The sequence below is a fragment of the Numida meleagris genome, chromosome Z, assembly GCF_002078875.1.
Source record: "Numida meleagris isolate 19003 breed g44 Domestic line chromosome Z, NumMel1.0, whole genome shotgun sequence".
NCBI lineage: Eukaryota > Metazoa > Chordata > Aves > Galliformes > Numididae > Numida > Numida meleagris.
Genome location: NC_034438.1, coordinates 39,845,948 through 39,990,126, shown reverse-complemented (window position 1 = coordinate 39,990,126; position 144,179 = coordinate 39,845,948). Strand labels below are relative to the sequence as shown.

Genomic DNA, 144,179 nt, shown 5'->3' with positions numbered 1-144,179 from the left:
ATTGCAGTGTAAGTACTGAATGTTACTGTACATATGTTATAGCATATGGCAGAATTTCATCCCTCATCTCTTTCTTACGCTCTGTCCTCAGAGTCACTAAAAGGCTGTCCTTTGAGATGACTCTGTTAAATTAGGTCAGCAACTGGAGGAGGCCATGTGTCAGCTCTACTGCCGAATTACACAAAGCTGTTAACACTTGAAAATTATATTTTCTGCAACATTTTCTGGAATGAAAGGATGAATCAGATGAGATCTTAGTCTGACTGTGAAAATTCTCGGAGATAATTTTATTCAGACATTTATAAGATATTTTAAGATATATTTTCTATGACTACGTTAACTATACTGTTTCTTTCAGACAACTGAGGCATACTAGGTGTCTGTGGGCAGAACAACTTTGTGAAACCCCAATAGGAGTGTGTGCATATTATGAGGAAGAAGGGGCTGACCTTGCAGCTACTGTCTTCTTTTCTAGTGGTACTGGAAGTGAAAGAGAGAGTTTGTGTAAATTTGGCCCTACATGCTCTGGGTTGCTTTGTTGTGTCCTACTTTTGCTTAAACATAGTCACAAATACCAAAGAAGGGGAAAAATACCAGTGTAATATAGAGCTGTGTATATAGGGTATATCCTCTGCAGGTCTTGATCTTATTTCAGCCTTCCAGAATTAAAGAAATTTTACTCTTTTTTTCTTCACAAGTGGTTCCACTTCCAATGCCTTTCTGCCACTTGTGCTTTTACAAAACTTCATTACCATCACTCTCATTTGCATCTTGTTAAAGCTGATGAGTATAAGCTTGCTTAATGGTTAAATGTTGTAGGCTTTATTTATATTTGTTGCTCTTTGAGACTTCTCCAGTTTTTCTTTTCACTTTCTAAGATAGGAAAATCAGTAGGTCAGGGGATGTAGCTAAGTGGGAGAGCACTTGCTTTGCATATAAGAGGTTCTGGGTTCAATCCCCAGCATCTCCAGACTTTGTGCTTGCTTTGGCAGCACATATACTAAAATTGGAATGATACAGAGAAGATTAGCATGGCCCCTGTGCAAGGATGGCATGCAAATTTTTGAAGTGTTCCGTATTTTTTAACTGACACAGGGGAGGTTTAGGTTAGATATTAGGAGGAAGTTTTTCACATAGAGGGTGGTGATGCACTGGAACAGGTTGTCCATGGGGGTTGTGGATGCCCTGTCCCTGGAGGTGTTCAAGGCCAGGCTGGACATGGCTCTGGGCAGCCTGGTCTAATGGTTGGGAGCCCTGCACTCAGCAGGTGGGCTGGAACTAGATGATCTTTGAGATCCTTTTCAACCCAGGCTATTCTATGATTCTGTGATTCTATGATTCTACGATTATATGATTCTATGATTCTATACCCAACAGCATGCAAGCAGCATACATGTGATGGATTTCTGTAGTGGCTTAGTTATGTTCTGTATGTGCTTTTTTTTTTTTTTTTTTGTCTGTTTGTTTGTTTTTGTTTTTAACTACCCCCTTTCTACTAGTTTCCAACATTTTATTTACTTTTGTGACTCCAACTGAGGACTAAACTATGTAGGTTGCTCTGAAAGTAATGCCTCCTAATTATTTCCATGGAAACTACAACAGATACAAAGAACACAATAATATCATCTGGTAGAGCAAATGCTTACCTACAGAACACTACTTTTCAACATAGTCACCACTATCAGCTATGCATTTTCACCAGCAATGAATAAGAGCCTGCGTGCTGTGCTTTTAACAGTATGCACCAAAGAAGGTGAACCACTGTCACTGTTGCCGCTGCTGACATGCACCACCCACCACCTCACTGTGCTCACATCCACTGTTTGGTCTCCATAAGCATTCAGCAAGGATCAATGAATGTCAATGGTTGCCATTTTTTCTGCATGGAGGAATTCAATGGCACTTCTTTGTTTCATACGCACTTCCATGTCAGACACCATTTTGTCAGACTGCCCCTCTGCTGCCTTCTGCTGCACTGCAACAAAATGTAATGGAATATTGCTGGGAAGCTTCATCCTGCACAACCAAGCCACCAACATTTGCCTCTGATGTCATGGGACAACATAACAAAAAAGGAGGCATTACTTTCAGAGCAGCTCTTGTAAAATTTTCACAGTCATATCAATTATTCTCCTGCATTTCATTCCTGAACAGTAATAGTCAGCTCAAATCAAACTGAAATGTTAGGGTGTTTTAAGACAGTAGTGAAGACAAAAATATTTCTGCTTTCACTGTGTACTTTGGAATTCAGTGAAAGGAATTACTCTGACATGGTTCCTGTAGAAACTGGGAACTGGAGCTTACATAGGATCACTATTTTTAATAATTTGAACAGCAAAAGAAGAAAGAAAAATAAGTAACTTTGTCCAAACTTTCAGAGACTTTGAGTCTGGTGTTGGAACATACATAGCTGAAAGTAATATTTCTGGTAAATCAATATTCACCTGAAAAATACAGGTTATGACTTTGTTAATTTTTTCTACTTCCCCCTATGTTGTTCAAGTTTGGAAAACAAATACTATGCATTCTACAACTGCAATGTTTGTGAAAAGTATTTTTATAATTAGTAATGGTACTTGAATGAGTGAAGTGAATATCAAAAGCATGATTACTGTTTGCTATTTCTGACACTACCACCGCCCCTTAAAGTTGAATATTCCTTCTCTTTATCTTTTCAAACAGATGGGTCTGACCTCATTTGAAGTAGAAATATAAAGAAATACACCTCAATGGAAGAAAAGAGAAGGAGAGTGGAAAATAGATTTTGTGCTTTTAAAGTGTTGTTTGAATTGATGTAATATATCCAAGTGATTGAAATGCAGAGTACAGTACGCTTCCTGAACCAAACTCCAGATAGAAAATGCTGCTTATCTTCATTCTTCTAATTCATTTCTTCAATTCCACCTCCTCCTTTTACCATTTTCTTTAATGACAGTTGCATTCCTTTCACGAACATTTTCTTAACCACACTATATGTTATTCTAGGTTTTTATTTAGGGTTTTTCACACATCCTTCACATCTCCTTTACACTCTCCAGTCAGTAAGTGGTAAGACTTAAACACTCTTGTGCTCTCCCTGTCTTTTCCCTTACCACATGCATTTTCTGTTGCCTGAGGGCAGATCTGTACAATTTTTGTTATTGAAATCTGTCTTTTTCTTCCCAAGCATATGGAGGATGTGTAAATGTGTCTAAAGACTGAGAATACCATTAGCTTGGTTTTTACAGAGCCCTGGGAGACACAATGTCTCTCTGGATCCTTTTAAACCAGGCTGGAAAAAAAACAGTAATAACTTCACAATACAAGCAAAGCAACTTTAGCACATTATTGTGCCTCTCTTATAGCTCTGACTGTGCTGGGTGGGTGTGGGGTGGGGAATGGGGTGTGGAAGAGAAAAAAAAAGATGCACTTCTGCTACTGCGCATCAATCTTTTGCTCTTTGCAAGAGAACTCATTTCTGAAATCATGCACAAGCTGGATTTACATTGTTCCATTAAGTATTGATTTGTGGGGGGAGATTTAACAACAAAGAGCCCAACAGACTTTGGTAGATCTTATCTCTATGAAGCCTCCGGAGTCTGGAGACAGGGCTAAGGTGTAAACAGAATAGTCTTTAGTACGCACAGCTAATGTGGTCACTTCTGGGACAGTTAAGCAACCCTTTGTTTGTTATCTACGTTGTTGTGAATAACTTAAGAATAATTAACCGTGAGTGGATTTACTACTTACGAGTGAAGGATATATAAGGTGTGTGTAAAACACAATAAGAAGAACTTGCTATTCTAAGAACTTGCTAACTTGCTATTTTGAGAACTTGCTATTCTGATGCCACACTGACTGGGGGAATTCTGTAACGGGATCAAGCGCCGACATTTATTGTAATGCTTAAAGCCTTTATTGTTGCAATTTATCAGAGCTTTTTGCACTCTGATGGGTAGAAAATAATACTGCCCCAATCTGTGGCTGATAGGGTAAAAGTGGTCAAGGAGATTCTCTTATATAAAAGAAGTCAGTAGATTCAGAAAGGAGAGCTATGTTAACCCAATTTGCTCAATATCTGGTGTAAAATAGAGAGCATTCAGTCTTTAATTGAGCATAGAGGGCTGAATTAGAATAATTTAACACAGATATATGAATTAGAATAATTTTGCAAAGGGCAGATGACCTTCTGTTATTGCAAATCTATGAGACTAAATCCAATAAATGCAAAATATTAGTAACTGCTTTTTTCTTTTTTCGTCAAGGAGGGACATTCAGTCTTTATTTTATCAGAGCTCATCTAGGCTCCCTTTTTAACTTCAGACTGGAGTTATTGTTTCAGTAAAACATAAGATTAAATTTTTAAAAAAGAAACTATATATAATCAGCAATATTTTAAACAAATGATCCTATGAATGAAAGAAAAGCTACATAGGCATAAAAGAGCCAAGAATGTTTTCTGAGACATTTCACACAAGTTCTGTGTTCTTTAAACATGCTCTTCATAAATGATGGCTTGGAAGATTACAATTCTGGAAAACATCTGAGTCAACTCTTAGTCAAAATACGGTTGCTTTATACACATATTTATACACTTAAAAACAAATCTGAAACAAATCTGAAGGGTGTGACAGTAGTTTTGTCTGGGCCAGATCCTGGTTAAACTAAATCAGCATAACTATATCATATCTATTAAAATTTGGGTTTAACTTTGCATGATAATTTTAAAACATTGAGACAGTTGTCTGCCCCTGCTTCTTATAAGTTTCTTATATGTTTGAGCTGTAATTTTAATATTAACATTTTGTAACATATATAGAAAATTATTTCAACTGTAACCTGTAGGAGTGTCATTTGAGTACTGAATCCATTATTCAGGAAGTATGGTGATCCTCAGCTATCTCATCTTCAGCAATGTGGCAGCTGAAGGACATGAAATAACATCAAAGCCACCTAAAATGTCATTTAGTTTCATTGTTGGTGATTTTCACTCTTGTCAACTTATAAAGGGAATTCTCAGATAGCATAAGGCCTGATTCAAGGCCTGATTCAAGGATTTTACAGAGCATGAACTACTGTGTTTATCTGGTGTATGTGCAATGTTGGCTCAGCAATGTGTCCTTGCTGCTAAGAAGACTTGGCTGCTTTAAGCAAAGTTATCACCACTGTGTCAAAATAGATCATCCCTCCTCCCTCTCTACTCAGAATTGATGAGGCTGTACATGGAATACCATGTCCAATTCTTGGCTGCCCAGTACAAGAGAGACATGGACATATCAGAAAGAATCCAATAGGAGGCCACCATGATGATTAATGGACAGGAACACTTCTCCTGTGAGAAGGAGGTGAAAGAGAAGCCTTGTGAAGAGAAGGTTCGGGGTGATATAAACAGCTGAGAGGAAGAGAATGAAGTCAGGCTTTTTTCAGTGGTGCCCAGTGACAGGACATTGCTGGAAGCAATGTCTGCTGGGAAAGCAACATTGTGAGCTGCAAAGAATTCAGGAAACTCCTGGTGTGTGTAGAGGAGAACTTCCTAGTCCAAGTATTAGTAAAAGCAACCAGAAGCGAAGCATTACTGAACCTGGTTCTCACCAGTGCAGAAGAGCTTATTAAAGAGCTTAATACGGCCGTCAGTCTGAGCCGTAGTGACCATGCCTTAGTTGAGTTTGTGATTTTGATCAACGTGAGCTTGGCAAAGGGCAAAGAGGGGAGCCTGAATTTTAGAAAAGTGAAATTTCAGCTGTTTAAACAACTAGTGGAAGAGATTCCCTGGGAAACTGTCCTTAGGGACAGAGGTACTGAGCAGAGCTGGCAACTCTTTAAGAACCTGCCTCAGAGCACAAGAGTTCTCCATCCCCCAGTGCATGAAATCAAGCAGAGCGGTCATGAGACTAGCATGACTGAACAAGGACCTGTTTGTCAAACTGAGATGTGAAAAGAGAACGCACAAGCAGCAGAAACAAACATATGTGGCCTGGGGAATAGAACAGAGATAACACCCAGATATGTGGATAAGGGGGCAGAAAAGCCGAAATACAGGAACTAAACTTATCAAGGGATGCAAAGAATAACATGAAGAGATCCTACAGATACCACTTAAGGGGTCAGTTCTGGGACTGGTGCTATTTAATATCTTTATCAATGACACATGGGATTGAGTATACCCTCAGCGATCTTGAAGACAATGTAAAGCTGATAAAGGGACCTGGGCAAGCTTGAGAAATGGACCAGTGTCAACCTAATGAGGTTCAGCAATGTGTTGCACCTGGGTCAGGGCAACCCCAGACATAAGTACAGAGTGGGAAAGAAAACACATTGAGAGCCCCTGCTGAGAAGGACTTGATTGTTCTGTGGACAAAAAGATGGACATGAACTAGCAGTGTGCACTTGCAAAGGCCAACTGTATCCTGGGCAGCATCAAAAGAGGGGTGGCCAGTAGACAGAGGGAAGTGATTGTCCCCCTCTGCTCTGCCCTCTTGAGCCCCATCTTGAGTACAGCATCCAGGTCTCCATTCCACAACACAGGAAAGATTTGGATCTGTTTGGACAGCCGCAAAGATGATCAGAGCACCTCTCCAACGAAGAAAACCGAGGGAGCTGGGCTTGTTCAGCCTGGAGAAGAGAAGATTCCTGGGAGACTTCATTGTTCCCTTCCATTAGCTGAAGCAAGCTCATAAAAAAGATGAAGAGTGACTAGAGTGACTTTTTCTATAGTCTGATAGTGATAGGACAAGGTAGAATGCTTTCAAGAAGAGAGATTGAGGCTTGGTGTTAGGAGGAAATTTTTTATTCAGAGGGTAGTGTAGCATTGAAATAGGTTGCATTTGAATGCCCCCCATCCCTGGAGGTGTTCAAGGCCAGGTTGGATGGGGCCCTGGCAATCCTACCCACAGCAGAAGGGAATTGAACTAGATGAACTTTAAGATATTTCCAACCCAAGGCATTCTATTGATCTGTGACACTGGAATACAGGAAGTTCGATCTGCATATCAGGAAGCACTTCTTACTGTACAAGTGATGGAGCAGTGGAACACATTGCATAACGTGGTTGTGGAATCTCCCTCCTTGGAGATCTTGGTAAGCTATTTGCACATGGTCCCAGATAACCTGCTCTAGATATACTTGCTTGAATGACAGAGTAGGACCAGATGACCTCCAGAGCTTCCTTCCAGCCTTAACGATTCAGAGATTTTGTGAAATCTCAAGTTAGAAGATGAGGAATCTGAAGATGCTGTTTTGTTTTTTGTTTTTAATCATTCAGTGAAGTGCTTTAGAAGACCAAGAACCACTGCTGCCACCTCCACCTTATATTTTCCAAAGGTGTGTAAATAGCTGCCTCAGAGAACATTCATCACCTGTGGATAGAAGTCATGACACCTACGTTCCTTTCAGTCAAGAGCTGGTGTAATTGGCACCTACTTCTACTGTAAGGAGTGAGGACGCTGTTATTACCATTCAAGTATTTAGCTTACATGATTACATAGCTTACTGGCTTCTGTAACTGTCATTGGGAGATATCAAGACAATGCTGTGTCCTTCTGGAGGAACCTGTAAATCTATCTCAGGATTCTGTTACATGACAGGAAACACTTCAAGCTAGTATAATGCTCAGAGTTGTTACGTCAAAGGTCTGCTGTTAGCTCTTGACCAATAGAACCACCCAATGATTCCATAAGGATTCTTACGAATACTGGCTTACACAAAATAAAAATATTTCCAGAACTGACTTCTGATACTTAAACGTAGGAAAATGCAATATACTCTATACAGGTATGAACCTGTAAGTTGCTTTGCCACAGATAACAAACACCAAAAATATCAGTTGTTTTTTATTTGGAATTTATTTAATGTTTAATATATATTATTAACTGATATTCTAAATTCTTTGCCTACTAAATATGGATGGACATTTCAGCTAACTACATGGTTTTCTTGTATCCAAATGGAGAAGTTTCAAGCCCAAGTTCCAAGACAGAAATTTGTAATTTCCTGGAGATGCATGAGAATAGAAATTCTACCTTGTTTTCCTCTTTGGGAACAACTTGGCAGCAGTCCACCTGAGTATGCTGAAAGTATTTCTGCACTCTTGGCTAGCAGAATTGATAATACCAGTCTGTGAAAAGCTTCTACGGAAGGACTGATGAAATAAAATCCAAACCATTTGCTTTGCAGCTCCACATTAGCCAAAATACCTGGCTTCTTGGAAAACATACATTCTTTGCCACATCAAAGAATGACAAGACTGATTCTCAGACTGGCAGAAACTTCTCTGGCAAAGTGTTCTGGAATCCCTTCAAGGGTTTCTGAGTATAGCCCAGCACTCACAATGTAGAGCATGGCTAAAATTTTGAGTAAGGCACTACATACTGTCCTATAATATCCTATGCTGTCTATGCTAAGAAAAATGCAATATTAAATTAATCATCTGTGAACTTCTAAATAAGTTTAAAGAGGAGTGAAAACATATTCTCTACACCTTCCAGAAAGCATTATTTGATAGAATTATCAGCTCAGTTTTTCTGTGTAAACATTAGTATGGCAATAGGCTCTTAGTACTCCTCATGTCAAAGCTCAACTATTCGGAATCATAAGAATTAGTAGACGGAACTGAATTTAGACTGCCAAAAGCATATCAAGGACAATTAAACTGACCTGTTTTTTTAGAGAACTGAACAGTGTATGTTTAGAAATATGCTGAAACGTGGAACTTTAGGTTAATCAAATATTTTGAACAAAATCCTAACAGATAACTACTTCTGGAAAAGAGAACTGGCTGTTATGTCTTCTTCCATGTTACTAGGTTGTATCTTATTAGCAAGATGTATTCCCCTAGTGAGTCATCACTGAGAGCTGAGAAGTGTTTTTGCATGTTGATAATAATATGACTTTTAATTTTACCTCTACTTCAAAAAGAGTCCAACAAACATGAAATAAATAGAAAGTCACTTCATATTTATTCTGAATATTTTTACATTTTATTTAACTGCTTGTGCTCCAGCAGATCTCTGTGGTATAGGCTGGGAGAATGACTAACTAAAAAATCATCTTAGCAAGTATAATATTCAGCAGAAGTTGCAGAATTTGTAGTGGGTTCAATTGCAGACTTTTGCTTTTTGGATGACTATGAGACATTTGCTTATGTAAGGGTGATAGGACAGTCTGTAAGAATAGAAAATGGAAGTTGAATAAAAGGGAGAGGACTTCTCTAGCAGAACACAAATGGCATTCAGCCTAGTTTATATTGAAATTATCTGAAATAATTTATGAGATGCTGTCCAGTAAATAGAGTTTATCATTAAAGAGTAAAAGGATAATAATCTTTTAAGAAAACTGTTGTGAGGATAAAGTAGAGAAGAGGCTATAAATCTTAACTTGATGGAGCTGGTTTTCTAAAATTCATCTTTCCAGGTTTAATGAACAATGAGGTTTTGTGTTATTACATGGGGTTCTGTCTACAACATATATTCTGAAATTACACCTGTATGAAGCAGAGAATAAGTAAGTTCCTCATTTTTTTTTAAAATGGAAGTTCATAATTTCTCTTATGCATTTTAAAATTAATTCTTCAGCAAAAACAAAAACTAAACAACAAAAATGAAATTAAAAAAGATGTTTTCACATCAGTATTTCTGCTTAATGATCGATATGTCGAACTGATAGATCAAAATGTTATGTCAAATTAAAATAATTCCTAATTTAAATGGATATTCTGCATTATTTGAAATTATTCTCTTTACAAACACCATAGCACAGTATATTCAATGGGAATTATTATGTTCTCCAGTTTCCCTCAGGTTTCTTTCCATGTGTATCCCTGAGACAGCTCCACTGGCTCAAGTTCACTGCATCAAATCCTAATTTAGTGCCCAAAGCAAAAGAAAGTAAAATGACCCTTAGGCAGAACCTTCTTTCTCCTACTCTTTTGTGCAAACAAACAACAAGTTTTGATGCAATATGAGAAAGCAGAGAATTATTCCATGGAGATTTTAACATGAGCCAGCAGTGTGGTCTTGGAGCTTGGAAGGCAAATGATATCCTGAGCTCCAACAGAGGAGTGGCCAGCAGGGAGAGGGAGGTGATTGTCCCTCTCTAGTCTGCCCTCCTGAGGCCCCATCTGGAGTACTGTGTCCTGATCTGAGGCCCCCAGTACAAGAACGACAAGGAACTGTTACAGAGGGTCTAGACGAGAGCCAAAAAGATGATCAGAGGGCTGGAGCACTTCCTCTATGAAGACAGGCTGAGGGAGCTGGGCTTGTTCAGCCTGGAGAAGAGAGGGCTGCGGGGTGACCTCATTGCAGCCTTCCAGTACCTGAAGGGAGCCTACAAACAGGAGGGGAGTCAACTCTTTACAAGGGTTGATAATGGCAGAACAAGGGGAAATGGTTTTAAGTTGAAGGAGGGAAGATTTAGGCTGGATATCAGGGGGAGTTCTTTACCAAGAGAGTGGTGAGGTGCTGGAACAGGCTGCCCAGAGAGGTTGTGGATGCCCTGTCCCTGGAGGTGTTCAAGACCAAGTTTGGATGGGGCCCTGGGCAGCCTGGTCTAGTATTAGCTGTGGAGGTTGGCGGCCCTGCCTGTGGCAGGGGGATTGGAGCTGGATGATCCTTGAGGTCCCTTCCAACTCAAGCCTTTCTGTGATTCTATGATTGATGAGTAGTCTTGCTCCTATACCTGAGTACAAATACAAACAGGAAGAAACCAGCTGGAATGAGAAGAAAATTGAAATTACTGAATAAGGATAAATATGGAAAAACCTAGAGTGATGGTAATCAAATGTGTATGTGTATATAAGGAAAAAAATAGAAAGCAAGCCAAATGAAGACACTATTGAGTGAGAATCTGATCTCAGTATAGATGCTGATAATAATAAATACTCTTTTCTGATATATGCTTTTTTTTTCTTGTGAGTCCTTGGGAATCCTTAAGAGAAGCACAATACAATGGCAGTATATTATTATATATTAATCCCTGTAATTATACAATAATCCCTGAAATACAGTTACTATTAGATACGATAAAGACAGTGTTTGTTATGTAAATGCTCTTCGTATAATGAAGACAATTTTATTCTGAGGGAAGAAAAAATGTTTAATAGAATTCTCCATAGCATTTCAGAAGTTCTGTCTGGCAAATTGAACTGGAAAATCAAGAATTTTGAGAATGTTGCCTTTGGAGCTGATGATAAAAGTCTCTGGGAAGTTTGCTTAACTTTAGAAATTCATACGTTAAGTTTGTGGTCAGGAGGACACCTACATACAGATACTGCACAACTCTCATTAAATAATCCAGAAGATATAACTTGATCAAAAGTTCTTTGAGGTTGTTTTATAGTGAGTTGATATATTAGTAAAAAAATTTAAAATTTTTCCAAGCCTTTTCAGTGAGCCTTCTCCTGTATTCTAACTCAGTGCACCAACATTTTGAAAATGTGTTCATGCTACCAATGCTTTCATGTTGACTTGACAATGCTTTTAATCTTCCACAGACAAAGGCACAAAAATAGGAAAAGGAAGCAAAGCTGATTGGTACTTCGATCTATGTCTTTGTTCACTGTATATTATGAATTAGATACAAATACGTGTTAGAATACAACCTGAATAAAAATTCAAAATATTTCAGTAATCTTGTATTGCTATTCCAAAATTGCAAAATTTTGTTCCATGACAGGAACCTCAAGAAAAAAATAAGCTGTATGGTATGCTTCTAAGATGATATCATAATCTGAAACAGCAACAATACTGACCTTAGTCAGTTGTTGATAGAGCTCTGTTTTTAAGATCTACAGACCCACTGTCTAGACCATTTGCATCAAAAATCTGGAAAGACTGGAAAAATATATAAATACAATGAACATGCATTTGTTTTTGTAATTAATACCCAGGAGAGTTTTAAGCCTGAATAATAAGGAAAAAAAGAGATTATGGAACCAAATCTTAAATATTTTTTAAATCAAAAATCCCCTGCCTTGTCTCCTGGAAATATATATGTATTTTACAACAATACAGGAAATTCAAAGTACCGTGGAGCAGCTTTTTGAATTCTAGTTAAGTTGAACTTAACTAGAATTATTTATTATTATTATTATTTATTATTTTTATTTATTTATTATTTTTTCAAATCTGTTTGAAAAACTTGCTACATATGTGTCAGTATTTTTGAGAGGTCTGAGAGCAGGAAAGAAGGCAGTCATGAAGAAGAAAGTATATAACATCATTAAGTACATTTACCCTTCTTCCCCCAGCTTTCCTTTTAATTCCTTTCCTTTTGATGTTTTCTTAATTCACTACTTTATTGTCTGGCAGCTGTACTAAATGTTGGAGAGACAATGCTTGTTTTAATTTCATTGAGTCATGTTCAGGTAATTATTTCAGGCTCTAAACATTTTGATGTGGATTTGTACAGTTAATTACAGAGTTGTGTAACTAACATATCACCAGTACTGGAAAGCAGCTAGAAGTAAATATGCATTTCAGATTTGATTTCCTTTGGATTTACAATCATACTGGGTCATATACATGCCATTGAAATATTTTGTAATTAATGCATATTTATGTTTTAATAATATAAGTGAGAAAAGAATCCACAGATATTTTCTTTTTAATGATCCTTTATCTATAAATTCACTATATGTTTCCTGATATATCCCTGACAGAATACTTTATATTTGAGGGAAGGAGGATAGGACCATGAAGTTTGAAAGATAAGGTGTGTAAAGCAGGGGGCAACACTTTGGTGTTTAAAATTCATGTAGACAAGGAAACTGGCACATTTTAAATCCTCTGTCTTACTTTCTCTTCTTCTTCCTCCAAAAAAGAACAAAATCAGTAAAAATTAGTAACTAGCATCACTATGTGACTTTTGAAAAACTGGAATTGCTCAGTGATGGCAAGGAACTAAAGTATGGAAATTAATTTCCATTAGTTGCTCATTAAAAACAATATTTTAAAACTTGTTTTGTTTTCAAGACTCAGTCTGATCGGTCATGGAAGGCAAAACAATATAGCTTTATGCACTTAACTCAATAGACAGGGAAGAAGCTACCTAATATTCTTCATTTCCATGTAGAAAAATTGAATTTGAAAGTTACCAATTTTTTGTTGGTCCATACTGGAGTCTTGAACAGTCAGTAAGACAAGGAGGATGAATATGGAGAAACTGTGACTACACCTATGGGTTGCACAGATACTCTGCAGCTCAGTTCAGTGTCCCCCTTAGTCTGTTTCTTCTGGAGAGGGAAAAAAAGAAACACATTTTTTTTCTCGTGGCTTATTTCAGAGAATTGAGTTCCAGTAGGAAGAAGGAAATACTTAAGATTATTAAAGAATGAATAAAGTGGCAAGATCAAAAAAAGGATGAATTCTGGCAATGCTCCAGGAGGAGAAAGAAGCAACCATACATGGAAAGAGACATAAACATTGAGATATGAAGGAAAACAGCTTTGGGTCAGGAAAAATAAAGTGCTTAACTATGTTATTTTTTTTCTTTTCTGAGATCGCAGAGTTACTCCTTCAAGTCAACTGAGCTGTGTTAAGATAAAAGCCAATTCTTTCCTTCCTTTTAAATAGTTTTAATTAAATCAAAAGACCTGTTCTCTAGTGTTTTTTCCTTATCCAGCTCTTAAATCCGCCTTCTTCCTGAAATCCCACAGCTATAATTCCACTGTGAAATTTGGGTATGTGACATGGAGAGATGCAAAAAATGCTGATGGTCTTTTGTTTTGCTATTTAGTCCATTTCCTCCCTAATCCTGTACAATAGGATTTTTTAAATATATATATAGCAAAACTATAGCAGAGATTGTACAGTAGAAAATAGTATAATACTTGTTAAAATGTACTGATTAGTAAGTAATTTGTATTAGAGCTGTTACAAAACCTTCACACTCTGGTCTCCTCTGAACACACCAAGGAAATCATATGCAGACTGAAACTGTGACACAGTGATCTCACTCCAAATGCTATGTTATCTTGTTTTGAAGATGGAGAGATTTGATATGTTAGTTCCCATGGGGATACAGTTTTTCACAGAAGCTTTATCTTGGTTTTTGTCTGGAGACCAGGGGATGAACAACAGTGAACTTTGCAAGCTTTCTGTACATGACCTATGTGATTTTTTTTTTGCTGGAAACTAGCAGAACAAAAACTCTGAACAGTTAAAGTTCTGAGAAAATGGACTGATGAGTGAGAAAAACAAACCATTTCTGTTTTAAAAAGGATTAATTATTCAAACTCTAATGCCTGAATTTTCTACACTATTGCTTTCCATTATAATAAAAAAATGCACGCATTTTGCTTAAGAAGTGAATTTACATATTATTTTGCAGGGAAATGCATTCATTTAATTAAAACTGCATAGATACAAGTACCTGAGCATTATATAGAGCAGATAGGAAAAAATTGTTTCCTTATGTTTTGTTTTGGTATTTTTTTTTTATTTTTTCAGTTTTAGTATTTCTTGTGTCATCAGGCGAGGCTTACTTGATGGGTCACATGTCATGGAGCATAATTTCTTGTAAAATAGGGATGTTCTGTATCGCAAGGTTCAAAGAGTTTCTGCAAGCACTTTAACTCATCTTTTAAAAAAGTTGAAATTTCTCTAATTTTTCTTAGCCCACTGCAAAGTGTTGGCCTTCATTTATTTGTGTCTTAGTTTTCTTATAATTAAGTTAATAGTATCTCCTTGCTGGGGTGGATTAATTTGTTAGTATTTGTAAAGCACTCTGATATTCTTATTTTGGATTATGTTGCAGAAGTGGGATTAAGATATATATTATTGGCCCATATGTATGCTGAATGCTCCTGGGCCACTTGAAGAGATCAGATCCCCTGTTTTTTTGGATAATCAAAGCTGTAAACATATTTCTAGCTTTTATGATTGCACAAGTGCTCCAGGCATGCTGAAACTACCTTGATGGATCATCTTTGGAGAATGCTTTAAGGCAGAGAATCTGAAATGAGGAACACTGTTCACTCCCAGCCTTTTAAATTTGACTGTCACACCTTTGAAGTTTTCTCTGGTCTTTCTGAAACAATACGATGTTCTTCTTCCTATTTAGGTCTTATAAACTTTGACTCTTATACTGCTGTCATACATACAAGGTATGATATAAACTCTCATGTGCCCATTTAACGTGGAACCGGAATTCCATATATTAGCTGACACGAACAACATGGTAGTTTGAATGAGAATATAAGTTAGATGTACCATGTCCAAGAAAGTTACAGAGAAGCAAATATGTGCTATTTGCTATGTATTATTAACATTTGCATAAAGCTAATGATCATCTGCTTAGTTTTAATCTGTGATGACTTTTTTTATGGTATAATAAATGTGGATATAATTTGGTAATAGATGCTAAATGTTTGAATTTATTCAGAAAAAAAAATCATTATCACATGGAAATAGTGGGGATGCTGATTCAGTCTAAACACAAAATACCATGCAGCCCTAGGAAAAGAAAAGGAGAAGGCTTATGTGGCCTAAAGGCAAGGTTGGACATGGTATCATTACATCTACTATTTTGCAGCCTTGCTTTCTGTGTCCCTGAGCTCCAGTTGAATGCCTTTTCATACCCTGAGCTACTTAAAAATACAACTGTAGCATGAAACTGTAAAATTAGCATTTCTCTGCATATATTGGATAATCTCTGATAAAGCTATTTTATATACATACATTATTCCTATGTAGAACTGCAATATAGATTCTACTATTTTGCTTTCAGAAAGGTTTTAATAGCATACATTCAATTATATTTAGCGTGGAATTTCACTTTATGCAAAATGAGAGCATCTCATTTTTCTAATGTATCAGTAAGATACATTTGACCCTGGTGGTGTTTAAGAACATTTAGATGTTGTACCAAGGGACATTGCTTAGTGGGGAAATATTGATGGTAGGTGGATGGTTGGAAAAGGATGATCTTGGAGGTCTTTTCCAACCTTAGTGAGTCTATGACCCTGTGATTCTATGATATAGAATGAAGGAAACGTTTCACAAAGGGATGAGTATCAAAAGGAGACTCAGGGCTATTTGGAAAAGAAAACACTCTTAATCCAAATATTTTTTCATATTGAAATTCAAAAATATCCTAAGTACACAAATACTTGTCTGAAAATATTTGATTTGAAATCGAGGCAAGATTAAAATAGACTTTTCCATGTAACAAAATTCAGAAAGTTACCACACTGAAGTTGGAACGGACTTTTTTCCCACTCTCATATTAACTTGCTAAACCTGTACCATGCTGTTGCTTTTTGTTCTTGTTTTTGCTTGTTGTTTTTAAAGGACAGCAGTTCTTCTCACTTCTTCCTGTCACTAGGCTTGTTTGGATTCTTGCAGCCACTTTGAGAGTTTTCTGTTATGGCGCAGCCCCGCATTGAACCACGTGTACTCTACCCAGGATTAAAACACTGTCCAATGTCTCATCAGCATTTTCTATATAATTTTTCCTCGTCTTGATTGAATACTTTAAAATTAATTCCTGCTTGTCAGAATCAGCTGAAATTGCGACTGCAACTAACATTAACAAATAACATATAGCAGTTGTTATTTGGTTGACTGAAACAACTACATATAGTATAATTGGGTAAGGTAGGAAAGAGTTTTTCTTGTTTCCTCTTCATGAATTAAACGATTATCTTTGAAAGTTCAGGAGGATCTTCTTGTGTTTATAAAAGGAAAAATGCAATAATGTGAAAAGACTGTTTCTCAGTGGATAAGGTCCTGGTTGATGTTGAAACAATGGAATCATTTAAGAAAAAGTTTTTTAAGTATGTTTGAAATAGTTACATTTTTCAAACTAGCTACAATCTGCAATTACAGTAAAAAAAAGTACAAATAATGGAGAAAGAGATGTGTTTGTACCACAGAGCTTGCTAGATAAAATTTTCCTGTTTTTTTTCCTAATACATTAGTATTTAGGAGATAAAAGCTTATGGGATTTGAATGTAACCTAAGTCATTTAAGTGCCCGGAAATTTCATTTGCCATCTGTGTTTCTGATGTATCAATAAAGGAGAATGTGATATGTACAGAGAAGAGGTGGAGCTGGGAGGATGAAGTATGAAGCTATTCAAATTTCATTAAATGAGGTGATAGGTGTCTCAGATGAACCACGTAAGCTCTTTTCATTGCAAAAGGAAACTGTGCAAATAATATTTTGTAAATAGCAATGAAAGTGCAATATAAAAATATTTTCTCTGCCATAAATCTCTGTCCTTTAATCCTTTATATCTGAAGTTTATTCTAACTCTCATTCACATGTGAACAGTGATAGGGTTCCTCACATTAAATACTAGTAATGTAGGTCATATATAAATGAATCAAGCTTGTGTCTATATCATGGTTTGATGGTTTTTCATCAGTATTCCACATCAGAACATCATGCAGCACACTGGGAGTTAAAGAGTTAATGCCACGGTTCCATGGATTGTTGATATTTCTGGTCTCTTGATCCCAGAAGAGAAGAATGAACTACAACTCCTAGAAGACTTCATTTTTCCATTTCTGTTTCCTGTTTGGAGGAAAAGAAAGATAAAACTGACAGGAAGTCACGGAGCCTTCTCTTTGCTTCCTGTCTGTTTCGCCTGCAGCATTAGAGTAAGGACTTCAGCTTCAGAAACTCTCTCATTTTATTTGATTTATTAGCTTCAATTTCAACCATATTGTATTATATGGTATTATATCTTACATTCCACTACTATATTTAGTAAATTAACTTTTTTTTCCTTAGGTCATTGCTGTTGTTAACCTTCGTCCAGGCCCATCTCCCTACTGCTCCCTCCCTACCCTTCCTGGGACATAGATCTGTGGGTCCCTTCGACCCTTGTCACGGAAATCAGGCCAAACCAGGCTGAACCATGTCAGTCTATGTATAAGAACCTTGTGCGTTAAGAGCATCAGCTGGTCAAGACGTCCATGTGTGAGGGCTGCTGTGAAAGTAAGGCCTTCTATTTTATGTTGCCCCACAATGTCAGAGGGGATGTTGGTGGTATGGAAGTAGAGGTTGAACCTTCCCACCAATGTTCTGTTACATTCTTTTCCTGTGTGACAAATGGCAGCAGAGGGGCAGTCTGATAAAATGACATCTGACCGAGAAGGGTACAGGAAGAAAATCGAATTCCACCATGCAGTAAAAATGACACCCATTGACATTCACTGACATTTGCTGAATGTTTATGGAGACCAAACTGTGGATGTGAGTACAGTGAGGCGGTAGATGGTGCATTTCAGCAGTGGAGACAGTGACAGCAGGTCACTTCTGCTGGTGCAGATTTTTATGAGCATGGCATACAGACCCTTGTTCACTGCTGGCAAAAAGCATCATATAGCTAATGGTGGTGACAGCGTTGAAAATTAGTGTTTTGTAGGTGAGAATTTGCTCTAGCAAACAATGTTACTGTGCTCTTTGCATCTGTAATAGTTTCCATGGACCTAAACAAGCCATTACTTTCAGAGTGACCTATGTACTTGCCAGTTGAGGGGTCCTCAGATGAAGAAATCATGGAACTTGATATGTTATTACGATACTGTTCCCTGCATCCTCTGAGAATCTCAAAGTGCTTTGTGTGCATTAATTAATGAACTCACAGCGTCTCTGAGAAGTAGCAATAGTTAAAAATTGTTTTCAGCACAAGAATGGAGAATACAAATTGTAGCATAGGGACAACTCTTGGTGCTTCATTCCAACCTTGCAGAGGTACTAAGAGATGTCCCCTGAGATAGATTAGTGAGGATGTATGTCCCAGCAGGCACTCAGCATATCTAGTAGGCACATTTTGGTTCAGGAATGTACAGCCTAGATTTACTAAAACAACCACTGTATTTATAAAGTTGCTTCTTTATCATGCCCCGAGTAGCAGTGGTCTTGTCTGAGTGATGGAGAAGGTGTTTTTTTTTTATCTCAGAGTTGAAATTAATTCAAAAATGTTAATGAGATGCTTATATTCTGACAGTGCTGATGAGGACAGAGGAAGGTTGCAATGCAGAGTGAACTGTCAATATGCCAAGGTAGTGCACCTGCAGGGGCCTCGCACCATACGTCATTGGTAATTAATGCTAATGTCTGGAGGGCTAGAACATTGCTGATACATGTGCTCCTCCAGCCTTAAATCTATGGGCTCATGGATTATCTAGAGCTGTCTTCCTTAAGTATAATCCTTAAAGATGATTGCTGAGGAAGTCAGGCTTACTTGTCCTTGCATTCAGTGACCTGGCCTGGGGAGGAAATAGTTGACTTCAGCAATCACTGATTTGATGCTTAATCCAAATATTATGATATTATTTAATTGATTATTTGGGACAGATTTTAATTTGAGTGGTAGACTTGAAAAAAATTTCTTGTATCCATCATTGTTATCTTTCTGTCAAAAGCACTCAGAATAATTCCAGTGTGGGATTTAAAGAATTATTGTGTTTGTGCAACAAAATAAAACCATCCACAACCCTACAACCCTAACTCCTGAAGCTCTTGGCATACTAAAATACTAAGGGTTTGTACAAAGTAGTTTGGCTGTGATCAAGGGAGAATTCTCTTTGTTGTTTCCAAATGACCAGTTCTCTCTTATCAGCCAGACAAGAAGAGACTGGGACAGAATTTGTAGCTAAGGGAAAATATTAAACACAATTCTCCATGGTTTTAAAGCATGCAATATTGGCTTTTCTGTTTTAATTGTGGCACTGGTAGATACTCTTTGCTTGAACAGATGCATCAGGGACCCCTTGTTTCTGTGTTTCTGACTATTATTTCTGTGAAGATGATGATTCTGATAACAATAATTTTAACCTGACTGCAGATTCATAAGCCTAGGTTGAATATCAGGTGAGCTTTGTGGCATAATGAGAGCAAAATCGTCTATAGAGTATATAAACTAAATAAAAGTAACTGAGATAAAAATCCTGTCACCAAATGAATAAGGTAATATTTCTAAACTCTAAGTACTGATCAGTCTTAAAAATTACTTTGATGAAGAATTGAAATGTATTCAAAAATCTTCAGATGTAAATCATGCATATACTTATCAACAATTCAGAGGATTTATTCAGCTTTCAAATTCCCCAATGAAAAAAGTGTCCTTCAAGTACAAGAGTCAGACTGGACTTCTCTTAAGCCAAAGGGTAGTTAAGAGAGCTTGAAGCTAGAGAATAAGCTATTCTTACTAATTGCAGCCTCTGAAATTGCAGATTCACACAGACTACATTTATGGCCTTCTGAAAGCAGATATATGTTTAATGATTATAATAATCTAAATGCACACTCTAATTTCTTCCAAGTTGTTGATAGAAAACATTAAAGGAAAAAAAGATGTAAAGAGAGTCTTTTAGGCCTTTGAAGAATGCAATGAAACTCAATGTTTTCACATCTACTCTGGGAAAATAAAAATTTTAGAAAGGAGGTGCTGTCATATCATATTTTCTGAACAGAGAAGTATAGACAATGTATTCAAATGGAAGGTTTACAAAACCCAAAGAGCCAGGTGAGGTCTGAAAAGGATGGAAAAACATCCTCTTGTACTTTCTCTTCTGAGCTTGGGCATTGTTGCTGTCAGAATGTGACTTACAGTTTTTCTACATTGGTAGTGACTAGAACTAAAGTACTAGCTATTTAGAAAAAGTAAACCTATTCTTATCAGATCAGAGCTACATGAAGGAGAATTTAATATTTGTAATGTTTATATAGAGATTTATCTCAGAGCCACCTTTCTCATATATATTATTTCCCGGCCTAATCTAATATTTGCTTGAAATCTTCCTTATGTTCAATACTTTTTAAAACCATGATAAATAATCCAATTCAATTTAGAAAATAATAATGTTTTCCTCCAAATTCTAATAATCCAGTGATACAGTCTGCCCCAGTTACAGTAACATGTAGAAGTTTCCTTTCCTATTCAATTTCTTTTCCCAGTTCTTTTTTCTTCTAAATTATTATTATTATTTTTTTTTTATAAGAGGTTCTTCCATTCATAGGGTTTGGGATGGGATAGCAGGGCCCTTTTGAATTCATGGTTTCATTATATCTTTTTCAATTTCTTCTTTTAATGTACTAGATATTACTCCTGGAAAAAATTATTTATAATCACTAATGGATATTAAGTGATGCCCTGCACGAACAATTCATTCATTCATTTGAAGTTCTGTGTGATAGATATCCTGCTTTTTTTCTACTGATCAGTTATCTTATGCAGTGCATACGAAAGAAGCATGTGTGGTTTCTTTCACTATTTTAGATACTTAGTGAACAGTTACACATTTTTTATTATCACATAGAAGATACTAGTTGAAATGCACCCAGTCAGTGTAAGGCATTTCTCTATATAATCTGAAGTCCTCCTAAGTGTTATACTCTCTAGTTGTACTAGTGTTAAGTGTTAGTACTAATCCTAGATACTTTTCAAAAACCCAGGGCTCAAGTTTTAAAGGTGATCCAGACAACATCTGGTTGTTTTAAAGGCATCCAGTATTGTACTGGAAAATGGCTGTTATGCTAAGGATGCTGTTGTTGATGAATCATCAGATTATTATTACATTATTAAGTATGCTTTACAATAACAATTCAGTAGTGAATTGAGAAAGCTCATCTGTTATAATGTCTCAGCAATAGTCTATCCATTTAGGCATGCAGCCAAAAATGTTTGCTTGTTATCCTCAGATGTTAAGAATGCTTATGTCACTCATTATAGAACAAAGGAAATATTCAGGATGTGGTCATGACACCTGGATAGTTAGCGCAATAATGAGGTTAGACTTTTGATTTATTTTGTAAGGTATAGAAATGTATAGGAGATAGTTGTCTTAGAACTGCCCAACCTTTAAGCCTTATTTCTAAATCTATCTTCTTCCTCTATAACAAAAAAAAAAGGATTATTAATTGTAGCATATTCTTTGCGTATTATTCGTGTTGCTTTAGTGACTGTGCATCAAGTTGAACAGACTGAAAAGAAAATAATAGATTAAATGTTCAAAGCACCTGAATGGCTTGAAAGCATAAGGCCTGTAAACTTTGAAAGCAACTTCATGCTCTGAGTGCTTACTGATGCTTTTCATGATGCCTCTGAGCGCAATCATGGCACCTGAAAGCCACCAAAACAGAAATTCTTGAGCTAGCAAAGCTCAATATGAAGGGATTCAGATAGGGCATGAAGAAACTCTTGCTTAAGCTTGGAACCATGTGGTTGTGTTCAAGTTGCCTTATGTCCAAGAAAAAAAAAAGGAAAAAAAGAAAAAGAAAAGGAAAACCATACCAAAAGTCTCAAGGCATTTAATTTTCCACATGTGAGTTATTCATTAAACAGATACAAGCACTTCTAGAACTGAATTTATTATTTCAAGAGAGCATTTGTAGAACTGATCTAAAAAATAGAAATGTGTCTTTAACATAGCTATGAACGACTTTATCTAAAGAGTAATGAGTTGACAGGGCTTCTACATAATACCACTGCAGACAAGAAATAAAAGCACAGGTCACAAACCAACTGCCATTTTTTTTTTCTTCCTTTTTACTGAAACATTTAAGTAATTATCCAAATTCTTATTGGAAACAAATTAGAACAACCACTCTTTTACCCAGACGTTTTGTTTTGCAATAACGAGCTACATAAAATTTGGAGATTATTTGCACCCACTCATTGTCTTCAGAGGACTTTTACTACTGCAACACAGTGGAATAATCATTACTTTTCTCTATTTCTATCCACGCTTTCATAAAATAACAGTTCTAACAGATTGCCCAGAGAAGCTGTGGATGCCACTTCCCTGGAAGTGTTTAAGGCCAGGTTGGATGGGGCCTTGGGCAATCTGATCTAGTACTTGATCTAGCAGCTGGCAACTCTGCCTGTGACTGGGGAGTTGGAACTTGTTGATCCTTGATATCCCTTCTAACCCAAGCCATTCTATGATTCTATAAGTTAATAGGATTGTGCTTTGCTGCAGATGGGAATTATTTATATTTTTATATACTACACATGTATACACAACAAAAAATGAGTGTCATTATATTTATCTTCTTTACCATATTTAGCGGAGATTGTAAGTCCATGTAGAATGAATGGCCACTGCTATATGATCAGAGAGGAAATGTAGTCAAACATGAGAAAGAGAAGATGCTGGAGAATATCTGCTTAAAAAAATATGTATGCTACTCAGAAGAGAAAAAAATATGATCAGAAGGCCAACAACATACTGTTGTCCTGAAGAGTTATAGATGTTTTTGCTGTAGCTCTTCCAGACCAATCCAGGTGGTGCAAGTCTCAGTGGTGAACATGGAGGGCAGCACATGGCATAGATCTGTCATATTACCCTGCAAAGCGCATGAGAACATGATAGCTGAACAGGAAATCATGTCTGCAGCTCCATATGGCCACAGTCTGCCGACTGTAAGGGATGATGCAGCTAACTGGAGGTTGTTAAAGAGTTGACTGTCTCAAGAGCTTGTTGTTGCTCAATCCTTCTGCATAGTTTGAAGTGTAATGAAAGCATGAAATCATAAAGTTAAAAGCAGCATCCTGCAAAGGAGGAGATGGAATAATTCATGCTTAACTTTTTATTTTTACATAAATATCTCTCAGAGTATACATTTGAAGTACTTATGGATTTGAAGTACACAACTGGATGCTACACTATGAAGACACAGCACTGCTACAATACAGGATTTTACAGTGCTCCATCTCAACATCAATTATACCATCAATGAAAATAAAATGTTTAAAATAGAGATGCTTATGTCTCTTTTGTTGTCAGAAATGATTCTTAAATTTTGGTTCAACAACACACCTGTGGACTTAGATAAAAAGATTAAAATAGAATCATGGCTATAAATGTGAAGAACCAATGGTTACTTGGAATAACAGTATCTTTCAAAGATGTAACAAAACAGAGCTACTAAAATGTTTATAAATTACAGAAAATGAAAGAAGAGACTTTTCACATGGTTAGCTAGTTGGTTGTTTAAGCATGTAGAGTGTCCGACTTCTTTGTTGTGCTTCTCTTCCTTTTGACCTGCATTTTGAAACCATTATTCTCAGTGGAAATCTACAAAGAGTGTATAAGCTAAATAAAAAACTTGAATCCATTCACAACAGATCAAATTCCACTCTGATTTTTTCAAATTGTTTTTAAAATAACTCTCATTTCTGACTCTACAACAGCAGTATTTTATTCTATATACTAGTCTTTTATTCTATATACTAGTCATGTTTTGTTTGAGTTCTCTTTTAGGCTAACGTTATGTTGCAGTGGAGATTTGATCACACGGAAATGCAAAGAGCGTGCTTGTGACAAACAGTCATTAAATGGGCAGGGCAGTATTAGGTTCACAAAGATATTTATCAAAGATGTGTGCTGTTAACTATACGCATAATCTACTGTCAGTAATGCACAGCTTGACATCAGGTAGTTTGGAGATTTACATCAAAAATATGGGAATTACGTGAAGAATCTTTGGCTTGCAGAGCTGAAAACTGAGCACAGGAGACACTTTAATCACTTCCTGAGTTGAAGTGACCTTGACTACTTTGATAATTCCTGTTTTTCTGCTAGTTTCTTTTCAGATCTTCCTGAAAGCAAGAGTTCAGTACAACTTCGTCCAGTTTGTAAGGAGCAAAATGAAGGAAGAACAGTCTTTCAGCTCTATGTATTTACAGTCTACTGACACCAAGAAAATGAATGAGGAAAACAGTTCTCCAAAGCCAAGCAGAGGGTACACTAGCTTTGCTATGTTTATTCAGTGATGGTTGAAATAGGTGTCTAAGAGTTAAAAAAAAAATTAACTTTTTTTTTTTCCTCCAGTGCTTTGATATAACTTTTTGGTTGAAACCTGCTTGTTTTATTGGATCATGAGAAAGATGAGAGACTTGTTCTAGGAGTTATTAGAACGACTTGAGGAGATGAAAACTTCAGATCTAGCCATTACTGGTACTTATTAACAGCCAAAATGAGTTCTTGGATTCTACCCATTAGTGTGACAACCAGGCAGAATCTTGATACTACTTGATAATTGCTGTTTCTGAAACAGTTAAATAGAAAGAAATGTACAGATTTTCACTAGAACACAGTTGCTGTCAAGATTGGAATTTTTTTTTTTAATTGTACTTCATGGAAATAAAATTATTTAGGATTTTACTTTCTCAGAGGAAAAGGCCTTATGTGATTATTGCCTTATCAGCTCTGATACTTAGAAACCACTGTCACAACTACAATCTGTGACGCACTTGTGTTTGGATATTTCTTGATGGTTTACAGCTTGCAGCCCTTACTGCCATTTCCTAGTTTCACTGGGCAACTGCTCTTTATTCTTCTCATGAGTCAAGATTCATCTTTGCAAATCCAACTGCAAATCCATATTAACTGGGGGGAGGAGGGAGAGTTGCTTTACAAAAAAAGTAAACAAATGCTTACCTAATCAGCTGTTAACAATCAGTACCAGATTACACTAACATGGTTTGAAAATCAAACTGGGGGAGAGGAAGGGAAAGCCCTTAACAATTCATGAAGTAGGTAGTAAATCTAGCTGACAGAAGATAAACTTCTCCAGCACTGTGGTAATGAAAGTGGTGCTGATCTATATAGCTGCAGATGTGGCTCCAGGGTGCAATCTGTCCAGCTGCTCAATATCAGTGCTGCCACATGGGTGCTGCAACAAGGAAGATAAATAATAAACCTCTTAGTCAAAGAGATCAATACAATCAGCTGCTGCTAGTTTTCACGCTGAAAGGCTGGTGGTTCCCACTGTTGGGAACAGAGAGTACTTCTGTGAGTATCTGATGAACACACAAAAAAGAAGAATTAAGAATTCCCTCATTAACTCTCTTATTTTAGGCAAGCAAGCAACGATTTTGGAATTTATCTTTTAGCTTGTAATTAGTTATACCAAAGTATACTCTAAAAATTAAGGCTCCGTAGGCAATTTAGAATACTAAGAGTCTGCTGCTTAACTTGGTTGAACCTGACATTAAGGAAACCAGTTTATCCTGAGTAGTTGTCTATTTTTATGAGCCGAACAGAGTCTTGCATACTGTTCCAACAAATCCAGAAAGTCGAAGGAGATGAGCTGCTTGTTTTTCCTCTTCAGTGCTGTGAATTCAGCGTTAAAGAGGACTGGTGGAAATCGGTGCAATGATTTCGGTTAGAAACCTGAAGCATGTTAGAGAAGAAACAAGAGCAAGTAGTGCATTTGTTGGACATGTACTAGTTAAATAACAGATAAGTAATTATTCCAGCCATCACAGGTGAGCATAGGTTGTTTATTTAAAAATATACATGGCCAAAGCACATAATCTGAAGCCTATACTTCAACGTAGCTGCTCTGCAGAAATATTAAAAGCTGAAATCCAGCCATTAAGTCCTGGATTCATTAATGTCAATTTCTGACCCCTAAAACCCTATCACTAACATATTTTGATGTTTTCCCCTTTATATCTTTTAACTACAAATAAAAATCTTTCATATTTTTAAAGAATTTATTGCATTTCAAAAATCTTTTCTTACTGTGATCCATAACACATTACTGACAATCTCTCTTTGCAGATTAATAGGAAATCACATTTGATGGATTAGTGAGATAAATAATATTACAATGTTCCCCTCTTAATTCTGTCTCAGAGCAAGTGATTGAAAAGCTGCTGGTGTAAACTGATCAAGAAATCTGAGTGTAGGCTTTAAAAACTGAATAATATAATGAAATTCTCTGCTAGGCGGGTGGAAGGAGACTGCCTGCAGAACTGTGTTTTCTGATGTCATCCAGTGAGATAATGAATCCATGTCTATGGAAATTGATTCATTAATATTTCATTGAGTAGACTTCAGTACAATTCATGAACTGCCCCTAGAAATTCAATAAGTGAATTCACACAGCTTAACAAATCTGAAGTAAAAGTAAAAATACTATGAGCTGGTAATTACCAAGGGAATTTGCTGTGTGAAGTGAGCTTTGGCAACAGTATTTTGTGGCTGTTTTTATCTTCAGGAAAGTCTAAACAAAACAGCTGCAAGCCTTTGTACACATGTGGACTCAGAATGTGATGCTAAAGAAACACTGAACTGGATTTGGGACTTCAACAAAAACTTGCCTCTTAATGCTTTGGTTCGTTTGAAATTAGAGCTTGAGCTGTAGTTGTGTTTTTCAATGGTAGTTATCTTTATAATGAGCTCCTGCTACATAATACCTAAGCCTTGGCAGGTGCAATTGCAGAACCCAAAGCACACGTTGTGATATAAATCTCCGAATTCTATCTCCATTTGAGAGTCTGTGGGAAAGAAAAGTTTTACACAGCAGCACACAATTAAGCTTGTTATTTTGCTACATTTTGTGCAGTCAAAGGATATGGGACAGATGTGAACATTTAAGCTATCTTGGAAGAAAGTGTAATGATTGAACATCATATATAGCTAAGGTTTGAGGTCAGAAACAGATCCGTGCCAGTAGCTCAATTTACCGTGCAGAACTGGCATCAAAGGGGCTGATTAGGAAAAGAATTTCAAATTACTTTTTTCTACAAAATAATTGGTCTTTGAGTGTCCCTAGAAATGAACCAATAAATAATTTTATTTTCATTTTGTATCAGTGTCTCCAAGACCATGTCTAACTAACCTGTATTGATGTCTTTTAATTAAACCATGCTTGATATACTTACACTGCAGTGGTGCATACTGAGTGTGCATGCTAGACATTCCAGATAAAGTAATTATGCTATTTGTCACTGTCATGATTAATGTGTGACAGCTGTTATGACAGCTGTGCCACTGTTTTGTCATAACACTGTGTTCATCCATAACAAAATTACGTGTCTCACTTGAAGGTACACAGTTGTTGCTATTTCCCTAAGAAGTCAACAAGGAAGAAAACTGAGAAGGAATATTACATGAGCTGTGTGACAAATAAGAGAAATGACATCTTTATTTTTCTTTAAATGATGATATAGGTTGCCTGCATTGGAAATGCACATAGTTCACCTTCAGTAAACAAGCTGTCACACAGAGCCAACCCACCACTAATCTAACTAACAAGGTCTTTGTATGTGAAGGGATTGCTTCATAATATGAATTTACCATGTCAGGCAAGGCTTTAGATGTTATCTAAATTAGCATTGGCCTTAACTTCTCTGTCTATCAGAGTAGGGGTGGGTGGAGGTCAAGAGAAAAAGCAAAGGCTGTGTATAACTGAGCTGGAGCCTTATCCTCTTTCTGAGTAGCCAGTCAAGCAGAGCAAAACAAATAACTCTCAGCACATTTTCTCCTGCCCTTTTCTCTGACACTTGCATGCCTCCACTTGTTTTAAGGTAACTGAGAACTAATTCCAAAACCTTAAATCATTTAATTAAATATTTTTATTAACACTATCTAATCAAATTTCTTATGAAGTTCTGATACCAGATTGTAAAAATCATTAAAGAAATTGATGTGAAGAGACAGATGGCTACAATAAAGAACTATTTCATTATCCTGTAAGTTTTGGTGGTGAGCTTATTGTGCAAGTTCTTGAAGCACAGAAGAATACACCTTGGCTTCTGTTCACTATGAAAGATAAGTACTGAAACTTGAGCCTTACAGTAGGAAAATATATATCCTGACAAACATGCAGATTTGTGCTAGAAAGAACAAACATTTGTAAAAGTACAACCCTTTGTTTTTCTGTTAAACTCATTTGGAAGTGATAAACACCTGTTTTAATTCTACCTTATTTTCTCCATAATTTAGTTTAAATTGGACACATGTGGTGTATTTTACTACCCTAACGTACTCTTAGATGTTGAGGAAGAGTATTCCTGGTGTTAATTATGTTTTATCCCATGTCTAGGATGAAAGAGACTAACTTAATTATTGAGCCTATTAGACACTTTATTTCAAATATCATGTATGTACAGTGTTTTGCAGTTTAATACCACTGAGCCAAAGTGGACTCTTTGGAACTAAAAGTAAAAACACATCTTTATTCCTAACTGATGAGAGATGATGCAAAAAGGAATTTTTAGTTCAACCCAAGGAAACACTGATTATAGTCAGTTATCTTCTTTCCAGTAATCATTCAAAGACAATGCAAACCATCACTTTTTGTATTTGTTGGAACTACGTATCATAAGCGTGGATGTACATAACATAGGTATATATATTAGTGTGTTGAATGAATTAACTGATACAATTGCATAAATCTGTTAGATCAAGCTAAAAACTCTGAAGTTTTAAATAACTTTTCCCTTCTGTTTTGGAATGTATGTGAGATCATCGTAATGTATTTGTATTACTGGTCATGTGCACAATTAAATATGACAGATGTAGAATCGGTTAATAAATTGACTTCACAAATTAAAACATGTTGGTGGATAATCTTAGGTTTATATGCATTATACTCCTTTTCCTTTTTCTTTTTTTTTTTTTTTAAGACAGATGTACTTGAAAACAAACTGTTATCAAGACGAAAAACACCACTGTTAAATACCAAACATAGCCTGAAAAACAGCTATGCTGAGCACCAGTGTTATTGAGGGGAATCCACTACTTTTTAGTTTCAGATTCTCAGTGAATCAATATTCTTGGAATGTTTCTTGCTATAACTCTCTAAAGGAAATGTCATTTCATTTAATTTTCCTTTGATTTTACTCTAAATCTAGCTTGGGAATTTCTTCTCATGTGAGAATTGCCAACTCCATGCTGACAACAAAGAAGAATGGTTTTGCACAGCTTGAAGAAGGATTTCAGAATGTTTCTGGATTACTCTCATTTTAAAGGTTAGTGCTCTTGTATGAGTGTGTCTCCGTCTAGTTAAAAAATTATACGGTAAACTTTTCCGAAACTTTCCATATGCTTCTAACTTCTTCAGATTATGTGATGCAAATGTGTAAAGGCATGAGACTATGTGCAAGAGAAAATATTTTGTTGTGGATAATACTGAGTGCTGTTCTACTTAGGTTCAATAAAAGTTTTCGTTATTGCAGAAAGATTGCATAAGATTCATCTTCATTTCTTCATGTATTGGCTGCACTTTATGAAGACTGCACATATGCATTTCTAGAAATATCTATTATAATGATTATTTTGATCAATCTCTTTCACAAATGCATGCAACAACACTGCTTACCATGAAGACTATATGTAGAAGTATCTATAAAAAGGGGCACAGGAACATACTTAGGAACAAAGAAGGTGAAACTTGATTACTGACTCTTGTAGAGCTATGTACCTAAATAAAGGCATTTCAGAAGCTTCACAGCTAATTGTTGATTATATTCAGTTTACCAATATGATCCTTCCACAAAGGCAGAAGGATAACTAAGGACATAATATGCTTAATATTTGCTTAATGTAAGTTAACAACAGAAATAGAAGGCCCATTTCTAGTGACATTTTAAAGTAACAGTCTTATGTTTAATTGACGTCATGAGTGTTGCTACAAAATATTTGCAGATCCCCGTTTCTGCTGATATTTTTTGACTGATCTGTTTCAAATGTTTGACTCTTCTAAACAATACTTTTATATTGTGGGAGGAACGAATGTAGTTCCCTATGTAGGACAAAACCGCAGAAGGTGCGGTGCTAAAAAAGACACCCTGCCTGGCAGTGTCTGCATTATTGCACAGGTCTGACAAAGTTGATGCAGATTACCTGTACTGTGGGATCAACGTATTGATTCCTTTGAGCATCAGTGAGATTTGTCCTGTGTGACTGTAGAGGATGGAGTAAGAAATGCTTTGTGACCCTTTTTTAACTTAAAGTTCTGTCTGCTCTTGTGCACTGTGTACACTGAAAAGAAAATATTCTCCTTTTTCTTAGAGGACTCCAATTCCATTGAACTCCTCAGTGTATGCGTTCTTCAGCAGCACAGAATAAGAACACTTGAACTTGTTAGAGTGAGTAGATTTACTGATGAATATTATGCACACTGTGTACTCATCTTTTTAGGAGAGAAAAAAAGCTGAAGTATTGCATGGAGTGCATTGGGGAAGATAGCAACAAGTGTTGAAAAGTATTTTAACAACTGCTTATGCCACACAACATGGCAAAACTAGCCCAAGTTATCTTCTTCCATATTAAATCTCTAGTGTTGTTCTTGAAATCTATACCAGTGGTTTTCATTCTTTGAAGTGACTAGAGATATTCTTAAAAAGTGCAAGCACGTAATAAAAATGAAGAATGCATTCTTACATAATGAAGACAAAATTGTCAGCGTGATACTGAAATGGCAATGATTCATCATCTTATTTGGACTTGACTTTCTAGGAACAAGAGAGTAGAATTTGAATGTATTTACTAGGAGAATTCTAAACATAGTCTATTTAACTAGAGACATGCTAAGTCTAGACAAGAAATATGAGGGAATATAAAAATAAACTTTTACAATAGTAGGCAACAGCTTCTAAAAATCTCTCTGTTTAGAAATTTATGTCCTTCTAAAAGAAACAAAAGAAAATCAGAGAACAGTATTTCTGACAGAAAACAGTCAGAAATATTTTGGTCATTTAATAATCCATTAACACAGCAACAAAAGAATTAATCTTCCTCTATTTCTCTTTACATCAGTTTGCAGATAGTCCAAAACAGTAGAAATCCCAAGTTGAGTAATTAATATGCAGTGGCTATCTGCTGTTCAGACAAACTTAGAAAAATATCCAAAAGCCAAACTAGAAATACTTTTCTTCTTGGATAAACAAGTAGGTCAGTTCCTAGGAATTCATTAGAATCACAGAATCACTAAGGTTGGAAAAGACCTCCAAGATCATCTACTCCAACTGTCCACCTACCACCAATATTTTTGCACTAAATCATGTCTCTTAGTACAACATCTAAATATTTCTTGAACACCTTCATGGATGGTGACTCAACCATTTGCCTGGGCAGCCTGTTCCAGTGCATAGCCGCTCTTTCAGAGCAGAAATTTTTCCTAATACCCAACCTGAATCTCCCCTGGTACAACTTGAGGCCATTCCCTCTAGTTCTATTGATAGTTACATGGGAGAAGGCTGACCCCCACCTCACCACAACCTCCCTTCAGGTAGTTGTAGATACTAATAAGGTCACCCCTGAGCCTCCTCTTCTCCAGACTAAATAATCCCAGTTCCCTCAGCCACTTCTCATAAGGCTTGTGCTCCAGACCCCTCTCATCTTCATTGCCCTTCTCTGGACATGCTCCAGGGCCGCGGCAACTTTCTTGTAGTGAGGGGCTCAAAACTGAACACAGTACTTGAGGTGCGGCCTCGTGAGTGCTAAGTAGCCTCTCTAATTCTATGATTCTGTGAGTACAGAGTGATGATCATAGTATCATAGAATCATAGAATGGGTTGGGTTGGAAGGGACCTTAAAGATCATCTAGTTCCAAGTCCCCTTCTGTAGGCAGGGAACACCTCCCACTAGACCAGGTTGGTCAAAGCCCCATCCAGCCTGGCCTTGCATGCTTTCAGGGAGGGGGCATCCACAGCCTTGCTGGGCAACCTGTTCCAGTGTCTTCCCATCCTCATAGTAAAGAATTTATTCCAAATATTTGGTCTAAATCTACCCTCTTTCAGTTTAAAACCATTTCCTTTCATCCTGTTGCTACATGCTCTTATAAAAAGTTCCTCCTTAGCTTTGCTGTAGGCCCTCTTCAGGTACTAGAAGGCCACTATAAGGACTGTCTGGATCCTTCTCTTCTTTAGGTTGAAGAGCACCACCTTTCTCAGCTTGTCCTCATAGGGGAGGTGCTCCAGCCCTCTGATATCTCTGTGGCCCTCCTCTGGACCCGCTCCAACAGCTTGATGTACTTCTTGTGTTGGGGGCCCCTGAACTGGGTGCAGTACTCCAGGTGAGGTCTCACAAGAGGAGAGTAGAGGGGGGCAGAATCACCTCTTTCAACCTTGCTATTTTGCTCCTGCTGGCAACACTATTTCTGATACAAGCCAAGATACCATCGGCCTTCTTGGCCACCTGGGCACACTGCTGGCTCATGTTCAGCCAGGCATCAACTGACACCCCCACGTCTGTTTCTTCTGCACAGTCTTCCAGCCACTCTGCTCGAAGCTTGTAGTGCTCCTTGTTCTTGTGGCCAAAGTGCAGGACCCGGCGCTTAGTCTTGTTGAACTTCATCACACTGGCTTCAGCTCAGCTATCCAGCCTATTCAGATCCCTCTGTAGGGCCTTCTTTCCCCTAGGCAGACCAACACTGCTGCCTAGCTTGGTGTCATCTGCAAACTTACTATTAGTTCTTGACTGGAAATTGATTTCAACTTTTAAACATCATCTCTTGTTATAGGATGAAGATTACTAGCCTTTCTAAACTAATATAGGTTGCTCTAATCTCTGCTACTACATTTAAACTGTTATATATATTCTACTGTCTGGCTAAAGGTGATGAAACAACTTGTTCTGGATACACTCTGCAAACAATCGGAAGAGAAGGAGGTTATCAGGAGCAGTCAACATGGATTCACTAAGGGGAAATTGTACCTGACCACTGTGGTAGCCTTCTATGATGTCACAGTTGGCTGGGTATATGGGAGGAGAGCAGTGCACATTATGTATCACCACCAGGTTTTTGACAGTGTCTCCTGTAACATCCTTGTTATGAAACGTAGAAGATGTGCAACAGATGAGTGAGCGGTGAGATGGATTGAAAACTGGCTGACTGGCAGAGCTCAGAGGGTTGTCACTATGGCACAGAGTCTGACTGGAGGCTTGTAACTTGCAGTGTTCCCAGGGGTCAGTGCTGGGTCTGGTCTTGTTCAACATCTTCATCAACAACCTGGATAAAAGGATAGAGTCCACCCTGAGAAAGTTTGCTGATGATATGAAGCTGGGAGGAATGACTGATACACCAGAAGGCTGTGCTGCCATTCAGAGAGACTGGACAGGCTAGAGAGTTGGACAGAGAGGAAGCAGATGAGGTTTAACAAAAGCAAGTGTAGAGTCTTGCACCTGGACAGGAATACCAGCATACACCAATACAGGCTGGGGGATGACCTGGTGGAGAGGAGCTCTGCAGAGAGGGATCCAGGTGTCCTGGTGGACAACAGATTGGCCCTTGTGGCCAAGAAGGCCAATGGTAACCCGAGGTGCATTAAAAAGAGTATGGCCAACAGGTCAACGGAGGTGATCCTCTCCCTCTACTCTGCCCTGGTGAGGTCTCACCTGGAGTATTGTGTCCAGTTCTGGGCTCCCCAGTACAAAAACACAGGGATCTCCTGGAGAAAGTCCAGCAGAAGGCCACAAAGATGATAAAGGGCCTGTAGCATCTCCCCTATGAGGAAAACCTGAGCGACCTGGGTCTGTTTGGCCTTGAGATAAGAAGACTGAGAGGGGATCTGATCAATGTCTATAAATACCTAAAGTGCAAGAAGCAAAGGGACAAGGCCAGACTCTTTTCAGCAGTGTGTGGTGATAGGACAAGGGGAAAAAGCCACAAACTGGAGCATAGGAAGTTCCACATAAAGATGCGTAAGAACTTCTTCATAGTGAGAGTGACAGAGAACTGGAATAGGCTGCCCAGAGAGGCTGTGGAGTCTCCTTCACTGGAGATATTCAAGACCTGCCTAGACGCCTACTGTGGGAATATGAGAAAGACTATTCAGGGCAGAAGCTGCAGAGCAGGATAGGCAGCATGAGAAGCAAGGTTGAGAACAAAGGGAGCAGAATAGGCAGCATGAGAAGCAAGGTTGAGAACAAAGGGAGCAGAATAGGCAGCATGAGAAGCAAGGTTGAGAACAAAGGGAGCAGAATAGGCAGCATGAGAAGCAAGGTTGAGAACAAAGGGAGCAGAATAGGCAGCATGAGAAGCAAGGCAGAGAACCAAGGACATCTCCAGAAGGAGAGAAAAACCAAAGGAATGTCTCATGGCTCTGATTGGGCAAGTGCCTGTATGCACAGATGAGAAGTGTTTGTGGAATACCTTGTTGACTTGTAACTGTGGATGGGAAAGTTGTCAAGGTGGATAGGAAAGCTGAGAATAGAAACTTGAGAATGTATATAAGTGTTGTGTGAACTTGTAATAAAGGATTTGGATCCACCATATCTGAGTCCGTGCCTGGTTGCCACAGCCTACCTGTGCAGCCTGCTGTAGGGAGCCTGCTTTGGCAGGGGAGTTGGACTCGATGATCTCTAGAGGTCCCTTCCAGACCTCACAATTCTGTGATTCTGTGAACTGTTCCCTGACATAACATCTACTTGAAGCTTTGCTGTGTCCTTTGCTGTAGAAGTCCTGAAGATTAAAAATATTCCTTGTTAAGTTCAGAGAAAGGGGGAGTGGAGGAGAGGATGTCTTGCTTTGTCTTTAATTTTTCCTTCAATTTCTAGCCAGACTTGGGTTGGTTTTCTTCCATATAATAAAGTTGGAGAGTGATCTTTTCAGGTCACAGTCATATAGACTGATCTTCCCCATGATCAGGACTATCTGTTCCTGATCTAGTGATTAAATATAGAGACTTCCAGGTGATGCTGTCCTTGCCCAGCTATCACTTCAGACAGAATATACTAAGTATTTTCAGTTAGTTCTCTTATGAAGAAGGAGCCTTAGTCTGCTACCTTAAGGCTTTAAAATTAAAAGGCAAGGACACAGAATATGTCACTGAGAATGCCTAGTCTGTTCCCAAGGTTGATGAAAATATACTCAGATATTAACGTTTTTTATTTTATATATTCTACTAGATACATTCCCTCTTTGAAGATTTTAGCTTGAACGTTCTGCTCTATTCACACAATTTTTTATCTTTTTTTTTTCTCCTTAATATGCTAGTTGAGGTTAGTCGTGCTAACATTGTATAGCATGCTCACATTTTCTAGCTTTAATCAACAGTATTATATATATTAAGTCCTGATCTTGTGAATATGAATACACTAGTCCTTTATGTTATGCTTAATTCAGAAGATTAAGGCATATTTGACTGAGACAAAATGCTTGCTTAACGCAGTTGGCCTTCTAGAAACTTGTCTAGATCCAGCTTATTTCCATGGCATAGTATCATGCTTGCAGAGGTGTACGTAGAGTAATTGGAAAAGAAAATGGGAAGAAAAAGAGAGAAAAGAGAATAAGAAAAAAATTTAAGGTATTCAATTCTTCTAATTATTTACTTATTTTTTATGACTTCTCAGCATTCAAATAGATCAAGATTTAGTCTCTGATCTTTCATTGCATGCATCCCCTGTCCTTAATTTAATAGTGCTACAGATGGAAGTTGTGTGCATGAAAATATATTAATCATCTTCATTTTATTACGTCAGTAGAAAATGTGACAAGACCAATGTCTCTATCTTTTCTCACATTCTGTACTATATTGAAAAGACATTTAGCAGATGTTGGCTGTGAGATGACCTGCCATGTCTTAGCTGAAAAGAGCATAAATAACCTTCTGCAAGGACAGACCACATGATACCCTCGCAGGCCTTTGTCTGGTAACCAGATTTTGAAAGCCAAAACTAAGCAAAACTGAGAGTGTGCAGAATAACATGTAGGATTTTCTATTCCTGTAAAATCATGCAAATAAGTTCTTTTCAGAGATTGCTCTTCTGCTTTAAATGAATAGTATATATAGATGTAGAAATTGACATATGTAGGAGTATATATGTATATAAATAGAAACCTGTATCTAATATATTCCTATCAAATGTGTGTGTGTGTATAGATGTTCATAATAATTTTAAATAAACTGCTTGCTAAATGAATTAAAACTACAGATGAGCTGTGAATCTGATAAGTAATATAATGATTGCTTTATTCCTCAAAGCAAATGGCATTTGTGTCTTCTGTACTGATGCAAAACTCCTTGTGCAAAGCTGAAGGAGCACACTAGACAGCTGCTAAAGTGTGTTTGGAATTCCACAAAACATAGATCTTATCTCAGGGCAGGAGCTGCTATAAGTGATAGAGTATCTCAGGCTGCAAATCCCTAATCATTTTTATATATATTAAAGACTATGGAAAGCAAGAGCTCAGATCTACAGCCAGTAGTCCAGAAAAGTCAAACATTTCAATATGGATGTCCATCTGATTTTGGACTTAAAATAATAATCAAAGTTTAAGTATTGCTGCTATTAATTGTATTCCAAATTCAAAAGCTCTGTTACTGCTGTTAATAAAATCAGTTTTTTTTTTTTTTTTAATTACATTCTTGGTTGTGATATCTCAATGATTGACAACGAAGAGCAAGTCTTACACTTTTACAAGACTGTTGCTTTCACTATCCCACTTATAATACCCAAAAGTTTTTGGGCCTGTTAATACAGCAATCTTTCTTTTCCTAAACACCATAGTGCAATATGTCATTATTCTTCATTTTTGTATATGAAAACAAAGCGCTCTCTCACCAATAAAACCTTGAAGACTATTAATTCCTGTGGAATAACCCTTGTACAAATGCAGTGGTTTGTGTCACATTGGCTTTTTTGAGTGCTTCCTCCCAGTGGCAGAGGGCAAAGGTATGCAGGCTGGGGAGTGTCTGCTCCTTTAGAGAGACCTGGTCAGGGACTTTTTGCAAGACCACAATGGAAAATGAGAAAAGGAGGCAGTGATAGGAACCAAGTCTGAGCAGTCACACTGAGGGCTTGAGAATTTGAGCATGTTTATTCCAGTAGGGCTATCTGATTGAGGACTTCTAAGGTGGGAGATAGTCACAAGGAACAAACCTCCTAGTCACACTAATTGATGGGCTAACAAGGTATAGGTAGCATTTCCTGGAAGGAGGAACTTTGCAGATGGTAATATTGTGAATCAAGGGGACTGGTCTGGGAGAGGAGAGACTGCAGAGTTCTGCAAACCCATGAAGGGAGTGAACGAAGAAGATGGAGTAGGAGAAACACAGAGGTAGGAAAGGGTATAAAATGGCTGGTAACATGTGAAGCAGGGCCAGTTAGGGTGCTTGTCCAGCTGAGCCCTGCTCATGATCATGAGGATCCTTCCTGCCATCCTGTGTTTTCTTTCATTAAATCTTTGCTTAACTCCCTCTGAGTGTTTGCACTCCCTCTTGTATATGTATGTGTGCTGCAAGGACTATATGCCAGCCAGTGGCAAGACCTGGATGTAGGTGAGTGAAACTCACTGGAGTCAGGTTGGGGAATGGACACTCTGGCATGGGCCAGCTGCTGGAGCAAGTTCAGGGCCTCACCATCAGTTGCTGGTGAGACAGGTGTGTGTGCAAGTGGAATTGGTGCCAGCTACTGGAGACAGGCTGTGGGGTGATAGCTATTGGGGCAAGTGGTGGTTCTAGCATCAATAGTTGGAGGGGCTGTAGCTCTCTGGATCTGAAAGTATTCTGCAGATTTTGATCCTGGAATGACAGCTATTGGAGGGACTGGTGTGAGTGAACTGAGTGTCAGCTACTGGAGTCAGGCTAGGGTACAGGCCATGGACTGTGGTGCCAGCTACTGGACCAAGTTGGGTCCTAGCATCATCAGCTAGTGGAGCCAGGGGGCAGGAGCAATGTGTGCTCCCAAACTTGCTGGTGGGGACTGGCTTGAGTGAGGTGAGCACAGAGCTCCATACTGGAGGCTGAAGCTGGGTGATGGGTCACAACCCATGTGCCTGCTGCTGACTGCTTGAGGGCAGAGGGTTCATATCTTCCTCTGCCCAGTGTTCATGCGGTGTGCATGTGCATTCACCTGCAAACATTCAGCTGGACCAGCCAGAAACCAGCAAGGGCATCAGAGCTGGGCTAGGGTATCAGGTAGGTGGTCGGATGATGATGGTAAGCTCAGGGGACTTTCAAATGTGGTTGGCCTAAAGGATGGATGTTTATGTGTGTGTGTCAACAGTGAGTTTCAAGCTAGATTAGCTGGTAAGTAGGTAATCTGTGAAGTGGATAAGAGGGCCCAGGGGTGCTGGGTGGACAAGGGGGCCAGGCCAGTACTCCACGAATCCACAAATGTGTGTGTGAATGTGACCATGTGTTGTGTGTCCACTGGTACACTTCTATCTCTACCAGCTCAAGAGGAGGAAGGGTTCTTGGCTGGCAGTGGCTTTTTACCTGAGTCCCATGGTAAGTGCTGCTGAAGGCAGCCTGTGGCTGGGGGAACCCGTGTGACTGGTGGTGTCAATGTCCTGTCCTTGGCTGTATGTGTATGTGTGCCTCTGGCAGATTTGCTACCAGCTAAATCTACGAAGGTGAAAGCAGCAGCCACAACCTCCAGCCTGGGCAGGGATTCCATGTGCCTGGGTATCAGACTGGGCACCAGTAGCCATGCAGAAGTGGTCCTGGGCCTGAGATGGATTGCTGGAGATAGTATCTGCATGCTCCATGCTTGTCACTGCTACCTCATCTAACAGTCAGGGTACGCGGCACCAAACCTGTCTGCTTTCTGCAACAGTTGCTTCCAAGTTTTGCTTTAATACCTGGGGTTTGTGTTACTGATATTAAATAAAAATTCTTTGCAATGAATTTTAAATCAAACAAAAGCTCTCACCAGAGATTTGTTAAAAGCAGAGTAACAGTTGTTCTCTTTTTTCCCCCTCCTTTTTAGTAGAAGGGCTTTAAATTATATATTAACCAAAAAGGTAAACAGAATAAAATGGGTAATTAAATATTAATGGAAGATGTAGTGGAATTGTCCTGTGCAGCACTTAAAACGGTCTGAATGATTGAGCTGTGAATTGCTCTCCCTTAGGTATTGAAAAATTCATCAGCACTATTTAATAAATGTTCATATTCGTAGCCACTCATGTTTACACTACAGCACTTACAGTAGAGTGCTTACTAAAGAAAACATTTTAATGGAAGGTGAACTTTCCTGTATAGTGAGTCACCTTAAATTACACAAACTATGTGGCAGAGGAGACAGAGAAATCTCTGAACTGACAAATGAGAAATCTGCATAACTTAAGAGCATCTTTTGTTAAAGAGAGCTGCCCATGGATGGTAAAGGGCTTTCTGGGTCCAAAGCTATTTTGATGCTCTTAAAAATTCATCTTGTTTGCATTTAAAAACTATTTAACCTTTCCTGCCTGTGTGAAATCATCCTCCAGGATGACTTGGGCTAAGGATGTGATTATTACTGTAAAATCACATGTCTAATGTAGAGGAAGAGCGGTAAAACAAAACTTGCATCACCAATCAATCAGACTTTGAAGTTCTTCTCCAGCTGACACTCTGTGGTCTCAATTTGCATATGTACCATATTAATATTATTTAAGTATTCATTAGCAAAGGTACTGGGTTAATTAATGAATTCACACGAAAGCCATAGAAAATGAAAAAGAAAATGCTGAGCGCTTAGTGTACTAATATGGAAATTAGGTAAGAATGCTGCATGAAATAAGGATTTTTTCTTAGCTGAGATGCAGCAGTGTCTCCATTCTGGAGGCTGCACACTGCTGCTGTTAACCACTCCCACTGCTCACGCATGCCAGGCACAGAGGGGAAGAAAGCAACAGTTTCTAGTTCTACTAGGAGGTTAGTGTATATCTGCTTCTAGAAATCCAGTGACTATGGAGTATCCTACCTCTGTGTCCTCCCTCTCTTTCAGGGTAGGGTTTTTGAACTGTGTGGTACATGTTATTTCTCTCATTAGTGTGTTCATGTCTGCAGCTTAGGGGAAATATGAGACTGCTCATAGTGTGCATGTGCAGTTTTAGCTGTAGAGAGGCGTGATCTTTTTTAATTAAGTTATTAATCCAGCAGAGGTTCCTTCTGACTTTTGAACTCTGATTTTGCTCATTACTTCCCTTCAGCAATAGCTTAACTGATGACAGCCTGGTGTGCTGCACACTGGCTGCTCCAGACATTCATTAGGGAAGTTTTGACCAAAAGTTTTGGTTCAAAGTGAAGTTGTCTTGATTGTGCTACACAGGTTCATGTGATAGCTTCACTCATATTTCTGTGGCAGATGGCTGACATTTAGGATAGAAGTATCTGTTAAACCAGAAGGTTATCTGCAAAGCTGCAGTAGAAAAACTTATTGCAAAAAGAGGGTACAATAAGCTGTAGTGAAGAAACTATAAACTTTGCAGCTCAAAGATCTGCCTGGTAGAGTGGAGCAAGGCACGCAGAGGCTATGAAATCCCATCTCCCTCACATACTGCAATTGGGATCAGTACATGTACCTGCAAAGAAGTAGGTGATGGTTTCAGGCATCATTTGAAGTCACAATTTAACATGATAGAAGTTGAAAATATTTACGAAATTGAGAAATCTTGTTTGCTATTTGCCCATCTCATAATTGGCTGAAATTGACAGTGCTTAAAAACTATGCACAGAGAATCTTTTCAAATAATCAAGATCTTTCTATAGCTGAATTCAAAAACTCAAAAACTCAAAACAAAACAAAACAAAACAAAAAAAGAACAAAAAACAAACCAGAAGGGAATAAACCAGGAACATTAACATATATTAATAGCACTCTCTGTAAAAAATCCAAAACCAGTCAGGATTTCTTCCTCAGGTGTGGCTCAGGATTGCATCTGGGAACAGATTACAATAAAATATTTGTTAAGGGATAAAAAACTGTTTTGTATTTACTTTGGTGGTTTTGTAGACATGCTAATGTAACTGTAGATCCTAGTAATGTAGTGTAACCTGTAGTGGTAATGTGGGAGATTGGGCTGCCACACAGTACTGCCTACGTGCTATGCCAGCATTACTACCAACTGCCTTCACTTAAATTAAATGAAAAAAAAATTCCCCTAATTTGGTGTGAAGGTTAAAAAAAAAAAAACACAACAAAATGTTTCTTAGTATCCCAGGTTAAAAGTTTCCTTGTGATAATGTTCAACATAACTGAGTAAGCTGAGTTGTTCTGCCTGCAGTACTTGCTGGCATGGTTTAACTGATTTCAGTAATTTCACTCAGCCCCAGCAAGGAACACAGGTCCTCTAATGCTGAAGATAGAAGCTCACTGGGAGATTTAGGTGAAAAAACTTAAAGCTCAAGCTTCAACCAAAATTACACCATGGGTGGCAGGAAGATTGCTTCCAGAGCAAAAACCTTAATTTTTCAGATAGACAGAAAAGATGACTTTCTGCAATACTGTTGTTTGATTTCCTCCATCAGTAGCTACACATTTTAAAGCCCATGAGTTACAGACAAGATATCACTCTAATTTCATAACAGTCAAGACAAGGGATTACAGATCATCTCCATGCAGGCTCACTGAGGTTGATTCCTAGCTGCAGAAGGTGTAGGATTGTATTGATAAGAGAATTCCTGAGATATGTTATTGAGTAGATGGTCATTTTATTTACAAATATAAATTATGGAAGACAGGCTACCTAGTATACATTTGTAGATAAGTATCAAATGAGATGACAGTAGGGAATAGTAAGAAGATAGTATGTATGACCAGGTCTGTTCCCTATCCCAGAAGAAAGAAATAATAGATTAAAGATAATGATCTGATTTTACATTAAGTGAAGGCCAGTGGTATCCTGGGGTGCATTAACAAAAGCGTGGCCAGCAGGTCGAGGGAGGTGATCCTCTCCCTCTACTCTGTCCTGGTGAGGCCACATTTAGAACAGTGTGTCCTTTTCTGGGCTCCCCTGTTCAAAAAAGACAGGGATCTCCTAAAAGAAGTTAAGTGGAGGGCCACAAACATGACAAAGGGCCTGAAGCATCTGCTATGTGAAGAAAGACTGAGTAACCTGGATCTGTTCAGGGGATCTGATAAAGTTCTGTAAATATCTAAAGGGAGGTGGGAGGCAAGCAGATGAGGCCAGGCTCTTCTCACTGGTGTATAGAATCATAGAATCATAGAATCATAGAATTAGCTAGGTTGGAAAAGACCTACAAGATCATCCAGTCCAACCATCCACCTACCACCAATAACCCCACTAAACCATGTTTCTCAATGCTATATCTAAATGTTTCTTGAACACCTCCAGGGACGGTGACTCAACCACCTCCCTGGGCAGCCCGTTCCAGCGTCTGACCACTCTTTCAGAAAAGTAGTATTTCCTAACATCCAGTCTAAATCTCCCCTGGCCCAACTTGAGGCCATTCCCCCTTGTCCTGTCACCAGCTACAAGAGAGAAGAGGCTGACCCCCAGCTCACTACAACCTCCCTTCAAGTAGTTATAGAGAGCGATGAGGTCTCCCCTGAGCCTCCTCTTCTCCAGACTGAGAAGACTGGAGAAGACTCCAGACTCCAGCTCCCTCAGCCGCTCCTCATAAGGCCTGTGCTCCAGACCCCTCACCAGCTTTGTCGCCCTCCTCTGAACACGCTCCAGGGCCTCAATGTCTTTTTTGCAGTGAAGGGCCCAAAACTGGACACAGTACTCGAGGTGGGGCCTCACTAGGGCTGAGTACAGAGGGACAATGACTTCCCTACTCCTACTGGCAACACTGTTTCTGATACAAGCCAGGATGCCATTGGCCTTCTTGGCCACCTGGGCACACTGCTGGCTCATGCTCAGCCAAGCGTCGACTAATACCCCTAGGTCCGTTTCCTCCATACAACTTTCCAGCCACTCTGCCCCAAACCTGTAGCACTGCCTGGGGTTGTTGCGGCCAAAGTGCAGGACCCGGCACTTGGTCTTGTTGAACCTCATCCCATTGGCTTCAGCCCAGAGATCCAGCCTGTCCAGATCTCTCCGTAGGGCCTCTCTACCCCCAGGCAGATCGACACTTCCTGCCAGCTTGGTGTCATCTGCAAACTTACTGAGGGTGCTCTCAATGCCCTCATCCAGGTCATCAATAAAGATATTGAAGAGGACAGGCCCCAGCACCGACCCCTGGGGAACACCACTCGTGACCAATTGCCAGCTGGATTTAACTCCATTCACCACCACTCTCTGGGCACGGCCCTCCAGCCAGCTCCTTACCCAGCAAAGGGTGTACCTGTCCAAGCCACAGGCTGCCAGTTTCTCCAGGAGAATACTGTGGGAGACAGTGTCAAAGGCTTTGCTGAAGTCTAGGTAGACCACATCAACAGCCTTTCTCTCATCCACCAGATGGGTCACTCAATCATAGAAGGAGATCAGGTTGGTCAAGCAGGACCTGCCCCTCACAAACCTATGCTGGCTGGGCCTGATCCCCCGGTTGTCCTGCAAATGCCGCATGATCTCCCTCAGGACAATCTGCTTCATAACCTTCCCTGGCACCGAGGTCAGGCTGACAGGCCTGTAGTTCCCCGGATCCTCCTACGACCCTTCTTGTAGATGGGAGTCACACTGGCAAGTCTCCAGTCTTCTGGGACCTCTCCAGTTGACCAGGAATGCCGATAGATGATGGAAAGCGGCTTGGCTATCTCCTCCACCAGCTCCCTCAGTACTCTCAGGTGGATCTCGTCTGGCCCCATGGACTTGTGGCAGTCCAGGTGGAGTAGTAGGTTTCTGACCATTTCCTCCTGAATCATGGGGGGTTTTTCACTCCCCATCCAAGACTTCCAGGTCAGAGAGTAGAGTGCTCTGAGGACAACTTGTCTGGCATTGAGAACCTCAGCCTTTTCATTGTCCTCAGTGGCCACACTCCCAGCCACGTACAGTAAAGAATGCAGATTCTCCTTGGTCCTCCTCTTACTGTTAATATATTTGTAAAAGAGTTTCTTGTTTCCTTTAATCCCAGCAGCCAAGCTTAGTTCAAGCTGGGCCTTTGCCTTTCTAATTTTCTCCCTGCACATCCTAACAACCTCTTTGTACTCTCCCCGAGTTGCCTGTCCCTCCTTCCACAGGAGGTAGATTCTCTTTTTCTCCTGGAGCCTCAGGAAAAGCTCCATGTTCATCCACGCCGGTCTCCTTCCCCGCCGGCTCATCTTGCGGCTCAGGACAGCCTGTTCCTGCACCTTCAGGACTTCCTTCTTGAGGAGCAACCAGCCTTCTTGGACCGCTTTACTCTCCAGGACCAAATCCCAAGGGACCCTCCCTACCAGTCTCCTGAACAATTCAAAGTCTGCCCTCCAAAAGTCCAAGGTAGCAGTTTTGCTGTCCTCTCTCCTGGTTCCACCAAGAACTGAGAACTCTACCATTTCTTGGTCGCTCTGTCCAAGGCAGCCCCCAACTCCCACATCTCCCACCAGACCTTCCCCGTTTGTAAACAGCAGGCCTAGCAGGGCACCTCCCCTGGTAGGTTCTCTCACCAGCTGCAGAGGGAAGTTATCTTCCATACACTCTAGAAATCTCCTAGACTGCTTCTTCTGTGCCGTGTTGTATTCCCAGCATATATCAGGGAAGTTGAAGTCCCCCGTGAGGACAAGGTATGGCGATCGTGCAACTTCAGCCAGCTGTTTATAGAATGCCTCATCTGTCTCTTCATCCTGGTTAGGCAATCTATAACAGACCCCCACCAGGATGTCTGCCTTGTCAGCCTTTCCTTTGATCCTAACCCATAGAGATTCAACATTGTCTTCCCCAGTTGCAAGCTCAATAACATCAAAACAGTCTCTAACATAGAGAGCCACGCCACTACCCCTCCTTCCTTGCCTATCCTTTCTGAAGAGCTTGTAGCCATCCATCCCAGCACTCCAGTCATGGGAGCGATCCCACCATGTTTCTGTAATGGCAACTAAGTCATAGTTTGCCTGCCGCACGAAGGCTTCCAGCTCCTCCTGTTTGTTGCTCATGCTGTGGGCATTGGCATAGACACACTTCAGTTGAGCCCGTTGCCTCACCCCTAATCCCAATGCCCGCCTAGGCACACCTCCTGCAGGGCTGGTTTTATCCCCTTCCCCCTTCCTCTCTAGTTTAAAGCCCTCTCTATAAGCCCTGCCAGCTCCTGGGCAAGGATGCGTTTTCCCCTTTGAGACAGGCCAGACCCATCAGCAGACCTCAGGCCTGTTGCCGAGTAAACCGCCCCGTGATCAAAGAACCCAAAATTCTTGCGTTTGCACCAGCCTCTCAGCCATGTGTTTATGAGATGGGTTTTCCTGCCCCTTTCAGTGTCCTTCTCTGAAAATGAAGGGGTAGAAGAAAATACCACCTGTACTCCTATTCCCTGAACTAACCGCCCTAGTCCCCTGAAGTCATTTTTGATAAGTTTCAGGCTTCTGTCAGCAGTCTCATTGCTGCCAGCCTAAACTGTTAATAAAGGATAATAATCAGAAGTGTGGATCAAACTGGGGAGTTTTCTAGAGATATCCCTAACCCGGGCCCCAGGGAGGCAGCACACTTCCCTACGGGTAGGGTCAGACCGACATATAGGGCCCTCTGTTCCTCTCAGAAGGGAGTTGCCTACGACGATCACCCTTCTGTCCTTCCTGGCAGAGGCAGTCTCAAGGCATGGATTTGACCGCCTCACCTTGGGCAACTTTGGCAACCTTGCAGGCAGAGCTCCTCCTGCATCATCACTAACCTCTCTCTCAGGTTCCAGGGCCTTAAACCTGTTACACAGAGGCACCTGGGGAACCAACGTAGGCCGGGATGGGGGTTGCCTGCATTGCCGAGCTGGGACCTGTTTCCATTCCTCCTCTTCTCCCAGTTTGTTTCCCTCAGCTCGATCATGGCAGGCGAGAGGATCTGTCACCATCTGGGGGGTATCACTCTGGTGTCTTCCCTGCAGAGTTACACCACCAGTCTATCTCCCACTCACATTCCTGATGGATCTTAATCTCTCTACCTGCTCCTTGAGCTCCACTACCATGCTGAGCAGCTCATCCACCTGCTCACACCTCACACAGGTGGAATCCCTGCCACCCTCCCCCAGCAGCAACAGGCTCGGGCACTCCCTGCAGCATGAGACCTGAACTGCTACATCTCTGGACAGGCCTTCCGTCTAGGTCACCACAGTCTTCTTGAGGTGAGCCCACTGCCTGGTGGAGACCACGTTTAAACTTGAGGTCTCAGAGACTGCAAATGTGAGAGCAGGTCTCCTGATGAAAGAGGGACAGCGCTTACACACCCTGCTCCTCAACCCACCTCTCACACCCACTGCAGTACAGTATGGGCAGTGTGGGCTGTTCTCACGCTCTGATTACTCCTCCCTGTTCTCAGCGGGCAGCAAAGCACCTCGCTAACTGTTCATGACCTGTGGGCAGGAGCTAGCAGGTAGCTCCCCAAAGCTACTAATAGCCTAACGGCCAGAGGTCAAGGTCACAGGTAAGATTAAGTGCCAGCTCCCCCCCTGCTTGCTCAGCAGCTCTCCCAGAAGCTGCCAGCCCCCTGGCACAAGCACTGCATTTTTCCTGGCTTCAAAAAGCCCTAAAAGGAGCTAAAAAGAACCCTTGCCCAGTGTAGTCTTACCTGCCCCGAGACTGGTCTCTGTAGCAGTGGAGCAATCCCACTCTGTTTTGTTCAGGATCTTCTGCAACTTTATCCTGAACCATTTTATGAGCCCCTTCCCAGTTCTCAGTCTTTCATTTATTAAGCATCAGACTTCATCTTGCTTTCCTTCATATATAACTCTTGGAATATGAGTTGTTTTCTCTGGAGAACAGATAATAAAGAGTAATGTACTTGTATCTTTCATTGTGGTTCTCTGCTGAAAACTTCTCCTCTTTTCTTGTATCTCTTAATTCCTCTCCTCTTCTGCTGTGCATTATTAACATTGCCCCTAAATTATTTACTGTAGCTCTGTAAAATGTTATTAGTAGAGTCATTTCACTGGTGAGGAGAGCTAAAAGCCATCTTGCAGAGGGCTGAAGGAGAATAAGAGAAGAGACAGAGAGGCTAAAGATTTTTTTTTTTTTTTTTTTAAAAGGGTGGTAGGTAGAATCCTGGTGAAATCCACAGAGTAAGAGGCAATGCTGTCAAGAGAAAGCACTGAAGTGGGGACAGTACTGCTGAAGAGAGGCTGAGGATAAAAGAAACAACTGGCACTGGAGATTAAAAATAATGGAATTATATTAATTTGAATGAAGCACTGATATAAAAGCGTGGTAGAAAATACAGATGAGGTAGATATTGCCATTCAACAGGCAGAAGATGAGCTTCGACATAGTAGAACATTCATGAGGGTAACCTGAGAAAGGGAGAGATGAAACAAATGAGTAGTATTGTTTAAGTTTTCGTGTAGAGGGCTAGATCTTGGATAGAAGAGACATGATGTAATAGCTTAAAACCCAATATTTGTAAGTGTCCCACAAGGAAGGAAACACAATCTTTTTGGCAGAGTGGAGCTTTGGAGAAGAATGATGGAAAAAAAGTTCATAATAAAGATGAAAACCTGATTCTGTAAACTTCATTGATACTCTAAAATACAGTCCTGACAATATCTCTATTAGAAAATTAAAATGTATTTTCTTGCAGGAGAGAAATGGGAAATGATACTGAGAAAGTAATATGGGTAGTGAGGTTAAAATTACAAGTACAAGAGGTGAAAGAAGTGGAAAGAAGGCAAATAAATGACAAAAAAATGATTTTTTTTTAAGAACAAGGAAATGTCTGAAAATCAGAAACTTCTTGTGTTTTTTTTCCTGACGTAACTAATTTTCTGCTAGGATTTAATGATACTTATCTTCATTATCCTTTAATATTATTTTGTGTTTAGGTGGTATCTTCTACTAAACAATTATAATAATGACATGATTTTTAAAGGTTTGGTTTGCGGTTTGGAGGTTTTCTTGTAGATATTGATAGACCATTTACACAGATGATGGGAATAATTATCATCTTTTCCATGTACTAACAGACAGAATCTCTAAATCAGACATCGAGTCTTCAGGCTAAGACAAGAAAATGTAGATTTTCCAAGCTTTATGTAACTATAAATTGTACAAATCCATTTATTCACTAATAGGATTTATCCTTAGCTCCCTGTGGACAGCATTGCAAGTTTATTTACACATGACCATCCTGTAAAGGTTAGGGTACTCCTGTGAGATAATTAAAATTATTTTTGTGCACATGTATTGTGGTTTTTTTTTTTTTTAATTTTCTCACCAGCATGTAATTAATTTTTAGGTAAGCAATAGATTTGGCTTGTAAGTAACTACTTATGTCAAAGCATGGCATGTGACACGTTCATTGAATCTTTGTTAAACTGCACCAGCCTAACCCTTTTTTCCCTCCTCTGGAAGGCTTACCATTAACCTAATACAGTACTTGTATGGGATTATGCTTCAGAATTGCAGATTGAGAGACTGCACATAGTTGCTTCAAAGGAATGAAAGATTGGACTGAGAATCTACATATTTCTTCATATTATTAAAAGAGACTGAATTTAACAGATCACTTTTGATCTACATTTAAAAACAAAACAAAACAAAACAGCAACCCTCTGCCCCAAGAAAAACAAGCAAACAACCATAAATACTTTTATCAAAATTGTTTTGAACAAGCCATAAAAACACAGAGGTGTACTATCTATTTGCTGTAACAACCAATTTGGCCCTCAGAGTGGAATCCTTTATGAAGATATCTGCATATGTCTTTGAAAAAAGTGAGACATACTAAATTGTTTGTCAATTCTGTGGCCAATTTATTTTAAAAACACAGTCCAAATCTTATACAAATAGTAAACGCATCACATTTCTTTCACTTCTAATGTAAAACATAAGCAAAACCTGAAACAGTTTTAGGCAAACACATACACTTGAAAGCTTGTCTGTAAGCTACTATGAACATCTCTTTGTTGCGCCAGTAAGAGTAAAAGGAGTTACACGAGAACTATTTTCTACATCTTTGTTTCATGTCCAGACTTGCTGAGAAGTTTCTTCCAGTATCACACACATTCTGCTAAGATTGGAAGCTTCCAGCATATAAAAGCGGAGTGCCAGTAAGTTTCACATGACACTGTTCAGGACAGCATCCAGGAAACAAACATTTGGAATAGTTATCATTAGAATACTGTTTATCATATTGATGAGCAGTGAAAGTTTTGACTTTCCTGTAAACAGGAGGACCTGAGGAGACAAGATTTTGAATACAATTGTCCCATCATTGTAGCAATGTTCTGCTATCCTATCAGGTAAGCAGATAAGCAGACCAAAGCCTGAGCCTTTTTCCAGAAGGGATGGACTGTTTGTTGTGATGGGTGACATTTTAATTTCATGACCAGCTTATTTCTCAGAAGGAACAAGTTCCAACAATTGTTTTGATATAACTGTTTTTCTTTTTTTTTTGCATATGGCTTTTTCTAGTCAGACAAAATGAGGGAGTGAAAAATAAATCTAGAATGCTTTAAAGATGTGGTTTTTTTTCATTTGATTATATATTATAGCATGTTCTGAGTTTTTCTAGAGTTCTGTTCACAGCCCTCCACAAAAGTTGTTTTTGTAACTCTGTTTTTTTTTCTGAATTCATGTGAAATTAAACAGTAAAAAGCAGAGATTTAATAGAAACCAGGTGTTACTTTTATAGGTGAAAATTCAAGAAACTGCAGCCTTGAAATGAAAATCAGCCTAATATGCTGTTTCAATACATCTGTCTCCACATGGCTGGGTATTTCAGGAGCTGTGTGGAAGAATGCTACCACAAATTAGGTATGCACTGCAGACAAAAGAACTGAGAATAATGATCTTCAGTGTTTGTTCTCCCTGTGAATGTCCTTGCATTCCTGCTTTATTTCACTGAGGATACTTTAAGAAAGTAGATTGTTGTTGATAATAGATCTATAATATTAAGGAATTAATCAGTTTATGAATTAAAAGAGGTAATGTATTGGGTGAGTATGTTGTGCAATAACTTGATCAGGTCTAAAGGTAATTTAGCTCATCAGGAGACATTAAAGTACTTGATTTGAAACTCATTAAAAATGCGTTACATAACTAGTGTGTGCAAAGGATTTCTGTGGGCCTCTAGGTGCTCAGTAGTGGGATATTATTCATAAAGTGTATTTTTCTTTTGCTCCTAAGTTTGAAAGTTGTGGAAGAAAATCTGTTTTGTTGCTTATGCTGCTTCAAATATGTGTTTTTTTCCTTTTTTTGTCTTGCCTACTTGTCATTTGATACTCAGGAGATGATCTTGAAGATAGAGCAACATAGAGTTTCTGTAAATTCTCTTGCTTAGGGAAATAGATAATAAAATTCTTGCTAACTTCACTGGAAGCAGAGTTACTACAAAACCCATCAGTCTAGGTGCCATGAGCAGACAGAGACTTTAAGACAGATTAACTATTAATTGAAAAGGGAGCAGAGGTCTCTCATAAGAATAGGTCACTAATACAAGTATCTCTATAAACATAAGAACAAAAAATGCTCATGACAAGTGAAACCTTTGAGAGATTTGATGTATCATCCTGCAGTTCTAGCACAAAATAGCTCAGTTTTAACTCTCATTGTTTTAGATATAATAGGCTATATCTATCTCTGGACAAGGTTATGAGCAAGAAAATGGAAACTGGCGTGAAAGGAAATTTCTTGTTTCACTTAAAGAATTTCTGTTGTCAATGTAGGTAGAGGATCATGCCATTTTTCAGGATCTTTTTTTTTTTTCTGATAAAGGAAAATACATACAAGAAAAAGATATCATTTCCTCTTCTTTACCTAGTTTATCCTGTGAGATTTTTCATTAAGAGTAAGATCTACCATTGCTGAGGATATATAATGTTGGCAATTAACATCACTATTTTGTATGTTCTTCTGAGAATAAAAGAAAATGTAGACGAATTACTTATCCCTGCTGAAGGCAGCCACCATAACACTGTAATAGCAAATATGAACAGGCAGATGCTCCAGAGAGGTTAAGACATTTTAAATCATGTTATATGTATATTCATGGCACTTGCAAGTGTGTGAGTTCAGTCTTTATATTAGAAAATGTAATACAATCAAATATGATAGAGGTGGAATAATGCAATTGTATAAATGTTCTTGGCCACTAGGAAAACAGTTAACTAGAAACTAAACAACTAAATCTCCACAGATTTTATGAGCTCTCTTCCACAAAATGGGAAGATGTCTTCGGAGCTCTTGGACAGGCATAGTATGATCCTCATGATCTCAGCTTTATTTTGTTTGATAAAATCACCATGACTGTTCTGGACAGATAAATGTGTGTGTGTGCCTTTTTGAAGATTTGACCCCGAAGTAAATGGGAAAGACTTGGCATACACTGTTGTGATCTGCAAAATACAAAAGGGAATAAAATTTGTAAGTCTCCAGTTGCGACAACTCAACAGTACTGCATTTATCTGCTTGGGAGAAAAATGCTAAAAACAGCCAGTTACACTGTATGCTGAATGGCATAAGGCAGCTGGATAGATGTCCTGGAGTCCCACAGTGGCTGGATTTTCCTCAGCAGAAATGAACAACTGAATGGCATGTCTGTCACAGCCCTACTGAAATGGGAATTCAGTGCTCCCTTGAAATACTCCACTCTTTATTCCACAAAGCATATTTTTAATGCAGCATTGAAAGAGGAGACCCTATCTCGTTGAAAGGGATCTCATGTCATATCTGTATAAGCACTTTATTGCAATTTTTCACTGTTCAAAACTTCCAGTTTGAAGAAGGAAGAGGTATTCTACTGGTGAGAACAGAGTGAATTTACCAAGCTCAATGTCTGCTTGCTGCATTAATAAAAATCAAATGAAAAAAGGAATCTGATTAAATTATGTCTGCTTTTTTCCTATGCCAGTGGAGCTTAACTAAGCAAACAGAAGCAGTGAAGTAAATCAGTGTTGGTTTATTAAAGATCAGAATTCAATATCTCAATAGTTGAAGGGCTTATGCACCAGTGTTCTCACTGTTTAGCTTTTCTGTGCAAAGAAAGTAAACACAATGGCACTGTGGGGACTCTTGTTAGGAAAGTGACACTTACAGAAGCATAGTTTTCTTGCAAGAAAAATGCTAGCCTATCTCTTACTTTTATCCTGTCAAAAAATTATAATGGAAACAAAATTCTTAATATTGTTTGCTGACAGTGATGTTATCCCGTGTAAGGGAAGAATTCTCCTTGAAATATCCTTAATTCTGTAAATGGAAATATCCCTTACCTTGGCTACTTTTAGTATTCTTATCTACACAAATACAGATTCCCCCTTACATTGATCTTAGTGCACCATCAAGATAGCAGGGTTCTTGTTGGGGAAGAAGCTAAGGATGTTTAATCTAGTCTTTAGGACTCACAAGGATTTTAGATTGCAAGATTGCTCTCTGAATACTAGGGGTCTCACCTTCAGAAGAATTTACTGTAGTCATCAGGGTGAAAAAGCTGCCTGTTAACTTCTTTGTGATCTAAATAAAACTTAGGTTTTTAAACAAGAAAACCAAAACACCTGCTCCTCATGACAGGGATTGGTTGGCGGCTTTGTTATGATGAGACCAAGTACAGACGGAGGATTTCACATGTCCCATTCATACCCACATTTCACAGAGCATCGAACTGTGCAGAGCTATGCTTCCTGGTGCTATCAGAGGTGCTGCTCAGGTCTCTGTCAGAAAGCAAATCTTCAGTAACTGTACTTAGCTGCTGCTTCTGTCTATCCTGTAAAAGAAATAGAGGTGAGCTGCATCCAGTCTGAGATGGTAAGCAATCAAGAACATATATGCAATGGTCTTTGGAAGTGCAACTCCTTGTGCTCATGTCCTGGGAACCCCTTTGGCTCATGTGATGCTTTTTGTAAAAAGCCCTTATAAACTGCTTTTGCATGCTGCCCAAAAGGTGGATGGCATGAGAGAAGCATGAACTTGTCTGCTCCTAATAACTGAAAAAATTATTTTCCTCACTGCTTGAATGCTTCATGCTTCACAATTTGAAGATATCAGAGAAGACTATGTAGGTGGAGACAGCCACGCATTAAGCTATTTTCTTGGATAATATCTAAATCCACACCAGAGGTGAGTTTGTTAGGAACTATCCTTCTCTTTAAATAGCTGATTTCCATAAAGTTAGGATAAATTATGCTTTATGTCACATATGATAAAACCAAAGGTCATCTTCAGAACCGCAGAATTTGGGGCATCACGGGGAGTCACTTGGTCTAGTCACACAGGAAACTTCTGTCCAGACCTGGCGTATAACAATGCCTACCCTGAAATCATCAATTACTGCTGATAAACACAGATGTATTTTTTAAGCACTGATGATGATAAACTTTATTATCACTGACCAGAAACAGTAAATAAGAAAATATAAGATGATTCCTTTTCCTGAATTGTGGGAAAAGTTAAGAATTTTGGTTTTAACCAAGTTAAATAGCAAAGAAATACAATTTTCACTTTCAAGACTGCATGGATTTGTGTGGCTTGAAAAACATTAACAGAGGACAATGATTTTCAGAGCAGATAAATTCAAATAATAAATTCTCCTTTTATATGCTTTTGGCTGATGTGTTTCTTCTTACAGAATGAGAAGAATTTGGACAAGATCATGGAAGATGAGATTACTGTTAATTTTGAGAGTGTTGGATGGCAAAAGAATCTATTTGAGAAGCAAGAACTGTCCAAAATCCAAATATGGGCAGAGGCAAGGAACAAGCCTAGAGTGGTGGAGGAAGAGGAACAAAGATCAGTTTGTATCTCAGCCTCCAAAGGGCCAGTACTGGGGAGACCTTGTGTATCCTGAAGTTTGTTCTAACTTGGAGTTAGAACAACTAACTAGGAGTGTTAGTATCCACTTGTTTTTCTTAGTGGTGACCTATGTACAGAGGGAAGAATATGTTTTTCTACTGTAATACAAGAGAACAAGTTAGTACTTATTTGCATGTTCCCTCATAAAAGCTAAAATGTCTCTATGTCAATAACAGTTTTTGGTCTTACAGAGGATTCCAGTGCTTGCCTTATTCATTCAGACCCTTTCTAGGCACTTATAAAGTTATCAGTCAAGTCTATGGTTTCTTGAAGGCCAGTGAAAAAGGGTAAGTGAAAAATCTCAGTTGAACAATATAAAGCAATAAACAGAGCAGAGAAAGATTAAATTGCCTATAACTTCCTGAATAACCTTAAAAAGAAGATAAACTTTCGTCCTTGGATGACAGAAGACATCTGAGTTATCTGGCCCTCTGCACTTTTTGATCAGAGGTAGAGATTCTTGCTATTTGTTAAAAGGGAAGAAAGAGGAGAGGCTAACACTGTGAGTCTGTGTACAGTGTTAATGACTGTGTCAATATATAAATTGTTCTTGCTCAATATTGGAACATTAACACTACTTATAAAAAGAAAAAAGGATGCAAAAGCAAGCTTGATCCAGTGAGGTCATGGGCACGCTTTACAAGAATTTCAGATCATCTCCTAAATACTGTGATGGTTCCTTTGAAAGCACCTGCTCCCATTAAGAAAACTGTATATTAAATTTCTTTAGCAGAAGCTGGGCTCAAACCCAGTACTGACTATACAATCTATTACTAAATAAATGCTGGCTGGTGGGTAGCCATATTGACCTTTTGCTGAGATGCCAAAATCCTCTTGCCAGCATTCCCACCTCCTGCTTAATTGGCACTGTATAAAAAATGTTTCCAAGGGAGTGTACAACAGCAGCCATAGTTGCTTGCAATATTAACACAGCAAAAGAAGCATGTAATTTATTCCTCTGAAAAATGGATGCATAACAAAATCCAGCATAATAAATCTCTTTCAGCTAGGATTATGATGACTGTAAGTAGGCAGCCTGTGATATATTAGTGTGGCGCTTGTTTAATCCAGGAAACAATTTTGTTTTTTTTTACCAAATTCAGAAGCACTTAGGTGGCACCGCAGCCCACCTTTTATTAACAATTGAGTTTGTCTTTTTTGTTGAGGCCAATTCATCCTGTTAGTAACATCCAGTGTAAACAGGAACCCATTAAATATACCATAAAGATATATTTACCCACAATACATCACAAAGAGAGCTTGGCTGCTGATGCTACCAGTTATCAAAGAATCACAGAATCACAGAATTACAGGGGTTGGAAAGGGATCTCTACAGATCATCACTTCCAACCTCCCTGCTAAAGCAGGTACCCTTCAATAGGTTGCACAGGTAGGCATCCAGGTGGATCCTGAATATCTCCATAGAAGGAGATTCCACAACCTCTCAGGGCAACCTGTTCCAGTGCTCCGTCACCCTTACTGTAAATAAGTTCTTCTGCATATTTGTATGGAACTTCCAATGTTCAAATTTAAGGCCATTACTCCTTGTCCTATTGCTTTGCATCACTGAGAAGAGCCTGGCCTCATAGATATTTATAAACATTTATCAGATCGCTTCTCAGTCTTCTTTTCCACAGGCTGAACAGACCCAGGTTACTCAGCCTTTCATCACACAGTGGATGCTCCAGGACCTTTATCATTTTGTGACACCGTATGCTAAATGTGGCCTCATTAAGGCAGAGTAGAGGGGGGGCAGATCATCTCCCTCAGCCTGCTGGCCACGCTCTTTTTAATGCACCCGAGGATACCATTGGCCTTCTTGGCCACCAGGGCACACCGCTTGCTCATGGCCAACCCACTGCCACAAGAACACCCAGGTTCTTCTCCGCAGAGCTCATGTGGTTTATCCTCTCCAGGTGCAAGACTCTACACTTGCCCTTGTTAAACCTCATCAGGTTCCTTCCTGCCCAACTCTCCAGTCTGTCCAGGACTTGTTGAATAGTAGCACAGCCTTCTGGTGCGTCAGCCACTCCTCCCAGTTTCGTATCATCAGCAAACTTTCCGAGGGTGGACTCTATCCCTTCATCCAGGTTGCTGATGAAGGTGTTGAACAAGACCAGACCCAGCACTGACCCCTGGGAACACTGCAAGTTACAGGCCTCCAGTCAGACTCTGTGCCATAATGACAACCCTCTGAGCTCTGCCAGTCAGCCAATTCTCAATCCACTTCACTGTCCAGTTATTATGCCCAACAAGGGCATAATACTCATCAATTTACTGAGTATTATTGTTGACTATTGAAAATATATTTTAATATTTCAAAAATACGAGAGATTTCATGAAATGAAAAATGAGAAAAAATAATAATACTGGGAAAGGCTATGTTAGAACTTTGCACTGAGAGAACACTTGTTATGTGAAGTATTCTTGGATTTCAGTGTATGTTTTTAGGTTCGTGTTTACTTTTCACTAACATAATGGTAGCAGTGGGGTGATTTAGGTCAGTATATTTTAGTATATTTAAGAGTTATTAGTTGGGTTGAAGTTCTGCATGTACTCTATGTACCAGTCATCTCAGGCAAAAGTGCTACTTCACAGTAGGCACAATAGCTTCTGTAGAAATCATACTTAATATTCTGACTGAAGCAACCTATTTTATTTCAGAGATTTTTTTAATAGATTCAGCTGTCTTTAGTCTGAAAGTAATAAAGGCCATTTTCATCTACCTCTGCTTTTAAAGTCAGTCAACAAGTATGGGTATCGATTATAGGGAAAAATTACCTTTGGAAGATATCCTTCACTGTCACAGGTGAAACAGGAGAAGCATCACACAATTATTTAGTTCCTCGGAGACAACCAGCAAATGCTTCAAAGATATCCCTAGAGGGGAAAATAGCATATTACAGCAGAAGTCACAAATTTGCCAGTCTTATGGACAAATTATAAAATTCCGTGATTCAGCCACAATAGAAAATTCACCATGTATAGTAAGATGTGTCACCATTATAAAATGTCACTCTTTCTTCCTGTGAAACTTAAAAATTGTACATTTGAAGTGTTTATGAAGAGTTGAAAAACCTCATGTTATATTTTTGTGAGCTTTGTTTTCCTCCTTTGTTCTTTCTTTTGTGTCAACACATGGAAATTTTTTTGCTCAGTCTTGATAACTCTGTGGATCTAATATGATGAAAAAAATTACAATTTCTATTTACAATGGAAAATAGTGAAGAGTCTAGGTCAAAGTATTCACTCAGTGTAACACATCCATCTGGTTTGTGATTGTGTCTCGCTCACAGCTAAGAAGATATTACTGTACCTTGTTTTGTGGATCAGAACAACCTCCTTAGAGACAGAAGGGTTTACCTTTTGCTATTGCTGTCTGTAAGTAGTAATTAGTACCCTTGGTCTTTTAACCTCCACCTGACTGACCAGTTACACTTCTCTCCATCTAGGTCTGCATCCTGCTGCTCTGTCATTCATGGCACTCAAAACCTCCCATTGCCTTAACTGTGGCAATATTTCTTCAACATCTAGAACTTGACCTCAATGCCTTTAGCTTCAGCATGAGGATGTTACCTCTTGAAGCCACTAGGGAATGGGATTTTTACTGATCAATTGTTGAGCTAGCAATCAATTGGTAATTGACTGTTAACCTTCATGAGGTGACCGATGTGCCGAAGTCAGGCACACAGTTAAATATCTTGCTGATCCAGTGCCTGCTTGCATGTGGTTTTTGTGCATGAATGTCAGCTTTACATTATTCAGAGCCACGTTAAAAAAATCTTCTGTAAATGAGCCACATAGAAAAGAATAAACCTGTAAAAGGGATAGATTTACAGTGAGCTACCATTCTGTATTTAAGAGCCCCCCTCTCTCTGTTATTACTGAGGCAATCAAAGGTGCCTTGAAAGATTGCTAAAAATGATTAAGGGTGCTTTATTTTAGATTGATAACTGCAGTGGCAAGTTTGAGAAGGAGAGCAAGTAATTGAAGTAGATGGGATCATTGTGTGCCTGCCTAACACGACTGGCTTAACATTTGTATTTTAGACTGTCTCTTGCCTAATAACAGCATGTAGTGAAATAAAGGGTTCTCTCTAGAGGTAATTGTTATATGGCAGGATATAAACAAGACCCATTCTGCAGTATATTTACTACAGTGCATATTTATGAGTTGGGTTTAATTAAAAGTTGGGAACACTAGAGCTATTTTTTAACTAGACGCCTATTATCTAGTGTCAAATGCTTGCTTTTAATCATGCATTTTATACCATCGTGACCTAGATCACTGCCTGTGACATAAGAGATTGTGTGTTGTCTTTGCTGAGAAGATGTAGCCCAGCTTGATGGATGTTTTCTCATTCCTAACCTCATTACTACTGGCTTCCCATCCATCTAATAAAATGCTATGATAGAGAGTGGGAAGGTGCTATTAATCATAATATTCCAGCCACTCCAAGCAGATTCATTAGAAATACTGACTATATATCTCACACACGGAAAGTCAACACGCAAAGTAGGTTGCCGCTTCTGCCTGTGCTGCAGACGTCCCCTTACTCCTTCCAGTCAAGTCAGGATTTGCTTTTAATGGCAAAAATTATACTTAATGAAGTTCTGGGTGGCAGGCTGCTTTGAGCTGATTAACCCAATAAATATTCCAGCTTTTATTAGTTTTAAGCAGTGCTGTAGCCTGTTACCTAACTCACATTGTTGTTCCAGCTCTGAGAATGCATAATTGCTAACTAATGAACTACTGTTTTGACTGAGGCAAGGAAGTGAAACATTCTGCTTTGCTGGTGCTTTTCTAGTGTTTTCCTTAAGGAAATATATCCTGTTTCTCAGCCAGTCTGGGCAAGGTCCCTGAAGGAAGCGTATAGGAGGAAGGGGCAGAATCTATCCGGTCTCCCTGTCACAACCTGTGACTACGAAAATAAAAGTGTTCCAGAATTGTGCCTGGAGGAGAACTGGACTGGCTGCATCCTCTGAAGTCCAGGCTATGAATTTTCACTTTTATTTAGATTTGTAGTGGCACCTACATGTCTGAAGAGGTAATGAGAGCTACAATCTTAGCCAAAAAAAAAAAAGGAAACAGCAAGCACTTTTAATGCAATTCAGCTCTAAAAATGCAGTGTGGCTGTTGCTGTTTCAGATGTTTGGATTTTCATGTGCTTCCATGGCAGCTGCTCAGAGCTGCTTACATTCTCTTGTGCTGTTTTGTTTGGTGACAAATTTCATGCAACCATTACAAGCTTGTAGTTTAAAAGGATTTTTGTGGGAGATCCCCAGACAAAGTTGTCTACCTGATATGTCTCGGTGCTGCAGATCTTACAGGGAGAGGTCTCTGTAGACTGAGTTTGTTGGCAGCCATAGTATCTAATTTTATTTTCTTTCAAGTATCTGGTAATTAATTAATTAATCATACAAAAAAAAAAAATCAGTGGCCTTTCTGCTGGAATTGAAATGAGATGTGTATCAGTCTTTGGAATTATTTTATTTCACTGTGGGTGACACGGGTTGTCAGGGAAGCATATGGGTGTAAGCAGACTGATGGAAGTCATCAGTGCATACAGCCACCAGGAATCTATCGGGGGACATGAGTGGCTTCCTCTGCCTGTGCTCAAAGGCCATTTCACTCCATTTCAGGAAAATGAGATAGTGTGTGAGCTGGGAGTATTCTTTATGAAATCCTTGAGGGGGAAATGCAATTGTGTTTGCATGCTATCTACAAGCAGCGTTTTCATTATGATTCACTGTGATCTCTGGTACTTAGTGTCAAACTGTTTCAGAGAAAATGACTGATAGCTGTTATTAGTAATCTATGGCTTTATGAATGTACAAATTAAAAGTAATCACAGAGAAAGGAGTTTTGTACATCAGTTAATATAATCCATTTATTTTGAAACATGCACTAAAGAGTGGCATTCATCTTTATTCTAATAGAGAGTCATGGCTTTGTGGTAGTATTCTTAAGTAGATGATTGTAAAATATGTAAAGAATTCACTTTAACAATATAATGAACACTTTCTGGTTCTTGAAGCATTCCCAAAGTTATACCTAGGAAAGAGCAATATCTCCTGGAGCTGCAAGGAGCAATTTAAAACTGTCTTTCAAATGAAACTCCCTTTGAAGCAGCCAGAGGATGTAGCTCAGTGGACTGTAAACATCTCATGTGCCCAGGAGTGCAAATATTAAAGGAACGGTGCCTCCTTAGACCACTTTCTACCCCTGAACATCTAAATCCAAATCAACTGGGGATAGTACATGCCTGGAAAAAGACTATGTAGATAATTACTGGGAAGATAAACATGCAGAACACAAGCTAATTAATAGTATCTATTTCAATTCTCTCTGTACTCTGACAGTTTAACAAGTCTGCAGAGTTTGCTTTGAAGAAACTCATGGTTAGGAAACATTTTATGTTCTGCAGAAAAGGAAGAGCCCCAGAATTAGCATGAATGAAGGAAGAGGATGTGATGCCAGAATCATACCTTCTTTGTGATGTTGTTATTCACAGGCTACAAAGAAAGTTAGGGCAAACAAGAAAAGGGCACCCCACAATGTGTCACTGTTTGGTCTGTAATAGGAGAAATTGTTACTGATAAAGGCATTTACTGGAATTCTGCTGATATTTGAAGGATTTGCAATGATATGCACTGTTCTGTTGTGTTCCATTTTTGCTGGTTATGGAATAAAAGACAAAGAACTTTGTACTTATGTACCCTCAATCTTCATAAAGAACACAAATCTAAATTTATATTAACCTCAGGATTTATTTGTCTTTGGAAAATGAAGATCCTACTTTGTTTGTTACGTCATTTTGTCTAAAGGTGAACATTAAAAAACTTTTATGATTCTCACGTAAAATAGTACCAACATGGAGCAAAATAACATATTCTTTGGGGGAAAAAAAAGAAATGAAATGGTTTTTCAGAAAAAATGGGGAATATTACGGGTAATAAGGGAGCATGAATTCAGAATGTCCATATTATTTGAAGTTTAAATATAAATTCCATTGTTTATTTTAATATACTGTCTTTATTTAGCATAATTGCTGAATAGTCATCTCTAAAGGCCATAGAGTATAGGTGACATGGCATGCCATGCTGTAAAAAAATGTATTTTGTAGATCCAAACTGATACAAATTGATATTTAATCAAAGAACAAAGAAATTGGAGAAAGGCCACGTAAACAGATAAGAGTATTAAAAGGACACAGAAAAACAAAGTAGAGATTCAGTCTTCTTTGTGTTAAATCCTTATGTCCTAGCTTCAAAACTGATATGTAAGAGCCATCAATTATTATATAACAGGTATCAGAGTAATTTATCTTTGTGTGCAACTCTGTACACTGGATCTAGCAGCATATTACGCTTATTTCAAGTAAGACAAACCTTTAGAATAGTATGAAGTTTCTTTCCTCATTTTACCTCTTGTATCAGAAGCACAGAGCTCTTCCAACTCATGTTATACAACTGTATTTCTCAGTCTCCCACTATATTGTGTCAGTCTTGTTTCATGACTTAGTAACATGCAGTAAAATATTGTAAAATGCAATTACATTGAGTGGAAAAAAGAACAGAAGAGTTTCCTTGGTATCAGATACAATGCCTATCTTTATAACATCTGTGTCACACAGATGTCTTTGCTAACCTAACAAGCTCTGCCTGTGGCTTTTTTTTTCCTTGCACCACTCCCATGATCTGATGTTTTGTGATGATTGTCTTCATTAGTAATGTATGTTTCTGGACTTGAGTGACATTGAGAATTGTATCCTTAACATCATTGTCAAAAAGAATTGCTCAAAACACAACTTTTGCTTGTGATTTTTTTTTTTTGTGTCTAGAAACCATAAATGTTCACATGGTCAGTCTTAAATATTCCATTGATTTCAGTCAGAACATTGTGCTGCCAATACTGGAAAACTTCCTTTAGTACATAGGTTGCTCCAAAAGCAATGACTTCTATTTATTTCCAAAGAAACTACAGGAAATACAAAGAGAAAATAGCACTGTTTGATAGATCATATTCTCATCTATTAAACACTCTTTTTCAGTGTAGTCACCATAATTAGCCAATCCTTGCAGATGAATTGATTGAGGTGCTCTTAATTTCATGGTGTGCATGGCTGTCCAGAACATGGCTTATCTTCCATGTCACTGTCACCACTGCTGAAATGCACCATCCACTTCCTCATTGTGCTTGCGTCCACTGTTTGATCCCCATAAAAGTTCAGTGTGTATCGGTGAATGTCAGTGGAAGCCATTTTTTCTGCATGGAAGAATTCAGTTCTACCCCTTCGCTTCATACCCACTTCCATGTCAGACACCATTCTGTAAGACTGCCCTTCTGCTGCCATCTGTCACACAACAACAAAATGTAGTGGAATATATGTGGGAAGGTTCAACCTCTACTGCCAAGGGAACATGTACAATATTGCATGTTTTAACTGTCAGCAGCATTTTGGCCTGTGTTTAAAGTTAGTTAAGGTCTTAAGAGTGGTAAGTAAATATATATATATTTCCATGAAGTAAACATAATTTTAGGTGTATTTTTTTTCTGTATTAAGGCTTCAATGAATAGTGCACAGCCAATCCTGAGTGAGTGAGAGATGTGCATATCTCGTGTAACTAGTGATAGAAGTAGAGGGAATGGCCTCAAGTCGCACCAGGGAAGATGAGATTCAGGCTGGATGTTAGGAAATACTACTTTTCCAAAAGAGTGGTCAGGCGCTGGAATGGGCTGCCCAGGGAGGTGGTGGAGTCACCGTCCCTGGAGGTGTTCAAGGAACGTTTAGATGTTGCGTTGAGGGACATAGTTTAGTGAGAACTATTGGTGATAGGTGGATGGTTGGACTGGATGATCTTGTAGGTCTTTTCCAACCTTGGTGATTTTATGATTCTAGGATTCTATATTTAACTGCCCCTACCAAGGGGAAAACTTAGTTGATTTCTGTAGTAGAGGAGGAAATCCTTAGGGAGGAAGTACTTCCTCAGTCCTGAGCAACTCAGAAGAGACATAATTTGCTACTTCCTTTGGTAGGAAGTTTTTTATATTTCCTCTTCAGTTCCCTTTCCTCCACCTTTTTTCTGTGCTCCTCTATAACTATGTTCCCTCTCAGCCTGGGAGATAGATTGAGCTGAGTGAGCTTTATGTGGGTTCTGTCGTATTTCTAGTTTCTGCTTTCTCCTGTCAGTGATGGATCAGTCAGTGTCTCTCTCATTTTCCCCTTCTTGTCCCTTTTTCATATTAATGGGAACTGGTGGTGTCTAAAATTAGGAGCTAACCTGACATGCCCACTTGGGCAGAGTTTATGGTAATGCTCATTACAGAGTGATGCCTACTTACTTGTACTATTTATATGTATGTGCAGATGCTATATGACATTAAATTTCCTTTAGATTTTGAATACTTCTTATCTGTTAGTAAGTTTTATATATCTGTATCTTTTACTAAATGGCTGGACCACTTCTACAGGTGTTTAAAACTAGAAACAGAAGCAAAATCTCAATTACTTTCTTGTTCCTTCCTTTCTCATCACTGTAACTCACACACCTGCTCTGTAGCTACACGATATGTAATCAAAAGAGTGCAGGTGCTCAGTATGATTGAATTGAACTCTTCCATTTAGTTTATTGCTTTTCTAATTCAGGAGTGATGCACAGTGGGTGTGATTGAAGAGATCTCTCTAATTATGGAGATTTCTTTGTGCAGTGCTGGAAGATTTTTTTGTATTATTTACACTGTTCAGTCTGGCAGAAATATTTCTGTCTGCCAAGTACAATTACACTGCTCTTTGATTGGTGAAGATCAGCAGTCTGTGATATCTCTGAAAAGCCAGTGTGTATCACATTTCAGTAGCAGACATATTAACGTTTGAGTTGAGGAGTGCAAGTGATGTAACAAGATTAGATGGCACCGATATAAAGAATTAACTTGTGAATAACAAGAAACTGCTGGATGACAACTGTCAATTATTTACTGCCCCTGTCCGAAGTAATATTAACGGCTGGGAGCCTTCACTCAGCCTCACCATCCCTTCCCTCATCCACTAGCTTGGTGTTCACTTCTGCAGTTTTACAGTAGTAACATTTTTTTCAAGGCATTTTGCCCTGAGCTGTTATTAAGTGATTATCAGAAAAAGTGAACAAGCCTCTGACACATCAGAGGACCTTATTAACCGGAAAGGATTAATTAGTCTCAAAGAATTTTTTCCTTGCCATAACTGTTAAAACATCACACTCACTTGTAAGGGTTTTTTGTTTGTTTGTTTATTTATTTTCCTAATAATAAACAATGCAGTAAGAAACAATTCAATAATGGTACTATTGTATATTTTCCTTTATCTTTGAGAACAGCTCCATATTTTTAAACTGTTCATCTAAAATTGAAAGAAAATATGATATACCTGAGGCAACAGCTGCATGAGTCTATCATGACCATGGAATCTGTTATGAACTTAACTCCTTCTCCAGTATTACGCAAAATGAAATCCTTGTTTTTCATATAATTTTTACTTTTAAAATAACTGAGAATTTTTTTTGCATTCTAGTTTTACTTCATTTTTACAGGCAAATTTTTGTTTTCTCACTCCCAATGGATTCAATTAATTTTTGGAAGTGGGCAGATGGAGCTAACTAAAATAAACGATACTTTAGGTAAATGGATCTAGATAGATAGAAGCTACACAACCTCCACCTCAACAGGAGAAATATAACAAACATGTTATGTGACCCAGACTATGCTTAGTTCTAGCTTCAGCTAATGCAACTAAATTTAGCCTAACTAAAATATTCTCTGCAGCTTCAAATGGGTAAGATGCATTTCTTCTAAACAGATTTTGCAGTGATTTTGCTTACCTTTAAGACCAGCTTAAAAAGGTTCACTGGCAAAGAGCATAAATTTGAAAGCATAAATCAGATAATTATGATTCTTGAACTCACTTTATCTTTGCCCTCTTTCAGTGTGTAAGACTAGTTACTATTACACATTGTAAAAATGCTTAATCAAGATTGTGGTGCTATTTTAAACTTCTAAATCTGTTCCAGTAACATACTACATGCCACCACATAAATATATGAAATTCAAAAACACAGCTTTTTTAAGTTTAAATCTAGCTGCCCAGTTACTCTTTTTAGTAACTTTTTTTAAAAATCATCATTAACCATGTGCTTCATAACCATCTTTAATTTACTTGTACTCTTTCAAGACAGCCCACGTCTTGATGTTCTTCTGAACTGAGGGACGTTGAGAACTGTGACTCAAACCAGTGGAGAGGTCCTCTGCTTCTGAAGACATCAGTCTTCTAGTACACATCTTAGTACCTTTTTGTTAATATATGTTCTTTTGTTAATTTATGTGGGATTGTTTCTGAACATGAGCTAACACTTCTACGTATACAAGGTCTGCTGATTGCATGCTCACTATGCTTTTCTACTTTTTGTGGATTAAACTACTTTTTTTTTAATATTGAAAGATTTCACAGCTGTAAGAAATGATTTAGTAGTTGAATTGTAAAGGATATGAGGAGATAGAGGAAATACTCAAAGGACTTCAGCTGAATATACCTTATATTACAGTCTAGCCTTGTTTTATGTCAAAGGAAAGAATATTTGCTTGTGTTTGTGAGGTACAGATAAGAAAGAACAGAGATCTCTGGCACATATCAATAAAGCAGAAAGAAGTTGCATAGTAGCAGTAGCAGTATCTAGGATAACAAATTGGTGCCCGCTAGTAAGGGGACAAGACTCATAATTCACAACCAATGAAGCCACAAGTGAGTTATAAAGGTCTTGTCCTCTTCCAGTGGAGATAAATGAGTCCATCTAGTACAACCAATCATATGATCTGTTTAGATAGGTCTTCTTTGTCCACAGTCCTTTCTCATATAAAATTATTTCAGTGAGAATCACAATAAATAGAGAATAAAAGAAATCCCACTCACTTCCCCACACTGTCACTGAGCAGCTGCAATCTGGTGCTGGAGTGTTGAAGATGTTCCTTGATTTTATTTTATTTTTTTTTGCTCATAAATCCAAATTAAAATCATTAATCATTATGTTATTTAGAGGCATACGTAAAAGGACTGTGTAGGTTGGTTTTGTTTGCTTGTTTGTTTTCCTTAACTGGGTAGCTGCTCACTGTTTTTTCTATTCTTGTTATTAGTTATCTACTGTTACTGTTCTTGTTTTTCACTGCCACCTAACCCCACTCCCCAAGTATGATTAATTCTCTGGTGTTTACATAAACTTTTCCATTGTCTGTAGATACAGGATCAAAAAGCCTGTCCTTAAAGCAGTAGACCCATAGAGTCTTAGGCTACTGTTTTTACACAAGCGTAGGGTCTTGTTATTGAAGCCTTGATTATTCCAGGGACAAATGTATAATGAGGTAAAGAAATGGAAGTGGGCAGTCTTTTAAACATCAGAATAACTATAGTTCTTTACACAAGATGTTTAGCAGAATAACAACCCTGTGAGATCAGCCATTATTTGTATAAAATAAAGCAAAACAACCACCTTGCCAAGCTCATAACAATTTTATCTGGTATTTTTAAAATTATCTAGTTGGTCGTTCATTTGTAGTGCTTCTGACAAATAGGTCATATAAACTGAGTTAAATGGCTGTGATGGGGTAACCTGTGAAAGAGGTCAAAATTACGACTTTAAGAAGTCATTAAAATTACAGAAAATGCAAGCAGAAATGGTAATAATTGAGATTCCATAATGATTTTTTATTGTAAGGTCCTCTTTCAGTTATGTGTAATTTTGACAACTTTACCATCTGAGACAGAAATTTTTGATTTTGATTGCCTTTCTAAAACATAATTAGACTTAGAAAATCTGAATACTCTTACCCTAGAAATGTTCTAGCTATTTCTGGGAACTAGCATCTGCAGTCACTTCAGTGAGAACATTGTGTATACACTTTTATGTAGTACATATTTGGTGAAGGTGCTTTGTTTCAAGTGTGTCTTTTTGTTGTTCTCAAAGAAGGTTGCCTACACTTAGAGATGAGTTGGACTCAGTGATCCTTGTGGGTCCCATCCAAGTTGGGATATTCTATGATTCTATAGTTCTATGAGCATCTTAGTTTTCATGTGTTTGCTAGAGTTATGTTAAAATTTGCTGGCTAAATTCTCAATAGATTCTGGCTACAAAATGACCTCCTTGGAGCTCTTCTGTGATGGCTGGTGGTGAATGCGCTAGTGAAGGTCTCAGCCTGGGGGCTTAAGGCTGGTTCAGGTTTTTACTGCTGTTATTGTTCCGTATACTGTGTGTTGGAAGGCACAGCAATAATTTAAGGAGACTATTTTTCCTGTACATTATTGCTCCCATACTGGTGTTCAGATTGTGTGAAATAGAAGGAGGAATGTCTCTTCCACAGCTTGAAAATAATGCTGGGATCAGAGGGACAAATGAAGATAGGGAAGCATTATGGGAGAGAAGGGACCCAGAAAGGAGAAAAGATGGGAGAGAAATTTAGGAGGGATGGATGGAGGAGCGAGCACAGAAATAAGCCAGAAGAATAAAATGGTAATGGAGGAAGCAGTATGTGCGATTATGAGATCAGGAAGGGACATGAAGTATTTCAAGAAGGAGGTTTAATATCATGCAAGGGGAGGGAAAAGACAAGAGGATAGACAGAGATAGGATACTGAGCTTCTTCAATAAGTTAAAGCATTTCTTTCCTAAAGCCTAGTGTCAAGCTAACAGTTTGAGTTCTTTGTTAAACAGCTGTTTCCTCAACTATTTATTATCAACAAAATCATGACCTTTTATAATGCCACTTACTAGGAACTGGCTATAGTGCTAAGTTTTTTGGAAGAAAAAACTAAATGACACAATGGCCAAAAGTTTGAATTAAACTACTTTAGTTGTAGTCTGTCTCCTTTTCAAATGGATCACTTTATTGCATGAAGAATTGTTTACTGCTGTACATTATCATAAGAATTTTCTAGGAGTGAGTGAAGAGGGATCATTAAGAGTCTGTATTTGGCTTTAAACCTCACATTTACGTCTCAAAATGGCCTTGCTTCCTGTGGCTAGCAAAGTCTGCTGTCCCCCAGATTATTCATTTACAGTCGGGCTGGGAACTTATTTATACTGTGCTATGCTAGACTAATTGTTTCTTTAACATTGGTTTTAAATACTAAGCTAAATATTGCTATTTGTATATAATATGTGTTTAAAATAAGGATTACTGCTGATAGTGCACATGTGTGTACAATCACATACCATTTAAATATGTTTAATGTTATTTGGGATGATTTATAAAATCCTTGAAAGCAACAAAAACTCTTCTATTATAAAACTGTCTCCCATGTTAACTCCCTTGGGCCTTTTGTAAGTTTCAGAGATCTCTTGGAAGAAAGCAATGTGAAATGGACATAAATAGCTAAAAAGACATTAGTATTTCATCCCAAAATACGTTGAGTATTCTTTTGATAATCAAAATTAACAGAATCTTCCTGTTACATTCATGGTAAGCACAGTCAGGCCTTTCTGTAGACACTTAAGTTTCAAGTATCAGTAACCTGTAACTGCCTTATTTATCTCTATCTCTTCTCATAGCCCCAGTGTGTATGCTGGAAATTTCCACAAAGTCTAAATGACATTTTGGACCAAGACAATAAAAGGTGTTTCATTTTTGACTTGTTTACAATTCACAGGAGAATATTCTAGAATCTTTATGCACCTACAAAGCTGCTGCAGGCCAATAAAGAATACAAGCATTGACCAGGAGATGTTACCCTGACAGTATTCCAGCAGGAGAATCTCAAGAATGCCATGCTACTACAGGCTGCGATTATTTAGGTGCTTCCAGTAGCTGCAGTGATTTTGATCTATTGTCTTCTGAATTAGTTTTGTTTGCTGGAGCAAATCTTACTACATAGAGTGCAAATCCTTGTCTCAGAATCACAGCCGAAAAATTACAAGACAATTGAGAAGTAATCACTATAAAAGAAAAAAACTGTGATAGTTATATGCTTCCAGACACCAGCCTCAGCCCTCCAATTTGCTGGTGGCTTGTAGGTCAGTGCAGAATGTGTGGACCTAGACTGAACTTGACTTCTGGCTGATTCATCTTGGATGCTGTTCTGAGAGACAGGTAAGGATGCAGTGGACTTAGGGTTTACTTTTCCCTAATCAAAGTGAAGGACCAGTGATAGGTCCCGACATCTAAATGTCACTGTCTCGTGATGATGAAAATAATGCACAACTTTATGATGCCTGCTTTTATGCCTGACAGTGGTGACACAGTGATTGAAGATATGAATTTTCCCATAGAAATAACATTTCTATTTATTTTTATAGGTAATAAGAGAACTGCAAATGACCTTCAGTGATGACCAGTAGTAACCATCACTGCTGTAGATGGAGCAATCTACAGTCACATTTGTTTCAAGCAACCTGTCCAGGGTAGAGTATGTCCCAAAATGGTAGCAGTACAATAACCGTTTTTAGTAGTTTTTGTTGTTGTTGTTGTTGTTGTTGTTGTTGTTGTTTTTTGTGAAACCATTAACTTCTGAGTATAAACTAGCAGTTCATTAAGGATGCAGCTTCTATGGAGTGTGTTATATCCTCTAGTTAAGAACCCTATTGTTTCTCTTCTTATGTTCTTTCTCCACTATTGTGCTTACTTTGTAAATATGGCAGGAATGTAAGTATAAATTGGAGCAATCAGAGGGAAGAGCGATAGGAGTAGAGGGAATGGCCCCAAGTTCCACCAGGGGACATTCAGGTTGGAGAGTAGGAAAAATTTCTGCTCTAAAGAGTGGTCATGCAGTGGAATGGGCTGCCTAGGGAGGTGGTTGAGTCACCATCCCTGGAAGTGTTCAAGAAACTTTTAGATGTTGTACTAAGGGACATGTTTTAGTGGGGAAATATTGATGGTAAGTTGATGGTTAGACTGGATAATCTTGGATGTCTTTCCCAACCTTGGCGATTCTATGATTCTGTGATTCAAAGTGATGGTTAAAAAGTTTATATCTTCTCTGTCTACCTCTCTTTTTCTCTCACACAAACATGCCATACTCACACAGTGAAAAAACATTATTTTTGCTAAAATTATTAATTTCCTAAAAAAATTTTTATTAGGGAAGGAAAATGATGTGATTAGAGGTAATTTTCATGTTTGAACCATAGATACTTCTTTCTCTGTTGCTCTTGTGTTCCATTTTTTAAAAAAGGAGTTTTAATGATTCCTTCTTGAGCATATCAATCTCACCATCAACTTTGTCACTTTTCTTTTTTCATGTAAAACAGCTTTCAGACATTATACATCTTTTCCTTTGATTTGAAATAAGTAGTGTCAGTGTCAAGTGATTAGTGCCATAGAAAAAATTGGGCTGTAAAGAGGAAGGAAACATTAGGAGTGCTTGAGTATAAGAAAAGGAAAGGCATAATGCATGATAAATCAGGTCTTCTAAATTACTGATATTAAAACTCAAGAATGAAGTGGGGAAAAATAGGAAATTTAAAAATGATAATTATTTAACATGTACTTAGTTTTGTGGAAATTCTGGCATTTAGGGCCAAAGTCTAGACAGTTTATATACATAAATGATTGGCATATTCAAGTATATATCCAGGTAGTGGCAATTTAAAAAACAAATGAACAAAACGAGAGAAATTTATTTGTACTCTTTGGAGAATTGGTAATTTCTAAATACATATTAATCTAATCTCTTTTGAAGTTTATAGCTTTCATAGGCAATGCTGTTTTCTAAATCACAGAGAGCCAGATTTTTGAAAGATATACTGTTGGCAAATAAAACACATTAAAATATATTCTGAGGTTGAAAGTGGGTTAAAACTGACAGGTAGTTTAAGTTCATGAAACTAGTTTAGCTGAACGGCGTAGCAGATTATCTAATTCAATCTCACTTTGCACAAAAGAGAAATTAAATAAGCAGAAAGTGCCAAGAGAGTACAAAACCACAAAATTCTTATTAGTTACTAGCATTACTAGCATTTGATTTATTACCTTCAATTCCAATTACATTGTATCATATTGTGTTATCTCACATTCTGCTATTATGTTTAGTAAATATTGGTTTTCTCCCCTTGCTCGTTGCTGCTGTTTTTGTTCTTAGGCCCTAAGGTTCTGGGGCGTGAATTGGTGGATCCTTCCACCCCATTAGTCATGGAATTGGGCTGAACTGGCCCAAAAACCACTGACACAGTTTTATTTAATTGTTTCTTATTATTGTTACTGATCTAATATTTAAGTTATATATTTAGAGTTAAGCCAGAGTATACATGGAATTGGGAAGTAAATATAAAGTTATTTAAATTTAATAGAAATATTAAATTGGATGGAATGTAAAGTAAGCTGGAACAAAAGCTTTTTTACATATGATTCTGCTGAAAACATTTCAATGTAAATAATTTTGAGACATTCATTTTGTTATCTTTCAATACTGGGACTTATTCCATCTATAACATTACTGTTTTGACAGATCAAACTTGTATGTTAAAACCAACAATATACAAATCAATGCCTTACTAAACAGGAGTCCTCAAGAATTTATCAATGTTGGCTTCATTTTGTAAATGTCTAGATATCCACTGGTTAAATACAAAGCTAAACCTTATCAGAGTCCTAAACGCTTTGTGCTTCCAAACTACTTTTCTTCCATCCTAATGGCTTGATGGAGTCACTGCTGTGATGCTGGCAACACACATCATTTCCATTCAACTGAAGAGAATACTGAGCTGAAAGATCCTCACCTCATGTTTCTTTCTGGTCAGTATGTGAACTTTTTAACTTCATATTTTTCTCCATCAAGACAGTTCTGTGTTTGGAAGAATGCCAGGCAACTACCCCAGTATCCAGTATGTACCTACAGGCCATTAGCCAGATCAAGTCAGATATTTATTTTGAAGGCTTAGGCTGAATCAGACAACTTCCATAGAGTAAATCCCAGCTTTGTTATGTAGCAACCTAAGAGGTTACTGTTGGTTTATTTCCTTGATTTCTCCCTAAACTGTGTGTTAATTTTAGCATTATGATTTAGTTTCAAACAAAACTCCACCGAAAATTCAGGAGCCACTGCAAGCACTGGTGACCACTCCTGTGAACAGTGGTGGAGTGGAATACAAACTTTATATCCAGTGGCTCATTTGAGTGGATGTCAAATTAGATTTTCTGTTGATTGCTTTGGGCATAAAATTGGTAGTTCTTTTGGAAATTAGTTAATCTGACAATTAAGAAATTGTGGGCTAAGTATTTAAACATAGCAAAAATGAACCAGGTGTTTAAAAGCAATTACCATAACACAAACACTTCAAAATATAATTAAATGCAAGGAAATCTTAGCAACTATAGTAAATCTTTATCAGTTTTTTCAAGAACTAAAGATCATTTCATACCTTTCCTCCTGTGGAGAGAAATGTTCTTGCACAGACTGTACTGAACTACTTAGCTTTAGACTGCTAATACAGAGGACTGCGGTCTTTGCATTTTTTCAGAAAGAAGGATGTTTTCCAATGTCTGATCTGACTGTTTAGTCTCTGTCTCATGAGCTGGCTATGTTCTTTCCTGATTTATGGCCTTAGAAGTCTCCCCACTCCAGAGGAACTCCAATTCCAAATATATTTCAGGAATACAGGCTTCTTCTGGTATACACTTAGCTGAAACCATGACCCAAAATACTAAGTCCTACACGTTTTTTTGGTGCACCTTATTTGCACTGTTTTTCCAGTTGGTGAGTAAAGTAGGGAAAAATTTTTACAAACTTCTACTCAGAAGGGATGAATCACATTTCCTATATTCTGTTCAATGGTAGCTGACAGTGCAAGCAATGATTTTATGAAGCTGACACCTCAACATGCAATAATGCTTCATACTGACATTTTATAATACAGAAAATCTAGAATGGTTTAATGTGGATCAATATTATTGCTTCCTTTTTCAATTTTTGCATAGTGGTTTTAAATTTTTTATTCTAGAGAAAGTTGACCTATCTTGGTAAAAGTTTTGGTTTCCTTGGAGACCAAGACTTTTCTCTTTCTCTCTTGCTTTCCCTGAAGTAGTCATTCCATCAATGAAAGAGGAGAGGTTGATTTATTCTTACAAGTATAAATCAAGTGTTGAGAAATGGAAAAGTTATTCTAATTTTTGCAGTGCTAGATGGGCAAATAACACATGTACATTGGAATATTTCCAGAAATGGTTATCTCCAAAACTTTTGTGAGTTGTGATGCACAATCCTAGCATGAACAACAACTTAATGTAAATGCCATAGCATATATACCATATATCTATCATTACTAATGTTAAATGGATTTTGTACCTTCTTTTAAACTGGGGAATTTTATTTACTTGGTAAGCTACCATGTAATGTTTTCCAATCTCAACTGTTGTATTTACACTACAAAAATCATTTTGGCCCAACAAACTGAATAAAAACCAAAGTGTTTATATTTATTTTTATCACTCTTCTATCCTCTAGTTCTGTGTGTATGGATATAATGAAGATCCACATGTATATTAACATATATATTCTCACCGATCATTAAAGAAAGGCTGGGTAATATAGGCAGTTTCAGAGTAGTCCGCCACTAGTGTACTATAAACATATTTAATTATTCTATCACAAAAAAAAAACAAAACAAAACAAAAAAAAACCAACTAGGTGAACAAAATAAATACACCTAGAGCAGACAGAATCTCTGCGACTCTAATTGCCAGAGCACAGTAAGAGCTTTCAAATAAGTCCTCAAATAATAAATTGATATGGGAGAGAATAATGACACCCAGGTGTTAAACCTTCACCTGAGAGTAGCACTGCATGCTCAATGACATAATTGCCTCTATTACCATATTCTAGTCTAGCATGGGGTTTTCAGTTATAGAACTGGATTGAAATGAAAGACAAAACATGTTCAAATCAGAGGTGAGATTTGAAGCAGGAATATATAATAAAGTCCAGGTAACTAAATTGCTACTTGTGCTTTGAAAGCAGGCTTAGATATTATGTTAAAAATTATATTTAAATACTATTCACAATCTGACATGCTCCCACAAAAGCAAGGGTTAAGAAAATTCACACTGGGAACAAAAAGAGCGTTTGTTAAAAGGCTCTCAAAAATGCAGTATTTTTTCTTATTTTCCTGTGAACCTCCCTCTTGCTTGTGGGTATTTTTTTCCATGTAATGGATCACACCGTGGAAGGTTCCTTTAGTAAAGGAGTTTATTTCCTCAATAATTGCTGTTCTGAGTGTAATTTTGTTTATCACTGTAACAAGTATGATCCAACATAGAACATGAATGCTGTATTTCCAAGTATATTTTGTATTTATTTTTTGCAAAATTGTGGCGGAACATGGGAAGGAATGATTTTGTAGAGTAGTTTTCATCATGTATGGTCAGTGTTGTGGACATTACCTTACCAGTTGCTGTTGTAAAATGTAAAGTGCCCACAGAACAGAACTGCCTAATTATTGATGTTAATTATGCTGGTGTTTTTTTTTTTTTGTTGTTTTTTTTCCATCTTCAGAAAAGATTATAACCAGTAGAAGCAGAAACAGGAAAAATGTTATCAGTTTTATCATCCCATAACTATGGTGATGTTGAGGTAATTTCTATTGAGAAAAATAAATCTGCAGTAAGCAGAGCTGATTCTGACTTTCCTAGGTGTTAGCATTATCATTTGCAGAAGTCAAGCCTCTAAAAGAAGTACATGCAAATTTTGACAGATAAGAAGTTGATATTTGCACTGCAGCAGCATTTACATCTAAGAGTTAAAATGACATTCACATTATTCTGGAGGGTCAAAGATATTGAAATAATGCAAACTTCTCTTACTCACTCCCAAAGACACCTTTTAGTCTGCTAGAAATATCTGTTGCAGACTACTGAAAATTGGATCATTACTGTCAGAATTGTACCCGCATTGCAGAAACTTCTGGTGGTATTAGATACAGCTTAATCACACAACCAGCAGGTTTGTCCTTGTCTTCAGAACTGTTAATATAAATTAGGAGATGACAGAGAGAACTTTTTGGTAATTTGTATCAAAAGCAACAGACAATATTTAACTGCTCTTGATACTAATACACTCCTCTGTCACCCTCACAGAGATTTCCCAATGGCTTTAGGGATTGGAATCTAGATTATCTGGGCAAAAGAAATGGGAGAGCTGTAGCCATGGGATTCATCTCACTCCAATAAGAAATCTAAGACATTCCCTCTTGCCCACTCCAGTAAGAAATCTAAGACACACTTTCTGGCCCCTATCATTTTAGGACTACCATGGCTGCAAATTCTGCCATAGATATTGATCAGGAAATGTCAAATGTTTTAAAATACAGCTACTCTACAAAGGGTTTAGGGAAGTACTGCATGCTGCTGGATGAATTTTCTGACTTGGACTTTCTCTTAAAGAGAAGATGTTAATGAGGACACTGAATGAATCGAATAGTTCACTGTACTCTGAAGGAAACAGAAGTTATATCCTATAAAATCACAGAATCACAAAATCATAGGGGTTGGAAGGGACATCTAGAGATCACTGAGTCCAACCCTGTTAGAGCAGGTTCCCTAGATTGTGTTGCACAGGAAAGAGTCCAGGCAGATTTTTAATATCTCCAGAGAAGGAGACTCCACACCTCTCTGGGTAGATTGTTCCACTGCTCTGTCACCCTTACAGAAAAGTTCTTTCTCATGTTTGCATGGAACTTTCTGTGTTCCAGTTTTTGCCTGTTGCCCCTTGTCCTGTTGCTGCACGCCACTCAAAAGACCCCTCATTGGACTCCAGCACTTTAAATATTTATAAACAGTGATGAGATTCCCTCTCAGTCTTCTCTTCTATGGAAGTTCTTCTCTGACATCTCTCTCAGCTTACTTGCCTTCTTTGTTGGCAGGGCTCTGAATCTCAACTCTTCCTTTTTGTTATCTTAATGCATTGCTGTCATGCCAAGGGATCCTGAGGTGAAGGTGCTGAGGAAAAGGTGATGTTAGCTGTGTAAGGATCAGAGGAGATAAAGGAATATACATGCACAAGTACTTCTTTTTTGCAGATGGCATGCTTATGTACTCTTTAGCTGCAGGCCTGTTCATCCGTTATTAGGTGAGGGCTGCTCCAAGAAGGCAAGCAGAGCAGATGCATTATGAATCTTTTCTTTAGGAACCAGCTGACTTTACTCCCCTCTCATCACACTGGAAGCCAAGAACATAGATAACAACTGAAATGTGCAACAATATAATAATTTGAGATTCAGTCTTATAAACTAGATGGAAAATGATTCTTTATAGTTAAAGTAAAATGTGTTTGCATTAATAGATGTTATGCTCAAAAAGTACCAATTGGTATTTATAATGGGTGGGTAAAAATAATAGAAATTAGGAAAAATTTCTTAATAAGCAAGAAAAAATCTCCTTTTATGTCTTTTAGTTAGGTTGTCAATCAAAATTGCATAAAAAATTCAATGCTGTGTAGATTCACATAAATACTGATACCAGCTATATACCCTTATACATAAAATTTGAAAAGAATGATGAAGCTACTTCTTTACGAAATAGCTTTGGGAACATTGTGAGTTGTATCTGAAACTCCTTAACAATTTCTGTGAGATAATAACTTAGAAATTTTTATTTTAGAAAATGTTCTTATCTCCTCTGTGGCCACAGAAATTTTCCCTATGGAGAATCTCACTGTTTTGCAGTAGTCTAATGCTTGTGCACAAAGGACCGGGCTCTTATTGTACATTCTTCTTTGAGGGTTCTCAGGAAAACTGGAGAGAAAGGTATGCAACTTAAATTCTACTTCTTGGCTTGTGAGTGGTGCTTAGCATCTCTCCCTGCCTTGATTCTTCTTTATGTAAAGTAGCAGCAATAATATCCACTTACGCAAAGAATTCTCAGGCCTGTAGCTGAAAACACTTTATAAGTGTCTCCTGTGTTAATACTATTATTACATACAGTTAAGCCCCATCTTTTATCTACTGTTGTTTAACTTTCTAAATCTGTTCAACTAATGCATCTTAAATATATAATTCCAGTCCTGCTCTGAAGTTTTTCTCTTCTGATTTCTTGTCATTTACATGTCTGTCTACTTTTCTGCTCGCTACTAAACCTTGAAATGTTATTTGCTCTATTACTTGAATATCACTCTCTTTCAATCCTTAGCTGGTCCAGTGGTATTTCTCATTTTCATCTTTACCTTCCAGTTTCCTTTTTCAGATTCTTGCTGTCTTCCTCCTTTTGTCCCCAAGAAGAACAGACCAAGAAAAGTCCCTTTGAGTACAAGAATGTTCTGTTGTTCATTGTATTGCTCCACTGTGTTCTCAGCATTTGTTAAGTATATCTTCCATTTCGATTTATGAACTCAGTTTTAAGGGTTGCTAAAATAGCTTTTCCATTTCAATGCAGGTTGGATAAGTGGTGAAGTTAAATGATGTTATTATTCACAGATAAATTTCTGGGTTTGAGCTAGATTTTGAATATATAAATAATAATTGTAAAAGGTGAGTGCTAGGAAAGCATATGGAAGAAAATTTTCTACTTGGTTGTCCTTTTAATGGGACAATGGGAGTTCTGCATTCAATACCGCAATGCAGCCTTCAGGATCTGATTTTTTCCAAATACTATAAGCTCAGGGCCATGTGCAAAAATGCATGCATAATTACATACATAATCTCAGTGTACGTTTACTGTGATTGTAAATGCAATTCGGGTTGCGTGCATGAAAATGGTCAGTTGTGTTTCAAAACCTGAGCATCATATGAAGTCAGAGTAATTGTGCGCGCTGATTAAACACATAATTGGGCATATATTTTTGCAAGTGGCCTCATGCTTCTGTGGTTTGAAAATGAGATCTTTTGAGCTAATTGTTAATAGGTATCTCTTTTTATTTTCTTTTTAAAACAGCATTGCCAAACTTGGTGTGTAATATATTGAGTTGACCTTGTGCTTGTTATTTTCTAATTTAGACATCAAGAGAGGTGTTTCCCAATGTCTTCTTTGGGAGGAATGGCTTCTTCTATCTGGGGCAGATTTATATGCAAAGTACTCACAAGAAAAAAAGTACTACTGGTGTCTTTCCTGATCAGAATCAACATTTTTATTTTGTTGTTCTACATCTTTATAGCCATAGCTTTAGAGTACTGATGGTATAAAAATAATGTTGTGTATAACAGACCAAAACTAGTTCTTTTATGTACTAGATAATAGAAAATGTGCCCAATTTCATGTGACAGCAATCTGATCTGGAAAGTGGACTGCATGTCTGTGCAGCTGAACAAGCTGTGGCACTCTCTTGGCAGTGTCCCAGATCTTGGCTCCTGGGCAGCAGCAAACCTCTTGAGACACCCTATCAAGCTGGCAGAAGAGACCTCAGTGCCTTTTAAAAGGGTGTCAACCACTATAAGTACCTGTCTTTTCTTTTCATGGTTGTGACTGCAGGCTACTAATATGGTTTATTCTTGGGCATAGGTGTAATGGATATTTCGATATGTAAGAGATAGATGTAATAAATCTATTAAATTGTGTAATAAATAGTGTAAGAACAATGAAATGAGCCCAGAAGGAAGACAGAGCTAGCTAAAGAGGGCTTCAAGATAGCTGTATTGGATTTCATTCTGATATAACCAAAGTTGTTGAGAAAAAAAAAACAACAAAAAAAACCCATAATAGTTGTCTTCAGAAAAGTTGCACAGAAACAGTAAAACACCTGAGGAATGGAAAACGCAATGTCTGATATTTAAAATAATAATAATAAAACAATAGCAAAATTATAGATCAGTCTTATTGTTTTCAGTCTGGGTAAAATTTGGAGTGAAATTGTTCCTACAAGATGGTACTTGGACCTGTAAATGGAACAGGTAACTGGATTCACTGGTCAGAAGTGACCAGCAGAAGAAAGTGTACCCTCTGTGGTAAGGGAGAATGGAGAACTGGCTTCAACAGACATAGAGAAGGCTGAGATGTTCAACGAATTCTTTGTCATAGTCTTCACTGGCAATCAAACTTCCCATGCCTCGCACATCCATTAACTTCTAGGTGGGGCTGGATGAGCAAAATCCCTCCTACTGTAAGAGAAGAGCAAGTCCAAGACAGCCTCTTGAGACTGAATACATGTAAGTCAATGAAGCCTGACGACATGTGTCCTAGGGTCCTGAAGAAACTGGCTGGTGTGGTTGCACAGACACTCTCTGTGTCTTTTCATATTTGAAAAGTCTTTGCTGTCAGGCAAAGTGCCCAGTGACTGGGAAAAGGGAAACATCATTCCCATATCCAAGAAAGGGAGAAAGGAAAACCTAGGGAACTATCTGCCGGTGAGCCTCACCTCTGTGCCTGGGAAGTTAATGGAACAGATTCTCCCGGAAGTAATATTAAGGCACATGTAAAATGAGCATGTGATGAGAGAAAGCCAGTACAGATATACCAAGGGCAGATCGTTCCTCACCAATTTGGTGGCCTTCTATGATGGAGTGATGGCACTGGTGGAAAAAGGAGGGACATCTATTTGGAATTCTTCAGGGTTTTTGATATGGCCCCACACCATGTTCTTATCTCTAACTTGGAGAGATATGGATTTGAAGGCTAGACTATTCAATAAATAAGGAATTGGTTTGATGGTCATAGGCCATATGGTTGTGGTCAACAGCTCTATGTCCAGGTGGAGGCTGGTGACTACTCATGTCCACCAGGGGTCCATCTTGGAACTGATGTTCTGTAACATCTTTACCAGTGACACAGACAGTGGGATCAAGTGCACCCTCGGCAAGTTTGCTGATGACACCAAACTCAGCGTTGAAGTTTATAAGAGAGAAGGAAGGGCTATCATCCAAAAGGTCCCAAGCTAGTTTGAAAAGTGAGCCCATATGAACTTAATGAGGGTCAACAAGGCCAAGTGCAAGGTGCTGCTCTTCTGTCAGAGCAATCCCAGATGTGTCTACAGACTGAGATAAAAACTCATTGAGAGAAGTCCTTCTGGTAGATGAAAATCTTAACATGAGTCAGGAATGTGCTCCTGCAGCCTGGAAGGCCAGCAGTATCCTGAGCTGCATCAATAGAGGGCTGGTCAGCAGGGATAAGGATATAAATTGTCCCCACCTACTCTACTCTAATGGGGCTTCATCTGGAGTACTGCATCCAGGTCTGGGGCCTCCAGCACAGAAAAGACTTTTGGGGAAGATGATCAGAGGGCTGGAGCACCACTTCTATGAAGACAGGTTGATGGAACCAGGCTTCTTGAGCTTGGAGAAGACTCCAGGGAGACCTCATTACAGCCTTCCAATATTTAAAGTGAGATTATAAACAGGAAATCAACATTTCGCATGGATGATAGGAGAAGGGGGAATGGTTTTAACTCGAAAGAGGGGATATTTATATTAGATGTCAGGGAAATTCCAGGGGCACTGGAATTCGTTGCTGAGAGAAGCTGTGGATGTGCCCCCATCCCTGGAGGCATTCAAGGTTGTGTTGGATGGGGCCCTTGGCAGCATGATGGTGGTTTGCCCTGAAGTGATATTATTGCGAAGCTTTTGATCAGAGTAATCATCTGTAGAATGTGTACTCTATTTTGTTGTCTGACAGTCTGTGCTTGTTGAATGAATGTATAATCTGGAGCTGTCTAAAAATATATTCCTAATAGTTTACGAATTACACTAATGAAGGTACTCATCTACTGTTCAAGGGAAGTTATTTTCCATTATTACTTCTGAGGAGTGTTCATTATGTCATAGGAGGCTTTTGCTCTATTCTCTGCATTTCAATTGGGAGCCATGAAAACCCATTCTGTTAAGGGATTTAGGCCTTTAGTAAATAGCAAACAATGAAGTATGCTCCATTCTTTTATCAGCAGCGCAGGAAAAGAGCTCTTGACAGCTGCAAAAATTCTGGATCTCCTCTTGGTTGGCATATAGTGTCATGTTTGCCTTCAGTGGCTCAGAATATTGAAAAGGTCAGGGACACTCTAAAGAAGAACCTATGGGTTCATATATATGCATATGTATATATAAAGATATGTACACATTATGACCTGTGACAGGAGTATTAGGTGATTCACTGTGTGCTATGAATTATGAAGTTTAAGTAGTGAAATATCAGAAAATGTTGATAAACAATTGCAGGTTTTTCTGTGTAAAAATATGATGTGTATTTATTGAATCCCCACTGACCAATGGTAAGAACTGAGGTGAGAAACTGATTTTTCAGTACCAAAGAGAAAGCAAAAAGCCAATTAAGAGCTTTCATCATGCTGGGAAAAAAAAAAAGGGAAAGTGGTAGAAATTATGCTCATAGTCGGTAATGTATCATCTACTTGTTGGAAATGATTAACTTGGATCAGCAAGAGTTACACCTGTGTTCTAGAAGACTGATCTTGTCTTACATTATTAAAAGTAATTTGAATGTATTTCATTCCGAACTGTGATATATGGAGCCTGTATACCTATTGAGATTCTCTTTACACATAATGAGAAAAAAAAACTGAATAAAACTGCTGAGAACACTGTGCCAAGGTAGTGACCCAGATGACTTCTTTTGTAACTTTAATATTTTTAAGAATTTTAATATTAGAACATCATATTTTTCTGAAAAATTACTGCTATTTTCATTGCCTGTGAGACAAATTTGCAGATGCTTTTCTCTTGCCTTGCAAATGCTTTAGAAGAACAAACCTCTTATATGTTTAGTTGCTTTTTTTTTCCTCCTAAAAGTTGGCCTTAAAATGTCCTGTTTGCCTTTGGGGGAAATGGGTTTATTTTGTGATTATGTAAAATATTTTCATTGGAGTGGTGATTATTAAAGAGGAATAGAGGGAAAGGAGCTTGGCAAGTTAATAATCAGGAAAACTTTTCAAAGTACTGTTAAAACTTTGTCTACATTCCTAATCTAATGAAGCATGTGCTGTGATCTCCATATATCTTAGAGTCAGAAGACATAGATCAAAGGTAAAGAAAGCTTACAGAAGAGGTGAGAGAAGCATGAGCTGGTAAGTGTCGTCCTAGTGTTGTGACATGAGACAGAGTTGGAATTCCCATGTTCCTGGACAGTCCTTTCACATCAGCCTCAGCATGATGTCTGAATGTCTTGCTTCTTCCCACAGTGATGACTTGATTTCTCATCTAAATCTGAGCCAGTGCAGTCTATAACATGATGGATCACCCACATATAAACTGTGATGGAACTGCTAGACAATCATATCTTCATGTCTACTGTAATAATATCTTTGCCTAGACTCTAGGAGACAACATTCTGAACAACAGCACATTTTAAAGTGCTTAAATTTAGACCAACAGAAAGGACGTGACATCAGGGAAGGGCTGATAGAGAGAAAAGAACAACTGTGATGGAATTAGGAAACACAGTTGTTATAGTTAGAGGCCCCCTTAAAGATGTATTAAGATCAGGCTGGGAAGTGTGCAGAAATGTTTTAAAAACTGATATTGGTAATTTAATCATCCAGTGATATTTTTGAAGCATTTGATTCCCTGGGGTCAAAGTACACAAAACGGGAAATAAAAGCATGCATACAAAGCAAACCAATTAAAGTGAGTTTATAAAATACTTTTACAAGAGCAAGCCTTTGAACAATGGCAGATGAGTGTTGCCCGCAAGCATTAGAAAGTGAGGCTGCAGCTCCATCTCCAACATCCTCTTCTTGCCTCTGACTGAAAAACTGATATGCCATATGTGAGCAATATGACTCCACCCACCTTATTATACCTACAGATAGGAAAACATTTTAAACTTGTAGTTAATTAGCCCTTCCAATAAGATAATAAAATGTATAAAACGTACAGGAAACCCTTGTGGAATCCATGAGTTATCAATCATAATATGAAATGGATTATTCCCCAAGGATAAATGACTTGGCAGGGTAGGGTTGGTATTTTATTAAAGACCTTATTTCCCCCCAGAAATAAAAGGGTCTATTAACTTCAAACACATGGAACCACATGAATTAAATTAGGTCACTTCTCATGTTACAGTTTCAGATTTCATAAAGTACAGCTTGTGGTTATGTCATATGTTTCACATCTAAAGCCCTGGCTGATGACTTCTAAACTCTTCAATGTCATACTTCCAATGATATTTACCATAGCTTGACCATAACACTTTCAAAGCTGGTGTTAATAACACATATGCCAGTTCTGTAGGTCTGACAGTATTTTCCTTCCCAATAAACAACTACTTGTGGTGTGATTGTGGGTGGCTTATCTGTGTAAATGCCTTGCTCTGAGCAGCCTTCAGGAAGAAAAAGGCAAAAGTATGGTCCAAGCTTAATTATAGGCAAAGATAATGGCTCATTGAAATAATTCTTTTAAAAGGGATGTCCCTGAGAAAGATTATTTAGACATGAATAACAACCGATTCATAGGGAGTAAAACACAAATAAAATAACTGGTTTAAAACCCTCTTTGTCCTCTCTAAATTTTGTTTCACTTTCTTTTCTAGAGCCATGGATGCAGAGAATGTGTATGGCACAGAAAGTTTCTTAATCAGAATAGAGTCCCTTGGACATTATTTGTTATGTAACCTGTTGGATCACAAATTATAGGTCAGCAAATGAATAGCTAAACACAAGAAATGTTTGTTATTTATCTTAGGATGTTACGATTCCCAGAATTAGGCTCTATTGAGAACAGAGACAGCAACATGTCCATTCAGCATGCCTTGATTCACTTAATTCATTTTGTTCTCAGACATAACATGAATGTTATGTATTTAGTATAATTAGTTGCAATGCCAAAGTTAGGGTGCATTCATTTTAATCTTTTAACTTAATCACATACTTCAGGAAACTTTCATGAAGACAGAAGTCAGGAGGAGGGGAAGGGAGAAGAAGGGAGAGGCGGGGAGAGGGAAAAGGAAGCTTATATCATAGAATTGTAATAGAATCATGGAATCACAGAATCATAGAAAGGTTTGAGTTGGAAGGGACTTCAAAGGTCAACTAGTTCCAATCCCACTGCCACAGACAGGGTTGCCACCCTCTAGGTCTCCATTCAATCTGACCAACCTGAGAGCCTCACCACTCTCTGATTAAAGAATTTCCTCCTAACAACAAATCTAAATCTCCCCTCTTTTAATTTGATACCATTCCCTCTTGTCAACACTGTAAAAAGTCCCTTGTCAACTTGTTCATATGCTCCCTTCAAATAGTAAAAGACTGCGATGAGCCTTCTCCAGGCTGAACAAGCCCAGTTCCCTCTGCCTTTTCTTTGTAGGTGCTCCAGCCCTCTGATCATCTTTGTGGCCCTCCTCTCGACCCTCTCCAAGAGCTCTACATCTTTCTTTTGCTGGGAGCCGCAGGCCTGGATACAGTACTCCATGTGAGGCTTCATAAGGGTGGAGTAGAGGGGGACAATCACTTCCCTTGCCCAGCTGGCCACCACCCCTCTTCTGATGCAGCTGAGGATGCTGTTGGTCTTCCGGGCTGCAAATGAACACTGTTGGCTCACGTAAAGCTTTTCATCCACTACAACCCTGAGAGCAGGACTGCTCTCAAGGATTTCTTCTCCCTGATGATAGGACAAGAGGCAGTGGCCTCAAGCTGAGTCAGGGGAGGTTCAGGTTGGCTATTAGGAAAATCTTCTTCTCTGAAAGAGTGGTCAGGCACTGGAACAGGCTACTCAGGGAGGTGGTTGAGTCACTGTCTCTGGAGCCTAATATATAGGTGTGGTACTAAGGAAAATAGCTTAGTGGGCAACATTGGTGGTAGGTAGAGGGTTGGACTAGATGATCTTGGAGGTCTTTTCAAACATGAATGATTCTATGATTCTATGATTCTGTGCTTCAGACTGTACACATATCTGGGATTGCCCTGACCCAAGTGCAGCACCCTGCACTTAGCCTTGTAGAACCTCATTACATTCACATATATCCCACTTTTCAAGCTTTCCTAGGAATCTTTGGATGGCATCCCTTACTTCTGTTGTATCAGCTGCACCACTCAGCTTAGTACCACCTGCAAAGTGGCTGAGGGTGCATTCAGTCCCACTGTCTGGGTCATTGATAAAGAGGTTAAAAAGCACTTAACCCAAAGTGGGCTCCTGGGAGACACTACTCATTGCTGGCCTCCACCTGGTCATAGAGCCTTTTACCACAACCCTCTTGTCCGTGGCCATACAACCAATTCTTTATCTACCTAGTAGTCCAGTAGTCCAACTTATCTACCTAATAGCCTTCAAATCCATCTCTCTCTAGTTTACAGATAAGAATGTGATGAGGAATCCCGTCAAAGGCCTTGAAGAAGTCCAGGACATCAGTTGTGCTTCCTATTTCCACCAGTGCCATCACTCCCTCACAGGAGGCCACCAGTCTGGTGAGGCATGATCTACCCTTGGTGAAGCAGTGCTGGCTATCTCAAATCACATCCTCATCTTACATGTGTCTTAGCATGCCTTCCAGGACAATTTGTACTATGACCATCCCAGGCACAGAGGTGAGGCTCACTGGCCCGTAGTTCCCCAGGTCTTCCTTTCTCCCTTTTCTAAGATTGGGTGTGATTTTTCTTTTTCCAGTCATGCGGATCTTCACCTGACAACAGTGACTTCTTGAATATGAATGAGACTGGCTCTATCACATCAGCTAGTTCCTTCTAGACCCTGGGACACACTTCATCAGGCCCCATAGTCTTATACACATTCAGTTCCATCAGGTGAACTCACTTCAGCTTCTCACAGTGAGAGAAATTTTGCATTCCCAGCAACTGCCTTTAGGTTCGGGGACATGAAAGATGTGGGGAGCCTGACTGCCAGAACTCTCTGAGTACATCAACCTTCTCCATGCTTGTAGAAGCCAATTCTCCTTTCTTCTTTACCAGAGGGGGTACACTTTCCTTGACTTTCCTGTTCTAACTAACCTATCTATAAAATCCCTTTTTGTTACTTTCCACATCCTTTACCAAGATCAGATCCATCTGTACCTTGGCCTTCCTGATTCCACCTCTAGATGTCTGGATGGAATCCCTATATTCTTCCCAGGCCCCCCATCCCTGCTTCCACTGCCTATGCATTTTCTTCTTACATTTCATTTTGACCAGCAGGACCTTACTCAGCTATGCTTGCTTCCTTCCTCCTCTTCTTGATTTCATGCACTGGGGGATACAGAGCTCTTGTGTTCTCAGCAGGGTGTCCTTAAATAAGTGCTAGTTCTTCTCCATTCCTTTGACACTAAGGACAGCTTCCCAGGGGATCTCATTCAGTACTTCCTTAAACAGATGGAAGTTCACTGGTCTGAAGCTCAGGGTCATGACTCTGCTCTTTGCCAGGAGGAGCAGTGGTGGGGAATTCAAACCCAGAATAACAGCCAGTACGAACCTTTTTGGAGAGGTATTCGGCTGTGGAGTGGTCGCATTCTGCACTGAAGCAGTGAATTACCTCAGCTGGTTGAGGGGCAGCTCTGTCAGGGAGCAGCTGCCAGGTGCCATTGTCCTCCATGGGGCAGTGGCATTCTGACATCACAGGGGTGGAGCCAGGAGCAGTGGTGGGATCACCTCTGCATGTGTGGAACCTGCCGGTAGGGAGTGGAGCCACCCAGTGGCAGAGTGAACAGGACAGGCAAACAGAACATGGCGCATCAGAAGGGCGTGGAGCAGCAGAGTGTGTGGGCAGTTCATGCAGGGCAGGCGAACAGGGAGGGTGAGGAAGGCAGAGCATCTCTGTCCATTCAGGAGACCAGCTCACCTACCAGCTGCCTCACAGACAACCAATCTATCCGTGGTCTCCACTAGGCAGATAACTCAGCAAGAAAGAATGTGGCGACTCAGATGGAGCCCCTGCATAAAAATGTGGTGGGTCAACTCTCTGGCTGCAGCAAGTGCCTGAGCCTGTGGCTGCTGGTGAAGGGTGGCAGGGATTCCACCTGCATGAGGTGTGAGCAGGTGGATGATCTGCTCAGTGTGGTGGTGAAGCTCAAGGAGGGGGTGGAGAGATTAAGGAGTATCAGAGGGTGTGAGCAGGAGATAGACTGGTGGAGTAACTCTGCTGAACTTTCAAAACAGACTTGGGGGAGATACCTCCCAAATGGTGGTGGACCCCCCTCCATGCAATTGTTGAGCAGAGTGAGGTGATTTAAGGGAAGAGGAAGATTGAGAACAGGTCTCAGCTCAGCATCACAGGCAACCCTCATCCTGACCTATCTCAGTTCCCCAAGTGCCCCTACTTAATAGGTTTGAGGCTCTGGACCTTGAGGGAGAAGTGAGTGAGGATGCAGTGGGAGGTCCACCCTTGAGGTTGTCTAGGGTGAGGCTGTTGACTCCACACCTTAAGACTGCCTCTGCCAAGAAGGACAGAAGGGTGATTGTTATAGGCAACTCCCTGCTGAGAGGAACCGAGGGCCTTGGATGCCAACCCAACCCTACCTGAAGGGAAGTGTGCTGCTTCACTGGGGCCAAGGTCCGGGATATTTCTAGGAAACTTCCTAGTTTGATTCACCCCTCTGATTATTATCCTTTATTGACAGTTCAGGCCGGCAGCGATGAAGTTGATGAGAGAAGCCTGAGGAATGTCAAAAAGGACTTCAGGGGCCTGGGATGGTTAGTGGATGGAGAAAGTGTACAGGTCTTGTTTTCCCTTCAGTGGCAGGGAGAGATACTGAGAGGAGCAGGAAAACCCATCTCATAAATACATGGCTGAGAGGCTGGTGGAATCACAAGAATTTTGGTTTTTTTGACCATGAGGCGGTTTACTTGGCACCTGGCCTGATGTCAGCTGATGGGTCTCACCTTTATCAAAAGGGAAAAATAGACCCTAGCCCAGGACCTGGCAGGGATCACTGAGAGGGCTTTAAACTAGATATGAAGGGGGAAGGGGATAAAACCAGGCCCATTAGAGATGATACTAGGGGAACGATGATTAGATTGGGGGTGAGGCAAAGGGCTCAGATGAAGTGTATCTACACCAACGCATGCAGCATGGGCAACAAACAGGAGGAGCTGGAAGCCACTGTGCATCAGGCAAACTATGACTTAGTTGCCATTCCAGAAACGTGATGAGATCGATCCCACAACTGGAGTGCTGCAATGAATGGATATAAGCTCTTCAGAAGAGATGGGCAAGGAAGGAGGGGCGGTGGCGTGGCTCTCTATGTTAGAGAGTGTTTTGATGTTGTTGTGCTTGGAGCTGAGAGTGATGAGGTTGAATCTCTGTGGGTAAGGATGAGGAGGAGGGCCAACAAGGTCAACCAGAGAGGTCCCAGAGGATTGGAGGCTTTCTAGTGTGACTCCCATCTGCAAGAAGGGTCATAAGGAGGATGTGGGGGATTACAGGTGTCAGTCTGACCTTGGTGCCAGGTAAGGTTATGGAGCAGATCATCTTGAGGGACAGCATGTGTGGCACAATCAGGGCATCAAGCCTTATCAGCATGGATTCATGAAAGGGAGGTCCTGCTTGACCAACCTGTTCTCCTTCTGTGAGGAGACCTTATAGCAGCCCTCCAGTACCTGAAGGGGGCCTACAGGAAAGATGAGGAGGGATTTTTTATAAGGGCATGTAGTGACGGGATGAAAGGAAATAGTTTTAAACTGGAAGAGAGTAGATTTAGACTAGATATTAGGAAGAAATTCTTTACCATGAGGGTGGTGAGACACTGGAAGAGGCTGCCCAGAGAGGGTGTGGATGCTCCCTCCCTGGAAGCATTCAAGGCCAGGGTGGATAGGGAACTTAAAGCAACCTGGTGTAGCAGGAGGTATCCCTGCCTATAGCATGGGGTTGGAACTAGGTGACAGTCAAGGTTCCTTCCAACCCAAACTATTATATGATTCTTTGATATAAAAAAAATTAATAATTATAAAATTCTTTTATTTTCCAGTTCCCAAATGTAGTGAGGGAAGTAGCCATGGTGGATGAGGGAAAGGCTGTTGCCACAGTCTACCTAGACTTCAGCAAAGTCTTTGACACTGTCTCACACAGTACTCTCCTGGAGAAGCTGGCAGCATCCGGCTTGGAAAGATACACTCTTTGCTGGGTAAAGAACTGGCTGGATGGCCAGGCCTAGAGAGTGGTGGTAAATGGAGTCATATCCAACTGGTGACTGGTCATAAGTGGTGTTCCCCAGGGGTCGGTATTGGGGCCTGTTCAATGTCAGTGTGCCCAGGTGGCCAAGAAGGCCAATGGCATCCTGGCTTCTATCAGAAATAGTGTTGCCAACAGGAGCAGGGAAACGATCATCCCTCTGTACTCAGCCCTGGTGAGGCTGCACCTCGAGTACTATGATAGTTTTGGGCCCCTCACTACAAGAAAATCATTGAGGCCTTGGAGCATGTTCAGAGAAGGGCAACAACGCTGGTGAGGGGTCTGGAGCACAAGTCTTGTGAGGAGTGGCTGACGTAGCTGGGATTGTTCAACCTGGAGAAGAGGATGCTCAGGGGTGACCTTATCCCTCTCTACAACTGCCTGAAGGGAGGTTGTGGTGAGGTGGTGGCCTGCCTCTTCTCTTGTGTAACTAGTGATAGGGCTAGAGGGAATGGCCTCAAGTTGTGCCAGGGGAGATTCAGGTTGGACATTAGGGAATATTTCTTCTTCAAGAGACTGGTCAGGCACTGGAACAGGCTGTCCAGGTTGGTGGTGGTGTCACCATCCCTGGAAGTGTCCAAGAAATGTTTAGGTGTTGTATGGAGGGACATGGTTTAGTGGGAAGTGTTGGTGATATATGGATGGTTGGACTGGATGATCTTGTAGGTCTTTTCCAACCTTCGTGATTCAATGATTCTACGATTCGTGCAACTACTTCAGACTCCATGGGCTGCATCATTTCCAGAGCACAGCAAACGTAACATTTTCCAAGATGCAGAATGAATTCCTCCTTCCTCTACAAACTTTCCCTTTCATCAAAGAGCTGGCATCCTGCAAACAGATGGCTTTTCCTTGTAGGTGTAGCCTACATGCTGCCTGGAAAGTCCTGTAGGGCTCGAGACTTCGAGGGTACTTGAGAGCATTGCTTTAGAACTGTGAGATCAGAAGAAATCTTGTCCATTGGCAGAATGCAAACACAGATTCAAGCAGGATTTTGCCCTGTTACTTTAGTTATATCAGAGAACTTCTCTCTTGAACTGTTGGATGCTGGTAAAATCACAAGTTTATCAATACTACAATCCTCTGGAATTTCCCCAGCTATGTGACTAGTAACATCTACCTTCAGTCTTTCTCTCCAGTGCCTGGTATAACTGGGTTTTGAACCATCATCAAGAATATATATATAGTCATATGTACTTATTCATAATATTAAGCTAGAATTATTATCCCTAGAGCAATATCAGCTCATTCATATCCCCATACGTGAAAAAGCGTGCAAGGATAAAACACTACTGGGCAGCAGTTACAGGTGGAAGGGTAGCATGGCTTTGTGCCAAGAGCTTAGATTCTAATATGTGGATTTTTCCCCTTCTGCTTTGGGTGATTTGCTTATCTGCCCATTATGGAGCTCTCTCTGTTTTCTGTTGGCTTACTTGTTTGTTTTCTAGTCTACTTTGTAGCCCTTGCCACTGAACTCCTTTATTGACATTTACAGGTTTCATGTTGTGTCTCTGAGCCATGTAAGTCCTAGCTGTAAATAAAACCACAGTTCATTTGTTTTCTATGAGACTTGATGAAGTGGTGGGAATTTTTACAGTGAGTTCAGCAGGAGCTGGAATGGGCCCCATTTGTACTGAGTTAGTTTTCCCTGTAGTCCAGTTTCTAAGTAATGTTTGTGAAAAAATGCTTCATGGAAAAAGTGATGGCGTAATAATACAATTTGCTACACATTTATTCTATCCAATAGAACAACCATGTAGCTTCAACATTATTACCACGAAAGGCTTTTATTTCACAGCAACAGTAAAATAATCTTACATTATCTGTACAATCCCTTTAACTCTTATCTACAGACTCATAGGATAGCATAACCAAAATGTTATTTTCAGACTTGTATTTTTACTCCTTGGTAGCTTGGAACGCATAATAAAAAATATCCCCTTTTTTGTGTGAAAGACAACGTATTTTCCAGACACTTTCTCTGACCACATTGTCCTGGACAACTTCAAAATCTCTCATTCAAGATTCCATTCAATCTATTTTCTTTCCATAGACATTTAAAAAACCTTTATTTTCTTTTACATGTCACTTTTACAGTTGCAAAAGGATCATAATTCTTAGGGAAAATAATTTCTGTGCCTCTTCACATTCCATGTTTCTCTCTGCTTTAGAAGACTGTAGAACGCAATAGCATCAAATGGACTAAAAATGCAATATTAGAGAATGACAGTATTTCTATACCTCTTCAAGACTTCATAAAATTTAAAAAGGAAAATCTTCTCTTTAGAGCCCTAGATTAGGTAGAAGTGACTTCTCCTCTTCATATATCTCTATAATTTTCTTATAAATGGTTTGGGTCACAAGCAATCCTGTTCACATCCCACATTTTGCATTGTAATAACGTTGATTTTCCCAGTGTAAGTTAGCTTCTTCTAGGGAGCTATTATGTTATAAACACACTTCCCATATGTTAATTCCTATGTTGAAACTTTACCCTTTTGCATAATTTTATCTTTTCCTTTTTTTTTTTTTTTGTTTCTTTTCCCTATGTTTAATAGTTATTCTGTTCTTGTAAGATTTTTCATTATTCTTCATAGCGGAAATTTACTCCACTAGATAACTACTTATACTGATTACTTATAGCACCTTAGGTGTTTAAGTATCTTTATATTTTTATTGTTCTATAGCATCAAAAACTTATGAGAAAGACAATACATTATTTTTAATATTTTACAATAACTCACTTCTTCAGTACTTTATTTCTTTAGGAGGGAATGACTGGGGATAGAAAATACCAGCAGTTCCAGCTTGGACCATAGCCTATTCTTTCAGGATTTGTAGGTGTTGATTTGCCCCCGGCAAAGACAGGCAGAGGCTCTGTATCAGTGCCATAATCATTCATGAATTAATCAAAACATGAGTACCTAGCCTAGTAATTCCTTATTTTCCTTCAACAGACTAATTTAAAAGTACACACAATTAGATGTAGTGAAGGTATAGGAAAGCAGGGACTCTGCTACTGAGGCCAATATTGCAGCATAAGGCCCAGCAGTTGTAGAAGCAGGATTTGACAAAGTGATGCTGCATTTAGGTTCTTTCAAAGTTAGGCTACCTCAGAATGACAGTTTTCTACATGCTAGTTTTGAGCTTGTGTTACACAATTTAGATTAAGATGACATTCTGATTTAAAAATCTAGAAAATTTTTGCCCCAAGTCAGTCCCCTGAAAACAGTCTTAACATCTTCCAGATCATAAGCAAAACTCAGGTAAAGATATTTAATCTCTGAATGCTTTTACCAACATCTTTAACTTCTTCCTAGCATTCATGAAGGTACACAAAGCTTCTCAAGACACACTATGCCAAGACATTAAATATTAAAATTTCCACAGCCTCACACAGATCATTCCATACCTGTTGCTTAGTCTTCTTTCTTATTGCTATGTAACCATGACAATACTTGACCACCTTTCAGAAGCCTTCAGCTTGGTATTTAATTCTCCATTGTGGTGAACTTCTATATATGCTTTGTGAGGATGTAGGAGCTCTGTCAATAGCTGTGTGCAGCAGCAGAACTCATACAGATAACATTGCAAAGGGAACATGAACCAGAAGGAAAAGAGACAAACCAAAGAGGAAAATGGGACAGTGTAATGATTAGAGATAAAAAAATGTCAACGGTTTACGGGCATTCGGCCCGGTTCAGTGATGAAGGGGGTGGGGGATCCACAGGCCCACGCCCCAGAAAAAGGGAAAAGGGGAAAAGGGTAAGGAGATGGCCCTGAGAGCAAAGAACAGTGGCAACAATCTGAGGAGAAACAAACTAATTTACTAAATAAGATATCGGAATGCAAAACAACACACCATAATACAATATAATTACAATTTAAGCTGATAAATCCAATACAGAGAGAGAGAATGTCCCAAAATCAAAGTAGGCCTTACTCTACTACCGACGATAAGAAGGCTGGAAGAGCGAGGTGCTGCCAAGACGAGAGACGGCAGAAAAAAGGGCATGAGGTCTTGTGATCTGCAAGTTTTTATACTGCGAGCTTTCATCTTTTCCCTGCAGCTGGAAAATGGTAACAGAGGAGCAAAGTACCGTGGGGACTGTAGTAGTCCTTCTCTTCTGAGAACCAGGTACATTCACTACATGATGTTATGATGTGGAGTACCAATAACCGAAAATCATAAAACCATGACATTCCACCCCTTATTCCATATCATTACATCATGTCAATATACATTTGCAAACAAACAATAATTAACATGCATTACACACACAGAAATGTATACCTATATATACATAGACTTACTGACTGCACTCCCCCAGCATCAAATTCCCTTGTGGTACACGCTGAACATCCCCATTCTTCTGCATCACCCACCAAGTGGACCCAGGTCCCTAGGCAAAAACAGTGCCATGGAGAGGTTTGCCCTTTCCAGAAGCTGGAAAGACCCAAACCGCTTTTCCCAGCATGCTCTTTACATGTACTACAGGGACCTTATCTCCCTCTACATTATGTAGAGAGCTGGATTGAGCTGGACCATCACGATTGATTGATCCTCTAGTGTTGTCCAACCAGGTGGCTTCGGCCAAATGCTTCTCCCAGTGCTTAAATGTTCCGCCACCCATTGCTTTCAACATAGTTTTTAACAATCCATTGTATCGTTCAATTTTACCAGAAGCTGGTGCATGATAGGGGATATGATAAATCCACTCAATGCCATGATCTTTGGCCCAAGTAGTTACAAGAGAATTTTTGAAATGAGTGCCATTATCTGACTCAATTCTTTCTGGAGTGCCATGTCGCCACAGAACTTGTTTCTCGAGGCCTAATATGGTGTTTCGGGCAGTAGCATGGAGTACTGCATATGTTTCAAGCCACCCAGTGGTTGCCTCCACCATAGTAAGCACATAACGCTTACCATAGCGGCTTCGTGGCAAGGTGATATAATCAACCTGCCACGCCTCCCCATATTTATACTTTTGCCATCGCCCTTCCTCCCAAAGAGGTTTCATCCTCTTGGCCTGTTTAACTGTGGCGCAAGTTTCACAGTCATGAATAACCTGTGCAATAGTGTCCATAGTTAAGTCCACCCCTCGGTCTCTAGCCCACTTGTATGTTGCATCTCTTCCTTGATGGCCCGAGGTCTCATGGGCCCAGCGAGCTAGAAATAACTCACTTTTGTGTTGCTAGTCCAAGTCCATTTGAGCCACCTTAATTTTGGAGGCTCGATCTGCCTGTTGGTTATTTTGTTGTTCTTCAGTGGCCAGACTCTTGAGCACATGAGCATCTACATGACACACCTTTACAACCATATTCTTAATTCGGGCAGCAATGTCTTTCCACAGTTCAGCAGCCCAAATAGGTTTACCCCTTCTTTGCCAGTTATTTTGTTCCCACTGCTGTAACCACCCCCATAAGGCATTTGCCACCATCCATGAGTCAGTATAGAGATAAAGCACTGGCCACCTTTCCCGTTCAGCAACATCTAAGGCCAGCTGGACAGCCTTTACCTCTGCAAATTGGCTTGATTCTCCTTTTCCTTCCATGGCCTCTGCAACCTGTTGTGTAGGGCTCCACACAGCAGATTTCCATCTGCGATGCTTCCCTACAATATGACATGATCCATCTGTGAACAGGGCATGTTTCTTTTCATTTTCTGGTAATTCATTGTATAGTGGGCTTTTGGAGAATGCATGTTCCAAACTATAGACTCATTGTGAGCCCCCTTTATCAGGTGACGCGGAAGAAGAATCACTTTACGTGGGGTCCTGAGCAGCAGCAGGCTTTTGAGCAGATTAAACGGGAGATAGCCCGTGCCGTGGCCCTGGGGCCAGTACGGATGGGACAGGATGTAAAGAACATCCTCTACACTGCTGCTGGAGAGAAAGGTCCCACTTGGAGTTTGTGGCAAAGAGCCTCAGGAGAGACCCGAGAGATAAAAAACTAACCATTTTGACTGAGCATTTTTTCATAAAACCATTGACCCACACAGCCAGCTAAGGTGATGAGATAGTACTCAAAATTGTCAAAAAGCCTGGAAAGAGAGCTGGAAGGAGCAACACGTCCCAACTTGGAAAGTGGTTTGACTAGCTATTTTAGCACTGAAGAAATTCTGCTTGTGGATTGATGTAATTGTGAGGGAAATACTCTCATACTTACCTTAAATCTACCTTTGAATTTCAGTGTGTGTATCTGTTGCATTTGCTACTCAGTAAAAGATAATTTATTCACAAGGCTGTACAATCTATCTGAAAAGTTGACTTGCAAAATCCATCCTGGAAATCCACATGATAATTTAATTCTGTAAAGATGCGATGAGAATGCAAAAAAAAATCTAAGCTGAAAGACATACTATTCAGCTTGCAGCTTGTTAGAAAGAACTTAGTAAGAAAACAGTGTACAGATCCCAAAACCAAAGCAGATGCTAATGACAGTGCAGGCAACTAAGACTCAGCCCAGACATTCCAGAAGCAGCAGCCTAGAAGTCTATTATAGGCCACACAATCAAGGGAAGCATGTTGACAAGTCCTTCTTGGTTTAGCTACAAGAAGCATTGCACTCACAGTCTCTCATCATGATGGGGAATTTCAATCACCCAGATATCTGCTGAGAGTACACTGAGGACTAATTCCTCATCCAGGTATTAGACAAACCAACCAGAAATGAAACATTACTGGGCCAGGTGCTCACCAGTGCAGAGGAGTTCATTAAAATGTTAAGATTACTGGCAGTCTGGGGTGTAGCAATCATGCCCTGGATCTTGAGGAATAGAATCACAGAATCATTGAATCACGAAGGTTGGAAAAGACCTACAAGATCATCCACTCAGAGCCTTCTCTTCTCCAGGCTGAAGAGCTCCAGCTCTTTCTGCCTATCCCCATAGGGGAAGTACTCCAGCCCTCTGACCATCTTCGTGGCCCTCCTCTGGACCCGCTCCAACAGCTTGATGCCTTTCTTTTTTTGGGGACTCCAGAACTGGACACAGTACTCCAGGTGGGGTCTCACGAGAGCAGAGTAGAGGGGTAGAATCACTTCCCTTGACCTGCTGGTTACGTTTCTCTTGATGCAACCCAGGATACGGTTGGCCTTCTGGGCTGCAAGTGCACATTCCTGGCTCATGTTGAATCTTTCATAAATGGACACCCCCAAATCCTTCTCGTCAGGGCTGCTCTCAAGCCAATCTCCCCCCCAGTCTGTATTTGTGCTTGTGATTGCCCTGAGCCAGATGCAGAACCTTGCACTTGGCCTTGTTGAACTTCATGAGGTTGGCATGGGCCCACCTCTGAAACCTGTCCCTCTGGATGGCGTTCCTTCTCTCCAGCATGTCAACTGCACCACTCAGCTTGGTGTCATATATTATATTTCTCTGCTGGAATCACCTGTGGTTTTTTTTGTTTGTTTGTTTTTGTTTTTTTTTGAGCGTTTGGATTTCCCTCAGAACACAGATCTTCAGTTTGTTCCAGCTCATTTATGTACTTTAGTTTTTTTTTTTTTTTTGTAATGAGTATGAATCAATTTCAACAAAGAGATAAAAAGCTAAGAAAAATCAAGGGAAATCTTACCACCTACATCTCTCTGGAGATGGATAGAAAGTTGACAGGAAATATGACATAAGAAACTAAACTGATCATTATGAATACAACAGAGATAACAGACAATACTGGAGAGTAGTGTATTTTTTAAATAAATGACATTGCATAGGGCATGAAGATGTAGTCTCATGAGGATGTCAAACATACAGAGAAGCTGACAGAATGACAGCAAAGGATTCAATATGTTTTAATGCAAATTTCTCTTCTCTTTTTGCAAATGTCTCCTGTACTGCATGCAGCAAATAGCCATCAAACATGTAGCTGTCTCCTCTGAATAGAAGAGATCATGAAAAAAAATTGCCAGGATGCTTTTAATTTATTTGAAATGAAATGAATTTGAAATATTTTGAAAGTGAATGGTAGGTTTACTTGTGCCATTTTCAGGACTCTGGTTAGTAGGTAAGGAGATTGCCTTGCTTGTCTTTATTCTCTGCTTCACCAGAACAAGCCAGTACATACACACCTGAAATTAGGAGTTTTATGCTTTGATTCTGTAGACTTATTACTATTTAGAAAGGAAAAATAACTGAAAACAGAAGGGGCAGGAATTTTGCAGTACATATTATTTCATTACAAAAACATGTTTTCAAAGGTATAGTTACTTTTAGATAGATCAGTCACGTCTGTTTTCAGAGAACAGTAACAAGACGCAGACAGTTTTCACCTACTCTTATTTCAAATGCCACTGATTAGTAATGCCACTGTCTCACAAGCTACTTAAAAATGCTTTCCAGCCTATATAGCCAAAAACTGAATAGTTACAAAAACCTCAAGGGAAGCAGCTGAAACTCAAGTCTTCCTGTCTGCAGCTTGTATGCCACAGCCTTTTTTCCAGTCAGGTGACTTCTTGGGTGCTAGCTCATACTAGGCACCTCTGGAGGCCCTTTGCGTTGGGTGGAATAGCTTCAAATGACAGATTGAAGGACCACCACTGAGACAGTCCATGGCTTTCTGGATGGTAGAAGGTATAGGTTTGACTCCTGAGGCTCAAAGTGTATAACTGCCTGCTTCCAGAGCTGCTAGCATAATCATGAGGGATCCGAGAAATGGACCCTCAACCCATCCTGCATTTTAGGAGAAAATGAGAGCTGCTGTTTTATAATTTTGTTGCTATAGTTTTCTATGTTATTTTTTGTTTGTTTGCTTTCTGGCAAGCATGAAGTAGGCTTAACCCTGAAAGTAAGTCTTGAAACTTCAGATCTAAGTGTAAAATAAAGATGACACTATTGCTTTCTCATATCCTTGGTCCTCTGTACAGTTTGATCTGCACACTAGCATAGGGCTGGGGAATCAGACGCAGCAGTGCTGATGACAGCTGCTATTGTTGGTATGGTAATACCACTTCTTCTGCATGCCATTGTAAAAATATTACATAAAGTCTATTTATCATTTTGTTATCTGTACACCTCAGACTGTTTTACACAAGGAAGTATTATGATCTCCATTTCACAGATGAGGAAACCAACAGTCAGAAAACACGTAGTTCATGGGGTTTGTATGCTAGATCACATCAAACAAAATGACCTGTAAAAAAATATGGTAATTTTGTCTGTTTCTACCTTCTGGAGTGCAAGAAAATCAGTTGAACAGAAAATCTAGAAATGCTTCTATTGATATGATTACACGGTATGTATTAAAGGTAACGTTTTTGAGAGATGTGATACTTGTGATGTGCTAATTATATTTAAAACAATTTAACATTTTATTATATGGATTGTTTTGGGAGCAAAACTTACTAAAGTATTTTAATTATTTTATTTCTCAAGGAGAACACATTAATTAAGCAATGAGTTGTAAATTATCAAGGTGTTTCTTTTTTCTTCTTCTTTATCAGTGACTATGTGGTGTGAAATACTGTGAAATACTGAATGATGGTAGTATTTCTAGGACAAGGGAGAGCAGAGATTTAGGAATTGGATATCTTGCAGAGTCGAATTGACTTTGCCAGCATGAGTCTAACAGCCACACCAGCCAAACCAAGGAAAATCAAACCATTATCATTGAGGGAGACCTTGGATCAAACAGTAAAATAGCACCACATTCATTCCACCTCTCAAAAGATTATCACAGCAGTTGCGCTAGCTGCAGTGTGGTTTTGTGGTTACAGTTGCGCTGCTCTTTGGTGGACTATGGAGGGGAGGGATCAGTTTGAACAAGTTCTGGCCACTTCAACATTATGTAACTTCCTCTCTGACACCTGGACAATGTTACACTGAGTTTAATAAAGGAGCCCTTATGAATAAATGTTCACTGTCATAACAGGCAACAGCTATGCAAATGAATGAGAAAATGTGTGAATGTACAGGGTGTTCTGGTTCATTGATCTCTTTCCAAAAATTTTTGGTCTCAGCAACCACCAGACATTTTTGAATACAAGCTGTAATTTTCCGTGTCCAGCTTTCTCAGTGATCACACAGTGTCCAAAATTTTATCCAGCTATTAGTAAAAACAAAACAACAGCAACAACAACAACAATAAAAACAACCACAATGTGCAGCTTATCTCCCTGAAATCTGTTCTGTAATTTTACTTACAGTAACAGTGATGCCAGTGTTGCAGGAACCATCTGAGATGGCCTATTCACAGTATGTTTGCACTCATTATAAATCTGCTTGGCCGAGATTTTCTTTCAAAAGCATTAAATGTCTTCTTGTGCAGGCTTAGGGTAGTTGTACCCATTTTAAACATCCAGTGTAAACACTCTGTTTGAGATCTGTTGGAACGGGGAAATATGTAACTACATGTAGCACTTAGCAAATTCCAGCTTGAATGTCCAGCTCCCGCTTGTTGAAAATCTGATATAGGTGCAAATATCCTCTGTGAGCATACACATGATGTTACATTAAAAGTAAATGGATGTAGATGGAAAGTCATTCATAAACCGTAAGCATCAGGAACATTTTGTATATTTTTGCTAGCGTGCACCTATAGAAGAGAGCGTCTTATCAGTGAAAATGAGTTATCTCATTGAAATAGTACTTCACAAATGTCCCTTGTAAGCACTCAATGAGCATTTATATGGGAACAGGGGCTAGAGGAGCATGTGGAAAAAATAAGGAACCAAATCCACAGAGGAATACTCAGCTTGTTGTAGCTCCCCAGTGTTACTGGTCAGGATGTCCACAAGGATCAGTGTCTGTGAAGAAAATCCAGTTTTCTCCATTCCATTGCATGCATTTAGTCAGCTTCAAGTTGTACAGTTGTCTTTGTTGTTTTTTTTTTTTTTTTTGAACAATATCTCCAAAGAGCAACATGCCCTGTGAAATGCTATTAGTGTGTAAATCTGAGATCTTGGGAAACTGAGAAGCCTAATTCTGTTGCCGTGAAATCAGTAGGCACATTGACAAGATCGAGCTTTTAGGTTTGTAATTTAGAGGTTAGGTAGAATCAAGAATTCTACTTCCATCTCATTTCAGCTAAGCTACAGTTTCTCATTAGTGTTTGCTTCTTTTGTCTCAGACAACCTAATTGTGCCATTCTTCTTATCACCGAAGTCTAGTAGAATAAATACTAGACTAGTAGTGCTAGTTCCTCTCCCAGGGGGGTGATCTTATTAAATGACAGATAAAGATCTTGCCACATATAAAGGTTCCCACATATACTAATATCAGAAATGTTTCTCCACACTTTGACTAATTTTACAAGTAGTTCCTTTGCCTTCCTAGCATGTTGTGCAGAATTCATTTACAGTGCAGATGCAACATTTTTAAGTGATTGAGAAACAAGTGTGAATGCTGAGAATACATTGTGATACTTCGACTTCATCCACAAGAAAGTGCAACTGCCACAGATGGTGTTGCAGCTTCAAACCCTACTGATGCTGAACAGCACTGTAATGTTAATTTAAAACAAGAATATGAAAGTAAAATAAGGACTTTGCTAAGCAGAATTGGAAAATCTTGAATATCCTGAATGAAAGAGCTTGACTAAATTGACATGCAAATCTTGGTTTTAGGGGCAAACTTTTTTATAAAAGAGTTGGTTGATTCCTTTTAATTAGGTTATTTTTCTCTTTTTTGAAATGTAATAGCTAGGGAAAAAAGAATTTAGGGCTGCATGTATCTAAACATATTTAAACAGGATTGCAAAAATAAATTCATATCTATTTATAAAGGAGTTATTTAGATATTGTAGACATTTCTGTAAAATGTCTGTATCTGTATACTTTTCTGTGTTCTTGTAAATTCTCTGTGTATGTTTCATCATTTTGACATACAAATAGCATTTGACATACAAATGACACCAACTAAAGCCTAAACTGGAACTACTTTTAAATCACTAAGGAGATACAAGGAATAAATTAGACTGTTTGTGTTTCCACATCAAACAATACGCTGCAGTGAAGCTTAAACTTACTTTAAAGAACAGACACTCACAATGTCTTTTTAAGTGTTTTAAAAACCTGTTGTAAAACACTGTTGTACCTCCACAGATGGTGTGAAATGATGCTTCATTATTAAGGAAAATAAGTTATTTTTCAAGCACCAGGTTGAATGATATTGTTTCTAGTTGTTGTTGTCTACTTTCAGGGACTTTGAACAACTGAAAGCATGTGGTTTTCCATGAGGGAAGAACACCAGCTTAGAAACACTGAACATCACCAGCTCACTCTGCTGCATGATAATATGCAGAACAATATACTGACCAACTCTTATATTCATCTCTTACCAAAATGTCCCCAACTTTGTGCTGAAATAGTTGTATCTCTTTACCTTGGTCTCTGAAAAACAACAGGTTGGGATTCAAGAGAATCAGGAAGAGCATTAACAGTGAGACAAGTCCCAGGGGTAATACTTAAGAGGCTGTGCCAGAGCTGTGTTATGAATTAAAAGGTTTCAGTCATATCTTCATCTTGAAGAAGGCACATTTACATTTATCTCAGGCTCACACATTCTCTGAATGTATCTTCTTCACCTGAAGTTTGATGATAAACCTTCATTTATTTGCTCCTAAGACCCCATTCAAACTCCACCACCTTATTTAGAGCCTCATCTGAGGAAATGGTTAGCCTCATACTTGTGATCAATATAATTTTCAGATAAAGTATATCATAGTTGATAGGAATGTGATGCAGAAAAGTCCATTTTTGCTACTTTGAACTGTTCTTAGCACAGAATTTTAATTTTGTCTCTCAGATGATAATACCCTATTAGCCGTATCCAAAGTAATAACTGCAAAATTACAACTTGAAAGTATATTTTTAATATTGAAAACAAATAGGTTTTATTACTATTATTTCTATGAAGAGCAGAAAGTAGCTGTGTTTACCATACACCAAGATTTTGTAAGTGTGGCTTCAACTATTCAATTTCCATTCATGTTGGATTACTAGATTTAGTCTAAATAATTGCAACTGTATTTTAAGTAAGTTATTGAGGAAATGAAAATCTGAAAATGAAGGGAAAATAAATTTAAAGTGTTTACAAAATATTACATCCTCATTCAGCTTTCTTGTTGAGTGTGTTTTGTATAGGAGGAAGAAAGGAAGTAGACGTGTGTGATTCTTATGATAATATTCTAAAACCAAAGAATGTATGTAAAATTGCACGTACTATAGAAGTCAGAGCAAGATATTAAAAATGTTCTTATGATTAGAAAAAAAGATATTATCCTAGGTGCTTCTCAGCATCTTTCTAGGCCTTGGTATTCTAAGTACTCTGCCTTAGAATACAGCAATATTATGTTTGGGTAAGAACATATGAGATAATGGACAAAAGTATCTTTTCAGGGTCAGGAAAAGAGAGCAGAGTCCTTTCATGCTTCAAAGCAGCAATGATGAAAATCTGGGCTGTGAGTTTAAGGTTGGGAGGGAGTGAGTGGATGTAGCAAGAGGGGATGGAAAGCTTAATACCTAGTTAGAGTATTGGCAGCTTTCCGATTTTTCACCACTACACAGATGTGCACAAAAGAAGTGTGTTACTGTGACCTTCTGACTCTATTTAAGCAGCAGGCAGTAGAATAAAAAGGAACCTTTACATTTTCTTTTTGTTAGACATGTCAAAAGTTTTAAAAGCTGTTATTTTAAGAGTCCTTTTTTTCCCACCCTCAAAAGATTCCAGTTGTGCGAGAAAAAATAAAAAAAGCATTTCTTACCATGAGAAACACTATACTTACTATTCCTCCTTATTAAATTTGAAAAATATTGCACATAAAAACTAAGCACCATTTTTTACTGTCTGTAGTGTAAGTGTGTAGCCAGCAGTGCTTCAGTTAGGTCACTTTTCAGTCATATGGACATCTCTCTAGAGATATCTGGGCAACAGAATTCAGTGTATTTGTATGTTTTCAGAAGAGTGCACATAACACTTTAGAGGCACCTGAGGAGCTGCTTCCATTTGACTTACAGCTTTTCCAAGAAAGAATATGATTGTGGTATAAGCCTATAAGGGAAAATATAATCAGTTGATCTGATGATATTTTTAACCTACACTGTAGTAAGAAGGTTTAGACAAGTAGGGCAATTTTTTTTTTTAACTTTAGTGTCTGAAAATACAGAGAATTTACTCTGTCTAGCACCCTGCAGTGCCCTGGCACTCATCTTCCAAAACCCTCATATGCATTGGTCCTTCTTTCACAGCAAAATTTTCCCTATAATGACTGTATTGCTACGTCCAGAGAGCAAACCCTTTGGAGATCAGGTTATCAGTACTTTTATACCCGTCAGTTACTATGCTTTAAGTTACTGATTAAAGGTACATTTTACTCTTCACCTGAATTTTCTGTAAGCCATCCATGAAGTTATTCCTGAGTGGAATATTTTTAAATGCATAAAATGTGTTATTGGTGCTATTGCACCAAGAGAGAAAAGAGGATCTCCTCAGATATAGAGGACACGGCAAGCAGCAAAACAGCAATAGAGAAATATGCAGACATAGAAGGGGGTATGTTTGTCAGATTCAAAGCTAATAAGCATTAAGACATGAAGTTGGAATAGAGAAGGGGTAGGTTAGAGCTTTTCATTTTATGTTATTCTCCTGATGCAGATCCATTCTATCCGTATTCAAGCCTGGACTCAGCAAAGTAGTCAGATCCAAGTTCAGCACTTGAACAGTCCTGCTGGTTTCTTTGGAAATACATTTTCACTTCTCTTCATATTGCTGAAAGAAAGTTTCAAAACTTTACGCCTTCCTTTCTCAGTTTGGCCCCAAAATATTTGGACATAGAGAAGTTTTATTCTGTGATTTGGGCCAGACTTCCTTCATGAAGCCAAGTGCTTCAGAGTGATTTGATAATATTTCCAGAGTATAAATACTTAACTATATATAAAGCAACTCATCCTGCTCTTTTAATCAATGCAGAGAACACCACAAAGAAACAGATTTGTGAACAGCTTGTGAGGCATATAATCAAAAATGTTGTAAACTTAAGTAATCAAAAATGGAAATGTTTTTTGTGTATCAGGTGGTGAAGGACCTTTGAATAAGGATGGGCTAAGAATGTCTATCCACATTTTGAAGAGACTGAGCATTATTTTGGCAGTAATTTGATGTTACTGATGAAGGCTTTGGAGCTGGAATAGCAAGAGGAAAAGGATTTTGCATATCTTTAAGTCTTTCCTATTGAGTCATTTATGCAAACAATCATTCAAAATGAAAACAGCTGATGGCTCCATCTTGTCATATAATCAGCATTAAAAAGAAAGAAAGATTTACCTGTAAAAAGCCTCCTACAATTTATTTCTGTTTTACTTAAGTAGCAAATTTCAAACTGATAGTGTAGAAAGCAACCTGTAAATTCATTACCTAAAAATAAAACAGGACATGTTTATCTACTGTGCAATGATACCAGCTTCAAAGTAAAAGGATTGAGTGTACATTTGGCAAAAAATACACCACATTTTTTTATGACATTTATCTTATTTCAGAGTCTTTGAGCTAGGTCTTATTTGCTGCTATGAACTTCAACAGCAAAATAGGGAAGGTAAATATGACGACAATTACTGCTAAATCAAAGTAGCCTATTCAGAAGTTCCAATAACCTGTTATGCTTGTGATTTTAATGACTAGGCCACATACTTATGAAAGTGTTGCAGGCTGTTCCTACTAACTTATCAGGAAAAATTTTGCACTTTAAATAGTATGGACCTGATTCCAAGATGTATGTAAAACTAGATCTTATCTATAGTAGTAAAGAGTTAAAATATTTTGGCAGCTTCTGAATCATTCTGAATAGAAGGACTGTTTCTGCAGTCTCAGGGGCACACTAGCGCTATATTCTCTGCTGACATTAACCAATGCAGTTGCATGGAAGCTAGTGAAATTCTCTCAATTTAGAGCAGTGAAAGATTTGGTCCGTTGCTTCAAAAATATGAAGGAACAAATTTATACTGTTATAAGATAGAGACTGCCTGTCTTTTTAACATCACTCTCTAAAGTATTGCTTTCTGCGTGAATCATAGAATCATAGAATGTTTTTATTCTTTTGGAAGGGACCTTTAAGATCATCTAGTTCCAACTCCCCTGCTATAGGCAGGGACACCTCCCACTAGACCAGGTTGCTCAAAGCCCCATCCTGCCTGGCCTTGAATGTCTCCAGGGATGGGCCTTCCACCACCTCTCTGGGTAACCTGTGCCAATGCTTTACCAACCTTATGTAAAAAAATTTTTCCTTATATTTTATCTAAATCTAATCTCTTTTATTTTGAAGCCATTTTCCCTTGTCCTATCGCAACAGTCCATGTAAAAGAGTCTGTCCTCTTCCTTCTTTTAGCTCCCCTTCAGATATTGGAAGATCTCTCTCAGGTCTCCCTGGAGCCTTTTCTTTTCCAGGATGAACAGCCCCAGTTCTCTCATTGAGTCCTCATAGGGGAGGTGTTCCATCCCTCGGATCATTTTTGAGGCCTTCCTCTGGGCAAGCTCTATCAGTTCAACATCTCTACTATACAGAGGACTCCACATCTGGAAGAATTACTCCAGGTGAGATCTCACCAGCACAGAGTAGAGGGGCAGGATCACCTCCCTTGACCTGCTGACCATACACACTTCTTTGGATACAGCCCAGGATATGGTTGGCTTTCTGGACTGTGAGGGCACATTGCTGGCTCATGTCCAGTTTGCCATCTACCAGTATCCCCAAATCCTTTTCAGCAGGGGTGTGCTCTATCCTTATAACCCCCAGTTTGTACTGATAGTGGGGGTTGCCATGACTCCGGTGCAAGACCTTGTATCTGGGTTTATTGAACCTCATGAGGTTCTCCTGGGCCCACTGCTCAAGTCTGTCTAGATCATATTTATTTCCTCACTCACCTGCTATTTGTTTCTTTGAGGATCTCTTTTGTGCATCCTTATTCTGTCATGCCCAAATGCTCATTTTTGATTCAGGGGGATGGAATTAGGTCATAATGGGCCAAGAGTTGCCTTCAAGTGTTGCTACAGTTTTCGGCTCATCACTTGCTTCACCACCTAGTTGGCAGAGGATATCTGGCTGTCAATGGTTTACGGGCGTTCGGCCCGGTTCCGTGACAAAGGGGATGGGGGACCCATGGGCCCACGCCCCAGAAAAAGGGAAAAGGGGAAAAGGGTAAGGAGATGGCCCTGAGAGCAAAGAACAGCAGCAATAATCTGAGGAGAAACAAACTAATTTACTAAATAAAATATTGGAATGCAAAACAACACACCATAATACAATATAATTACAATTTAAGCTGATAAATCCAATACAGAGAGAGAGAATGTCCCAAAATCAAAGTAGGCCTTACTCTACTACCGACGATAAGACGGCTGGAGAGCGAGGTGCTGCCAAGACGAGAGACGGTGGAAAAAGAGATGAGGTCTCGTGATCTGCAAGTTTTTATACTGCGAGCTTTCATCTTTTCCCTCCGGCTAGAAAATGGTAACAGAGGAGCAAAGTACCGTGGGGACTGTAGTAGTCCTTCTCTTCTGAGAACCAGGTACATTCACTACATGATGTTATGATGTGGAGTACCAATAACCGAAAATCATAAAACCATGACACTGGCTCAAAATTATGATGAAAAGTAAATGTGTGTTTCAGTGGGAATCTTCATGTATCTTAAAGTACAGGCTGACAGCTTTGGTGTATCCTGCGTTTTAAAAATTGTAGTTCAACCAAGGTTGTTTTATGTAGACATATACCCAAGTTTGGAGGTATTAACATTGATCTCTTTTAATTTTATTTGAATTCTTGATATCAAACAAAATTTTTTTTCTTTCCTATGAAAAAATCCTTGTATTTTCCTATATATTTCTCTGAAACATGAAACAAACTTGAGTTAAGTTTTGGGGAAAGTTTATCTTTTATTGAAAACAGTCCTTTTGTTAATAATTTTTATTTCAGAAAGCACGAGAAAAGATAGCACTTAACAGTAATACTTCCCAACCATATTCATCAAAGAGTCATGTGCCACGTAAGTTCCTTTACAACAAATACACTGAAAAGCAATTCAATCTCTTTTCCCTAAGGTCAAAGATTCAGGAGGGTTTTCAGTATATTTGGCTTCAAACCAATAGAATAATTACTTCACTGCAATTCAAACTCTTCTTACTTGTCTTCCCACTACCTAGCTATTATTTCCATTGCAATTCTGCACTCTAGATCTACCTGAAATCAGTGACTTTTTTCCTGGGCTTTAACAAATCTAGGATTTCTCACCACATGCAATGTGCTGCCTCTTATCTATTAAGCAATGAGAGAATATCATGTATAATATTCTCTAGCTATAATTCCCAAAAAACAATTGAATTTTAAAATGAAAGTTTTAGTTTTATATGTGACAAGCTGCTCAGATCCCAAGGAGATCAGCCAGTGTGTTTCACCTTGCAGTGAAATAAAGTTACATTGATTAAAGCTCTTGAAATTCAGCCCAGCCATTAAAGAGGCACTGAATCTTTTTAACATCCACTTCCTTAATACGGAAGGTAATACATCTTTAAATAATTTGTAAGTGTGTTATATTTGCCATCACAGTTATTGAGAGCTTTCCTTCAGCAAAATGCTGGCTGCAAGCTCCAGATTTCAGCCAGCTGTCACATATTAAATATTTTAATATTGAGGGAAATTAACTTTTAAATGAATAGCAAAGAAGGAAAAAAAAAAGATCCAGAGCAGGAGATGTCAGTGTATAATTTGTCATTTTCTTGTTCAACACTTTCCATTTGGTTTTGATTAGCACTAGACCTCGGAAACCAGAGACAGCGTCCTCACACAAAAGCTGTTTCAAATTATATGCAGCAAGTTTTTAAACACATTAGCAACAAGAACAAGCTGTCCTCATGCTAACTGGTCCTGCTTTGTTCTCGATTATGGAAAATCTCACTTTAACTGCCCTCTAATTTGTTGCAGATAGCTACTGCACCAGTCTTGGCATAGGATTAAACAGACATGAAAATGCTGTTTTCCACACAAATTATTAACCACGCCAAAAGTCACAAAATCACTTTTGGAAAATTTCTTTTTTTCCTCCTCTTTTCTTATTTACATAGGTTGCTCTGAAATAATGCCTCCTATTTATTTCCATGAAAACTACAACAGACACAAAGAACACAATAACATTATTTGATAGAGCAAATTCTCAGCTACAACGTACTATTTTCAACATAGTCACTACCAGTAGCTATACAATTTCACCAGCGATGAACAAGAGCCTACATGGTGTACCCATAAAAATCTGCACCACTGGAAGTAAACCATTGTTGCTGTCACCGCTGCTGAAACACAACACCCGCCACCTCACTTTAGACATATCAACTGTTTTGTCTCTGTAAATGCTCAGCAAGAGTCAATGAATACAGCGGGTGCCATTTTTCCTGCATGGAGGAATTTAGTTCCACACCTTTGCTTCATACACACTTCCATGTCAGATGCCATTGTGTCAGATTGCCCCTCTGCTGCCATCTGTCACATGGCAACAAAATGTAATAGAATATTTGTACGAAGGTTCAGCCTCCACTGCTGTACCACCAACTGCCTCTCACACTGTGGGACAATATAATAAAGTAGGAGGCATTATTTTTTGAAGCAGCCCTCATTTATTACTGCGTTTCTGCCATACATATTCTTCTCCAAAATATTTCTCCTATTCTTTAAAAAGTAGTTGCAAAATTATAAAATTATTTGTTCTTCTGAAGCAAGGATTCAGATTTAATTTTTTACTGTAGGCTGGTTGAAAATATTGTACATAATCTAACATGAGATGAACATCTGTCTATCACAGCATAAAATTATTGAAGCCTAAAGCAATTTCTCAGAAGATACAAGTTCCTAGGATAAAGATCAGACATTGACAGTCAAACCAAGTTCATATTCTCTTTTAGATATTTTAAATTACTTTAAACAAAAATATGCATGAATAATCCAGAAACCATTTTTAAAAAGGAAGGAAATAAATTCTTTCAACTACTGTCCTCTACCAATTAATGTTATATTTGTGACATCATTGACATCCGTCAGTATCACTGTCCGTGGAGTGTCGTTCTGGGTTTATATAAACATCTGGAATTTTTGTGAATGGGATCAGGAAGCACCTTGGATGCTGCTCTTTGTGGTGATTGAGAAGATCCTTCATGATCTGCTCAGAACATGAAGAAATATGAATTTACTCTTTATTACATCTTTGCAGAGTACCTTGGAGAGGATTTTGCTGTGCCACTGTCCCTTTATGTGTAAACTTTGCCTTTATTTCATTTCACTGAAGTCCAATATAGGCTTATGAAGCATGCTGCCATACCTTGCCCTTTAAAAACTGTCAAGTGTTTACAGGCAAGTTCAGCCTGGTTCTGTGACTAACGGGGTGGCAGAACCCATGGACACATGCCCCGGGAAAGGGAAAAGGGGAAAAAGGGTAGGGAGATGGGCCTAAAACAAAACAGCAGCAACGATCTGAGGAGAAACAAACTAATTTACTAAATAAGATATTGGAATGCAAAATAACACAATATAATATATAATTAAAATTGAAGCTAATAAATAAAATGAGAGAGAATATCTAAAAACCAAAAGGCCTTACTCTAATGCTGGCGGCAAGACGGCTAGGGAAATTGATGCTGCCGGGATGAGCAGGAGGGAAGAGAGCGAGCAAAAGGGAACATCTTGTGATAGGTGAACAGCTTTTATCTTTCCCTCTGAATGGAAAACAGTAACAGAACAGCAAGCAGTCCTCTGGGAGATGTAGTTCTTCTTCTCTTCTGAGAACCGGGTACCTGGAACTATTCACGATCCATGGAAATGGAGCATTAACTCTTTAACTCCCAGTGCACTACATGATGTTATGATGTGGAATACCGATAACCAAAAATCATAAAACCATGACAAAAATGAATATTTCTGACAACATGACTAAAAGACCAGTTGTTTAGCAAAGGTGAGAAATCAGTGACAAGACAGTTGATAGGGTTCATTGTTTCTTCCCTGAATCTTTTCAACAGTTTCTGTCCATTCCAGACAAAAAAAAAGTTGGTGTTGCATTGGCTTTTCCTTCCCTTATCTGGAGCTCCAGGAGTGCCTCTTGTGGCTTGCTGAAAATACATAAAAGATTAGTGGCCAAGTTTTTTCACTCTGATACAGAAATATGCATCCTTTCTATTTGAGGTTTAAAGTCAACATCTGTTGCATAGTATAAATATGAACTTGTTTTTCCCCTGCAATGTTTCATAGTCTCTGTGTATTAATTGTCTTAAAGATGGGCAAGGGCTCACAGAGATAATAGCAATCACTCTTGCTCCCATAAGGTGAAATTCCTCCAGTTCCTTCTACATTGTCTCTGCTGGGTTGTTGCTCCTTCATTTCTTGTGGCTTCCCCTTCTTTTTGAACGAAAGGTAATTAATCTTTGCACTAAGTACTACCTGTTAGGTTATGTTAGAATTCTAAGTGACTTATACTTCAACTAATTCTGATAAATTCCATTCTAATTCCCTTAAACTCTTAGTTCTTCGTTATTGACAGTGTTTACTACTCACTCTCAGACTGTTTCCATTAGCTCTCTTTCCATTAGTCTTCCACCTGTTTTTAAGTAGGATATATAAAGAAAGGTACTCCGGGCTAAACAAGATGCAGAAAATTTTTAGGGACTTAAACCAACAGCCATTTCACTAGGAAATGTCTTCTCTGGTTCAGTTAATGATTTGGCTGTCACTTAGCTGTGCTTGAATATAGCTGCCAGCAGATACTGATTATCACATACGTAAGTGGTGACTGTTACCTGCTGTTAGCAGCTTCAGGGAAGATGGGGGCAGTCAATCATTACGAATGAAAAAAAGCTCAGATTGTCTTTTGATTGGCCATGAGTAAGAAAGCCTGAGATGTCTGGCAGATCTGAATCTGTAAAATCTTCAAATTTTTGGAAATATACAAAAAAAAATGTGTTCTCATAGCTAGATTCTCCTTTATCAATGAATGCAAAAGATCTTGGGGTGTGCTTGAGAGCTAGATAATCAGATATAAAGTTCTGCAGTGACATCTAGTTACGTCAGTAAGAACAATACCTTTGGTTTTATTTCCGGTAATAGTTATAGACATGTTTGCCTTTCATTTCTGAATACCTACTTGTTAAGATTTGCAATTTATATGTTGGAGTTAATAAATGCTTTAATATTGTTATTGTTATTGTTGAGGTTATTGTTGTTATGTTTAATATTTTTATTGTTAATGCCGATGTTATTTTTATTATCATTGTTATTATTATATTTTAGTTTGACCTATATTAATGATAATTTCAGAATAAATAGAAAACCAGGAATCATCAGAGAGGTGACCCACTCTTTCACAGCTGCTATGATGACATAATTGCTAGGAAAATGTTGCCCACAATGCTTATCTTTCATCAGCCCAAACAGGTGGAAGTCAGAAGATGTCAAATTCAGATTATTTGATGGGCATGATAGGACAGTCCAACCAAGACTGACAATGTGCTCCACAGTCTTCAAACTGGTGTGAGGCCTGTCATTGTTACGTTGCAAGGGAAAGGTTTTTTTCCTTCTCTGGATTGACTCTGGAAGTTTGATTCCATTAAGGGCTGCATCTTGAACTTTGCCCTTTGTGGAAAATTCACGTTGTCACTCCATGGATTGCTGTTTTGACTCTGGCTCATGCGATTCAGGAAACTGTCACCTTCAGCTTCATATTGGTTCAATAATTCCTGACAGATTTGCATACAGTGTGCTTCCTTTTCCAATGTGAGCATTCATGGCGTCCATCCGGAACAAAATTTGTGATATTCCGGCTTGGTCAGCGTGATTTCCAATGCTCTGAAGCTGATATTCAGCACCAAATAGAGTTCCCTGGCCACAAACAAGTATTTGCACAGATAAACTGTTCGAGACACTCTTCTTTTTGTGGTGTGACGGCCATGCATGGCCATCAGGATCATGGCCTGTCTTTTACATTGCTGTCACCACTGCTGAAACATACCACCAACTGCCTCACTGTGCTCACATCATTGTGTGGTCTCTCAAAATGACCAGTAAGCATCAGTGAATGTCAGTGGGCAGCACTGTTTCTGTATGGAGGAGTTCAATTCCATCTCTTTGCTTTATACACACTTCCATATCAGATGCCATTCTGTCAGACAGCCACTCTGCTGCTACGTGTCACGCAGCAACAAAACAAAACAGAATATTGTCAGGATGGTTCAACTTCTATTGCCACACTATGTACCACCCATAGTGATGTCATGGGCCAACATTATAAAATAGGAAGCATTACTTACGGAACAGCTGTCAAATTTATGTAAAATCTGCAGCATTTATTACTACATCTTTATCTAGTCTTTAAGAGCAATGCATCATGATAAAATCTATTGTAGTTTCAAAATTTTTCTTTCAGATCCATTTGAGTAATTTCTCTCTTCATACTTTGTCTTAATCTTTGTTCTCTTCACTGTTGCAGGTCTTATAGAAAATGGAACTAAAAGATCAGTTGAGTTTAGGGCTTTATGAAGAGTAGGAGAAACCAAAGCAAAGAGATTTATTTCTGCATATCTAGTATAATGTACTTCTAAGAGTAATTCTGTTTGATCTTAACAAGCTTCTAATTTCATCTCTATGCACCTCATAGTATAAAAAGTATCTTTCTTGGTTAATTGGTTCCTTTTTGTGTTCCCAAAAAGATCTTTACTTATTTCTCATATTCCTCCTCACATCCTTCCCGGGGGAAATTTATCTGGAGCACTTTCTACAAATTTTTTACTTTCCTTCTTCAGCAATGTTAACTTAACCATATAGAGGTTCAACATTTTTCTTCTTAATGTTGAAAAAGTCACTATTTTCCCAGCTCTGTTACTTTCTGTCTGCCATTTCCAGGTCGGCTCCAGCCTGCAGTCCCACTTCCTGCTGTGAACCCTGGGCCACGCAGCAGTGGCTGGACTTCAGCAGTGTGGATCTGTTCAACTTTGTAAAACATTTTGCTCTGCAGGTTTTCATTCCAATGTTAAATACCTAGGCAAAGTCCTGAGACTGGCATTCAGAGAACAAGGAGCTTGGCTGCAGCTCTGTGGCCTGGACCAGACTCCTTGCCAGTTGAAATTTATTCATAACTCAAGAGTGGAGGTCCTCCTGGAAAGAAGCCAGAGATCTGTTCTTCCCTGAGGTGAGATAATGGTAAAATGGCAACTGTATCAGAATTAGCAGAGAGAATTTTATCACTCAGAGGTCTCCCTGGCTGCCTTCCACTTGAAAAAGCTGAGCTAGAAAGGAAAAAAAAAAAAACTGTCATTTTTCTCCTCATTTGGCATCAGAGTTGCTTAAGAACTTCAGAAAATGAGTTGTAAAGCAAGGATAAGGCTCTTTTCAACATTAAGATCTAATTTTTCATCTTTGCAGTTCCTTCTACTAGAGGACACTGTGTGAGCTATTCTGTTACTCTGTAGAGGTCACAAGCTTCTCTGGTGTCTGTGGGAAAAAGACAGTCAAATTAGAGAAGTTAGGACAGATCATATCTCCTAGGTCTTTCTATCTCGAGAACTACTAAAACTGATCCTTTCTGTAACAGAAAATGTGCAGCCCCACTCCCAAAACTGATTTCTAAAATAACACATTCTTATTCTCAGTTGGAAGAATAAAAACCATTGTTTTGATTTTTATTCATAATATATTTGAAGAACCACCAGGAAAGAGATGCAGAGCATCCTAGTAGAAGGAAGACTCTTCCTTTTCCAAGGAATGAAATGAAATATAGAAAAGATGCTCAGTCTAAAGATTGACATCTTAGTATGAATTATTCAGCCTTTTCGACTTGTATTTTCAGAAAAGGTGAGATTATGTCACTTAATTTAGCAATGGCCTACATCCCGAAACCTTTATTTGCATCACACATTTTTGATGAAAACCATACTCCAGGCTTCCATAACTTCCACTGCAGCTTTCTCTAGCTTTTCTCTACCTTTTTTTTTTCATTAAAATTTCAGTTTATTCTTGGAATAATTGCCTTGTGAAGATTTTGTATATGTCTATGTGTACACTTCTCCTTTTAAAATCTGAATCCTAAGTGAGCCTGATTTGACCTCTGATACTCTTAGTTTTGTGAACTACATAGCCTACAGTTGTACTGTAAAGGAGAAGTAATATTTTATGAAACCTAGGAAAGATCTCTTAGTCTAAGCCACATCCCCAGCTGTTTGTTCAGGTGGTTTGATACTAGGTGCTAAGTATTTTTTTGACAATGCTCAGAAAAGTTATTCTCACTAAATGAAAAAAGTGGTTTGATTCAATAATAAAAAAACATAAAGGATAAATTTCTGCTCTTAATTATATTATTAGAAATCCTGAATAAGTTTGCTGAAGCTACTTCAGTTCATTTTCTCCCAGATGTAGGAACCTACTCCTCACTGCATTCCTTAGAAATTCTCCTGCCTTGACAAGCACTCACCATGATTTAAAAAAAAAAAAAAAAAGTACTCGAACAAAAAAATTAAGTCTTTTTTGGTTTGTGAGTTTTGTGCATAAAACTGTTCCCACTCTATGTTTAAGGAATATTTTCCAACAGCAATTTAGCAAAAGAATTACTTCTGCCAAGAAGATGAAGTATATTTTCCTTCCTTTCATTCTGTTCCATCAGTTTCTGCTAACTCTTGAGATTAATCCAATACCTCCCACAGTGTTATTCGAGCAAATAATAATAAGAAAATAAAATACAGAATTGTTTTTCTTTTCTCAACTACTTTTGGTAGATGTCCATTTTATCTATCATTGGAAACATTCTGCTGCAAGACAAGAAGAAAACTGTATACTTGCTTTTAAGCATTCATATTTGAGCACACTGGCAGGGAATTTTTTTGTAGTTGTTTTTTGTTTGCTTGTTTGTTTTATGTAAAACCAAGCTTGCATAGCTCAAATGTATAACGTGGTACGTTATATATACAGCAAAAGCATTTTATAAATTTGAACTGGATGTTGAAAAGAATAGTGTCAGCATCACAGAATAAAGCTGAAAGGGTTTTCTAATAATCATCTTCTCCCATCAACTGCTAAAGCAGTTTTACCCCAAAGTTAGGTAAATTTACTTGGAACCTTGGCAGCCTGCCTCAGTGACTTACCACCCTCACTCTGAACATACTTCATGCTCAGCTGGAATTTCTCTTGTTGCAGGTTGTGACTGTTGTCTTTTTGCTGGGAACCTCTTAGAGAAATTTGACTCCATCTATAATCTTCTATTTTAGTTCATTACAACTACTAGTCCTCTATAGCTTTCTCTTCTTGGATCTATATATGCATAACTTCCTTAGCCTCTCTTTTTATGCCATGTACTTCAGCTTCCTAGCCATCTTGGTTGCACTTCAATTCTCCCCAGTTTTTCAGAATTTTGCATATGTTTAGATGCAATGCCCTTAATGTAGTCCAGCAAGTATGGAACAGAGGAAAATAAGCCCTCGTATTTGATATGCTTGGATGATTTTTTCACGTGTTGCTGCTGCCTTGCGGCATGCTGGTTTGTTGCTCTTAAGTTCAGGATAGATTTCTGGTCATTTTAAACTGTTGTTACTCTACTGATTTCAGTGATAATTTACTTGAGATGAAGAATTTCCTCCTTAAGTTATGAGCCCAAAATGTCAGTAGGTGCTGAGCTTTGACACCATGGTAAGTTCCACTGAAATCAGTCAGCCAGCTTGTGATGTTCTACCTGTGCTGAGTTTTTCAATGCAGTAACATACAGTTCAGCTTTATACTTTCCAAGTTTGAAGGAAACTTAGCTGTAGTTTAAAAGATTGTCCTGCAAGTATTGTGTACTGCCATAGACATAAACATTCTTATGTGTAGCAGCACAAATATAGTGAAGACTTCCTTAAAAGTCCTTCTTCTATGTAAGTGTATCTGTGACATAAGATCTGAAAAAAAAAAAATAATAATTTCTGTCTATTACTATTTTTCTCACAACTTTAAACAGAGTTTTTAACTTACTTTTACACTCTGAAGCAGCAGGAGTTGGGGACCAGAATCCTATTTACATTCAGAGATTAATCCTTTTCAATAAAGTACTCACAATGTTACATTATTAATATATATTTTTAACAGTTATATAGTCAGACATTCATATTTGCGATCATTGTTATACAACTAAAAGTAGAATTCTTATAATTTCAGTGCTTCATTCTTCATAACTTAGGCTCCTGGAGGATATGCTGTATATGCTCTCATCTTGAATCAGTGGGAGCCTAAGATTAAAGAGATCATCTGACTTACCATTTAATAAAATTATTTTTACTGTGTTAATGCAAGGAAATGGGAAGCTTTTCTGGAAGCTTTCCAATCTACAATAGCCTCACCTAGCTTTAATTCTGGTAAATATATTTTAATTTCAAACTGATTAAATTTTGAATCTAGAACGAACGTTTCAATCATGAAATAATTTGGAAGTGTTACTGAATATTGTGTCACTGGGGTATCCCTAATCCTTCAGAAACAAGGGCTTCTCTACTGTAACATACATGCACTTCCGTTCTGACTTTGAGGATTCTAGCATTTCTTATGGCACTGTTCCCATCTACTTTCTAAGACCCAAACTCAGATGAAGGTACGAATAGATATTTCAGATGAAAATGTCTTCCTTATTCACACTCCAAACAGGATTTTTTTACTCTGAATTTACTACTATGTTGTCCTAATTAAGCTAAGTAAGCAAATCTGATTTATTGGGAATTTCTAATTTATCTTCTAGGCTCCGCTAATGTAGTCCCTTACAGTTTTTCTCATTTACCTTTTTTTTTTTTTTTTAATTTGTTTGAAAATATTAAAATATTTGAAAGAAATACAAAAGTGATGAGATGGTGCTAATACTAAAACTTGAAAATATCCTCTCCATGAAGAAAAAGTTCAGACAAGAGAATGTCATTTCAATCTCTTCTGCTTTTATCTTCTATAATGCTTCATCAATTATTAATTTACATTTCTTCTCTATATTAGAAAGAGCCTAAAATATTTAAAATATTGGAGCATTATTAAAATAATTAGCAGGCAGCGTGGTGAATGAATTACTCATTAGAGCAGACAATGAAAAATTCTGTTTGTTCTTAGTCTGTAACTATCATACATAGTAGGTGGCTCTCAGAAGAGTTTGCAAAAGTCTAGGCAGCCACCACTTCCACTGTACATCACATTCCAAAAGTTCCACTTATGTTAGTTCAAAGGTGCAGGATTTCTGTTTGCTTCCACCTTTCTCTCTAAACTTTCTAAGGCAGCCAGTAAGTGAAAGGCCTAGTTTTATATTTATGTTTATGAAAGTCATATCTTTGTCTAGGAATTAAAGTAATTGTGGCCTTGTTCCAGGTAAGAACCCTTAATGGAGAACAGTGGTTCTGATAATCTGTACTAAACCAGATGGAGACAGAGACATCCAAGGAATAAATAAAGTAAGGCCTCTGCAAAACTTCAGAAGTAGTGAATTTGATTGACAGGGACTCCTGAGAATTAGACTTCACCAGATTTTCGTTATGTGGGGAGAAAATAGAAGAGATGTCAGGCAGAGCACTAAATAAATGCCTTTTTTTTCTTCTAACTCATTGGTTTACACTTAAACAGATTAAACTGTTCATATTTACTATTATTATTACTATTACTATGATTATTATTTGTTTGGAGTTTGTTTTCAAGTCCAAGTTCAATTTTATTTGAAATTTGATGTGTAGGGTGCAGAATTTTTGTTATTTGTTTTAAAAAGAAGTAGAATAGATTTCAGAGGCTGCTGTGTTCAGAGTAATTTTTCCATCAAGGCCGGGGAAAGTGGAAAAGTCATTCTCAAAGTTCCATTTCTATTCAATTTTGCAGCAACTAGAAAAATGTTCTTAGAACAATTCTTTCACCGGGTTTACCAGACTTTCACTTGAGAAATAAATGCTTGTTACAACACCACAGAGAAACACAGAGACAGGATTTATGACCATAAGCTGTAGCCTCAAGTAACTCATGCAAGTCTCAGAAGGACATGCTGAGAGAATCTTAACGTAGAATAAACTCAATCTTGAACATAAACTTAAAACTCAAAAGTTACAACACCAAGCTGGAAGCTTGAGTTCTGGGCCCTAAGCTTGTTAGCCTTAACTGTCTTCCTTCCTGCCACACTCCTCCAAATTGGAACATCTTCACTGAAAACTTTATGGAAACCTGTGACAATTACTTAGCTAAGTAATATTCTCCTGAAATGTGAAAAACATGTTCAGATTCATGATGTATGCTGATGATTGGTATTGAATCTTCCTTCAATTTCAGAAAACTGTCCTAGCCTCTCACTTGATAAGCCATCACAGATCATCACCCAATGACCAAATTTGAACTGGTGCCTAACCTTCCAAGCCGAAAATTTATGCTTCAAGAGAGAAAATTCTTATTGTCTGGAGATGCAGACATAACCATTTTGATATTTTCAGTCAGAATTATTCACCAGATTTCTAAATAATTCAGAGCCAGTCCACTTTTTGGTGAATAAATCATTTAACAACTAGAATTCACCCAGCTATATTAAAAAACATAGTTCAGAATGAATGTAATTCAGAGCTGTTACACAGGCATCAGCAGAATTATATACGTTTTCTCTAATGTAAATTTGATGATGTAGCCTTATATTATCCCATTATCCTAAGGCCTCGCAAGAAGTAAATCTATATTTTTCATGGATTCAAATCAGTATATTATTTTAATAAAATAATTATTTTTCATAAATCATAAAAATAAGTTAGACGTTCATTATCACAGTGAGTGTACTATGCAACATATGGAGTTATTCCAGATATAACGAACCTTATAAGAAAGCTACATTACAAAGCAATGCTGATTCCCCACCGGAAAAAAAACAAAAAACAAAAACCAAAAAAACAAAGACAAAAACAAACCATCAACATTGCTTTCAATGAAAGGTAAAGAGAATACACAGTCGAATATCTTCAATACAGAGTTTTATGAAATACTAAATTCTACTGGCTTCCAGTTTGTACACAGAAAATGACATGCATAGTCAGGTCAGTACACCTACAACTTTCAAAAGTTTTTTTTTAAATGCTAAAATTTGCAGCAAAGGAAATACTTTACTGCAATTTTTGTCTTCTTGTCAAAGAGTTTATATTTGTCTGTAATCTACTTAAACTAGGTAATGAAATACTTCATTGTTGAAAATGTGTAGAAAACTAGAAGATATCTTCTTATTATCTAGTGATAATAATATTTAAAATATTTCACTACCTACCTTATAGCTTATATTAAGATATACCAATATAAAATCTTTGCATAACCGTGAAAAGAGTCAATAGTACTATTCTTTATGGAAATATGCTATTCTTAACTCTGTTATTATTCTCAAAGAAAAATGTAATAATACTGAATTGAGATTAAGTCTCACATCTTGTAAAAACATATGCACTTATATAACTTTATGTACTCTGAATTGTCTCTTAAACTTTTGCAGAAATCGTATGTGATTTCAATAGAAAGACGAATCAGGACAAACCAGAAACTGGCAAATTCAAATAACTGACTTAGACAACAAATCCATCAGCTGGCAATATATAACCAGTCAGGCAGATGGTAAGTCATCCTTAGATATACCTAGCAAGAACAAGAAGTCAAAAATGGAAGAAAATTACAGAAGTGAAGCAAGAAAATTACTCACACGGCTGGGAAGGATTAAGTAATGGTCAAGAGATAAAAACCAAACCAAACCAACAACAAAACAATAAACAGCAAAAAAGTTGACAGTCAAGAAGACACCTCAGTAAGAGTGAGAAACATAGGTTATACGTTCTAATTAACCAATATGATATTCTTGAAAAATTGCCATGCTAAAAACCTAGCATTTTGTCAATATTGTTAATATTCAAATTGTCTCCATGATCTGATTAAAAAAAATATATATAGCCAAAAAATTAAGCAAAAGGACCTCAAAAAATCAATGCAACTTATATTAAAGAGATTAAAATTTGTCTAACCAGTGGACCACAAAATGTAATACTTAAATGAGGACTTTTCTTCCTTTTGGCATTGCTTCTAGTTCAGACATATAAGAATCTGTCCTCACTCCATTGATCTTCAATCCTTTTGTAAAAAGTAGGTTTGTACTTTCGATCTAGAATAAAATTTGAAAGCATTGGCTGTAAAATGTACATATCATACAAAAACTGGTGGAGAGAGAAATCACAAGTCAGTTACACAACAGGCTCCTCTGAATTACATTGTGAAATTAGCTCATTTGATCAATGGGAACAGTGCCACACCCAAGGTCACGCATACAAAAAGAAACAAGTCAGGTTGAAGAAACAAATAAGGTTGTGATTACTAGATGAGCGATAGTATTCTTCAGAGCATTGGCATTGGAAGGGCTAACCATAAATGATCAACAGAACATGAGCTTTTTTGTGCTGATGTAACAAACAAGGAAATAATTTTCTTAGATTTATAGACAATTCTCACAGAGATTATGGCTATGTTATGAAATCACTATTGTTTTTTACAAGAGTGCTGGCAACTCTGTTTCACAAAAGAATGCTAAGTCATTGGAAAAGATTTTGGAAAGATTTGCAAAACTTGTTCAGACTGGAAAGCATGTTTACTGAAAAACAGCTTATATACTCAAATCATGAGACTGAATGTGAAGAAGACTGTGGGGCCAGACAACAAGCATCCTGGGGTTGTGAAGGAACTGACATGGTTGCCAAACTACAGTCCATCATATTTGAAAAGTCATAGCTGTCAGACAAACTCCCCAGTGGCTGAAAAAAGGAGTATCTTTCCCATTTTTAAGAAAGGGAGAAAGGAAGATCTGGAGACTGCAGGCTGTTGACACAGATGTCTGCGCTTGGGAAGATCATGAAGCAGATCCTTCTGGAACTTAGGATAAGTCTCATGTAAGACATGGAGGGGAACCGAGAAAGTCAGCGTGGCTTCACCAAGGACAGATTGTGCCTGAACAATCTGGTGGCCTTCTACAATGGGGTGATGACATCAGTAAACAAAGGAAGGGCAACTGATGTCATCCATCTGGACATGTTCAAGGCCTTTGATGAAGTCTTGCAACACATCCTGATCTCAGAATTGGAGAGATATGGATTTGAACACTGGACTATTCAGTGGATAAAGAACTGATGGATGGTCACAGCCAGAGGGTGATGGTCAAAAGCTCTATGTCCAGATGGAGGCTAGTGAGAAGTGGTGTCCCCCAGGGTTCCGTGTTGGGACTGGTGCTCTTTCACATTTTCATCAACACTTTAGACAATGGGATTGGGTGCACTCTCAGCAACTTTTCTGAGTGGTGTAGTTGATACAATAGAAGGAAGGGCTGCCATCTGGAGGTACCTGGAGAGGCTTCATTAGACTCATGAGAATCTAATGAGGTTCTACAAGACCAAGCGCAAGGTGTTGCTCTTGGGTACGGACAATCTCAGATATGTACACAGCCTAACAGAAGAACTCATTGAGAGCAGCCCGGATGAGAAGGTATTGGAGATCCTGGGATGAAAAGCTGGACATCAGCCAGCAGTGGGCACCTGCAGCCTGGAAGACCAACAGTATCCTCAGATGTATAAAAAGAGGAGTGGCCAGGAGGGCAAGGGAGGAGATTGTTCCCTCTACTCTGCCCTCCTGAGGCCCCACCTGGAGTACTGTGTTCAGGGCTAGGGCCTCCGGCACAAGAAAGATGTGGAACTGTTGGAGTGTGTCCAGAGGAGGGCCACAAAGATGTTCAGAGGGCTGGAGTCCCTCTCTTATGAAGAAAGGCTGAGGGAGATGGTCATTTTTAGTCTGGAAAAGAGAAAGCCTTCCACTTTCTACTTGAGGGGAGTTTATAAACAGTAGGGAGAGTGACTTTTTACACAATCTGGTAATGATAGGATAAAGGGGAATGGTTTAAAACTAAAAGAGGGAAGATTTAGGTTAGATGCTTGGAAGCAACTCTTTACTCAGAGTGTGGTGAGGAAGAGGATGCCCAGAGAAGTTGTGGATGCCCCTTCCCTGGAGGTATTCAAGGCCAGATTGTATGGTGGGTGGCAACTCTGTCCACAGCAGGAAGCTTGGAACTAGATAACCTTTAAGGTCCCTTCCAACACAAGCCATTCTATGATTCTACGATTCTCAGCTTCCTATATTCACATTAAAAAGCTTGAAAATATTGTTCATTGTCATCCACAAGTGTCCACACAAAGAAGAATTTTCTTACAGTGAATGACCTTTCAATTTATGAGAAGCCATAAAATCATACATTTTGGATAACTAAGCTAGGAAAGTTCATAAAAGGCAAGAATTTAAATTCAGTTCTGTTATTTAAAATGTTATTTTATTTCATTTTTCATACACCGCTTGAAAAAATTGTTCAGAGGTGTAGTAATTTTATTATTACTTGAAATTATGATACCAAATCATCATATTGTTGAAATTTTTCATGATTAAGCACTAGTTACAGGGATGTTGAACAAGTTACCCAACAGAAAAAAAAAAAATTTAGAGACTAGAATGTCATAACTACCCTTTCAGACCTTAAAGTATGTAAATAGATGAAGCATTTACAATTTTTCTCGTTATTGTTTTAAAACAATTTTGGAGCCAGTTTGATGCCTCATGGTTACACTGGCCCTGGGATACTGTGACTTCCCAAATGCTGTGGCAAGTTTAGGAGCTAGGAAATGATTGGTAGATGCAGGGAAGTGGAAGGAATGCTCTGAAGAGCTAAGGCTCATTCATTCCTTTTCATTTTATTGCATTTTCTTTCAGAATTCAGTGCGATGTTACAGTTTTTTATTTTCCCATAAAAAAAATTTAAAAGAGTAATCAGGATCATACTTTATAACTATTGTGCTAAAATAAATCTGTTCTGAATACCATTTGAGCTCTAGACCTTTTTTTATTCAGCAGAATTTGCTGTCATCTACATTAAAAATAGTTCAGCTTTGATAGTGGGAGCTTGCAAAAAAAAAATTTGTTTTTTTTTCCCTTCTGAAAGAATCTTTTTCTTCTGCATACCAGAGCAAGAGCTGAGATTTAGCATCTTATCTTTATTACGTAAACCCTATTCTATGGAGTGTTTACATATGTGTTTTCATAGATTCCTCAATAATGGCCATTAGGACCTGAATCCAAATGTAAAAGGTTTGAGGATCCTGAGTGCAACCTGAAGAAATGCCAAAGTCCTTCTGAGTTACCTACAAAGCCTTACCGGAGCACTTAGGTGCTTAAGACTCTATAGGCACATTTGTGTTTGGTAGGCTTTTATCTCTTTTCCAAACGTGATTCACTTACCACATAGCATGGCTCTTTAATGCATAAGCAGTCTCAATAGCCAGGATCAGAAACCTAGGACACTCATATCTTAGAGTAATGGTTTCCTCGGTCAAATGAATCTCCTTATGTTCTCAGCCTTTATGGTTCTGTGAAAACTGCACTGTTTTCTAAGAATTGTTTTCTAACTTCAGCAGGAGTGATGGAAGGTGCCTTTCCTTAATGCAACACACAGAATAATGTTTGGCATTTTCACAGGAGGCAGAAGATGTGGTTCAAATGCCTCCAGGTTGGAGGAGATCTAAAAGCCACATCTTTCATTTTCTAGAAATTCAACTACTACCAGGCAGCAACAATTTTTTTAAAGCAAGAGTGGGACCGTTCTCTTTCCATCCATTTATGTTTCCATCCTGTTTCCAGTATGGATGGTACAAGCAGTTTTTTGCCTATGAACACAGGTCTTCTGCATACTCTCTGGAATAGAGTAAGAGTACATGTGTATTTCACTATAGTCTGTGACTGATTTAGACACATCTTCTGCTCTGTGTACAGGTTGGATTTTTAATGGACTACATTCTACAGTCCTGTCCCTCCCTGTGTGTTGCATGAGATATCTAGAGGACTAACTTGACTTTGTGAATATCATTCCTTGAACAGAAAGGGAAAAAATGGGAGAACATTGCCATGATAGTTCTTCTGCATGAAATGGAATCTTTATGTTGCAAGTCAATACGTACAGATTGATTAGGAATGGAATATTCCAATCCTTTTTGGCAGGGCCAAAATAAACTAAATGGGACTTAAAATTTACAATTTACTATGTATTGAACATATAAATGAGTGTCATATACATGTAAATTCCATCACTCAGACTGTTTAGAAGGCATCTCTAATAAGCTGATAAATAGAAGTATAATGATGAAGAAAAGGTATCCGTGTAAGTAAAATAGCACAGTACAAAGAACCTGGAGTTGTAGTCTGGAAATTAAGAAATAAAATTATAGACAACACACTCTTTAAAATGGAGTCAATAATTTGCTTTACCATCATTACTGTCAGGATAATGTAACAAATGGATGGAGGATTTAATATAATTTGGTTAGCTAATTTTAACAAGCTTGGCTGCAAGTATTAACTTATTTTTGTATTTGATTTCTACTGTATTTGCTGTAGCCTAACTTGCATGAATAAAAGCTGGAATCTTCACACAAATATAGCTGGTGAGATAATGTCAGCAGAATACCATATAACCCCAATTAGAAGAATATATCTTTCTGTCCCAGAAAGAATTTTTGGGCTTGAATTTTAATTGTGCAGTTTACAGAAAATAATATAAACCATCATCTACACTACTAATGGCCTAGCAACAAAATTACCGCCACATGCACACATATCAGAATGCTAGAGAAGAATAAAAGAGATACCAATTAACTGAATTAGTGGGTGCACTTTTTAAGTCTCTCTGGAAAAAGTGAACTTCTTTTTGAATGAGTAACAAAACTGCATCATTTTCATGTCAAATTAACTATCGTGAACTATCAAAAATGTGAAGTAGAAAGAAAAAAGTAATATTCAACAGTTTGTGATAGTAGGTGTTCTTCAATTTCAAATTCCATGTAGTATGTGTTGTATTACATGGAGTAATTTCACTTGATCTTCACTAGCAGCCAACTAGTACTTAATTGAGAACCTATTTACCATCAAAATTGGCTATTAACTTCAATTGGCCTGTAATCATAACTCTTATTCATAGAATTAGAATTAATCTACAAAAATCAAATATTCCATAATAACTACTGTGAGAGCAAGCCACAACAAAAAGTTTCTTAAGATGACTAGAGTCATTGTAACAATAAATGTAATAAAGTTTCAGAGCAATTTGTCTTAAGAAACAGAGATGCTGAATACAGAATATAGTAGGACATTAGTCAGATTGTCTTAAACTGTAGAACCTAGTACTTCAGAGATTTTTAGTGCTTTTGGTAGGGCCTGAAAGAAATAGAAGATAGAAAACATTAGTGCATATATTGCATATATGACTATATCAGAACTGAATGTAAGTCCTTCAGATTGACTGAACCTAAAAAATCAAAATGAAGAAAATTTTGATGTCATGGGGAGGATGGTGTTCTGACTTTCACATTTATTTATTTATTTATTTATTTTGTTGGAAAGCCTATATTAATTTTTGGCCATTGAAAAATAAGCACAACGATTTGATTTCAAAAACTTATTTTTCTACCTGATTCCTATTTGAGAGACAAATATCAGAAAAAATCTCCTCTTGTTTTAGTTGTACGCAACATAGATTTGCAAATATAGAGCAGAGCTAAAAGATTGTTGGCTTGTTCTTTCCTAGTAGATGGTCTTAAGGATTATCAATATCATTATCTTGCAGCCATTACAATAATTATTTCTATTAGCCAATAAAAGGCATAAAAATATTTAACTCTTGTAAAATTCTTGAAACTCTGCAGCATGGTATTGAAATGTTGTTTTTTTTCTCACTTGCATGAAGTGAAAAATAATCTGACAGTGATCATAGTATGATACAGTTATGCTATAAATTGTATAGCTAAAGTCCTGTGGGAATTATATCTGGCAAAGTTATCAAAGACAACAAGAAAAGCTTCTGTAAGTAAGTTAGTGATAAAATGGAAAACATGTCTCTTTTCAGGAAGGAAATGGGAGACCTGGTTACCTGGGATATGGAGAAGTTTGAAGTACTCAGTGACCTTCTAGCTTCAAACATCACTGGCAAGTGCTCTTGCCATACTGCAAAAGTCACAGAAGGCAAAGGCAGGGACTGGGAGAATGAAAGATTTAGATTTATGCCAACAACTAAAGAGTTGCTAAAGCACAAATTCATCACATTACACTCACTGGAGGAGAAGATCAGACTTGAGAACACCTAAAGAACATGAACATGGACAGCTTGATTGCATCCAAGGGTCCTGAGTGAACCGGCAGAAGTTGTTAAGCCACTATCCGTACATTTGAGAAGTTTTGGCAGTCCTGTGAAGTTCCCAGTGACTGGAAAGGGAGAGATATATTCAATACAATATAATTGGAATGGAAGCTAATAAATCAAATAAAATGAGAGAGAGTGTCCAAAAATCCAAAAGGCCTTACTCTAATGATGGCAGCGAGACAGCTAGGGAGAGAGGCGCTGCTGGGATGAGCAGAAGGGGAGCAAGTGCAAAAAGAGTCATCTTGTGATATGCGAACCATTTTTATCTTTCCCTCTGAACGGAAAATGGTAACAGAACAGCAAGCAGTCCTCTGGGAGATGTAGTTCTTCTTCTCTTCTGAGAACCAGGTACCCGGAACTATCCACAATCCATGGAAGTGGAGCATTAACTCTTTAACTCCCAGTGCACTACATGATATTATGATGTGGAATACCGATAACCAAAAATCATAAAACCATGACATCTGCTCATTTATAGATAAAGAATTAACCTAACTTGTAATTAAATTTTATAAATGTCAGCCTAATTATGGGAATAGAATGAACTAATCAAAAGAAAATAGGTCATTTTAAACATCACTGAGTCAATGAGTTCACACTTTGTCAAATGTGAATCTGAGAAAGATGTAAAGCAGCTGGAGAATTTCCCTTCAGTTTTTAGTTTAACTACAGAAATAATAGTGCATGACAATCCCAGTACAGTTTAAATGAATTTCTTGTAATGGAGACAGAGTAGAACACGGGACTTTCATCTGCTGAAAATTGTATTTTCTTTTCAGATTGGATAACTACTGAAAGTTTTGTGTGAACAAGAGGTCACAGAAAGTCCTTACCTGTAAAATAATAACAATACTAATAAAAATCCAGAATCACTCTCATTTGACTATTCATCTGCTAAGATGAGGATATGGTACCACAATATTTGCAACAGCCATGAGTCGTATTCTGCTCTCAGCTATACTTGTATAATTCTGGAATATGCAGACAGTCTTGCAGTAATTGAATTATTCTGTCGTTTAATGTTTTAATTTATCCTCCCCATTTTTCAGCATTTTCAGAATATTCTCAATCCATAAAAGGTGGATAGCAGCCCGAAGGTATGCATTTGTTCCACAGCTGCCAAAGATGAACAAATACTTTTATCAATCATCTTCATAACTGAATACTACAGAGGATTTTTTCTATTGATTTTATAAAGCTGTCTTAGCTCTTTAATAGATGTCTTCAAGCATTAGTTTGCTGCTACTCCCTGTTTACATACGAAACGGAAATTGAATAAAATCCTAAAACCAAAAAATATCCAAGCTATACAAAGCATACAGGGGCTTTCTATATAAAGAATATTGTCTATTTTACATATATCTTTAAAAAGAATGGAAGATAACAGGAACATTAAATGTTTAAACAGGTAGGCTTATGTTAATGTATAAATATGAAGAGTATAAAATTATTGTTACCGGTGAATAACAACAGTTTTGTGGGTCATTTTGTTACGTAGCACTGCACAGTATCTATACTGCAGGCAGCATTTCCTTTTTCTGTTGTTGCTACCAGAAGGTAGTTAATGTAGCACAGTTTGCCCTGAAATACCTGCATAATTATTTCAAGGCAAGGAATTGTGAGGCAAGGTCTAATAGATGCTACAATTGAACTCAGCCAGAGAGCAGCTAGATGCATTATTGATTATGCATACGCTTCAGTGTCTTGTAGTTTGCACATCAGCACTTACAATAAGTAATAAACCTAGAAAAGTCTCCGCATATCTATTTAAACCATCTATGCAGAAGTCATTTATTCCAGCAATTAAAAATAAATATGGTCATGAAGTTACCACAATGAAGGTTATTTATTTAGTTCAGTACTTAAGGGCTTCTATTAAGAATTTCATTCTCAAGATGACCTCTAGCTTCTACTCCTTAGATATTATCAGAGAATTTTTTATTAGGAATTGATGTTTCTTTTGCACATCAGTGCACAGTATTGGTTAAAGTAATAGAATATACTACTAGTACCTATTAATCTGGGAAAGCTGCCAGTCTAACTGATGCTACAGTATATATAAAAAAAGGAGACATTACCTCCATGCAAGCGCTATTTATCTCAGTCTTACTAAGTTTTTCCTTTCTGATCAGGAGAAATTTTGGCTTGTGAAATGTCAATAATTCAACCTTCTTTTCACATTTAGGTTATTAGGAAAAATACTCTTCTCCACGGAAGCCCACTGAGGTATTCTAAGAACTTTGAATTTTAAGAAGGCACTTTTGGGAAGAATCTTCTGAGGCTGGGGAATTAAAGATTTTTCTGCTAAAGTAGTTGCTGAAAATTATTCTGGGGCTTTTTCTCCAGGTTGCTGTTTTTTTCCCTTTCTCATCACAGACCATTATCTATTGATGAAGCACATTTAGATTTGAATAGCTAATTGATACCCATTGCCTGAACCTGAAAACTGTTAAATATCCCTTGAGGACATTAGTAGCAGGCTCTGAGGGTTTCCAATGAGATGGAAGAGTGCAAACTCAAAGAATTTTACTGAACAGAGAACATATGGTAAAACTAAATGTAAAATATTGGTCATTCTAATCTTTAAGCTGATGTGTGAAGTCCTCAGGTAGCTGATGATGCCTAATGTTCCACTGCAGAGGCTCTCTAGGCAAAGTGATCAAAATGTTTGGTATGTGAAAGTAGCTTGCCAAGTCTACTTAAGGACTAGGATAGACATTCTGTAAGGAAAATATTTTGGAGAACATCTCAGTCCATTATTTTATGTTCTGAGTGCTAGTGTTTTAATAATTGTACCACAGATGAAGTCTGAAGTTTAATAGTCTCAAGAAAATCTGAATTTACTTGCTCAAAATTGATCAAATGCTTTTTTACTTGTTCCTTTTTTCACCTTCTCTTATATGTCTCCCAGATCTGCTCTTGATCTCATACTTCCAGCCTATTACACAGGATATCCAGAAAACTCTTTTTTCTTGTTTGCCCATAGGAAAGCAGAAGGTGAGTGACAGAATTCCAGGGAAATGTCTCGGCTCTTTACTTGATAGAGATGTGTAAGAACAGAGATTACAGATGTAACTCATGTCTTATCATAGAATCTCAAAATCATAGAATACCCTTTATTGGAAGGAATCCAGAAGGATTACTGAGTCCAACTCCTAGCTCCACACAGGACATCCAAAATCAAACCATATTTCTGGGAGCTGTCCAAATGCTCCTTGAACTCCAGAAGCTTGGGGCCATGACCACTGCCCTGGGGAGCCGGTTCGATGCCACCACCCTCCAGTGAAGAACATGTTCCTAACACTCAGCTCTCCCTTGACACAGCTCCGTCCCTTTCCCTTGGGCCCTGTCACTGTCACCAGAGAGCAGAGCTCAGTGCTGCTCGTCCACTCCCTGAGAGGAGCTGTAGGCCACCATGAGGCCTCCCCTCAGAGGCAGAACAAACCAAGGCATGTCGACAGCTCTTCACACATTTTCTCCTCTCGAATCTTCCTCATTTTTGGAGGCCACCTTTGGATGGTCTGTAATAATTGTAGTGCCCCAAACTGCACTTGAGGTGAGGCTACATCAGTGCTTGGTATAGCAGAACAACGCCTGCCCTTGACTGTCTAACAGTGTTAGCTGAGGACCATAGCTGGAGAAAGGGAGAAGTGAACAGATAGTATGAATAGCTATTTTGCTATGGGTTGTGTTCTTACTCCTTTTTGTAATGCCTACACATTGCTCACAAAGAGCTCTAATACTAGCAGGTGCATGGCAATAGGAAAGAGAATACATCTGAAGGGACACCGACAAGATAGTGAAAATCCTGAGGCAACACAGGAACAAGAGTACCCTATAGTGGCTATGTTTGTGTTTCAAACACTTTGTTTGAACTTTTACAGCCTATTGCATAACCCAGGATGTTTAAAACTCTTGATCATAGTCTTTCTATAGCTAATGAATAAGGGTTTTTGAGATTGAGTGTGAGTTTAAGAAAAACTGATCTGCTGTTGGGGTATATAACAAGAAGATGCACAGCAGGTAATCAGCATTGACTGATGCCAGCAGTATGTCCAACTACTTGGAAAGTAGGAACAGTAACATCATGTCTGTCACCAGAGATTGTGTACTCTTTGAAAACCTGTTACAAAAATTAATTAAATATGATGATATCTGTTCATGATAGTTAATATTGTGGTCCCATATGAAAGGATTAGCTGAGGCACAAAGAGGGTAAGGGCCTGACTTTCAAAAGTATAAAGACAAAGGTTAAGACAAAGGTTGTCTCTTATAGGGAGACACTCTTAACAAGTGCCTAACTACTTTTAGTATCTTTTAGATTTTAAGGAAGCTGTTGAAAATCCCATTTGGTTCCACAGACACTTAAATGTTTTTGAAAACTGTCTTCATCTGACTTATCATGTATCAAGTTCAAGATAGTCAGACTGGGGGAAGTCTGTCTCAGAACAGCTCAATTGATAATGTTCCCTAGCATGTTTAAGGGCAAGCTGTACCTTTTCCAAAGTTAATATTAGTCTGAATTGTTCCACAGAGAGCATCTCAAGCACAGCTACTCTTAGGCTGCATCTACCTGATAACATAGGTCATTTTTAATTTGGAAAAATGCTTTGAGAGTCTCAAAAACTGCATTTCTTCCATGTCCACTGAAATGACACTAACAATACCTAAGCTCAGGCTATGAGTATGTTTCTTGTGAATCTACTGGGACTCCACCATTTTCAAGCCATGAAGCAAGATGCTGTCAACCAGCACTCCTTGCTCCTCAACCACATCAAACCTGCCCCTTTGTCCTTGTGAAGGAGTGCCATTACCATGTTCTCAAATGCATCAAATCTTTTCCACCCGAGATCTTATTTGCCTATAATATGTTTTATGTAATTCATCTCAGATCTCTGTCAGAGAGACTCATCAGTTTTTTGAGAGGAGGAGGCATGCAGGTAGACAGTCATCAATGGAATATCACAGGTCATCTGGATGAGCTTACTGCAGAATTCAGTGCTTGATCCACAGCTTGCATCTAGAGCTAAGTAGACCTAACCCAGACATATGCATCTGTGCATGTAAAGTAATGTAAACATTACATGAGGTACAAATACTTTCAATGTAATAAATAGTTCTGTGATAGACACAGAAAATATGTTCCTGAGCCCTTCCTGCAGTTTCTCTTTTTTTGCATCAGCAACAAAACATAAAACCTCTAAGCACTGCTCAGTTGTTAATTAAAGAAGAGAGAAGATAGCCCTTGATTAACATTTTTATAGAGTACTTGTGCAACATTTTGTACATTCCTTGCTATCCAGCTGGAATCAGTTTAATGTACCCCAAAATCAGCTCAGTAATGAGCTCATAACAATTCGTTGATAGGAGACTGGCTGATTCATAATAAGCTGCTTGTCACCGTTTCATAAGTGATATATGAGTCACAGATTTAAATAAATTCAATATAAAAAATATTGGGAGCCAATAAATCTGATTTCTGCTTATGAATCTGGCTCAACATCTCCCACACTGTCATTCTGCTTTTTCACATTTTGCTAAGACCATCTTCTTAAAATTTACTGTATATGCAAAACCAGCAGTGCAAGCAAGATGGTAATCAGAGCATAAAACAGAGACACATGCACTCTCCTATATATTAATAAGTTAGTGGGGGTGGGAGAGAATGAAATGGAAAATAAAACAGGCCTCAGATAATGTCGGAATGACAGAAGTGATGTAATGCTCAAATTAGAGTCCTTTGAAGTAGGCTCTGAGTGAACTAACTACACAGCACATGGCAAAAAATGTGTGGTAACTGCTGTGGTAGAATTTATCTTGATTAAGGCTCCATATGAAAAGATAAATCTTCCTAAGTAGGAATAGGAGTTCAATGAATTGAAGCCAAATATTCAGCATGCCATTTGAGTTCAGAAAGTGAACTAAACACGAGTTTGCATAATGTATTAGAAAACATTGTACTACATTAGGAAAACACACATTGTCTATATACTTTCTGAAAATAAGATGTAGCTATTGCTACATTCACTGCATAAATTGAAAAAAAATCAAAATTGTAATTATGCAGAATGTGATGTTTGCATTACTAAAATATATTAAGTTATTTTGGTCACTGTTGAATACCTGGATTGTATTTCTGGACACCATTTGCATCATCTCTATTCAGAATACAATGTGGAAGCATGGCAGAGAGTGATGTTTCCAGACTGGCTTTAATGTGAATTGACTTGCTCTTGCTGACCAAACAAAGAGTGAAAAACTGCTTTTGTTTACTGTGGCTTATAGATGGATTAGGCCTACATGAGAAAACGATTTGACCAAATGTACCAAGCCCTTAATTATAAAAACAAGCAGAACCTCCATAATGATTCATCAACAGGACCAAAGCTGGCACAGCTGCATACCTGTTGTCTATGAATCACAGCACAACAGATCGTAGTTCAATTTTGAATTTCCATAAAATATGTTAATTTAAATGAATACTTTTTCTATTCCCTGGAGGAGTTATATCTAATAATACATAAGCACTTATTAGTTTATTTTTATATATAATAGGAAATCTGAGGTTAGTCATACACTTTGCAGCTAGTTGTGCAGGCAAATAGAACTAGATTTACCCTGTCACAGCCAGTAGGTCTTGACAGTTCTTCCAGAGGTTTTGTTTATTCTATTGATGTAATTCATGGACTGTGTGGTCCTTTTTATTCTTTACAAAGCTTTTCAGATTCATCTATCAGTTGATCTGATTTTAATCAAAAAAGTTCTGCATTTTTGTTTCCTTCAGGTTGTATGGGAACTGCTGAGTCATGGCCTGAACCACTGATTGAGCACGTGCAGGAAAGACCCAGTCAGCCCTGGGAGCACAGGTGAAGGCAATTCACCTGTGCAACCTGAAGGGGTGGAGCCAGGCTCTTAGGCCTCATTTAAGGGCTGACTGCCCCTGAGGAAGGATCTCTCTCTTCCTGGAGCCTTTTCCTGCGAGCCCCAAATCTTCCGATCTGGGTGAGCACTGTGTTTTCCTTCCACCTTTTGTAACGCTATTTCCATCGCGTTAGTCCTGCTTATCACTACACAGGTACATTTATGTTGAGATGCTTGTATTCAAATTTAACATGGAATAATAGAAACATAGAATCATTAGGATTTGGCTAAAAGACTGATGTCACTTACAAAGCTACATCCAAGCTGAGTGAAGAGGAAGTGTGGTTGTAATCCAGAGCAATCAAAAGAAGATGAGTGGGTGAAAAGCCATCATGTAAGGTACTTTAAAAGATTTCATTCTGCATGTTAACTTGTGCACAAGCCAGAATCAAAAGATTCTTTAAAAGGTTTCCTTTGTGCTAAGCTTGGAAATTCGAGAGAAGTTGGAATATCTGACAAAGTTCCAAAAGAACTAACATGCACTTAATTCTATGAACTTCAGTAATATGTATCTCTTCTTTTCAGGAAATTCTTCTCTTTAGCAGCTTACAGCTTGTCATGGCCCTCCATAGGTATTCAATATAATGACATCATACAATGAAATGGTGTAATTGGAGCAGCTGCTAAGGAACTACAGTTCCCAGCATGCTCTGGCACTTCCCATGTGGTTTCCAGGAAGGAAGTGACGTAGTGATATGAGAACATCTTTTTCCTTCACGCTTGCAGCACAGTTAAGAGATATTTTCCCCATTTGTTTGATTTATTATTCTTTATTCCTTTTATATTGTGTTATATCATATTCTTTTACCATTCTTAATAAAATAGCTTATCTCAATTTAGTATGCTCTCTTTCTCAGTTTTCCACCTAGCACCTGTGTCACACAAAAAAGGCTTTCATCCCAGGACACAGCTGAAATATAAGGATTGCTCCAAAAGTAATTCCTTCCATTTGCTGAAGTTCACCCACAATGTAAGAGGCGGATGTTGGTGGTTGGCAGTAGAGACTGAATCTTCCCACCAGTATTCCATCACATTTTGTTGCTGTGCGACAGCGGGCAGAAGAGGAGCAGACTGACAAATAGCATCTGACATGGAAGTGAATATGGAGCAAGAGTGTGTCACTGAATTCCTCTATGTGGAAAAAATGGCACCCACTGGCATTCATCAGTTTCTGCTGAATGTTCATGGAGACCTAACAGTGGATGTGAGCACAGCGAGGCAATGGGTGGCGCGTTTCAGCAGATGCAACCATGATATGAAAGACAAGTTATGTTCCAGACAGCTGTGCACACTTGTCACACCAAAAAATGAAGAGCATCTCAATCAGTGTGATAATAGCTAATGGTGATGACTATGCTGAAAAATAGTGTTTTGTACCTGAAGATTTGCTCTATGAAACATTGTTATTGTGCTCTTTGCATCTGTTGCTGTTTCCATGGAAATGAATAGGAGGCATTACTTTCAGAGCACCCTACATACATTTTAATGATAAGAGAAGGGCATGAAATTAATCCAGAATTATCTGAGGTAGCTCAGGACTAAATACTGAGGTACATTTTGCTAACGTAATGGAATAAGCGATTTCTTTCTCCATTTTGTACAGATAGGAATAAGTTCACCACTGCAGGCAAGCTTTGGTCAGGTGGTTTAGATGGTGCAGACAGCTAATGTAAGTTTGGGTGCTCTGGTTGTGCCACCAAACCCCTTCTGCCCCTCTCATGGCAGAGATTTCCCTGCATGTGCCTGCATTCCTCCTTGGCTGTGGTGCCAAGGACTGTTGTCCTCCAGGAGATGACAATTTCCTTGGCATATATTGCTGGCTGCAGCCAAGCTGGGGGAGAAAGATCCAAGGTTTTATGCCTAGAGGCTTCACAGAAAAAAAAAGAAAATGCTGTTTTGTTTCCAAACCAGCAGTGGCAACAAAGATTAGAGCTAATGCCCAGTGACCATAGTGGCGTGCTTAGTGCATATGTGTGACAACAGCAATATGCCAATTCTTAATGAGAAGCAGGAATTTTTGGCTGAGGCAGTACTGTAAGATTTTCAAGACTTTACAGACATTTTTAACATGAGAGAACTATGTGATGCTTTCCTTTGTCTATAGCTTCAAAAGTACACACATACATGGCATGTATATGTAAAAGAGGGGAGAAATGATGCATGCAGAACAAAATAGACAGAGTGCCGATAACAACTTGTAGAGTACATATTGAATTTATTTAATTTAATAGACAATAGCCTGCCGTAATATTTTAAGCCAACAAAGTCTTCCCTGGCTCCCAAATGTTTGCTAAAATAATGTCTTTTCCTTGTTAATTTCCAGTTCTTGGCTGGATTTTGTGCTAATTTCAAACATATGTCGTATACAAAATATGTTAATTTTGAAAGCCAAATCTGGCAGGAGATGATTGTAGAACTGGCATAGAGAAGCTTGGGACAAACAAACAGACAAACTCAAAGCTGGCAGGATGCATTTACAATCCACAAAGTGTTTTTTTTTTTTTTGAATTAAATCTTTTCCAGATATTTTCATAGATGCATAGGAAGGAATAATGAAGGAAAAGTAAATGGTATGTGATTAAATTTCAGTCAAATTAAAAACAACTTTAACTTAGATATCTTCTGCTATTTAATTTGTGTTACAAAAAATTTCAAAAATCAGAGTAGAATGGTTCACTCACACCTTCTGGTCCCTAAATACTGTAGATGAAAGTTATACTACATGAAAAGTGAAGTATATGATACATATTTCCTCTTTACTGAAGCAATAGCTAGTGGAACTGGCCATAGAAAGGCAGTGGTTTATTATATCTTTTGCAGAAATCCTATAGTTTGTTGACAGTTGAAAACAGTTGCCTTTCTTCATTTATTTAATAAGCTACTTTTCAGAAATGATATCTTCTCAAACACTCCATAAAGCATTCAAATCAGTTAAAACAGCTGAAATCTCTCTTCCATCTGTACCTATCTCTGTATGAGTTTAATCCCTAGCATCAAATTTCTTAGCTTACATTTTTATTTTTGCTTCTTAAAGATATTTTTACATGTAGGACACTGTGAATATGGTTATTTCCTAAATTACTACTGTATTTAATTGTGCACTTGTACTCACTGATCTGATGGTAGCAGTAGTACTTGGTATTGCTTAATAGAATTAAGTATTTTAGCAAAAGTAAATTTGATGATGGTAGTCCTACTTCTTGCAGGTAGATCTATAAATAAAAGTAAATATGGCTATATACCAAAGTGAAAAACTTCCTTGAGGAAATGCAATCAAAAACCATGAAAGAATTATAAGGAGAAATAGTAATCTGAACATAAAAATACAACTTTAACTCTCTCTCTTTATGTGAATGAATTGCAGACTCAAATTGCAGGGTCCTTTGTCCTTTATCCTAACTTTTCTAACTATTTAGCTAGAATTTCTTTTCTATATAATTTGAGCATAAGTTTTCTGTTTGTTTGTTTTAGGTTCTGAATTGGAACAAATACAAACCTGTTAAAATTTTCCTTGATTGGACATTTCAAAAATCTGTAGTAAGGAAGTATTGATTATGTCAACTTTTACAAAATATATGCCTGCTCTTAAACTGTATAAATATAGTAAAAAATTGTATTTTTAAAGTCAAAAGATAATGAATTAAAATGATTAAATTAACTCTTTTACATTGCATAAATGATATCTTCTGATGTACAAATGAAAAGAGAATGAAAACAAAACATTTTTCAAACTAAAAAACTCTATCAATATGCTTTGAGAATCCCAAGAATATATTTTCAGGCAGAAAGTATTCCGTTTTGCAAAAAAATTACCCACTTCTGATATAAACTAACCTATAACCCCCTCAGATAGCAATGTTACAAATAAATACAGAAGGAGAGCAATCCAGGGCTTATTCCTTGAAGTGACTTACCCCAACTATCTCAAACAGATAAGCTATTTATCAAAATGCTGGAGAGTAAATGACTACAGATCTGACCTTTAACAAACAGAAATTTCTGCAAAAATTATTTTGGAGAATGGTAATCCAAACAAAACTACTTATTCTGGAAACCTACACTATAAATTAACTTTATCATGGAAGGCCTTCTTCTGGACCATATATTGCCAAAAAAAAGTACGGTTATAGTCATGAACAATTAAAACAAGTGGTGGGGTAGGGGGCAGTGTAAGTAAGCTCAATTACATGGAACACATGTAATGTGAAAACAAATTGAGAAAGTATAAAATATGCTTAAATGCAGTTCTGTGTGGTTTAAAAAATCACCCTGATAGAAAGTGCTCCCAGCAGACTGTTTGACATAGTTATTCAGGATCATGCTGTCTATCTAGGAATAATACATATACTGATCCTTGAACCATAACAGTGAATTGAAATAAGGCAATAAAAGTGGGGTTCATTCTATGTATCTTTAACTAACCAGGAGTTAAAGCCTTTTGAACTCCTGTGTACTCAGGGGAAGAAGTAGACTCCTATGTAAGATTAATCCCATCTCTCTTGGATTGCTACCCTAGACTCATGAACTGCCTCTGGAGTTTGATTTTTATTAAATGCAAGAAGATAAGTTAATTGTAAGAATGGACTAGGCAACTAATTTGCACAGGTTGGACATCTACTTCATATACAAATAGTCACTGGAAAAGTGTCTTGTACAGAGTAATTGATGATTTGTAAGAGGGGAAAAAATGTACAGCCAGTTAGAACCTACAGCCAGATAAACCACAAGAAAAAAAAAAAAAGAAAAACTGAAAGTTTGTTCTCAGGGCTCTACAAAAGATTTCAGTGTTTTAGCATTGAATCTGTGCACTGTGGAAATAACGGTAGAGTTGTCTTTGGCTGCACAAAAGTTTGTTTATAGATTAGTTCTCTTTCTACAAGTACTTAAAAATCTTTTCTAATATAGTCTCTGCAATCGTTAGCCACTGCAGAACAGAAAGAATCAGCAGACAGAAGTATAGGGGCCTGTGTCATGAGAGTGTTGCTGAAACGCTTACTGTCTTTATGCAAGAATTGAAATTACATTCAATACAGGCAATAAATATATTACAGAGCTCAGATATCTTCAATTAATTCAGTGTAAGCTGTTCTTTTTTTATATGGGACTTATTTTTCTTTACTTTAGATTCATCACTTATTCCTCTGTAATTTGCACTCAGAAGTAATAATTGAGTTGGTTTCTTGTTTTGTTATATCTTGCTTTTATTTTATTTCATTTTCTGTCTTCCTAGAAGGATGGGAGGAAAATACATGAAACTTGAGAAAAGAAACAGAACTTAGCTGGCCTTGTTAGTTCAACACCTTATATAAAGAGAAATACTACAGAAGTCAGATTTATCACAGGTTGGTTTTTAAGCTAACTGAAATTAGTAATATTTGTATTTGAATAACAGAAAATAAGTTCATATAAATCTTGTTACACTAGAGAAAGAGCTAAAACATAAAATTATCTTACAACTGTTTAAAAATAAAATTTTAATCCCATGGACGTTTATTTCATAAACTTAACTTTACTTTTGGGAATAATGATACTATGCATTATAAACAAAATTGATAATCCTGCCAAATATCAAGACTGTCCAAAATTTCTCGTTACTGAGCTTTTCTCATTTGCCTATATGTTTGTCAAAATTTAAATAGATGGTCTGTAAGTTTACATATTGAGTATCTATGGCAGAGTGAAGTCTCTAATTTGTTACTTATTATTTCATTGAAAGTAACTTAGACATTCCCAATATTTCAGGGATGCTGCCAGCTTCTCCAGGAGAGTACTGTGTGAGACAGCGTCAAAGACTTTGCTGAAGTCTAGGTAGACTGTGGCAACAGCCTTTCCCTCATCCACCATGGCTACTTCCCTCACTACATTTGGGAACTGGAAAATAAAAGAATTTTATAATTATTAATTTTTTTTATATCAAAGAATCATATAATAGTTTGGGTTGGAAGGAACCTTGACTGTCACCTAGTTCCAACCCCCTGCTATAGGCAGGGATACCTCCTGCTACACCAGGTTGCTTTAAGTTCCCTATCCACCCTGGCCTTGAATGCTTCCAGGGAGGGGGCATCCACACCCTCTCTGGGCAACCTCTTCCAGTGTCTCACCACCCTCATGGTAAAGAATTTCTTCCTAATATCTAGTCTAAATCTATCCTCTTCCAGTTTAAAACCATTTCCTTTCATCCCGTCACTACATGCCCTTATAAAAAATCCCTCCTCATCTTTCCTGTAGGCCCCCTTCAGGTACTGGAAGGCCACTATAAGGTCTCCTCGGGGCCTTCTCCAGACTGAAGAGCTCCAGCTCTCTCCGGCTGTCCTCATAGCAGAGATGCTCCAGCCCTCTGATTATCTTCGTGGCCCTCCTCTGGACCCGCTCCAACAAATCCATGTCCTTGTGTTGGGGGCTCCAGAACTGGGCACGGTGCTCCAGGTGGGGTCTCATGGGAGCAGAGTAGAGGAGCAGAGTCACCTCCCTCGACCTGCTGGTCATGTTTCTCTTGATGCAACCCAGGATATGGTTGGCCTTCTGGGCTGCAAATGCACATTGCCAGCTCATGATGAATCTTTCATCAACTGACATCCCCAAAAAAATCCTTCTCCTCAAGGTTGCTCTCAAGCCGTTCTCCCCCCAACCTCTATCTGTGCTCGAGATCGCCCTGAGCCAGATGCAGAACCTTGCACTTGGCCTTGTTGAACTTCATGAGGTTGGTATGGGCCCACCTCTCGAGCCTGTCCAGGTTGCAAAATTGAGAAGATAGTACATAAAATAATAAATAGGACTTTAGGAGTCATATCTTTATTTATTCAGACTGAATCCATTTTTTAATCTCCTATGAATAAGTATTACAGAGAGTTATCATGGGAAAAAGTACAAAACATTTAAAATTTTCTATTCCTTGTCAGTACCAGCATAGTTGATTAAGGAGAGCTTTGTCACAGTGTAGAATAAGCTTCATTTGGACAATTTTACACTCATCAAAATGTGTAATTTTTTTTTTCACGGTATCAACACATGAAAACATGATGTTAAAGTGTTATTAATAGAGAGCAATCAGTGATCTTTGAATTTCAAAGAGTTTCCACCAAAGGTGATATGTTTGCTACTCAGCCTTTATACATTTTGTCTCTTTTCAGAAATTCTAGCCAAAACAAATTGCTTTTAAATTCTTTTAAAAAAAAAAAGAATGTATAAAGTAATAAATTCATATATAGGTTCAATTAGGTATAAATTGTATGTGTTTAAGATATAAAATGTTACCCTGTGACTATATTCACACAAAAATGAAAAATCACAAAAAACCTCCCACATAATATTAGCATTAGAATAAGACACATTTTACACCCAATTTCTGTTGAAATTTTACACATCTGTTTCAAAGCACTGGTGAACTTTTCAATACTGTGTAGGAAATGGTGTCTTATACATGCATATTTTATAAGAGATTTTGATATGCATATATACATTATGCATATTAATTTGTGCATATTTGTGCATATATAATATATTTTAATGTGGTGGATTCTATTTGCCAAGATTCTATTCCTACTTTTATCTCTGCTTTTATTAGCTTTTTGCTTTTTTTAAATGTCTTTTTTCAAACCAAGATCTGTAAGTCTTGATTCAGATATCTTTATTGTTGTCTAATAAATTGGAAATGTTCTCAACCCCTTGTTTGAAAGTTAATAATAATGAAATTTATTGGTTTTTATTCATCTTTAAGAAGAATTTGTTTATTTTATAAGAAATATTATTTGCTGCTCAAGAATGGTATTAACTCTTAATTTAAATCTAATTTTCTCTTTTCTAATTATCTGGGGTTTTATGTTCATAAGTAGCATGCAAAAGCATCTATAACTCTTGCAGTTAACAACTGCATGATACAGTATTGTTTTGCAAAGATTTCTGATTCTGCATGCTGTCTTGAACAGGAGAATGTTGCTATCTTTACATATTCCCTGCCTAAAATATACTTTTTTGTCATTTGCCTTCGGAGGAGTCAAGGGTCACCAACCACTTTTATAGACTGAAGCACAGAGAACATAGGTGATTTGTCCAGAGCAGAACAAGATTGGATCTCAAGAGCCATTTTAAGGTACATTGCCGAGTTCCTGCGAAAATACCATTTGTTCCTTGAGATTTGTGAGGGCAGCATTGTACTGGCAGGCAGCAGGAAAGTTATTGTCTTGGTTCTCCTTTGTCCTGCGAAGAAAACATGAGAGATTTTCTGGTCATTATCTGTATGCACTGAGAAGAAAATATGAGAGATTTCCCAGTCGTTGTCTGTATGAACTTACAGCACTGGAGATAAGATTTTTTTCTAAAAACGTAGTGATGCTCTCTAAATGAGTTACTACTATTGTCTGTTAAGAGCGTTATTAACTTTTATGCAACTGAGAACTGCTTAAAGCCATACATATAGTAAAACCACTAGAGCATCAGATCCTTGGTCATCTTTCTTACATTGATGTTAGTTACAGCAGCAGTCAAAACAATGGTGTACGAAAAGATATAAATTTTCTCTGAAACTGAAACCAAACACAGTCTTGCAAACACACACCTGTTTGTTATTTATACCTTTTCCTTGCTAAACAAAATAAAACCCAAGAAAATCAAAGAAAGAGGGGACAGATTATGCCATTTCTTTTCACAGCATTATTTTGGAAAAGCCTAAAATAAGATTGCTTTCAATAAAAAGTAGTTAGGCAGAACTTTGCTATAATGTGCAATAGTACTAGATGAGTTTGATTCATGACTGCTATTAAAAGTGCAGAACTGAAGTTCAGTCAAATCTGTTTCAGTTTCTTAAACAAAATATACGAAGATAGAAATTTGACAGAATATGTCTTGCATTTAGGTTTCGAGTCACAGTTACCACTACAATGCTGATAGCCTCATGTAGTTGGACAAGAGGAAGAATTTGACCACTGAATCTCCCCAGGTACCAAACAAGTTAAAAGCGTGTTTTAGTTACATGGGAGAAAATGTAGGTGCAAGCAGTGTAGCTGCCATCTGATATTCACATCGCAGCTTTAGTGTTCAGAAAATGCACAGAAGGTGAAGACTGCTACCAAATGTGCAGTAGAAGATCTCATTAAACATAATCATTCTTGCACACCAGATTCCCTCTCCCTGAAGTGAAAACTTTGTGTGTAAGAGTTCATCATTCTCATGTGCGTCTCTTGTAATCTCCTGACTGTGACAGGACTGTGTTTTACAGGTGTTTAACTTTGTCGTAAAAGTCAAAATAAATGAAATCTAAATAATCTCAGAGAATACATCTGAATTATCACTTATGAAAACAATGGAATACCAAAAGGCCTATTATTTTTCTTTGGTTTCTCAAGTTTTTTACATTATGTTCCACAGACTTGCGGTTTGGTGGTGAGCTTCAATAGAGGATTTCATGTGGTGTCCTTCGCAGATTACCACCACTCTTGTGTCATTGTCATCCATTAAAGCGTATCTGCTCAAATAAGAACAGTAAATTGCAAAGAAACAGTTGGAACATTTCAGCATACCCCTCCTATTTTCCTGCTGGATATTAGAATTCTTGAGAAATTAGAAGCTTTGTTCATTAAGAATTTTGAAATTTAAAATGATAGATTTCCTATGAAAACCAAATGTTTAAAATTTTCTAGCGAAGGAGAAATTTTCCATCTCTCCCTTGACTTTTTTAAAAATATGGACTTGTTTTAAGTTTTTCAAAACATTTTTGATGTAGATATCTTTAACTTAATGTATTTTTACATTTCAAAAGAAAAAAAGGAAATGATTGTTTCAGATTGTTAACACAAGGTATTTCTCACACAAAAAATCAATTTTGTCTTATATTTCCTTTTGAGTTAAAAATCTGCCACAATATCTGGTGCAATCCACTTGTGAAAAATATTCTGTAGGTTTCTATACAAATTTTTTCTCTAAATTTTCTGTTAGGTAAAACGTGGTTAAAACATTTTTGTCCTACAGTATGCTTTTTAAAATAATTAACCATATGAAAAGCATTACATTTTTGTTATGCATATACTCTGATCCAAATGTTTTTCTTTTTTTTTTTTTGTGCCAGTTAGGTAATATTCTATTAGGATATTTCAGAAAAGCTCTGTTGTCATACAGAACACATTAAAATTTTCCACTTCCCATATGAATACTGAGAATGAACACTTTAAATAATTTGGACTCATCCTCTAGCTTCAAGGCAAAATAGCAGCTGTTCCAGATGTTAGTCATTCCTAAAAAGCAATAGATTATATTTAGCTTTTATTCAAAATGTGGAACTTCCTGTGAGTCACATTTATGCCCTGCTGCAGGAGTGGAGGCAGAATAAGTGTTCCTTCTGAAATAGGTAAAGTGAAAAGAAAAACCTTAAAAGCTTGAGAACACAGAAAGAGCAGATTTCTGTGTAACATGAGTGAGTTTTGCATCTGATTGTGGCTTAGAGATGACAATTTTGAAAAATAAACGCTGCCAGGTTGTTGAGCTCAAGAGAGGTATAAATTCTCTTCAGAGTTTACTAGGGAGTGGAAAAGTCTCACTTCTCTCCTGTTAAAGCTCCTACAAGGAGATGGATTAAATAAGCAAAGATTTCAGATAGTGTGTAAAAGCGTATTTGTTTTATGCTCTTTTTTACACAGTCTCAATGCCTCACTCAGTGAGCAAGGAATTTGTATAAGAACAGCATTAATTGAGTTACAGGCCAATAGTGTATGTCAGTATTCAAGTTCTACTTTAATATCTTATGTTTATCAGAACTGGAGTACTAAGCCTATTTCTACATTTATTTTGATCTTAGTTGCTATTGGACCCAGGAAAGTTTATACAGAAGCTCAGAATTAGGCCTTGAAAACGGAATTATG

The 144,179-nt window shown here is 38.2% G+C and overlaps 1 long non-coding RNA gene and 1 other non-coding gene across 4 annotated transcripts; one reads left to right on the top strand and one right to left on the bottom strand.

Annotated features, from left to right (window-relative positions):
• On the top strand, positions 899 to 970 carry TRNAA-UGC. The gene has a single exon. It is a non-coding gene; the product is annotated as a tRNA-Ala (tRNA).
• On the bottom strand, positions 50,826 to 87,313 carry LOC110390376. 3 transcript variants are annotated; one of them, XR_002433730.1, is made up of 4 exons: positions 86,506 to 87,313; positions 57,011 to 57,109; positions 52,834 to 53,144; positions 50,826 to 51,780 (listed from the first exon to the last, which is right to left on the bottom strand). It is a non-coding gene; the product is annotated as an uncharacterized LOC110390376 (long non-coding RNA). The 3 variants fall into 3 exon arrangements; XR_002433731.1 differs by having other exon boundaries at positions 50,827 to 51,780; positions 52,936 to 53,144; positions 86,506 to 87,309; XR_002433729.1 differs by having other exon boundaries at positions 50,828 to 51,780; positions 53,025 to 53,144; positions 86,506 to 87,301.